We start from the raw sequence: 144,179 nt of genomic DNA, 5'->3' as shown, positions 1-144,179 counted from the left end.
GAAGGAGGTGGTTCACCAATGACTCTAGCATGAGGCCCAGAATTCAGATCCCCAGCCCCCACAGGCAAGCTGGTTGAAGCATCAGGCACCTATGGTTCGGTGCTGGGAGTGTGAAGACAGACCTTCTGGGACTTAAGCTAGCCAGGCTGGTCTAACCAGTGAGCTCCAGATTCAGTGAGAGCCCCTATCTTAAAAAAAAAAAGAGAAAGAAAACACTTGATGCCAGCCTATGGCCTACACACACACACACACAAACACACACACACATGCACTCACACACTCACAAAAACTCACATAGGCACATATGGGCATATTTATATTTTTTTGTAATTTTATTAAATTATAAAAGTTTCCATTTCCGCCCCTCCTCCCACCACCCTCCCACTCCCCCCATTCCCTCTCCTCCTCCCTCTCCATCCCTAAGAGCAGTCAGGATGCCTGCCCAGTGGGAAGTTCAAGTTCCTCCCACCTCCCTCCAGGTCCAGGAAGGTGAGTGTCCAGACGGACTGGATCCACAAAATCCAGTATATGCAAAGGAAACAAGTCCCAGTGCCTTTGTCAATGGCTTTTCAGAAAGACTCCGGGCCAGCCACATTCAGAGAATCTGGCCACATTCAGAGAATCTGGTTGGATTGCGTCCTTGTTCAGTTCCAGTCCAACTGGCCTTGGTAAACTCTCATTAGATCAGTCCCCTTGTATCAGTGGGTGATCGCATCCCTCGCAGTCCTTATTTCCTTTTTCATTTTCTTCCTGGCATATTTATATTTTAACAGACACAAACTGTTTTTACTTCATCCAGAAGATACAGCTGACAAATGCCTTCAGAACACAAAATCAAAAAGATAAATATTTTTTGTCACCTTATTCTCATTGCCAGTGATATTCAAGGTTGTGAACTTTAAATATACAAATGATAATTACTATTGAATTCAGAGAATGCAGACCATATGACTTATCTAGATTGTGTGTGTGTGTGTGTGTCTGTGTGTGTGTTTTTTAAACAGAGTTTCTCTGTAGCTTTGAGTTTGTCTTGGAACTAGCTCTTGTAGACCAGGCTGGCCTCAAACTCACAGAGATCCACCTGCCTCTGCCTCCCGAGTGCTGGAATTAAAGGCGTGCGCTGCCACCATCTGGCATTATCTAGATATTTTTAAGAGTTTGAAGTAGTAAGATTTGTATTCTTCAAACAAAAAACATTAAAAATTTATTTTCACTACAAGCATGTTTTAATTTTATCATTACATCAACATGAGATGTAATTACGTAAAATGTTGTCAGTTGAATGCTGAATTTTATGTAGTTTTGGCCAAAACCTTTTATTACAATAGGAAACAAAACTCTAGATTTTATGCTGTGCTAAGTGGAAAATAAAAACACTTTTCAGATGTCTTAGTTCCTCTTTGTCAGACTGTGGCCTTTTGTTCTCCCAAGGAAAAGTTTTTCCCAGGTTGATAGGTTGTGACCCTTGGCTTCTGACAGGCAGAGAGCCTGGGGAGTGGTGATTGACAGGAATGTTCCAACATTCCTGCAGGCCACAGCTAATAGGATGTTTTTTTTTAAGGTGGCAAGTGTTACCGGCCCCAGTGCAATCTAAAGATTTTCACATTTGCCAGCCTTTAACGGCAACTAGTGGTACAATTCCTGGCCCTAAAGCATCTGAGATCTTTGGTCTTTAAGGCCTGCCAAACGTCTCTGGCCTGATTCCAGGGACAACAGTTTGACTTTTCTGGCTGTTTAGAATTCTCTGTCCTCTGGCCCCGACTCCCTGATCTTTCTCACCTTCTCTTTACGTCTGCCATTTATTTTGTATCTGTATTGGATGCTCTCTAACTGGAGAACTTTCCAGCTGTCCATGTTTACAGAGGCTCTTGTCCCAGATGCCTCTGCAGAGAAGGTAACTGTCGTCGCTCTGTGTCTCTGCTGCCATTATCTCTGCTACACTCTGCTGCCAACTCCTGTCCTTTCTCTTGCTGAACTTGTCAACTGCTTCTGAAGCTCTGTCTGCCCATCGAACGAGAAAATCAGCGGAGAGAAGAAGCTTTACACTTGTCCTAATGTTGCTATGGAGAGAGGGGGCTGCGCCGCAGGAAGATGTCTATCCGCTAGCTTACCGAATCAGCTCAAAGAGCTGAACTACCTGATTGCACAGCCAGAAATATGGACCATTTACAGCAAATCTTCATGCAGATGAAGGCATATTTACACCAATTGTGCCATTACTTGTTTTATACCAACCACAACAGCAATTCTGCTAGGCCACTCCCCTGACCTGGATAGAGATGACTGCAGGGAAATTTCAGCCCTGCTGACTAATACCAGATCTTCACGAGCCAGCATCATGCCTCAGCAGCAGGCAGCTCCCATGGTCATCCAGCTTCCAGCAATCACCTCTGTGGTATCAGTAATTAAGAACTAGCATAAGGGGAGGCTGGTTGGCCTTTCGACTCATAATCCATCCTTTTTTTCAAGGCAACCTACATAAAGTTTATCACTTGTCACTCAGGGAGCTGAATCTCTCCACCCCCCTATTATTATGAATAATTCAAAGGGAAATAAATATCACAAAGAGCACCTTAAACAAGAAATTGTTAAAAATTAATATCAATTTTAAGCAGCATGATAATGGTGTTAGCACCCCCACAGAGAAATAGGACTCCGTAATCTGTCTCATTTTGATCAATATTATGTATTGTGATTTGACATTCTTCCTCTCCTAATCTCTGTTGTGATCCACCTTGTGACACATGGAAGCATGTGGCTAAAGGGAAGACATGCTGGAGCTTGAATTTCCATCTGAAGCGTCATCTCAGGCACCTATAACAGATGTGCTGTTCCTTAACAGTAACGGAGTCTGGGGCTTAGAGCAGTTTCTAAAATTCTGTGACTGGGCTAGAGAAGGGAAAATAGACTTTCCGCACTGAACACTCATCCATTTATGACTTGCATGAAGTACGCAGAGAAAGCATACATATCAGACAAATTAAGAAAATGTGCCTGTAACAGTATTATTATTGGGGTAGTTCTACACATTGTTTATCATTTTTAATAAATCACATAGACTGAGATATTAATTTCCTTGGGCACAGAAGCAGGATTTATTTATTTTTTGCATCCTTTTAACCTAATGCAGAATGCAGAATGCAGTGGAGCGTTAGCACTTTACAGAGAAGATGAATGAATTAAGGAAGTAAAATAGCATGACATTTAGAGTTTTACTTTCAGAAAAAAAAATGTTCAGTTTTTTTTGTTATGAGAAAAATACTGGGATAGGCATAGAGAAAAAGAAATAAAAGCTTAGGACATGACTCTCTAATTACTTTCACTTAATGAAAACTCTAACTTTGTTGTAACAGATATTCTTTAGAGTAAGATGTGAAGAGTGATGCGAGGAAGGAGGTTCAGGTCAAGTGCCATGGTGCACAGGGTAGGATGCTTCTCTTTTGGGGGCTAAAGATGTCAAATTTTAGAAAAAAGCCTGGATTTTTTTTTCTTGGATATATTCATCTCTGTATGTTTCAGTGCCCCAGAGTCTAGGTATTTTTTTTTCTAAAACATAACCCCAAGACATCATAAAATGAGCAATGGGCTTATCATCTAGCAGTAGAAAATACCCAATGTCAGTCTTGTGCATCCTTGTTTTTCACTGTCTAAATGAATGAGTGTCCACTTTTCTCTGCCCTGTAGGCTTCTGAGTTTGGAGCAGCCGGCTTGCAATCACCACCCACAGGCAGGGAAGAGAAATCAGCCACCGACCTTGCAGCTAAGCTCCTGCTTCTAGATGAACTGGTGTCCTTGGAGAACGATGTATATGAGACCAAGAAGAAGAGGAGTTTCCCTGGCTTTGGGTCTCCACTTGACAGACTCTCAGCTGGGTCTGTAGAGCACAAAGGGAAACAGAGGTAAGTAGGCAAGGAAAATTACCCCACTGTCTGATTCTTTCATCCTAGGGTCTGTAGCAGGATCCCACACTTAAAACACCATGGACAACTTGAAAGTGAGCAGAAATTGCATGCGCTGGCCAACTTGTTTGTTCAATGATGATTTGAGGGGTAAACGCTTTGGAAGTAGTGCTGTGGTGGTGTGCTGGAATAGCTTACTGCGCTTCCCAAGGGAGATACTGCTCACAGATTAAAAAAATAATTAGTTGCCAGGCAGTGATGGAGCACATCTTTAGTCCCAGAACAGAGATAGGTGAATCTTTGTGAGTTTGAGGGCAGCCTGGTCTACAGAGCCAGTTCCAGGGCTGACTCCATGACTACTGGGAAACCCTGTTTCAGAAAGCTAAAAACAAAACAAACAAACAAAGAAAAGTTACTTTAGGACATTATAAGTTATGGCAGATAAGGGTCAATGTGTATGTGATAGGTAAGGTACTCCAGTCACTTGAGAGTGGTATTTAAAAGGCACAACCAGAGTGTTTTCAAGTTATTCTTAATACAGGGCTTCATAAAACAATGTGAATTAGTTCATCTCCTCCAGCAAGAAACAGTATACATTCAAAATTTGTTTCAGGACATATATTTAAATTTCTTCTCTCTTGTGGGCATGTGTCTCATACAAAATCCTTCATAATTCTCAATTTATTTCTCTCTAAAATGGATATAAGTACTTACCTATATAAAATCAGATGACCTAATCAAATGGAAGTGTTTTGTAAGCTACTAATCATTTTGACAGAATTGTAATATATTCCTGATGTCCTCCCTTAATTAATGATTAAAGAATCGTTGATTTACTCTCAATACTGTTAAAGCACCATCCTACACACAAGTCATTTTCAATCCTCAGTATCGTTCCTCTTGCTGTTTATTTCCCATTACAGTGGCATAAGAGTTCCCTTGAACCACATCTAGTAGTGGCCTTCCATGTTTTACTATCCTATAAGTCCTGCTTTTATATGACATATTTCCCCTCACTAGGGCTTCTCTGAATCCAACCTAAATTCTTTGTTTTCCATATTGATTGTTTCTCTGCTCTTTCTTCATCTCATTCTCTGTACTATCCCCAGCATTTTATCACCACCTTATGCCCTTCTTCTGGCTTTTGATGATGGCTGTCTACATAAAAACATTTTTATGAGCATTACCCATAGCTTGGAGCATGAGGATGAACTGTTCAGTAAATCCTGTGAATGATTCTGGAATAGTACCTCATTTTTTTATCAACTACATATTCCCTTCCAAAGACCCCTTGGTTGACTCAGTTTCAGGGCTTGCTCTCTATTTGCTGAGTCCAAGATTCTGTTAATGAAAAGATTGTAAGACATAATTTCTCCTTGTCCTAAAAGATTCTCAGAGCTCCACTAGGAATGTAACCACACATTAGAGATTGAAGTTTATTCAACCTGCACTTGACAACCAATGTCTTACTGATTTGGGAACTTATAGACAGAAATATAGACAAATGCAAATTTAGTTACTTTTAGAGTCTAGGTATGATGTCATAATCCAGTGGGAAGGAGAAGGAAAATCTCTCTCTTTCTCTCTCTCTCTCTCTCCCCCCCCCACACACACACCAACACACATGTGCACATACATGTGTGCATGATCTAAGTATGGATATCATCATAGACTAACTTCATGAACCAATGAGTTCATTGGGGTTACTTATATATGTGTGGGTAAAGGGTCACTTCCAGGATCATAAATGACTCAAAGATCTCACCAAAGCCCACCCCAGCATGAATGGCAAAGGTGGGGTTTGGAAGCTGTCCTTTGCCACTGTCTGACAAGCCCGAACTCTGGCCGTGGTCTTAGCTAGCTGATAAGCTTTTTGTGACTCATGGAGATTTATTTTTTTAATTTTTATTTTTTCCCTGTAATAAATTTTGGTTTCTAGTATACTAGAAAAAAACACAAAAAAACTGGGAACTTGGAACACATGGCACAGCCTGTAGATAGCTGAACAGATTGGACAATGTCCTTCTCAGGTTCTTCAGTTGTCCTGAGTTTCTTCCAGGTAGCTGAGCTTTCTCTGGTTGACTGGCCTGTGAGACATCTAGGACGCTTGTCTATCTCAGTGTGTCTTTACTACTTATATGCTGTTGGGGAAAAAGAAGGCCTACTAAATCTGGTCAATTTCAGGGACTTCCAATGCTATTTTGAGTTGTTTACCTCATGTCTAGAGAGGCTTCCATGAGAATGGAATGTTTTCAACCTCACATGACCAAAAAACCAGAGAGGTAATATCATAAGAACTATCCACAACACTAAGTTGGAATGGTTGTTTTAAGGAAGGCAGGATTGTATCGTAGCCTATGGCCTGACTTTATTTATAGAGTGTAATTAGCAACCATTCAGGGGCAATGATGATTAGCAGACAAAATTCTTAATGACATTTTATTATTCTGTGGTTGCTAATTGGGAATAAAAGTCTATTGCAAGGAGAGGGTCTGTGACCTGAAAAGGAGAAAAACAAGAAGTTTAAATATTAAATTTAATGTCTTTTGTCTTTGAGAATAATAGATACTATCATAAGAGAGAGAAACTCAAAGTTATATAAAAAACTTATATTAGTTCAAAAAGCACCATAAAAACAAATCTAATAACTTTTCTATGAGAAATAGAGACAAAAATGAAAACATAGTGGAAACATTCCGTAAAATAAAAACTGATAATCACAACAGCTAAAATAGTATTCAAATCAACCATTTTAATAAATGTTAAGTGGAGTTAATTTTTTCTGTTAAGATCTGAATGTCTTCAGGGGATTAGGGTATGATGTATGGCAAAGAAAGCGCCTAGCACAGGAGACAAAGCTGAAAATAAAGTGATAGTATATTAGTCTTCACAGGCAGACTGATAAGGAAAATCAATCCTGCCTTGTCTTTAAGGAATGTGGTTACAATAAGGCAATTTAGAAGTGCCAACAGATCGAGAAAATGCAAATTGTACAATAAACAGATAAATTCAGGACTAAAAAGGTTCAGTCGTTAAGAACACTTGCTGCTCTTATAGAAGATTCGATTCCCACACCCACATGGTAATGCCAGTTCTAGCAGAGCTGATGTCCTCTTCTGTCCTCTGCAGGCCCCAGGCACACATGTGATACACATGTGTGATATGCAGGTGAAACACCAATACACAAAAAATAATTTTTTATTTGTAATTGATTAAAATGAAAACATTCAATGACCGTATGTAGGAGGAAACATAGAAAATACTTAGGAATAGAAAATTAAAGAATAAATCAATAAATCATGCTATCTAAATATTTGAAATATTTATTCAACATATAATTTAAAATATCATAGCTAGTTCAAGAGCAAAAATAAATGAACTTCTCTATTTCAGTTAATAATACAGTTGCTACACAAAGAAGAGTTACACTAAGTAAGACGAAGAAATAATTAATATTTTACCACACTCCTCTGGGAAATTAGACAACAAAAAAATGCCTAAAAGTGAGCTTAGTAGTAAGAGAACATAAGGTTCTGGGTTTAGTATCTAGTATCAGGAAAAATAATGAAAGAAAATAAACCTAAAACTTTCTTCATAAATTATATTATTGGTTGAAATATTGATATATCTATCATAACAATATTTATTATATATCATGGGATGAAGTAAACATAGTTCTGTCATTCCTGATGCTAACAGCAACTGAAGGAAATGAGATAAAGTTGTTAGATGAACCAGTTAAATAAAATTTAACACCCAGATATCATGACTTCAAATAGCTTATGAAATATTTGTACTAGTCTGAACTACAAAAACTTTGATTCAATTTGTATATATTGAAAATACCTCCAAACAAAACAAATAAGCAGCAATCTTCAACAAGCAGCCTGAGTGCCTACCTTGCCACCTGCCAAAGACATCTCTCACTTAGCAGAACACATGAGAGTCCTCGGAGACAGAGAAGTACTGAGCTAGCTTCCGCATCTTTATATACCTGACACAGGAGATTCCCTTGTACCAATGCCTGGGTGAGGGATCCAGGCACACACTTGGAGACTTTCCTGCTGAGTAGTAACCTGAACTGCAGTTGAAGCATAAACTACACAACGTTAAACGTTTCAGTTCATGAATGGAGAGTTGTGTTTTAGAATGTTGGTTCTCTTGAAAGAATACCATTTTCCAGCTCACAATATGAGAACTTGTAAGGGAGGAGAGCATTAAGCCTACCTTTCCTACGGGAAATCCATTACTAATAGATGTGAGTTTTTTGTTTGTTTGTTTTTGTTTTTGTTTTTGTTTTTTTGCTCTACTATCTGAAACAACTAAGAAATGATTGAATGATAGATCAGGAAGAAACCTTCTTTTATGGAATTATTGGGGATAATAAATGAAAACAGAATAGTGGTGTATCTATAGCCTAAAACTCTAATGCTGGGCTGGATCCAGACAATGTCACCCACTGCTGCTATCACTACAGAAGAAAAAGGGTCATCATGTGTCCCCTGGTGAAAAACCTATTAGTACATTTAAGATAGCATTATTAAAAAACAAAAAAAAGAAATAGAATCAAGATTTTGATTTTAGCTAGATACCAATTTCTAGCAAACATTAAGTCAGAAGGGAAGCAAGCAAGCACAAAATCCAGACCGTGGAGAATAGAAAAACAAATAGTTTAGATTTTCAACAAACAAATTACAAAATTTTTTGTAGGAAAATAAATGATGAACAGAAAAGAAATACTAACAATTAAAACAGACTGAGAGACTCATGGGCTATTTCAAAGCCTTTGGGGGTTCCTGATTTAATAATGACATTATTTAAAGTTAAATCTATTGGAAGCAGTGTGAATGAGAACAGGGGCTACTTAATGATGTCAAATTGTTAGTTAGGAAAATAATGACACGTTTCTTTATAAATTCATAATAAATGAAGATTCTTTCAGTAGAAATGGCATTTAATCACCCTAACCTACTGAACTCAGTGACACAGCAAGCTATAGAATATAGCTTGATAGTTTCACTGACTGGAACATTCAAAGAATCATATAGATTGCCAGCACAGGAAAATATCAAAATTCAATGTACAATTTCTACAAAAGTTTCACGGCTTTCTTGACATCATAAAACAAAAAAAACCTGACAGTTAAATGCCGAAGGGAAAAAGTCATCCATATTTATGTGGAATTTGCTTGAAAATAAGATGGTTGTAGGGGCAAACAGGATGAAACAAGATGAGGATATGTTGTGTTATTTTATATTGGCAAGTGTCTAAAATAGTATAGAACACAGTTTTTAATTTAACAATAAAACAAATAGTAAATTAGACCTGACATGTGATTATCTGAGGGAATGACTCGATATGGGAGACTAGAATGAGAAATAGTAACACATAACCCAGTATACCAAGAATTTTATGGAGACAGAAGGAAGAGCAAAACTAATATTTGAAGATATGATTTCTGGAAGTTTGTCAAAAAATAGTTAAAAAATATGAATTCTCAAGTAGAACAGTAACAAATTTGGACAGAAATGGATAATAATTTGACAGACTACGTGAATTAAGAGCATTATTTTTCATGATAGTGGATGCTTGTAGTCTTACCATTTGCGAGGCTAAAGGGTATTGTGACTTCAAAAAAAGTTCCATAGCAAGAGAAAGAAAGAAATGAGGACCAAGCATTGCTTTTACTCTCTTAGGATAAAAGAGCATAAGAGATGGCTCAAAACTTTGGGGCAAGTTCTAGAGAGGATGAAAGAGACCAGTGAGGTTCCACTTGGTAATAAAAACAGGTAATAATAATAATACAAACCCACAGCAGGAAATCTGCAGCCACACACAAGCATGTTGTATGTCACAGATATTCAGACTGTTGGCTTCAGGTTCCACACTGCAAAACCTGTGGAGACTTAGTCACTATTCCTAGAACCAGGTTGTGGAGAAAGCATTCAGTGTTTGATAAAGTAAAGGAAGAATCTCATAAAATTGATCAACATGTGAAGCTAAAGGGGATCTTTATCTTTTCCTCTTTTCATGGGCTTATTTCACCTCCATTTCCAGAAGCTTGGCTGTGCTATGGAAAGGGAAGGCATTTGTTCAGACAGAGGCTGACTTTTGTGTTTGAGGAATTTAGGATTTTTTTTAACTTAAAGTATTAAATGTTTCATATTTAATTTGACAGTTGATACTTCATTTATTAAAATTATATATCAGTTGTATTCCCTTTAAGGATTCTCTGCATCATTCATTCTCATAGGAAGGCCACAGAAATTCTTATTCTTACCTAAAAGTCAAATATATTAGGTGGTTTGTATATTAGACGACAATATGTCAGGTTAAAAACTAAGGGAGGTAAGTCATTACTACTTCAGAAAACATGTCTATAATTTCTGGAGTCTGTAAGCAATTTTTATTCAAACTCAAGATTTTCTCTTTGTGACAAAGTTCCAAGCACTTAATGTCTGACTTGTCCTCTGCATGGATAACTGAAGTAAATGCTGTGTTTCGGTCACAAGCTAATAAAACGGAGAGAGCCATACTTGTCCACGTTTGTAGATTGGGTTTATACGAGTTCATGCCCCTGGTTTAAGAGAACAGAGTTGTGAGTATACATCACACATTATTTATTCCTGTAATACAGTATTTAGGAATAACTGTATGCTTTTGAAAGGTCTGGTAAGAGATGAAGTCAGAAAGATGGGGGAACAAACAACTGGGGAAAACCAGAAAAAAAAATAAGTAATCATAGAGTTGCACAACGTAGGGTCTGTGCCAGACTGTAGGAAGCAAAGAGATGTTCAACCCTTCTGACTTTCTGTTATTTGACATACTTTTCTTCTAAATATGACTCCAAACTTATTTTCAGGTGCTTGGGAAAATTACCTTAAGTTTTAAGGCAAATTCAACCATGCTTTGAATTTACATAACTTTTCCCATTCCAGCACTTGTACTAAATGTCTAAAGTCAATGAACATCTGCTCCATTTTTTAAATAAAAAGGAACAGGCATGATTCAATCCTAAGTAGATCCTTTAGGCAACTGATATTGAAAACTGACCTAGGATTTTTCTGGAGAATGGCATCACACAACACTGAATACACACTGAGAAGAACAATTACATTGCTCTGTATTTGAACATTTTTACAAGTATTATTCATATCATCCCATTAATATTTTGAGGTCACCAAAGGAAGTAATATTATTGTGTTCTCCTGTCTCCCCACACCCAAAAAGTGACACTTCAGAAATGGAAAATTTGGAGAGGCTATTTCACCAGAAGGCTATATACAAACTCTAAATATAGACAAATGATAGTGGACGCACAGCATCCCAAGGCCCTGGCCTAAGACACACTGAAAGAGGATTCTGTAAATCAGAGCATAACTCGGGAAATTTTCCCAAGGTAATTTGAGGAGGACAGGTAAAAACAATCCCACGATCTTCCTGTTCTTACTCCCTCCTCCCTATCCAAGGCCACCCATATCTTGACTCAACAGAAAACCAAGGAACCCAGGAACATTTACTCAAAACCTTCAGCCTCCTAAGACTGAAAGTTAAAATAGAAAAACTAAACAGACAAGTTTGGAGAGAAGATGAAAGATCCATAGTTCAATTATACAAACCCTTCCGATCTGGATCAGTAAACATTTTGTTCTAGAACATTATTTTTATAAATCCAAGATAGAAGAACTCCACAGAAATGAAAACTTGCACTTTTTCAAGGCAACCTGGGAAGATTTTTTGCATCCCTTAATTGATATCAAGGGTGACTATGATGCCACTAGCCACATGTACACAATAAGCATGTTTACTTTGTCTTTTAAAAAAGTCACTAATGAAAATGTCCATTTATGCTCCATTGTCCAACCCCAAGTTTTATAAAAATATTCTTTTTTCCGGCTTCAGCCCATTCAAGTTGAAGTGGGAATGGGCTGTGATCTGTTACTTTTATCTTGTCCCCTCTACCACTTCCTCTGTACCTCCTCTGGCTTTTTGTTAGAGCTTAATTAAGTTGGAGCTTGCTGCTACAACTGGGAAGTTAAGAATTATTAACAGACACTATCAAACCCTGGCTTTTCCGCTTGTAGGGCTTCTTAAATCCCTCCAACAGAGGATGTTTCTGCTGGTCATCACATATTACCCACTAGAATTATTATAAACAGATTTGCCTCGAGCAGAGTTTTCCCTCTGGAAAGTCAGGCATACTCTTCATCTTCAACCTATCTTCATGGACTGTTCACTTGGCACCACCACCAACATTACAGTTGGCAGGAAACCGTTAGACATGTCCCTGTCACGCTAAACCTAAATCAACCACATGCTCCACATAGTTGATTTTGATTACCAAGTAAAGCTGTTTCATTAATAGTCCCCTCCTCACTACATGAGGCCTACTCTTACAGCTCTTTGCTCTTAGATTTGGAAGACACTTGTCCATCTGGTCTACCATCAGACAGTCTTGATTGTTTTCTCAAAGGCCTTCTCCCCATGTGGGTAGAAAGAAAGCACTACTGTTCTCCAGTAACTTGCTCCCAAGAAATTTCTTCTGATACATTCAACAATACTCCTTTTAGAATTTAAGATTGGACAAAATCAATTGTAGCAGTAGCCTTCCAAATATTATATAAGTCTACTAACTCATTTGAGAACACAAGAGGAAATATTTACTACCTATTTTATTTTCAGCTTTTTCTTAGTTTTGGAGGAGTCAAAACAAAATATTGAAATAAAGAAGAAGATGCTGCAGATTCAATTTACTGATGTTACTGCCCTTCTCAATGGCAGTCCCAAAGACCAAGACAAACAGCCTAATAGTTTACATCCATTTTGATTCGTTCGTTATAAAGCAACATGACGGACCTGGGCCAGCTGAGTCATCTCACAGGCGAAGCTATCATTTTCTAGTTTTTAATGTGCTGATGTCTGGAAGAAGTAGCTCAAAGTGTGTTCTATTCTAGATGTTAGAACACAGGAAACTATCCAGAGGGCACTGCCCCTTTCACAGTACCCTATCCTCCTTGTTAAATGGCTTGTCTCTGCACTGGGAAATGCCCTTGAGCATAAAGGTCTTGGGCCACTCTTGCCAGAGCTTGTTCTTTACCGCCAATCTCTTCAACACCTCAGTTCAGCACCTCATGCTTGTCAACCTTACCCAACTTGTAGATGAAGGCCAACAATTTTCTCTCAAAAGAAAAAAATACAGAGTTGACAGAGAGTTTCCAATGTACTTTACTCACCCTTCCAAAAGTAAATTTCTATGCAGTATTTTAGTGTAAATCTATTTGTTAGTTGAGAGTTCTAAATGTTCAATAACTTCTCAAGAAGGTTGTGAGGCAAGTCAGTGAGGATCACTACGTCTTTGACTGTGACGCTGCAGAGTGTCCCCAGCAAGTTGCAGCTGGGTTACTTTGGTTACATAGTTCTCACTATTGGATTCAGGGTTTGTGGTTTCTGTCTGAAAGCTTGCTTGTTCACGCAGCTCACATTCCTCGGAGGAAACACTTTAGAAGATAGCATTGCAAGGTCAGCACCATCATCACAAATTTAATAAAATCTACATAAGCTAAATTACCACCTTTGAGATAAAATGCTACATCAGATATAACCTTTCTCACTGAAGTGGTGTTTCCCTTTATGACCAAACTCACAACTTAAGGAAGCATTTCTGTGAGAAAATGATAGATGCTTGCCCCACCCTTATTCGCTTCTTCCCGGGGGAAGTACAGCCTCTAGTGCTTGCTCATTTTGGTTGAAAGGACAGAACATGCCATCTATTTCCTTCTTGTCTTTATGGGGTAAAAAGACCCTTCCATGCAAGTGTATCTAATGCAGGGAGGTCTTTGATATACAGTTGGACAGCCATATTTTTCTTGGTTTTCTTTTGAGAAACAGCAAGTCGTGTGTGTGCTCCTTTTTCTGCACAGATATTATGTGAGAATAAAAGTATTGACCTACTCAATTTTGGATTGGTTTTTTTGGCCTGGCAGTTTATTATCCAATACTGTGAGAGTCAAAAGACTAGAAGGCACACCCAGTTTAAGGGTTCTCTGAACAGTCTGTGGAGCAGGGCATGCAGCAGTCTATAGCTATCCTGGAATCTGGTAATTTTGAACACTGAAATGGAGACTCCAGAAAGCAGGAGAGACATATCAAAATATAAGTCACTATCTTGGAATTAATGGTATGGCATATGAGGGAAGACTAAGAAGATCACAGAAAGGAACTAAAAGGTATTAAAGAGAATGACCACAAGTCACACTTAAATTTGAAAATGGGTTTTCAAGATTCAATCTACCATGTTAGGTTGAAAATGTATTTAATTTAAGTGAAGAAGTTGGGTTTTTTTGTTTTTGGTTTTTGGGTTTTTTTTAATATAATTTATTTATTTATTTATTAAAATTTCCACCTCTTCCCCATCTCCCTTTTTTCTCCCCCTCCCTACCTCCCTCTCCCCACCTCCCCCTCCCTCTCAAGTCTAAAGAGCAGTCAGGGTTTCTTGTCCCGTGGGAAGTCCAAGGTCCTCCCCGCTCCATACAGGTCTATAAAGGTGAGCATCCTAACAAACCAGCCTCCCACAAAGTCAGTCCATGCAGTAGAATAAAAACCCAGTGCCATTGTCCTTGACTTCTCAGTCAGCCTTCATTGCTGGCCACGTTCAGATTATCCATTTTGATCACATGCTCCATCACTCCCAGTCCAGCTAGCCTTGGTGAGCTCCCATTAGATCAGTTCCACCGTCTCAGTGGGTGGACGCACCCCTAATGATCCTGACTTCATTGCTCATGTTCTCTCTCCTTCTGCTCCTCATTTGGACCTAGGGAGCTAAGTCCAGTGCTCCAATGTGGGACTCTGTCTCTATCTCCATCCATCGCCAGATGAAGGTTCTATGGTGCTATGCAAAATATTCATCAGTATGGCTATGGGAGAAGGCCAGTTCAGGCACCCTCTCCTCTGCTGCCCAGGAAACAATCTGGGGACCTCTCCTTGGACCTGGGAACCCCTCTAGAATCAAGTTTCTTGCAAACACTAAAATGGCTCCCTTAGTTGAGATACTTACTTCCCTGTTCCCATATCCATCCTTCCTCCATCCCACCCATCCCATTCCCCCAAACTATCCCGAATCCTCCCCTTCTCCCTTCTCTCTACCCATCTCCCCTTACATTCACCCCCCACCCCACCCCACCTCTCCGTGCACCCAAGTTTGTCTGGCAATCTTGTCTACTTCCAATATCCGGGAGGATAACTATATGATTTTCTTCAGGTTCACCTTCTTATTTAGCTTCTCTAGGATCACGAATTATAGGCTCAAAGACCTTTAATTATGGCTAGAATCCACTTATGAGTGAGTACATACCATATTCATCTTTTCGGGTCTGGGTTACCTCACTCAGTAAAGTGTTTTCTATGTCCATCCATTTGCATGCAAAATTCAAGATGTCATTGTTTTTTACCGCTGAGTAAAACTCTAATGTGTATATTTTCCACACCTTCTTTAACCACTCTTCTATTGAGGGGCACCTAGGTTGTTTCCAGGTTCTGGTTATTACAAATAGTGCTGCTATGAACAAAGCTGGTTCTTGGAGAAAATCAACAAGATTGACAAACCCCTAGCCAAACTAATCAAACAGCAGAGAGAGAACACACAAATTATAATAAGATCAGAAATGAAAAGGGGGACATAACCACAGACACAGAGGAAATTCAGAGAATCATTAGATCTTACTACAAAAGCCTGTATACCACAAAATTGGACGAAGTTGTTTTAAATAGTCAATATATAGTGCCTTTTTTTCTTCAAAACCACATTTAGGAATAATAGAAAAATATGATGTAAATAATCAACTCAGGTACTTGGCACAGCCTCTCCCCAAGGGTGTAGTCACTTGAGGGGCCCCTGGAGGCTAGAACATCTACTTCCAAAATGGCCCACTCATGGCTGGGATGACTTTGTTTCTCTCAGGCTATTGGCAGGAGGTTTCCGTGCTTTGCCATGCAAGCTTTTTATGAGGCTTTTAGAAAAATGGCAGTCCCTTACAACTAACAGTCCAGCTAAGAAATGCAGAAGGCAGAGCAGTTTATAGGACTTTACACAGTGTCTTTTCCATACTGACTATGGAAGTTGGCTCTTCCCGGTGCAGGAGACTACACTGTGAGGAGCCTAAATTGCAGCCTGGCTGCTGCACTCTTGTTAAGTTTTTTACTATAACACAATTCCTTGTTTGCTAATCTTATGTACTTATTGAAAAGAATTTTCTCTATGAGCAATTACTGCATCCTCTCTCTGGGTAGTTTTCCATGTTGGTGAGCTGACGGCCTTTCCTAAACGAGTCTAGTATTTTATTGTATTCTTAAAATGCAGTAACAAACCAAAGACTGTTGCTAGGGAACATTATCCAGACCCTCAGTCCAAGTTCTTTTCCTTGAGACTTCCAACCACACACAGGGTAACCAAAAAGTTTCATATTCAACCAACATTTGCACATGAAATTCATGAAGGGATAGTCTGAAAATGAGCCTTAAAACTCAAGATAAAACCCAAAAGGAGAATTTTCCACCCTTGAAAAAAGGATGTAATTCTAATCCCATATAATAAAGTAAAATTGCCTAACTATTGAAACCATATAGGGAATGACCAAGGAAAGAACTTAACATGACAGCCACATTAGTGACCATCCTCCAAAAATAGCTGAGAGAGTCCAACCAGGTATGTAAAACAACACAGAGTATATCATTGGCTATTAGCTTTAGAAAATTACCTAATGGAATTAACAGTAAGGAAACAAGCTGTATCATCCCAAGAGATGCAAGAAAATCACCAAACAAAATCAAATTCCATTCAAGACTAAAGTCACCAATAAATTAACACTAAAAAACTTTTTAATCAAGTAAAAGTCACATACACACATGTGCGTGCACACACACACACACACACACACACACACACACACACCTACAGTTTATAATCTTATGTGATGTCACTTCCAGCAAATGAAATTCCACAAGCTATGCATGGTCTTTATGGAGACAACTATAACATTTCATCACTGAAGACATCAAACTACTTCAAGTGATAAATCATCTGGGCTTGCAAGACACATTCATAGCAATCTTAGTTTTCCACAGATCGACTTATACCATAGAGTCAATTCAATTCTAGTCAAAACTGTAATAAGATTTTCAAGAAATTCAATAAGCCGAACCTAGAATTATGAGACAGAAAGAACTCATTAAATAAGATGGAAATGTTGATATTTATTGAGGTACCACTAAAGATTTTCTCATAAAAGAAAAAACAAGAAAGTGAAATCAGAAAGTTAGTATGTAAGACTGACGAAGTGTCATATTTACTGAATACCAAACCTACTTACCATCAATATTTGAAAGGAGAGCAAATTAATAAGAAAAAATAGGTTAATTAAGCAGACAGTTCCAAAAGAAGAAATCCAAGTGGGCAATGAACAAGTGAAGGCAGGAGGCTCCATTAGCAATAGAAAAGTTGATTGCATCCAGTATAAGAGAGGATCTATGAAATCAGACTGTCAGAACTGTAAGCACATGTCCTGGGGCCTGGAATACTGTTGACAAAAAGAAACTGTGGCACATGGCTCTCAGGTTTGCAAATATGTAAGAATATGGGAAAAATCTGGTACTAAACAATAGAATTAAATATACTCATAGCTGGCAACTCTATATACTGCCCAGAAATCCCTAAATAAAGTTGAAAGTTAGGTATAAAACAGTTTTCAACTGAACAGTATACAGCATCACCAAGAAAATTCAACTACTCAAGCTTCCCTGGGTAGCATGATGGATAAACAAATATTATACATCTATTCAATGGAACACTTTAAAGAAGAAAGGAAAAGCAGTTGGGCCTACACATCAACATGAATGCATTTTGAAATACATAGTTTTACTGAGATAGAGAATTCATCTATGATGGCTTTTATTTTATTTCAGATTTAGTGGGTCATGTTCGACAGAAAACAGTTTCCTCTTAGAAATGGACTTGGGTTGGCAAGATGACTCAGAGGGTAACCCTATTTACCTAATGGCTTGGGTTGGTTCCCTGGCACCCACATTGTGAAGAGAACTGATTCCCAAAAGAAGTTATCCTCTCTCTCTCTCTCTCTCTCTCTCTCTCTCTCTCTCTCTCTCTCTCTCTCTCTCACACACACACACACACACACACACACACACACACACACTTACACCACAGAGTTTGAATGTAAGTGACATTATTGCACAGAAAAGATAGTTGGCATATCCATCAACTCTCATGGCACCTGGTTTTATGTTGAGAACACAGGATTTAGTCTGTTAGCAAACTTCTACTGTATCATATGTTCTGTAGGCATAATTAATAATACAGTTATTAGGAGTAACAATAGTATTCACACTTATAACACTCTCAATCATAACTAGTACTAGGTTTTACATTAGGTCTGTAGCACGTAATTGCTTTAAGGAAAAATCTAAAGCTGCCTGAAGCAAGTATCAGAGATTTAAACAACACACATAAGGGAAGGTTAGGCAGAAGCATGATTAGACTAAGCTTGAGTCTGCAGAAGACTCCAGGGACAGAGCCACCAGAGGGACATGAATTGGCAGGCAACAGTGGGATGCCTACTTTTCAGGTTAAATTCTGTATCATGTGCTGGTGCTGCAAGTATGGATGTTCTTTTCTGTTTTCTTTAAACCAGGCAGAGATGAGTAATGGTCCCATTGGTATATATGGTGTAATACTTAATAAAATGCTTAAATACAATTTCTACTGCCTTTGAACAATGCACAACCCAGTTTTAGAAAGGGTAAATACAGACAACAAAGAATATTCTATTTAATGTGAAAAGTCTATACTTTATTGTAAATATAAAAGCCACGTTGAAAATAAACAATCCAAACACTCTGCTTGTATTAGTTTGCTAGATAACATATCTCTTAAAACGCTCACAGGGTATTTTTTCATGACAAGGGAGAATGTTTTTACCTGTATCTAATATAAGCCATGTCATTACCTCATTTTGTCACAAGAGGGACTATACAGTCAGAAGTATATCTTTCCTATGTGAAATTAGACTGCCAAACTTTCCTTCTGTGCACAGGGAGTACTCCTGTCGGTGCCCTGTTACAGAGTTATGTACATATTTGATATCAGAAAAAAAATTAAGAAAACTGCCAGTTTGCCATTTTGTTTCTGAGCTGATATAAAATATACACAAACTCCTGGATTTCATGAGCCATTCTGATTTTCCTGGACTTTTTGAATATAATTGGTTTTGCTTTTTTAAGTGCTAATTTGTTTATATATTGAGCCTATTTATAAGCGCAAGCTCATGATAAATTATTTCTAGTTATCTGTAAGTTTTTGCAGCTGATCCCACATTTGATAAAATGAATTTAAGTAATTAAGATGTTAGGAAAAAACCATATGCTACCTATCCCTGCCCACTGAGCCCAGTTTCTACTCTGATGAAGCTCAAGTAGTCAGGAAATAATTCAACTGGACTAGTAAGAGCATCATCTGGAGATGTGTGTAAATATCTCTGCATGTGTCACTTCAATCATCATTGTCAACATGAACCAGGCACTGAGAGACAAAGCAACACTGTAACCAAATAGAACCTAACAAGTAAGAGTTTTGAATGAATTTAAAGTTCCAATGAATAGGAACACCAGGTTGTATCTAAATGTTATCAGACAATGAAGAATTGCTTAGAATAACAGAACTGCCGAGGATCCCAGAAACATTAAGTAAAATAACTCATCAAAGATCAAGTCCTAATTCCTGGTCCCTAACTCATTTTAGATCAAACCTGAGGACAGCAAGAGGAGAGACTGGTTATGGCTTGGGTGGAAGGAAGTTAATTATTTTGCTTTTTCCACAAGTACAGCCCCTATTTTCATTTGCTCGCGCAGAAAAACATCAGCTACCAAAAAAGCAAGAAAAATGTCATTAAAATTTCTTTTACCTGAGATTTGGTAAACAATTCTGAGAACCATTGAACGTTCTGGTGTAATTTATATACTCTATAAGAACAGTACACTTATTTTTAGAAAACTAAACAAATGAATTTTTTTCACAGCACTTGAACTTAAAGGGGCCTTGGGAGTTGCCATTTCCTTCCCCTTTTTTAAGACCTGGGAGGATTTGATTCACTACTTCCTATTTGACTTGTCACCCCTGAGCATTCTTCTCTGCCCAACATTGGCTTTTGCCTACACCTATCCAGGAATTTTAATGATGGATAGTCAAAGAAGAAATCAATTTAAAGAAAGGGGGAAACCACATCAATTTAATATCTTAGCTCTACAGCACTTAAGTTAAGCCCTAAATCATACAGAGAAATGTATTTGTTCTTGTTGATACCATAATAAATTTCAATTAGTTACTAACTCATAATTTTGTTGACCAAGGTTAAGTATATCCTTATCACTCACAGTCCACCATTCCAGGCCAATTCTCCCATTCTTTTTTTTCTCTGTTAGGTAGAGATGTAGCTAATTTCTGGTCACTGATGGCATATAAACTCCCTTTTATGTGTTCTCTCACACTCTGGCCTTGTCTTCCTTTTGAACCCAGATGATGTGAAGGTATCATCAGGTTGTAATCTCCCAGGTTTCTCCGGGAAAAGCATTTTCATCCCATTTAAATTGTTGATAGAATTCAACTCTTATGCTTGAAGGACTAAGGTCCCATTTTCCTTGCAAAAACGTGAAGGAGCCCCAGCATTTCTTCATTCATGACTCACCCATCTTTATACTGTCCTTGGCCATTGTGGTCCTTCTCAGACTGCTTTGGTTACCTGATGCCTGAGGCTCCCTTCTTCTGCCACTGGCATCTACTTCTAGGAGCTACTGTGGAAAGACACCAGGTCCACTCAGGTACAACCAGCATAATCTTCCAATCTATAAATTTAATCTTATCTGAAACTTGTTTGGGCTATATACAATTACATATTATGAGTCAGGGAATTCAACGTGGACCCTGATGGGAAGACATTATTCTCATTGCGACAAGAAAATGATGAATTAAAAGTCTATTTGTGTTAGTCTTGGTCAAGGTAGCTAATTTAAAATACAGAGAAGAGCCCTGCATAGGGTTGCACACTTTTAAACCCAGCATGAGCAAGGTTGGGGCAGGCAAATCTCTGTGTGTTTGAGGCCAACCTGTATACAGAATGAGTTACAGGATAGCCAGAATTATATAGAGAGACCCTATCTCAAAAAAAAAAACCATAAAAAAATCACAAAATAATACAGAGGAGATTTTTTTTCATTTCAAGACCCATTGTTTAAAATTACACCAAACTCTTAAAGCATGACTAGTATGTCTAGTTTCTTGTAACTCTTGTCCATTGGATATAAGCTAATTCTACAAATTATGTGTTTCCTGTTATTTTATAACGTAGTAAGTTTCCCTTCATGGAAGTGGTGATAGTTTGAAGGAGGGTGCCCCATAGGCTCAAATGTTTGAGTACATGTTCCCCAGTTGGTGGCGCTATTTGGGTTAGTTTGGGAAGTGTAGCTTTACCTGAAGAGTTATGTAACTAAGGATGGGCTTTGAGGATCAAAACCTCCCACCATTCCTTGAACACTCTCACTGCTTGGTGCTTGAGGTTCAAGTTGTAAATTCTCAGCTCAAGCTGATATGACTACCCACAGCCACTTCCACACTGTGATGGTAATGAACTCTTTTTGCTCTGGAACCCATAAGCCCAAATAACCCCGTCCTTCTATATTTTGCCTTGGTCATGGTGTTTTATCCCAGCAGTGACAAGTGACTAATACGAAAGTCACTGAGCAAAAAATTATATCATTACAGTTCATTTCTGCAACCAATCCTTGATGCAGAAAATATCTAAGCAGACACAGATGATCCCATACAAAGCATTTTCACTAGACATCTCAGGGAATGCATGAGGGGCAGGCTTCTGCTACATCAGTTTTAGCTTCTATACATTTCCCTTTCTCCATCCATTATCCTTCTTCATAGGTTCCATTTAGAGACCTGAGTGCAATACGAGAATGAAATCTGCAGAGGCAGAGGACTTCATCAACAAGGTCATTAACAGTTTAACATACTGATAAGGCGTGAGTTTTCATGGGAGCTTCTCTGAACTTTAATTTTTTTGACAAATGGGCAGGGATGAGAATGCTGACTGGTAAACAGTATCTAATTTTTTGTTCCCACTTCTGAAGAGAGTCTCAGACTTGCATTTAATTAAAATATAAAGCAATGTTTGATAACTTGGACATTGGCATAAAATATTTTCCATGATTTGTCACAGGAAAGTAGTAGATCATTCAAAAAAGCAACGCTTTGGAATCCCCATGGATCGGATTGGGAGAAACCGACTTTCTAGTTCCAGAGGCTGACAAATTACCTTTGTAAGTAAAATTCCACCGCTCTATGGGCAGGTGCTAGAAAATATTTGGACCTGTCCCTACTTGTAAATGTGCTTTTTGGGTTTTTATCATGTGTGTGTGCGTGTGTGTGTGTGCGCGTGCATATATACACACATTTTCAAATATTTCTTTAGTCAATTACTTTATTTTATTTTTTATTTGTTTGTTTGTTTGTTTATTTATTTTCGAGTCAGGGTTTCTCTGTGTTGCTATGGAGCCTTTCCTGGAACTTGCTCTGTAGACCAGGTTGGCCTTGAACTCACAGAAACTCATCTGCCTCTGTCTCTGTCTCCCAAGAGCTGGGATTAAAGATTTGCCCACCACCTGGCTTTTTTGATGCTAAATGATTTAAAGGACTTTTAAAAAGGTAACAAACGGCCTAAGAAGATTTTCCAGATTTTTGAGACAGCAACATAATGTTTTTATGTATCTTCAACGTTCACATTCAAAGTACCGTCAAGTTTTAAACCTTCATACATGCTCAAAGTGTTATAGTAGTTCATGAAAATTTACAATTTACATTATGCTTCATTTATAGCTACCTCAAGGCATATGCAGCTCAAAAGTTGTAGACTGGACACACTTGAGAGGCGCCGAATTTCATTTTTCAAATAGAAAAGTAACCCATCCCAATGCTTAATAACAATAAATTTTGCTATTTTTATATAATTCTGTGCAATTGTCTAAGGCTGATGTGCAAGTAAGAGTTAAGGTTATAACAATATATGTCCTAGTTAACTTTAGTTGCAAATTTGACATATCAAAGCACTCACGGAGAGGAAAGCCTGACTGAGGAACTGCCTGGATCAGATGGACCAAGCCTACTGTGAAGAATGCCATCCCTAGGGGCTTGGACTGTGTAAGAAAACTAGCTAAGACTGTGCATGGGAGCAAACTAGAGAGTACGCCAGTCAATGATACATCTTGGTTTCTACCTCCAGTCTTCTGCCCTGCCTTCTGTCAGTGATGGACCACTTAGAAGTATAAGCCAAGTTTCCTCCCCAAGTAGCTTTTGGTCAGAAAGCAGTAAAAAGAAAACTAAAAGAACATGATAAATTACGTTTTTGGTTTGTTAAAAAATATATATCACGAGCAAGAAACGCTTATTGACTTTGACATCCAGGCAACATGGTTCCTTCCAGTAAAGCTCATGAAAGGTCCAGCTTTTTTTTTCCAAATAATTCCTACAACCTGCAACTCTTCTAACCATCTCAGTGCACAGATGTGGGAATTCTGTTTTCTGCTTCCTTCATGACATTGGTGTAATCCTTTCATAATTAAAATAGCTTTTTTTCCATTCAATAACTTTAAAGTCATAATGATGGTTAATATTTTATGATAATGACTTAATTAAAAGAAGCGTTGTTGCCCAAGAGTCTTCAATATTGATGTTCTGTAATCACTGAGTCCCAATGAAAGCAGGGGCATGCACTGATTACTGAGGGCATCACTGCCTTTTGAACGGTACTAGTTTCAAAACTCACACAAAACTCACAGAGCTATTTCCTTCATATCTAGAAATAGACTAAATGTGATCACTCCTTGGGTCTGCTAACAACTGTTGCACTTATATTTGAACAAGAGTTAGCTAATAGTTATTAAAAGCCTAGTGTTTCCTGGAACCAAGGGCATGTCTTCCAATTTCCTGATACGTTAACATGACTCTGAGATTGATATAATTCTCACTGATTTCTGCATATTCTTTTGCCATTCTTCATTATCACATGCTTTATTATTTCTCAGTTTCCAAAAATTCATATAATAGTCAATATAGGAAACTCATTTTCATGTCAATTTTTTTCACACAATAGGACAGAAAGAAGATAGTTCAGCTGCTATCATATCCAAAGTACGGTGATGACATACAAGTTTCTGCACTACCATGCTCTTAACAAACTTCAGAGTGTCATTGTAAGAATGGCCATTCCCAGTCAACCCTGAAGACGGGGATATCACATGGGAAGGCCTAGAAGAAAGTGGGCATTATCCATTTTTCTCTTCTCCATCAGCCTCTTCTCAGTCACTGTGTTTTTGTAATTTCTCACCATTGTCACCAAGATTTGAATGGGGAACAAAATCTATAAAATTTTACAATTTTCATTCAAATTTCTGTTATTTCTAATACATTTTTTACTATCACAATATTTCTTTGAATTAAAGAGTGGGTGCCGTTTGTACAGCATAACATTTACAAGATAAGAATTTGAGCATTGTTAAGGAGAGTTCATACAGTCAAGCAGTTAATTGCAGATTTGAGAACATAAAGTCTTGTTTTGCCCAAACAGTTCAGGAAATTTGACACTCGAGGGTGCAATCCACATTTTACAAATCTTATGTAGAGCAAGGTGGAGAAATCAGGTGTTTACTCTCTAGGTCAATATTCTTTTTCTGACCCACCAAATTTTCTTGATTCCAGACTATTGATGTTAGTTGAGAGCATCACCGGTCAGTTTTAGTCAATCAGCTGGTGCCAGGGATCAAATCCAAGGTCCTTCATATGCTAGGCAAGTGTAATACCCCTAAGCTATAGCCCCAGCCCTAACTGTCACAGGGAAAACCACAGAGAACACATGCTCTGTCTCTTTCGATTCCATGGGGGCTGAAGTGCTTTCCCTTGAAGGAGGTTTAGCTCTGGGTTTTTCCCTTCTGGGTTTCACATTGAGGTTTCACACTAAAAGTGAAACTGCTCCCTAGTCATAGAAAATTGGCTTGGTTTAAGGTCAAGTCCACAAACAACTGCTAGAAATTAACAAGTTTCCAGAGAAAAAGCCAATTTCTTCTCTTCTGTATTTTGGAAAGGAATATCATCTGGTATTTACATATTTTATTCCAATCAGCAGCACCACATCATACTAAAGTTTTGAGACTGTAGAGGCATTGGCTTAAGCAACTCACATTCATTCGATATTTTGTGCACACTTTCAGTTTTTCTAGGAGGAATTAGAAACTAGTATTGAAGGCAGAGTCACCTACTTCATGACATTAGAAACACCATCATTGAAATGGCAGTCACTTGCTACTTCTTGAATGAAAACTTTCCTTTAATGGATGTGAGGCGCATATCATTCGTTTAGATCAACAATTTCATCTTAGCACGGTGTTGGCATCATTGCTCATATATATTATCAGGACTTCAAAATACAGCAAGAATCTCATGTATAAAAGATTGTATAGGATTGAATTCTTGTATCAGGACCAAAATATAAAGTTATTAGCGTGTACCTAAAGCTAAACAACCTGTAGTCAATTTTTCTTTATCTTTCTTTTGCTTTTCATAACACCCTTTGAACTAAGATCAAAAACTCAAGAGAATTTTGAAGTAGTTGATATCTCAAGAAAGAACTGACAAACACTATAGTTTCCATTGAAACATGAGCATAGGTTCTTAGCTCATTCATCACAAAAGCGCTTTTAACTCACTGTTACTTGAAATCATTACATTATGGTAGAAAATATGCCATGTAACTAAAAGCCGACACAAAGTCCCACGTGATTAAAGGATTACATCTTGCCTGTTGAAGTTGTGGATTTTCATCTGATCTGCAGAGGGCAAAGACAGTTTTAACAACTTCACCTTTCATTTTCACAGATGTGTCTGACTTGCGAGAAATGGCACAGAACTTATAGAAGATGCTTCAGTGAAGTTCTTCATTGCTCCTTGCTGGTGAACTTGTTAAAGAATTAACCTTCTGCAAACCTTCCCAAAGCTTGAGAACTCTCAACTCATCATGCCCTAGTGTTGCTATGGTTCTAGTTAAGTCTTACAGATTATTTCAGTGAATGAATGTCTTTGGGGGATATTTTTAATGATTCATAAACCATAATGTGGTTCCCAAACCTACTTTTAAAAGCAATTATCAAGTGTTATGCATTCTCTTATCCTTAATGCTTTTACAATTCATTTACCTGGTGTGCTTTCTAGAAACCTAGGGTTTAAAGACCTGAAGAGTAAGGAAAGGAGCATGTGTACAGCATACATAATGATTTATAGAAAGAGGGCGTTTTAATTCTTCTGAAATGTGTCAAATTGCTGAGAATCTTCCCTCCAGGCTTAGAGGAAAGGCAATAAGTGAGTGGCTGCTTCAAGTGTGGTAGAAAGCTGTAGCAAAGGGACATTCATTTTGAGAAAGCTGAGCAACAGTGTTCTTTAGAAAGTAATATCTAAAAGGTAGTATAAGAAAATTAATATAATTGGCCTTTGTGTAATGTTCTGCAGAGCTTTGAATTTAAAAGATTTATTTGAAAAGAAATTGCTGTCTCTTTTACTTATTTTTCCCAGCATTGGGATGTACTGTACAAATGTTTTCTATGTTAGAAGCTTTTGTTTTGTTTGTTTACCTTTTTCTCTCTGTTAGATGTTTCTAAGCTACCAACCCAACAAAGAAATGCTTTCTGCCTTGATAAAAGATACTAAAATCAATATTAGACTAAACTATCTCATATTAAAGTTTGAATTTGAGCTGTACAAATTGGCTTTCTGCATTACTTTAATTCAAAAACAGGCTATGAGAGCAAGGATTGTAAATCAATGACAGAGTACCTTCCTATCATGAAAGAGACTAATTTCCTGTCTAGTTAGTATAGTGATCCATGCCTGTAATCCCACAACTTGGAGATAACAACAGGAAGATCAGGAATTCAAGGCAACTCTCAGCTTAGTAGAAAGTGTGAGGCTAGGCACATGAGAACTCTTTTAAAAAGAGAAAGAAACAAGGGAAGAAATAGGAAGGAAGGAGGGAAGGAAGGAAGGAAGGAAGGAAGGAAGGAAGGAAGGAAGGAAGGAAGGAAGGAAAGAAGGAAGGAAAGAAGGAAAGAAGGAAGGAAGGAAGAAAATATGCAACCACATCTGACTTAAAGTCAGATATTACAACGTATTGACCTATGCTCCATTCTGTGTAGTGAGTGCACTTGTCTCACAAAGCGAACTTCAATGAAGAAAAGAAAAAAAATCACTTTCTCAACTTAAACCTACTTTAATTCATACATCTTAGTTTTACCACCACATTAGAAAGAATAGAAAAATAAACAAATTTATCCGGATTGAAATGGAATCTTCTTAACTATAAATTAAAACATCAGTTATATAGATAATGTGATGGCCTATCTCATTTGTTTTTTTTTTTTTTGATACAATGTATATCAGTAAATTCAGCTATATTCCCCTGGGAACTACCAATTTAAAAATCCATAATTTAAAATTATATATGTGGCAGAATTTCCTGGTACCAGAGAGTTAGCAACCCCGCCCCCCCCCACATTCCCCCATTCTCCCCATTGCCATAACCCATGCTGGGCCACACCTGGCCTAGCTGCAGTTTTAGAACCATCCCTGATCCATCCTTGTGTTACAGATACCTTTTCTTTCCCTGTGTGAATCTTGTCTGAGAGTTTCCCATGGATACAAATCCTAGGCAAAACTTGTTTGGGGCAATCTAGAAAACCTTGGCACCTCCTGGACCAGGTATTTGCACTTGGCATTGTATTTTCGGAAGCTTCATTCAGGGTGTTTTGAGCACATGGAAATCTACTGGCTAAAATGTAAACATTGGGGAAAAATAAAAATGCCCTGGGCAAAGGGAAAGTGCTTCAGTCCACCAGGGCTGGGGACGGCTGAGGTTACAAAGGCTAAGTTCGTTCTCAAGTGTCTCTGAGTCTTCATTTCACAGATCCATGTGAACCCACATACCCATGCCATGACATAGTTGCCTTTTTTTCTCGTTTCTAAATAGGGACACATAGAGCAAATGAACACGTGACTATGAATTTTTGAGTGCTAATGTTAATTCCATAACCAACTCGGACTGTGAGGATGTAATTCTAAGCTACAAGGTCTTCAAACTTAACACGACCCAAAATTTATTAAATTGCACCTTTAATCTCTATATCATTTGGAGAATTAAATTTCTTAAATTATTAAAATCTGAATTGAATCTTAGAAAAAGCACCAGTGGCATTGTGCTTGGTGCATGAGTTTCAGTGTGCTGGAATATTATCCAACTTTTCCAAAGTAATTAAATGTGTGATTAAAAATACACTGGAGTCTTAATCTTTATAATAGCCTTGTGCTCGGGGTCACAACTCTTGTAAGTGCACAGGAGCTTCCTGAATTCTTGTCACTTCATGTTTGCTCCTGTGTACTTCTATGCTCCTGAGGCAGGGTAACAGTACTGCAGGCATGATGCTCAAGCTGGTTGCTTTATTTTCTTCCTCTTTTCTTTCTTTCGTTTTTAAATGTGAAATCTAGTTTTAATCCAATCTGTCACCTCTATTTTCAGATTTTAGATTTTAAGAAGACAACACCGTTTGTAGAAAGATCTGTCTAAGTACTTGGCACACTAACGAGGAAATTTGTTCTCTAGAAGGACACTAAGCTCACTCCAGGACAGATCTATGTAGAATAAGAGCCTTGTGGTCAGATGGACATCGTTTGGGTACCAGAGCTTGTCCTTGGTGACTGGTGAAGAGAAGCGACATTCTCTGTGGTTCCATGTGCTGATCTTGGTCTCCTTTCCCTCCATCAGGGGAGAGGTTTTGCTTTTATACTTGTTTCTTTGCTTACTTATAATAAAATATCAGCCCACTGTCTTTGCCTAGTGGGCTATAACCCACCTACCTTACTGGACTTTCACAGGCTTTGCCCACAGACCACAAGCACACACTTCCTTTTTCAAGACTGTCAAGTTCTTTCTACTTTGGCTTTTGGAGTACTAGTTTCCCCTTTCTCAAGCACTCTTTTCTTCAACCACTTGCATGGCCTTCCCAGCCCTGAAGCTCAGCTAAAATATCACCTTTTCAAAGAACCTCTGAGATCGTGTTATACACTCAGCTGAGTTCTCTGTCCTACCCCTAATCATGATAATTTCCTTTGTCATTGTCTGGAAAGACCTCCTTTGGGTCTCTGTTGATTGCGTGTCATGCCACTAGGCTTTCAGTTGTCTTCAGTACTCAGGTATCCCCAGCATTATCAAAGGACTTTATTCTCTTTTATAAAATTCTAGTTTAATAAATACTATCATCCTCTTTTATGAAATACTTTTATCATTAAACACTACACATTAGTACAGAGATAAAAAATATGCTTCTCAGTATTACAAAGAAAAATGGATGTATGTGGGCCACACAGTAGTACAATCATAATATTCCTTAATTTGAAAGTTATTTTGAGCACGATTCTGTGTCACAGCAGTTTTCAGGCAAAATTAAGGCTAAGCTCTGAGGCTGGAATTAATTAAACAGTCTCGTTCAGCTATAAGAAAAAACAATGGAGTCGTGGGAAATTAAAACCTAACAAGGAAAAGCCAATGCATTCTGGGTTTTGTTTCAGAGCACAGAGTCCCACCTGTTCTAGGCATGCAGAGGGTGTCAAAGAGTCCCCGATGCTCTGGAGGAAGCAAGTACATAAATAAAAACCCCCAAAGCAGGTTGTTTAATCAACATTTTCTTCACATACTATTTCTGAGAGATCTAGCATCACTTTCTTCTGTGATTAGGCAAACTGTGTATCTCTGTTCCTTAGTAATGTATTCATTCCTAGTATTCTCAATGGCAATGGTCCCAATGAAGCCAAAGAAAACACAGTCATAAAAATGAAGAAGAAGACTATTGCGTATTTCCCACGTGAATGGAGACTACATAGTTTATTTTAACTCTCTCAGATGCATTTGAAAATATTTTTTATTGACAGCCAACAATTATGGAGAAGGAGAGAGAATAGACTTCTAGGACGCTTACAACAAATCAAATACTCAGTTTCAGCTTTAAAGCCATTCCGATGGTCAGTGTCATCCTTTGCCACGTGAGCATTAAGCCAACCACAACCCAGGTAGGGGCGGGTGGGAAAGTGAGGACAGGATGTGCAGAATAAGAGCCAGTTTCTTAAGGCCGGAAACAGAGGCGAACTTGAAGCAAGAGAATGTTCATCTTCCTAGGTGCTCTTTCCTTTTGTATATCCAGAGAAGACTCAGACACAGTATTTCCAAAAACAAGCTAAAAAGGAAAGCAAAGCAAGTTATTATAAGAAATTTTTTTACTCTTCCTTGAATAAATAGTCTATGGGCTTGCACAAGAGACAAAGATACTTTTATAAAACTATGTTCACTATGGTAGCTTTATATGGGTTTAAAATTAAGTTAGTTAATAATTCATGTTCTTCATCATGCTGGCCACACGCCACATTCGCAGTACCAATCAGAGGTTAGTGACTGCCAGAATGGATAGTATAAACTAGAGACTGGTCCTATTGTGTGAGTTCTATGAGTCACCACTCTTCTGCATTACAGTGCACATAATACAATCCGAGGACCACAGAGGCCGACCTAGGAGGCACAAACCTCCATTTCACATTTTGTGTAACTGAAATGCTAAGAAAGAAGTCATATAAGTAAAAGGTGGGACTAAATGATCCTTTGTTGATCGAGGGAAGCAAAGGGGAGCTTAAGTTCACCTTGCAAGCCATTAAATGCTATTTAGGAGAATTATTCTTCATTCTGTTGATTGAGGGAAGAAAAAGGGAGCTTACCAATCACCTCGCAAGCCACCAAATGATACTTAGATAAATTATTCTTCGTCACCTTGAGCCTTAATATTCTGATCACATTACACGACTTCAGAAAAATAAAAACCAGATTTGGCAGCCTTTCCGTTTCCAAATGCATCAATGAGTCATTTTTATATCGTCAATAGGTAGAGTCGTGGTTCTCCTGCTGAAAAATTGCCCTTAGCTCCTGTGAAGGCAGGGGTCTATTTTCAGATCTGAGCTGAGAACATGGCCCTTTAATCCAGGCTTCCTTTAATAGTGTGTTATGGAAAGTCATCATCATCGTGCAGTTTGTTCCTCCAGACATCTTTGGATAGCTCCGTCTGGCACAAAAATAATAGCTGCCACGGAGCCAGGGCTTAAATCCCACAGCGGTACAGTTAAGTTTGCCGGGGCACATAGTCTGGAGAACGTTTTTGGCCAGGTTGAAAGGACTACCATGCATAGTTCTGTTGATAGAGTTCAATTACCCCATGCATGCAAGTCATCCATGAGTTTCATAAAGTGAAATGCCAGCCGGCTTAACCGCTGCTGACCCTTGATGTCTGTCTGTCTAACTCACACTTGTGTTCTGTATTGAGCAACTATGCTCAGAGCAGCTATGTAAGGGCTATAGTCTAAATTTGTAAGGAAAATTATTCCAGTAGATGAAGATTCTTACTGCCTTCAGCTGGATTTGGGGGTCCATTTCACCTTCATGCATGGTTGCTCACACTCATTACTTCTTAGATGCGCCAGGAGTACCGACTTTAGTAAAGAATGTGTGTTGTTTCATGAACTAACCTGGTCATTTATTTTATATAGTCATTATCACAACACCTTCTTGTTTGTTATCGCATGGGCCATGGTTTCATATCTCTTTGCTTAAAAAAGGAAAACTTTCCTCGATGCTTATATCATTCTAGTTAATGTCAAGTGTTCCCACAGAAAAGTGTTCTTCAGAAGAGCTGTCTATACAGGCAGAACTCTACGACTGACTGGCCAGCTGGCATAGCCTAATTGGCAACCTCCCATCCCAGCGAGAGACATTATCTCAAAACATAGGGTTGAGAGTGTCTGAGGAATAACAACTGAGACTGTCCTCCAGTCTCTTTACAAACTGACGGTTGTATTCGCCTGTACTCACATACATATATACACACATGAACACATACACACATACAAGACCTGTCTGTTGTCTGTGATTCCAATTGTTTTACCAGGCCCCTTTTAATAAGAAGTTGGCCCCCTACTGAGGGTCTTTGCTCCTGGACTCCCAGGTAGGCATTGACTCTCATCTTACTGGAGCTCTTGTAGTTCAGATGCCCTGAAGTTTCTTGAGATGTGCTTGAACTTGGCTTCTATGAATTTTGTTCTGCACTGTTTCCTTCATTAGTATCTGCTTCCACCCAACCCTTTTTCCTGATTCTCTCTCAGTTTCACACTTCTGCTCTTTATCTGACCTGAGTGTCAGTCCTGAGATAGCTTCCCTCTATATGAGGCATCATTCCATGAATGGTCTCAGCAAAATGACAGATGTGGATTTGTTGATAAATGTCAAATTTACACGCCCTATTTGAGCTTTTTTTCTAAATTTCAAAATCATTTATTCACTGAAGGTACTACAAGCACAGCTTTGCTACCCATGATGCAATAAGGTTGAAATACTAGTAGTGGGAGAGACAGGGTTCTCCAACAATTTCTGATGCCTTTTGATATTGCCGATGGTCCCCAGCCCTGTTCCATTAGAATGAGGATCACTCAGTAAGTTCTTGAAGGGGAAGGTCTGTTGCACTCCTTTAACCTGCTCCTACCTTGCTGTGAGGACACCGAGCACAGTGCCCTCATAACGTATTGAAAAAAACCAACTGCCTGAATGCCAACTGAGCTGCTTTTTCCAATGTTTCAAAGAATCATTTCTGTTCCTTTGTGTTGGCATAAGTTTTGATTTACAGGAAAGTTTGAAATTAGTATCGAGAAACCATGCATATCCCATAAATCAAATTTCTCATCCCAGTCAGAATAGGTATCATCAAGGAAACAAAAAGAGCAAAATGTCTGAGATTACATGCAAATAATCAAAATGAGCATGCTATAGAGATGCCCATAGACCCATGATTATCACTGCAATAGTCACAATAGCCAAATTATGGAATTGCTGAAGTCTTTACTACATGAACACACACACACACACACACACACACACACATACACACACACACACACACATTTGAAGGGAAGTGAGGAGAAAAAGAGGAAGCAGAGAAAGAATGCAGAATTGCACTTAGCCAAAAATAAAGAAATGCTGTAATTTCCACTTAAATGGATGAAAACTGAGGTTATTGTTTTAAGCAAAATAAACCCACTTTAAAATGGCATTAAGCAAGAGCTGGAATAAAAATTTCATGAGGAAAAATTAAACTAAGAATATTAAGTTTAAGAAATATTTAAACTGCTTTCAACAACATTGTTATAAGTTTCAGGTGAGAAAGCAAAATAAATATTTTAAGGAAATACTTGTATAAAAAGAGTTGATAAGCTTTCTTGATTTTTTTTTTACTTTTTTTTCTTTCTTAAAACAAACAAACAATAAAATATCCTTGCAAAAGAAACCTTGATCCTTGAGATGAAAACTGTCTCCAGTAGTTTATGACAAAATGAAACTTTTGAGTTTGAAGAGAGCTGGGAAAGCCGTGTAAGTCACAAGAAAGACTTTTCCTAAGTAAGACACATGTCCACAGGTAAGAATAGAAGAGCAAAAGTCTCGGGAAGGGTGGAGCAGGTGTAACAACACAACAGACAGGAAAATCCTAGAAACTAAGAAGTCCTACAAAAACCCACTCTCCATTTTCAGGAAATGCCCTTATTACGTGATCAGCAAAGTTTCAGAACTGCTGTCTCTGTCTCCTGTTTTCCTTTATGAAGGAGATTAAGTGATTGTATCTATTCTTTCCCTGGTCATCTAGAAATTATTGGGTTTATGTGGAGGGAAGAAGGTCACTTTTCAGTTCAATGTTTAGAATAATACACAGGAAGAATTGCTGCATTGCTCCTGATGGAACATACCCGGAAAGCCAGTCACTTATACTTTGTGCCACTGTAGTGAGGGTCGTACAATCATCTCAGGACCAGGATGAATATAGTTTATATAATTTTTTTTAATGAAGATCAAAGGATCTGGTGGAGTCCTCACCAGGAAATATGGGGACTTCCTGATATTCACCATCCTGACTTGTTGGTGGCAGCCTGGGACTAATCCTGCCAGAAGGAGTAGCAAGTAGAACTTTAGATCTTAGGCAGTTCACAACCGCAATGCCTCTCCTAGGTACCTACACTGCCATGAACACCCTGGAAGCAGTTAAAATAGTTCTAGGTGATATAGTGGCTAGAGATGAAGGTATGGAGCTACACTAAGTGTCTGAGACTCGGATGAACATTAGATACACAGCACAGTCTAAACTGCACCAATGGAAACTGCAAGCAAACGGTCTCCATTTCTACCCTTCATCAACATCTCTCCTCTTCACGCTTTCTCCTCCTTAACTGATCTCAGCATGATCAATCGAAATTAGCCCCTCGGTTCCTACTTTCTCAGGGTGACAGCTGTAGGGTCATTTAGACACTGCCATTCTTTGACTCCTCATATGCAGTCCCACAAAAATCTTTGTTGACATACTGCTCAATACATATCCATATTTAAACCTTTTTGTAATTTGCTTTTGCCCACCTCCCCCTAGCTACCACCAATGAGGTGTTTCCTTGCTGCTGTTTGCCTTTATTCGTCTTTTGAAATGTGTCTACCGTATGGCACCAAGAATGTTTCTGGTCAAATTCCTTTTGAATTAATCACTGATATTCTTAGATCTTCCACTGTTTAATATGATTCAAAGTAGAAACTGACAATCCTTCTTAATAAAACTAAAGTTTCCTCCCCTCCCATCCCTTCTCTACTTTATTGCATACTACTTTCTCCTTTGCATTACCAGTTGCATGATTTGAGGCCTGTAATCTAATCTTCATAAAATACAGTTTTCTCATATATAAAATAGTCATAGTAATGATAAAGAATAAAATAATAATTATGGAGCAATCATTGGAATTTATTTTCCCTTAAGTTCACAAAGTACTTATCATATGCCATGGAGCATTCTAAATTAAGTAAAATAAATTGGTCCTAACAACCCATGAAAATTATTTTATATATGGGCAAAAAAGTCCCATTCATAAGAAATTAATTGCCTGAAGTCACACAGATATGAATTATCAAAGATAAGATTTGAACTCAAGCCACCTGGCTCTGCAGCTTAAAGGCTTATCTATTGTATTTTGAAATATTGTGATATTAATTGGTTGGTTTGTGTTAATTTGTTAATATTATCTTATTTTTTCTTTCTTTAGTAATATTGCAGCAATATGTTCTTACATAAGTTAAAGACAATTAGGTTGTTGATCAGAAAAGTCAAATTTACTTTAAAAAATTCACGTCACTAAGAAACTGGAGAAACAGATGGAATCGTTATTCTTTCAAAAATAAGAACCCGATTAGCAATAAGCAAGAAAGACATGTTAAAAATATGAAAAACAAGTGATTCAAAAGAATAATTTTCCAAACTGTCTGCATCAAATCTATGCATATAACAAATATTGTATCAATGGGGTGTCTATTTATGTAAAGAAAAAAGTTAATTTCTGTTAAAAACTAGACTATTTCTGCTTTCATCCTCCTGACTTCAGTTCTTAAGCCAAAATAGGAACAGGAGATGAGAATTTTAAGCACTACAGACTTCTTTCATTTAAACCTGAAATGTGTCACTCACTGTTGCCGCCATCACAGGTTCGGATACACTTGTACTGGGTCACTGTCATTAGACTCTTTTCTTAAAAACATCATCTTTATCTCAACGAGAGGACTGAAAAATGTCAGTATTATCTTTTTATTAATAGAGGTCTTTATGAAAAGAATCTTTGGGAAGTCATTTTTACAATGGAAATAAAAGCTTACCTCTTTTATTAGGACGGGAAGAGGATAGATTGCCATCTACAGCATCTGCGGCATGGGTCAGTTCAGTGCTCTTTCCCTCCATAAACTGTTCTTTCAGTTTCTTTAGCTATAAAAAATTAAAGAAGAAGAAGATTAGGGAACCAAAAAGCAAAAGGAAAGAGGAAAGAAAAGGCATAAGAAAAAATTAAAGAAAGATAAATGCATAAAAGCCCAAAAAGACTGGCATTCAGAAGTTGTCTGGAATAAGTATGAGAGTTAATAAGAAATCAGAAAGAAACAGGTTGGGGCCATTTGAATAATGCCTTGATAGGCTCATATATTGGATGTTTAGGAAGAGTTGGGAGACGCTACCTTGTTGAAGGTGATGTGCTACTAAGGTTGGACTTAAAAGTTTTAAAAGCCCGTCAGGCCCAGTATCACTCTTGCTCTCTCTGGCCACTATTTATGGATCAGATATGAGCGCTCAGCTACTACTGCCTCAGTACCATGCTTGTCTGCCTGCTACCATGCTTCCTGAGATGTTGCTCATGGACTCACACGTTTAAACTGTAAGCAAATCCGCACTTAAATACTTTCTCTTATATGTCTTTTTGGTCGTGCTATCTCTTCACAGCAATAGGACTGCGACTAATATGCATGGTATTTACAAATCAAGTCAGCTTAGGTGTAGCCTAGGTAGCTATATTTAACTTTATGTCCCTCATATAATCAATCAATCCTCACAAATACACTCTAGAGAATTATGTGATTGCTTGGACTTCCAGGAGTCCTTTAAGAAAAAAAGAGACATATTTGAGGCCCTATAGTTTTCACCCAGCATTCAACATAACCTTAATATTTAACAAGTTCTCCAAACATATAGCTACTACAGACCCACTCTATCAGTGTAGGGTTGGTGTGCATATTGCATGTACCCAGGTTCTTGCTCCTCAGAAGAGAATGATGGGCCCAATTTTGTTCCCAAATGCCCAAACATTTTGCATGATTATGGAACCGCACCAAGTTGTATTTGAAGGAGATTAGAAATTGTATAACTTAGCCATTAAAATACTCTTTATGAGATATCAAGGAGGAGAGAAAATGAAGCTGATGGAGAAGGTGGGGCTCCTTGTCAAGAGGGCAGAACTTCAGTCTCTACAAACAAACAGCTAGAAGCCAAGTCACATGTTTCTTTTTCTGTTTCTTACTCGGTTAATTTTCTGAAACCACACAACTTCTTCCAACAGGAAGTAAAATTTTACTATTTAAAAACTGTAACTTCGGAAAACACCAACTTATATCCCCGGGTTATACAGATGACAAGCTCAGAGAATTTTACCTATTCCAGTGTCTCATGCTTAGGCCACTGGTATCATCACAATTGCTGTAGTGTGTGTGTATGTGTGTGTGTATGATTTTACCTCACTATAATTTGTTATCTGCTCATTGTCCGTTTCTTGAAAAGTTACTCCATTTTTTCTCTAGTGGAAATAGAAATTTTACACTGTAATATCAGTACTTCATGAAAATAATGCATCAAAATGTATCTAATAAGATAAAATTGAGCATTGAACTGTTTTGCACTCTCACCTGTTTAAGGTCTTCTGGGCTGCTAGGCAGATCTACACCTGTAAAAGGCATTGTCAAGTGAAAACACATACCATGGGTAGCATTTAATTCACTTCAGAATATGCATTTATGCTCATAATGGAAGGCAAGTATCTTTTTCATGTTTCAAGACTGCCCTCTCTTTCCTACTGGAAAACACTAAATATGTTCCTAATGAGTATAACGCTGAACTACAATAACCTGTAGCACAAAAAAGCACCTATGCCCACCTAGAGGCACAAAATTCTTTAAAGTATAATATAGTTCTACCACGAAGTATTATTTATAAAAAGTCACAATATTTTACTGGCCGAAAAATTCTCATGAAGCGATAGAAAATGTAAAAAGAGACTGAACAATGATTCTCCAGAAATCCAAAGCAAGAAGACATGAAAGAAATATTAAGGTAAACTTCTAAGTTTTATTACTTGGGTATGAGGATTTTTTCCATTTTATAATTTTACTTATTTCACAAATCCTGATTTTTAAAAGTATTCATATTTTGAGGGCTCTTTTGTTTGCTTGTTTTACAGTGCTTCAAGAAGATGAAGTTCATGGACTCAAGCATGCTGAGCACAAGATCTGCCAGTGAGACACATCCCCACTCCTAATGCATTTTTTAAGCTAACATATTGCCCAACAAATATAAACCCTCTTAAAACTGCATCCCATGATGTTAAGAGGGAACCACACTGTCAGTCACCACACTTTCTCTTGGGTTGCCTTACTACATTGCTGAGAGAATCTTGACAATTTGTGGGAGTCTACCCTCTTGTCAAAGAACTGTTGTGTCCCAGTTGATACAGCAAAGACTTCCAACTTGAGTTCTTCATTTCCCAAAGTAAAGGAACACAGCACAACACTGCAGTCAGTTTGCAAAATTTCTAGTGGAAACCTCTCCTCATGGTACTCTTGAAATGTTTGTTATAGAAATTACTAACTAGTTGTGCCAGGAAGAGTCACAAATGTAAGAGCAATGTGAGCTGGGATCATTGCCTCACCTCAGCAGTTACCAACCCATTATAATTCTCACACAGAATAAAAAGCACTTTTAATATTCTAAATAACTCTGTGACTTGTATCATGAATGTATAGCAGTGGTCTTCACTGAAGGCTTCTGTATAGCATCCTAGGGCTAGTGAAGCCATGGATTTAGGAGGAGAATTTACATACTCCCACTTTACTAATCAGGCATTATCTCTAACTGTATTCTAAATATTTGTCTTTAGACCCAACGATAAGTGCAGTCCTCACCCCTCAACAAGGAAACTTCTGTTTGCAATGGGCGGAGACCACTACAGAAAACCACAACCAATCAAACTATTCCTACAAAACACTCCCTCCCCTAAGACATAGGGAATTGAAGAAGAGGAGGCAGAAAGATTGCAAGAGCTAGAGAATCACAAGGGAATTTGTTGTGAGACCCTGATTCTGCTGTTTTTAACAAGGCCTTGCTCTTGACTCACCGGCGTGGGAGGGCCTCTGGAAACCGGGGTGGTGGCTCAGCAGAGCCAGCAGTAATTTCTCTTGAATTGTGTGTTCGTTTGCTGGAAACAGCTCATGTCCTATAATAATCAAATGTCAACGTGGTTAATGAGTCACTGAATGTGCCTCTAGGTCATTGGGATTTGCAGTCAATTCAGTGCCTATATTCACCAATGTTAGAGGATAAGGGCAGCCTATGATTCAAAAGGCAGACCATTCTAAAACCTGGTGGGTGGGTGTGCACATCCTGAGAGACAGCCAGAATGATACAGTGGTGGTGGGACTGCAGGAGAATTTTACTGTCCTTTCTATGGTTTTTTTTTTCTTTAATTCTGCAATTGCTTTGAACATATAAAGTAAAAACTAAAAGTTAATTTTAAAAGAAGAGCATAACATTTCATTCTGTGATTTTATTTGATGTGTTACATTTAAACATGAGACATTCTGTGGTCTAGGGTTCCCTTTAAATTACTTGAGGAAGAGCGAGTGTCAACTTATTCAATACAGGCTTCTTTTCACTATCCTGGATGTACCCGACAGGTATTTAGGGCTTAGGTCTACACATGCCTCAGCATTATATATGTTTGTATTCTGGAGTGTAATTAGGACAAAAAACTTCATTCCAGCTGCACAATATGAGTATTCAAAAACAATGAACTCACATAAAGGCCTTAAAAATTACAAGTTGTTTCCTATATTCGAGTTGATTCTTCAATCCGATACAGCCCATTTTCCCTCTTACCTCCTCACTCTCGTCATTACCACATGGGCAGGAAGTAGGTTAGCAGGGGCTTGCTGCAGTAGGTGTGTGAGCTTAGCTGACTTCAACTGCTGAAAGTGAAGTTTGCTTTTATAGTTTCAGTCAAGGAAATGTGTCAGAACTTGACTAAATTATTTCCTAAATACACACACACACACACACACACACACACACACACACACACACACAGTGAGAGTGAGAGATCTTGGGCCTGAAGAGATAGGTCTATGATTAAGAGTGCTTGCTGCTCTTGCTGAAGACCCCCATTCAGTTCCCAGCACCCATACAAGGTGGCTTATGACCTCCTGTGATTCCAACTCAGGGGGAATCTAATGTTGATCCAGAATGACTTCTGTGTTCTACTCACAAAATCATACATTCCCTCTGTCTGTCTGTCTGTCTGCCTGTCTGTCTGTCTATCTATCTACAAATTGATTGCGTTTGACAGTTTGGGTTCTGGTGACTACACCTGTGTGATGTTTGTTCTCGGAAACCCTTTCCTGCCTAAAACAACCACCATTTACAGGAATCTCCTAAGAAAGGGAGTTTGGGAAGATTTTTTTTAAATAAAAAATCATGTCTAAAGAAATTAACATGAAAGCAGGGAAAAATATGAAAACAATCACATTTCCATCTTAGTCTCTATGTTTAGCTTATAAACTATAACTATAGCTTTAAAAGAAAAAGATGATGTTCCTTTAACACACTTCTATGTTACTCAATGAACAATGTTAACATTGATTTTAAAAAAAATGGTCTGCATAATAAGCATCTGGATGTAGAGGTGTCTTTGCCACAAGAAAAGATAAAGTGCTCAGACAGGCGAGTGTGAGTGATAGACTAAGACAGAAAATACCGATTCATTACCACTCGGGGGCTCAGCACAGACAAACAGTTTTTTGTTTTTGTTTTCTTATTTATTTTTTTTAATTTTTTTTTTTGCTCACAGGAATATGTGAAGCTTTCAAAAAACAGAAACAAGAAATTCTACCAGAAAGAACACTAGAAACTTCCCAGATGATAATGTGACAAAACAACTCCTACATGGCCTTTGTGGTTATGTTGTCCTTCCTTCCTTTTCTAGCAAACTAGTTCCTAGTTTTGTACTTCTTAACTGAGGCATGCTTTAATATTGCCCCATGAATAAAAGCTAGCAGCACTGAGCTACTCATTGTGGATATTTAATATATATGGCGAAAATTTATTTTATTCTTGAAATATGTAGAACAGATAATGATGCCACTTCAAATTAATCATCTTCATTGATGTTCATTGATTCTGAGAACAAAGAGGGTCTCGGAGAGAAACCTTCCCCCTATGCTGCTAGAGACACTTGTAAATCAAGTCATCTGTGGAATCTCGAGGTCAGAGGCGGTGTTTATGATTCTTATCAATGTTTTAGAGTTGCATATGTATTTTTATGTTTCCCAGATGAACAAGCAGAGTGGTAAAGACCAGTAACACATACGATTGCTGCAAAGTCTCCAACAGATCACTACAACTTTACTCACATATTTACACTAGGCCAGAACCATCTGAGATTTCACTAATTTGCAGAGACCAAGAGCAACCTACAAAAACAGTGATTTGGATGGAGAGAACAAAGTGTGGAAGCCATCAGTAGAATACAGAGTCTGCAAGACCCACCCTTGGAATTGCTTCTAGTGGTATTCACCTGCCAATAGGAAAAACTTCATGAGTAGAGTTAAGCTTCACTGGTTTTTAAAAACAAAATAGAGGTAACAGAGGTACAGTAAAGGTGAATTAAGTCCCCAAATGAGAAAGCTGATCCCTTTTCTTCCCTTAATGTCACAGAACATTTACTGAATTCCCTCCTACTTCCAGCTGTGCATAAAAAAGTCTAGCACCTTCCTGGCCAGGATGTAGGTTAGAGAAAAGAAAAAGAAAAGCCCCCAGTTTCAAGCTGGGAGGGATAATGTTTTACGAACAGCATATTTCTGTCACTACTTTTGTTTTTTAAGTCAATACTTTTAAAATGAGAAAATTTACTAGTGTTTCAAAGTAAACTTCTTTGTGTCATGAATCAACACGAAGTGTAAGCTGACAGCCAAGTCACAGTGAACAGGCAATTTGCATACATTGCATGCATTGGAGTAACATTTTCAAAGAAAGATGCCCCTAAATCCACTTTCACTGGTTTTATAATGGTACATTTTTAATAGATGTCACAGTTACACTGTTTCCTTAATGTACATACTATGAACTTAGTGACCCAGAAAAATTCAGTCAATATCTAACCTGAGTGTTGCGCCCACCCCAGGCATTCCCCGCCTCTCCGCTCTGCAAGAACGTTTTTATCTTCAAGGTGCACCTTTCATGATCATCCAGCTAATAACGTGAGAGAAGTCTTCTCCTTTCTCCAGGGCACTTCTGGAATGGGACTGACTCTACAGCTTTTTACACATTCCAAATCTCTGACCATATAGTACAAATTAAAATACATGCCTGTGACTAGAAATGTGTGTGTGTGTGTGTGTGTGTGTGTGTGTGTGTGTGTATCTCACGTTAATTTATTACTACACCAGGCAAAGTTGACACAATTTGCCAGAGAAGAAAAGCTTCGCAGAGTATGTTCAGTTCAGAGCAGCAGCTACTTAAGGAGGGTGCAGTGATTAACTTATATTACTGCTTTAAAGAGTTATTTCAGCAATGGCAGAAAAATAAATGAAATAAATACAAAGAGGAGGATCACTCACTACCCCGTAGGGCCTTATATTCGTGCGCACATACCTGTGGTCAGAGGTTGCCGTCCATGCGCAGATTTGAAAAGGTTCATCACAGACAGCAAAGCCAGGAGTCCGAAGCAGAGAGAGGTTGAGAACACCTTCATGTTAAAAATCTCCTGTCCTAACAGAGAAACCCAATTTTCAAGTCAAGGCAGATACCCCAATGGCTGTCGATTGCAGCAGAACCTGACCGCAAGAGGCGAGTGTGATCCAAGCATCAGTATCCTACATAAGGAAGAAATTGATAAACTGGAATGCTTCCTGTCACCGTGATTCACTGCCTGGAGAAGTGACAGATTGGCCCCACAGTCAACGGGAGGAAGAACCAGATCGATACATCTTGTACCTGCCCATTTCACTAAATGCAGGCATTCTTATGGATGATCACACAATCAAACACATGCGCAAGCAAAAAGCAGTTACTAGGGAAACAGAACGTGTATGTAGAGTTTTCGTAAACTTTTGTTTATTTTCCTTATCGTAGCATTAATTATCCCGAGATGCTAAGCTGGAGAACATAAAATGCGGGTAAAAGTGGGACCAATTTGACTAATTTAGAGCCAGCTGATCATATTCTTAATAGCAGCATAACCACCATCCCATTTTTTAACCAGTCGAAAGGATGAAAGCTGGAAAGAGCTCAGGTTTGGGATGCATTGCTGCACTAGAGAAGGATGGTTTCGTCCTGCTACGAGCAGCACCTTCTTAAATCAAGGCTCAATTTAATTAATTCGAAGCTGGCAAACGTCCCATCAATTACTCTCTTTAATAGTCGCCTTAATTGAGGTGGTTTCATTTTATGTCAGAGTATTTCAATATATCCAGAATTCTGATTTAATGGCTCTAGCGGTGCTGTAATGATCTCTAGTTTTGGTATTTGCTTCTCTTAAGAGAACTTATCACACACAGCTGATACTGCTCCAAGTGGACACAGTGAGCTCAAACGGGGCAAATACCAGCAGTTTTGTTATCCACCAATATTTTTTGTATAATTTTATTTATTTATTTATTAAAAATTTCCACCTCTTCCCTGCCTCCCTTTTCCCTCCCCCTCCCCACCTTCCCCTCCCTACCTTCCGCTCCCCACCTCCCCCTCCCTCTCTAGTTTTAAGAGTAGTCAGGGTTCCCTGTTCCGTGGGAAGTCAAAGGTCCTTCCCCACCCATACAGGTCTTTAAAGGTGAACAGCCAAACAAACCAGGCTCCCACAAAGTTAGACCATGCAGCAGAATTAAATCCCAATGCCATTGTCCTTGGCTTCTCAGTCAGCCTTCATTGCCAGCCACGTTCAGAGTGTCCATTTTGATCACATGCTCCATCACTCCCAGTCCAGCTGGCCTTGGTGAGCTCGCATTAGATCAGTCCCACCATCTCAGTGGGTGGACACACCCCTTGTGATCCTGACTTCCTTGCTCATGTTCTCTCTCCTTCTGCTTCTCATTTGGACCTAGGGAGTTAAGTCCAGTGCTCCAATGTGGGACTCTGTCTCTATCTCCATCCATCGCCAGATGAAGGTTCTATGGTGCTATGTGAAATATTCATCAGTATGGTTATGGGATGAGGCCAGTTCATGCACCCTCTCCTCTGCTGCCCAGGGAACAATCTGGGGACCTCTCCTTGGACCTGGGACCCCCTCTAGAATCAAGTCTCTTACAAACCCTAAAATGGCTCCCTTAGTTGAGATATTTACTTCCCTGCTCCCATATCCATCCTTCCTCCATCCCACCCATCCCATTCCCCCAAACTATCCCAAATCCAGCCCTTCTCACCATCTCTCTCCCCTTACATCCATTACCATCCCTGACTTCAAACTCTATTACACAGCTACAGTATTGAAAACAGCTTGGCATTGGCATAAGAACAGAGAAGTCGACCTATGGAATCGAATAGAAGACCCGGATATTAACCCACAAACCTATGAACACCTGATTTTCGACAAGGGAGTTAAACATATACAATGGAAGAAGGAAAGCATCTTTAACAAATGGTGCTGGCATAACTGGATGTCAACCTGTAGAAGAATGAAAGTAGATCCATATCTATCACCATGCACAAAACTCAAGTCCAAATGGATTAAAGATCTTAATATTAATCTGTCCACTTTGAACCTGATAGAAGAGAAAGTGGGAAGTAGTCTACAAGGCATGGGCACAGGAGACCACTTCCTAGATAGAAGCCCAGTAGCACAGACAATAAGAGAAACAATGAATAAATGGGACCTACTGAAACTGAGAAGCTTCTGTAAAGCAAAGGACACTGTCACTAAGACAAAAAGGCTACTTTCTGACTGGGAGAAGATCTTCACCAACCCCGCATCAGACAAAGGTCTGATCTCCAAAATATACAAAGAACTCAAGAAACTAGACACTAAAACTCTAATTAACCCAATTAAAAAATGGGGTACTGAACTAAACAGAGAATTCTCAACAGAAGAACTTTGAATGGCCAACAGACACTTAAGGTCATGCTCAACCTCCTTAGCGATCAGGGAAATGCAAATCAAAACAACATTGAGATACCATTTTACACCTGTCAGAATGGCTAAACTCAAAAACACCAATGGTAGCCTATGCTGGAGAGGATGTGGAGTGAGGGGAACACTCATCCATTGTTGGTGGGAATGCAAACTTGTGCAGCCACTGTGGAAATCAGTGTGGTGGTTTCTAAGGAAACTGGGAGTCAACCTCCCTCAGGACCCAGCAATTCCACTCTTAGGAATATACCCAAGAGATGCCCTATCATACTACAAAAGCATTTGTTCAACTCTGTTCATAGCTGCACTATTTATAATAGCCAGAACCTGGAAACAACCTAGGTGCCCCTCAATAGAAGAATGGTTAAAGAAGGTGTGGAACATATACACATTAGAGTTTTACTCAGCGGTAAAATTAATAACATCTTGAATTTTGCATGCAAATGGATGGACATAGAAAACGCTTTACTGAGTGAGGTAAGCCAGACCCAAAAAGAGGAATATGGTATGTACTCACTCATAAGTGGATTCTAGCCATAGTTAAAGGTCTTTGAGCCTATAATTCGTGATCCTAGAGAAGCTAAATAAGAAAGTGAACCTGAAGAAAATCATATAGTTATCCTCCTGGATATTGGAAGTAGACAAGATTGCCAGGCAAACTTGGGGGGGTGGGGGGTGGGGGGGTAGAGGACTGGGGAGTTGGGGGGTTGGGGGATGGATATATCCACCAATAATTTTGCTATCCAGTTCCTTTGATATTTTCCTGAATGGGCTGAACTACCCATTTTAATATCCAGGCAAGTTCTTTCACAGGCTCATTTTCCAGTCTTCATTTTTGAACCCACCCCATATTCTTTGTCCTGGAGCTTTGCTGACACATTTCCGGCTGGCTGGTGTCCTTTGCTTTCTGACTGTTTTCCCTGCTAATTTCAGAAGCCTCTGACCAATGCCACCCACTTCAGGGTGTTAGAGTCTTTGCTCATTCATCCTACTTTGACTTGTGACATTTGTCTCATCCTCTGGACTGTATACATCACAACCCATAGTCCCTTCCTCTGTTACTACCACTGTGTGTTTGTGTCTTTCTCCACTTCTAAACTGGGAATATTTCCAGAGACATCCTACACATTTCTGCCCCTTCAATTCATTTCAGTCAGTTAAAGAGGAAATGAATGAGAACATAATGGCTGTGAGAATAAGTAACTGAATTTCCAGGTAATTGAAAAGAAAAGAACAAGGGATTACAGCCCTCAACTTTGTAACTGGTTACAAAAGGTAAAAGTGTTAAAAGAATAACTGATTCTTCTTTGTTTCTTGTTAAGCTTCAAAGTTTATGAATGATCATTGTTTGAAGTATGATCCTACTACTTATCATACCACTGTGTTTCAAAATTGCCATTCAATAAACCTCATGTCTGAAGTCTATTTTAAAAGTTATGGAAGGAAGAAAAATATTCATCAGTGTCACTTGGTATCAAGAGGATATACAGATATGATTTTCAAATACTGTTATTCCAGGACAAATGGTAAAAGACATGTAAATAATAAGATAGAAAATAAACTCTCAAAAATTAAACTAATAATTGAAAATGAAAACTTCTGAGTAACTATTACAATGAAATCATAAAGTTAAATGTAAATGGTTTTTAAATATATTTTAAGGATATTTAAATTATTTGCATTTATACTTGAAAGTACTTAAACTTACATTTACATTTAAAAATATATTGTAAGTAAATCTTATATTTAAGTATAAAAAGATGTTTTTAAACTTTAGTGTAAAATTAACCAGAATCTCAATTCTGAAGATGATTTTCATTAATTTTCTTTGTTGCTATTACCTTGTGTATATATATGAATGTGTGTGTGTGTGTGTGTGTGTGTGTGTGTGTTGTTGTTGAAGAGCAAAGTTGTTGAAGGGCTAAGTAGCTAACCATTCTCCCACTGAAGTATACCACAATCTGTGAGTACTATCCTCAGAGTTGCAAGCTAACTTTGACTATGGTAATTCATTTCTAAACAGATGAATTTTCTTCAGTTTTTGTCACACAAATATTTGATTTTGTAAGCTTAATGCAAACTCAACAAATCTTTTTTTCTTTCATAGTTACACAATACCGATAAAGCAAAGAAAAATTATTCTCAAGCTGCATTTCATAGAAAGGGAAACACTTCCCTAGATGTGTGAAGTCCAAGTAGGTTCATGACCATTAGACTTTATAACAAACCATAAATGGAATTCATCACAATGAAATACATACATAGATTGAGGTAAGAGTATGAAGCTCTTTATGAAAAAAAAGAAAACATTCCTGGAGGTAGCATTGTTGACTGAGGTTTCTTTCCTGCCTGGTTCCTGCAGTCATTAATCCCAAAGAAATTGTTATAAACTAATTGGCCTAGTAGCTCAGACTTCTTATTAGCTCTTACAACTTATATTAGCCCATTATTCTTGTCTATGTTAGCCACATGGCTCAGTACCTTATTCAGCGAGGCAGTCATGTCTTGCTTCTTCTGTGGCTGGGTCATGACTGCAGACTACAGAATCCTTTCCAATCCTTTCCCCAGAACTCTCCTGTTCTCATTGGCCTACTTCTACTTCCTGTATGGTCACCCTGCCTATACTTTCTGCCTTGATGCCAGTCAATCAACATTTTATTAAACAAGTGCTTGAAACAAATGTTTATAGGGTAAAACCATCACACATCAATTCCCCCCACACTTTTTTTTAACGAATAAGAACTCTGAATCTAATATTCTTTGATTAGCTTTTTGCCTGACCATTATCCATAATAACTTGTAACCAACATTTTAAACAAAGGAAAATATCCATAGTCTGTTTTGTGGGAATGTGGTCATAGTTTTCCAGGCTACTTCTTGCTGAATTGAGGTGCTGATAATCTTATGGAGACCTAAATAAAATTTAGAATTATGATCAAGTCATGACTCAAGTATTCTGTGAGTCTTAGTCATTTCAGCCAGCAGTCTTGAGGCTGTTCTGGATGTAGAACTAAGACATCTAGATCATCTGCTTCTATCAGAGATTTCTCAGGGGGTCTTCCTTGATCAAACCTTATTTTTCTTAGACCAGAATGAATCCATAGCTTCTCATTTCCTGTGGAAACAAAAGCAAAAATCAATATGTGATGTGGGAGTCCCCTCTGTGTGTTGCTTATATTGATTAATGAATAAAGAAACTGTCTTGGACTGATAGGGCAAAACTTAGGTCAGCAGAGAAGATAGAACTGAATTCTGGGAGGAAGAAAGCAGAGTCAGAGACATCATGGATCCACCGGAGACAGACACTGGGAATTTTCCCTAGTAAGCCACTGAGACATGATGATACACAGATTAATAGAAATGGGTTAAATTAATATGGAGGAGTTGGTCAGTAAGAGGTTAGAGCTAATGGACCAAGCAGTGATTTAATTAATACAGTTTCCTCGTGGTTATTTCAGGGCTAAGCTAGCCAGGTAGCTGGGAGACAGGCAGTCAGGATGAACAAGCAGATCCTCTCTTGTTAGAGATAGGTGCTCCAACATGGTCAACTATATCCACATAAAAACCTGACAAAGCTTGAAAAAATTCCAGACACAAAAATACAGAGTTTAACACAGGTTCTTGATTTTGCTGGCAGCTTGCCACAGCTCCTTTAAGAGAGATTTTCCTGATTTAACCATAACAGGAAAAAAAACTGTGTGATTTTAAAAACACAGCTTCCTGAGCCATTCCACCAGTGCAACCTCTGGCTTGGAGCATTTCAATGGCATTTGTGGGCCCAGGAGCTTGTGTGCCCACTCAGGATTGGGAGGAAAGTTACTGAGACCATGCCTACAGCTCAGTGCTCCCCACCTGGGCAGGCAACAGGATCAGATCTACTTGGTGTACACAAGCAGGAGAACATGGCAGATTCCTGCCTCCATACACAGAAATATTTCTAGGCCATGCACTGTGCTGCATGGTGAATTTAACATTTACTCAGAAAAATAAGGGTTTATATGCTGCATGGTGTTGTCCAGAGATTAGGTGGTGATGATGGCTCCCACCAGGCAGTCCTAAAGCTGAGGTGAACTACCTCCACCATGTTGAAAGCCTGAGAAAGGCTGGAGGCAGAGCAAGGATGCAGGGCCACCAAGACCAGCTGCTTAGCATTTTAATAAATGCTTCTGATTGGAAAATAATTACAGATACACAATAAAGACAAAAATCAGATTGAAAAGAAATCTAAATGGTTCATAGTGTTGGGTAAATGTATGTAGACTTGAGAGAGAGAAGAAAAAGAGTATAGAGAGTCATAAAATAAATTCTTTTTTTTTAAACAGTGAAGTCTTTAAACAAACACAGTATAGATAGTCATAGATTAAAAGAAGTAAAGAAAAATAAGCCACAAAAAATGGAAAATTCATGAAAGTATGGATTATGTATATTGTGTTTTTTCTTTTTTCTTTCTTTATTTATTAAAAATTTTTACCTCCTCACCTTCCATTTTCCTCCCACTCCCCCCAATCTCCCTCCCCTGCCCTCTCCAGTCCTAAGAGCAGTCAGTGTTCCCTGCCCCATGGGAAGTGCAAGGTCCTCACCCCTCCATTCAGGTCAAGGAAGGTGAGCATCCAAACAAACCAGGCTCCCACAAAGCCAGTCCATGCAGTAGAATCAAAACCCAGTGCCATTGTCCTTGGCTTCTCAGTCAGCCCTCATTGACAGCCACATTCAGAAAATCCAGTTTGATCACATGCTCCATCAGTCCAGCTGGCCTTGGTGAGCTTCCATTAGATCAGTCCCACCATCTCAGTGGGTGGATGCACCCCTCACAGTCCTGACTTCCTTGCTCATGTTCTCCCTCCTTTTGCTCCTCATTTGGACCTTGGGAGCTCAGTTCAGTGCTCCAATGTGGGTCTCTGTCTCTATCTTCATCCATCGCTGGATGAAGGTTCTATGGTCATATGCACGATATTCATTCGTGTGTCTATGGGACAAGGCCAGTTCAGGCACCCTGTCCTCTGCTGCCCAAGGAACAAGCTGGGGACATCTCCTTGGACCTGGGAATCCCTCTAGAGTCAAGTCTCTTGCCAACCCTAAAATGACTCCCTTAATTAAGATATCTTCTTCCCTGCTCCCATATCCACCCTTCCTCCATCCCAACCATCCCATTCCCCCAAGTTCTCCCCAATCCTCCCCTTCTCCGTTCTCTTTCCCAATCTCCCCTTACATCTGTCCCCTCATGCACCCAACTTTTGCCTGGCAATCTTGTCTAATTCCGATATCCAGGAGGATAACTATATGATTTTCTTCAGGTTCACCTTCTTATTTATCTTCTCTAGGATCATGAATTATAGACTCAATGTCCTTCATTTATGGCTAGACTGGGAGTCAACATACCTCAAGATCCAACAATTCCATTCTTGGGAATATACCCAAGAGATGCCCTATCATACTACAAAAACATTTGTTCAACTATGTTCATAACAGCACTATTTGTAATAGCCAGAACCTGGAAACAACCTAGGTGCCCCTCAATAGAAGAATGGTTAAAGAAGGTGTGGAACATAGACACTTTAGAGTTTTATTCAGTGGTACAAAAGCAATGACATTTTGAATTTTGCATGCAAATGGACGGAAATAGAAAATGCTTTACTGAGTGAGGTAACCCATACCCAAAAAGAAAAATATGGTATGTACTCACTCATAAGTGGATTCTAGCCATAAATAAAGGACATTGAGCCTATAATTTGTGATCCTAGAGAAGCTAAATAAGAAGGTGAACCAGAAGAAAATCATATAGTTATCCTCCTGGATATTGGAAGTAGACAAGATTGCTAAGCAAAAGTTGGGTGTTTTCTTTGAATTTTTTTTTTTTTTTTTACTGTGGAGGAGCTAAGTACATAGAGACATTTCATTGTATGGACTGTTAAGCTAAACCAGCATATATATTCTAAAGTTATCTTGATTCCAAAATTTGTGTCTAAGGATATGTTGCTTCAGAAAAGAGGTTTTTCTTTTGTTTCCACAGAAGAGGAGAACCTGTGGATTACTTCCAGACAAATATGGTTTGATAGGCCATGTCCCCATGAAAGGTTGCCGTGAACGCCCTCAACTGCTGGCTGAGATTAACCTAGATTCAGGATACACCATGAAAGACCTGATTAATAGTGCCTCCAAACAGCAGGAAGCATTATGGACAAAAATATGCACATATTCTCAAATATTTTTTATAAATATTTGTTTACATTTAAAGGGGATATGATATATATATGAATAATTTTCATTGGTATGGATCTTGGTTTATTGATACAAATTTAAGGTCAATTTTGTTATATGTATATTTATGTTCTTGATATAAGGTATTGTGCTTGTATAGCTCATTTAAAAATGTAATGTATAATTAAGAAATATAAGTTAATAGATAATCATGTATAATAGTAAGCTTGTAGTCATGTTAGTTAGATTTTCTAGATGTATAGAGATATATTTCAGTTAGTTGGGTATTCTTCAAATCTTTCAGAGATCTTCAGAATACAGCATTTATATGTTTTAAAAATTTAGGACTTTCATGACAGTGAGTCACATCTGCTCCTGGGAGTACCAATTACTTCAAGAGAAAGATGGGCATCGAAGAGGCTGCTTATATAGTTGCTTAGCAATCTGGGCAAGAAATTGCTCTTGTTTGGACTGCTTCACTGGACATGCAGCACCCACAGAGAGATGACTGCTGAACTTGCCCAAAGATGAGATGATCTGTCAGGGTTCCTGCTTCATAAAAGAGTCTGTGAGACATTCTGCAGGATACAGAGGAAAGTGACTGAACTGACTTTGAAATTTCCTGCTTCATGGAAAAGTCTGCTGGGTACTATGGGTCTGTAGGCTGAAGACGGATGCCCTAATGGTACATGAGAACTTTGGGTAACTATTCAGGTAGTGAGATGTCTCTGTCAACTCTAGAGTTTTGGTAGTTGCTTACAATGCACTTCCTGTTTACTTAGGTAATATTATACCCTTCTTGAGTCTTTGATGTAGTTGAAGAATAGATAGTTATAGTTTTCCTTAGTTATGATAAAAGATAAAGTAAATAGAAGTATTGTAACTGTAATTCTTGCTTGATACCTGTTATATGTGATTTTGTTGCCTTGGAGTTAAAACATCTCTTTTTATTTAAACAGAAAAGGGGAAGTGGTGATGTGGGAGTCCCCTCTGTATGCTGTGGCTACCATTAATGACTAAAGAAACTGCCTTGGCCTGTTGATAGGGTAGAACTTAGGTAGGTGGAGAGGACTGGACTGAATGCTGGGAGAAAGAAGGGCAGAATCAGAGAGATGCCATGGAGCTGCCAGAGTCAAACATCCCGAATCTTTACCAGTAAGCCACTGCCATGTGGTGATATACAGATTAATAGAAATGGATTAAATTAATATAAGAATGAGCCAATAAGAAGCTAGAGTTAATGATCCAAGCAGTGTCCTTTTTAATTGATATTTATTGAGCCTACATTCTTCTCTGCTCCCCTCCCTGCCTCTCTCTTCCCCTTCAACACTCTCCAAGATCCCCTTGATCCCAGTTTACTCAGGAAATCTTGTCTTTTTCTACTACCTATGTAATAGATCTATGCATGTCTCTCTTAGGGTCCTCATTGTTGTCTAGGTTTTCTGGGATTATGATTTGTGAGCTGGTTTTCTTTGTTTTATATTTAAAAACCACTTATGAGTGAGTACATGTGATGTCTATCTTTCTGGGTATGGGTTACCTCAGTTATCAAAATTGAATCAAGACCACATAAGCAAATTAAACAGACCTATAACTGTTGAAGGAATAGAAACAGTCATCAAAAGTCTCCCAACCAAAAAATGCCCCAGGAACAGATGGTTTCAGCTCAGAAATCAAAGAACTAGTACCCATACTCCTCAAATTATTCCACACAACAGAAACAAAAGGAACATTGCCAAACTCTTTTTATGAGGCTACAATTACCCTGATACCCAAAACACAGAAAGACAATACTTTAGAAAGAGAATTACAGACCAATCTCACTCATGAACACTGTTGCAAAAATACTAAATAAAATACTGACAAATTGAATCCAAGCAGTGTTTTAATTAATACAATTTCTGTGTGAGTATTTCAGTTCTGGGTAGCCAGGATGAACAAGCAGCCATCTTCTACATAGCATGTCAGTCCCTCAACTTTTAATTCATAGACACAGAGACAAAAACTTTTGAGATAATAGTCATCACCATAGTTTGTCAGATAAGACACTATTTAAAGAACATTTAAAGTGGAACATAAAAGCTATAACACGTGATTGAGCATGATGGTGCATACCTTTACTCCCAACACTTGGAAAACACAGGCAGGGGGATCTCTGTGAGTTAGTTCCAGTCTGGTCTTGTCCACACACCAAGTTCCAGATAGACCAGGGCTCCATAGAGATAGAGAGAGCCTGTTTTGAAAGGGCATGTGTATTGAAGTGTGGGGTTTTATTTCAAAGTAAAGTTCTTATCTTTTTAAAATAGCTTTAATAACTATAAGATGCTGCAAGTAGCCCTTGTCATACTAAGTCTCTATAGCACATTTACAAAATTTAAAAGCTAAAGACTCACAGCATACCACAAGGGAAAATGTTCTACTCGTGGAGAAGACAAGAGGAAAGAGATAAAAGAAGTTACAACACAATTAAGATGATGATAGTGCAGGGTAAGAAACCAGTTATTTACAGTGGCACCCCAAAATTAAAATGCTAGAGTAGTCTTAACTGAGGAGGCAAAATACCTGTGTGTGCAAAACCATAAAATGTTCATTAAAGTTAATGAAGAAGGTCTATGAGCTCATGGTCTGGAAGTGCTATTTAAATGGCCATACTCCTTAAAGCAATATACAGATGATTCAGTACAGGCCTTCAAAACTCCACTGGCATTTTCCCTATAAATAGTAAACAAACAAACAACCATATTGAAAAAAACAGAGCTGGATGTGCAACTCAATAGGAGAGAGCTTGTCTGGCATGCGGACTTGGACTTAAAGGGGACACACACACAGGAACACTCAAAAAGGGGACAGGAAGGAAGGAAAGGAGGGAGGAAGGGAAGGAGAGAAGGATGGAGAAAGGAAGGAAGGAAAGAAGGAAGGAAGGAAGGAAGGAAGGAAGGAAGGAAGGAAGGAAGGAAGGAAGGAAGAGAAATTGTATGGAAATTCAAAGCTGACCTGTAACATGTTGGGCCTGTTTGTTTGTGTTTTCTGTCCCTGCCTGGTACCCCATAGCTGGCAGGCCCCAAAGAAAATCAACCACACAAGAGATCTCTATAAGTTATAATGTTGATTGGCCCATTAGGTCAGGTTTTTTTACTGGCTAACTCTTATATCTTGATTAACCCATTTTTTTGATCTATTTTAGCCATGTGGCTCAGTACCTTTTTCAGTGGGACAGCTCACATCCTGTGGCTTTGGTGATCTGGGCAGGAGTTGGAGGAATCAACTTCCTCCTCTCCAGAATTCTCCTGCTCTCCTTGTATCATTTTCATTTCCTGTCTGGTTTTCCTGCCTACACCTCCTGCCTGGCCAATCAGCGTTTTATTTAAAACATGATTGACAGAATACAGACAATTCTCCTGCACCATTTCCCCCTCTTTTTTTTAAAAAAAACAAACAAACAAGCAAACAAACAAACAAAGGAAAATATTTATAGTTTAGTTTTTGGGAGTGTGGGCGTGGTATTTTAGGCTACTTTTTGTCGGTTGGGGGTGTTGATAATTTTATGGGGACCTAAAGAAAATTTAGAGTTATGATTAAGTCCTGATTGAAGTATTTTGTGAGTCTTGATCATCTTAGGCAGTGGTCTTGAACCTGTTTAGGATGAAGAACTCAGACATCTGGTCCATCTGTTTTTACCGGAGATTGTTTAGGTGGTCTCCCTTTGTCAAAGATGATTTTTTTTTAAATCTGAGTATATTCAAAGTCTCTTATTTTTTGTAGAAACAAAAGTAAAATCTCTTTTTCAAAGTAACATACCTTTTGACTTTAATTTTGAAGTCAAGGTATTTTTAGAATACTTATTTTGGGTCAATCAGCGTTTTATTTAAAACATGATTGACAGAATACAGACAATTCTCCCATACCACTGACCAAATTACCAAAACGGTCCTGAGCATAAAGGACAAAGGAGGCATAACATTATCTGTTTCAGAAAACTGCAAAATTGGATTAAAATAAACATCCTGGGGATGTGGAGATAGCTCAGCAGGCGCTCAAATGACATAGGTCTCTGGTGTTACCTAATGACTTTCTTAGCCTCCGTTTGGGTGGATACTAATGGTATGTTAGTGTATTCCAAAACAATTTGTTGCATGGCTGCTACAAGGGATCCCCTTTCCGATAAAGGTGGCTTCACAGTCACATGCTCTAGTCACCCTGCCAGCACATCCAATGCAATGACAAATAGAAACATTGAGAAAGGGCTTCCTCGGTCACTCCAGCTTCTCAGTCTTCTTGCTTGTTTGTTTTATTGCTTCTTTGTAAGAGCCATTTCAATATTGAGGAAGTTCCCTTCATTTCTTACTTTTGTGTATTTGCTGTGAAAGGACATCAGACTTTTCATAAATTCTTTTCTTCCATATATTAAGGTATCTTGAAATAAAGTCCCTCTTTATTCTATTGATAATATGTATAGTCCCTGAATTTTTTTCTATTTAGCATACCTTAGTCATGGTCATGGTGTATGATCTTTTCTGAGTATGTTTGCAGGGTTCAATATGTTGGCATTTTATGGAGAATTTCTATAGTTTCTTATAATTCACTCTTCATTTGGGTTGTCAGGTTAGCTCTACTCTCAAACAACAGAGGTTCTCTCCTCTTCTGTGTTTGTAGGAGCTTGTGGCATTGAGGTCAAGTTGTCTGCCTACATTCCTGCACCCACACGCTCTTCTATGTCATCCTCTTGCTCATGATTCCTTTCCAACTCCCCTGAAGCAGCACTTTCAAAAGCCATCAGACACTTAGCCTCTCCTTTCCCTGGAGGCCCTCCTAGTCCCCACTGCTGAGGTCGTTTTTAACCAAGGACTACTCTCTGTTTCTCCCCCATGTTGATGGTCACCATTTCTTGGTTCCTTGTCTGGACTTAAAACCTTCCTCAGGCTTTGACTCTATTATCTTTTGCTATCGCTCTTCAGCCAGCTTTTAGGAGATAGTGATTTGGATTCTTACCACCAGTCAGGGAAAACCGAATTTATCCTTCTTACCTCTCCTTTGAGTTACAAAATGGCATATCCCAAGATGGTTTGCTTCCTGGGTTTCTTAGTAGTTTCTTAGCGATGCCCAACCTGAACCTCATGTTTTCCTCTCAGTTGTTTCTCTTTTCATTTCATGATCATTGCTGTACTAAATGACCCTGTTGACATGCACCATTGAAAGACATTCATTTGTTTTCCAATTCCTGCTCCTTTTCCAATGTCACACACGTCTCCTCCTGCTCACAGTGCCTCCCAGCAACACATTTTCAAAGGCACTAGAATAACCCTTGGGAAGTATAAATGCTTGTTCATAATACACTTACTTAAAAACCATTTCTATATTTTTTGATTTGCCAATATGAAATTGGTCCAGTATAAACCAGAAAGTTCTGCATTGCAGTCTTCATCCACTTCTGTAGTCTCATCGTTGTCTATCTTCTTTTGACGTCACTTAACCAAAGATGCGGTCTTTCAGTTCTTCAAAATTTCCAAGCTTCATTCTGCCACAAAAAGTTTGCACCTGGTAGGAAATCCCTTGTCTTTCTGTCTGTCTGTCTCTGTTTTTTTTCTTTCCCTCTGCATTTTAAGGTTCAGTGAATGTGTCACTTCCTCAGTCAACTCTCTTATTGATTCCTCAGGACTAGATTCATTACCCAGTCATAGCCTGACACTGAACCATGAGATTTCCCTGAAAAATCTCATATCCCAACTCTAAATCAAGTAGTCGTATTTGGTTTAGGGTTTTCCACAGTGCCCATTGCAGCGTAAGTTTTTAACTGTCATCTGCATTGCCTAATTTATAACTAAGTCTGTCTAATTTATAACTAAATCTGTCTCAACAACCAGAATTGTTGGTCCCATCTGACCCCAGAGATAGGTAATAATTAAACGAATAGATTTGTGCTTCTGTGTGGAGGCCCAAAAAATGTGAGCATATTTTCACCTTGTCTGCTGATCAGAGAGTTTGGAGGTTGCTCAAAATGGTTGACAAGTGTAGGGACTGGTCCTGACTTAGGATGTGGTTACTTGGTTCTTTTGACATTAATATGGCTCATGCAAGTAGATCTGTTTTTTCCTGATAGATGATCAGGATACATAAACATATTTCTGCTCCTTCTTTTGCAATATGAGGTTATTTGTAATATGAGGTTACCTGGGGAATGGCTGCCTTTAGGATACTTGCTCTTGAGTGGCTTCACTGCCTAAACAACAGAATGCTAATGATTTGATGTCTCAAAGTGTTAAAAACAATTAACTGTCCAAGTTGTCCTTTGTATCATGTTAAAGAAATCTTTTGTTGCCCTCTTCCCCCTTTTGTATTGGGGTATAAAAGTGTATGAAAAATTAAATGCAGACAATATCAGTATTCATTAGAATACCCTCCTGGTACTATTGTATGGTTTCTGTTTTTATTGTTTTTCATGCATTTTCATATTCTTTACTTATATTTCTAAACTCCCATGTTCCTGCCCTGGCAAGGGGTGTTTTGTCGAGGCTGGTCCTTGACACTTCTCTTTATGTGACACTTAAACCTTACCTGTTAGAGTGAATAAGTTCCAACTATTTCACACACAGCAAGACCATTCCAAGGAATGTAGGAATACTTTCTACATGGAGGAATTTTATGGCATTGAGTGAGAGAGATGGAGGATAGCTGCGTGGGACTTGATAGCTAACATGGTATATAAGCTACAGAAATACAGATATCTAAAGGAAGAAGAAAGAGTGAGAGAGAGAGAGAGAAGAAAGAAAGAAAGAGAGAGGAAGGAAAAAGGAAGGAAAGAAGAAGGAAGGAAGGAAAGAAAGAAGGAAAGAAGGAAGGAGATATGCATTCAGACACGACAATAAACTATAAGGGAGCTTGTTGTGCTTGGAAATCATATTGATATCTATGAGAAAGAACTCTATCGGGCATCACAACTAAAGAAGATGGATGGTAGGCCTCATATAGGAAAAACCTTTTCTGCTAAAAAACAGTAACAAATAATGAACCTCCCTATAACTTGTACACCCTTCTACTTCTGTGTGGCTTTTAGATGTAGACTATTGGTTAATATAAAGCCTTTGTCCCTTCACAGAGTCTAACTCATGTGTAATATGTCTGCACTTGAACCCTTTCCTACTTCTATTAGCGTCTGTGCTCTGGAGTCTTGTTTGCTCTTCTGTAATCTTGAATCCAGCCTTTCCCTTTCCCTTGCACTGATGGCAGCCTCAGACCTTGCCTTCCTGTGCAGAGCAGGTAAGAGAATATTCTCAAGAGACCAACCTATGTTCCCACAGTTCTTTTTCTAGAAAAATCCTCGTCCTTGATCACTGTGCCTGGAAAACTGATTATCTTTAAATCCGAAGTCCAAGGTCATACTTTTCAATTTCAAAGATTCCTTGCTTTTCGCTACTTCTCCTTTTACACATTGCCTTCTGACATTTCTTTGTCCACTTTTTGTGTTCTATTAGTGTTTCAGCTGCTTACCCAAACTCTGTCTCCCACAAAATTCTTGATTATATGAAAATCAAGACAGTAACTCCCCATTTTTTCTCGCTTTATACTTCTTTCAGCTTGTCATGGGAGTTAAGGGAAAATGGATGGAACACAGTGTAACATGTATTTAACACAATGCTTAAAACATGGTATTGATGGGTTGCCTTCTCCTTGACTAATGTTCAATACTCCTTCTCTATGTGGACTCCAGCCCTTTTTAGTGGCCAACCATGTCTAGCAATTCATATTTTCCTTAGTCAAAACCAGAGGGAGAATTTGTCTCCTTCGATCAGGAGACCCAAAAGTTTACAGGAAGTCCAAAAGAACAGCTCCAACCCAATGCTTCATACAGGACAATGATTTTATTTGATCACAAGTTGTTCATGATGCCACCTGCTCCGCAGGTTCCATTTTGCCTTTGTGCCACAATGTTTTTCAAGGTTTACTTTGAAAAACCGTCAATGATATCGATACATATAATAACAATTGAACTTATATATTGAGAGGTTCAGATTAGTTTCATTAGCAAAACTGTTATTATGTGTCCACAGCACCTGTTTGAGTAACAACACATGTGGGAGAAATTGCTGCCAGGCACGATGGCACAGGCTTTCAATCCCAACACTTAGGAGGCAGAGACAGGCAAATCTCTGTGAATTTAAAGACAGCCTGGTCTACAAAATGATTTCCATGACAGTTGGGGCTGTTATACAGAGAGACCTTGCCTAACTAAATAAATAAAGCAACAAAAATCCTAATAAACAAACAAATAAAAAAAGATGAGATTCAAGAAGAAATTGCCATTACTCCAATGAGATGTCTTCCTCATACAGAAGCTTTTAGTTGGAGTCCATATTTATGGAGATTTTTTTTACCTTGATGTGTATAATTTGTACTTTGTGCCTGGCTAGGACTTCTCACCTTAGCTGATCCTAAGACTAACTGCTGTGATGGAGTGAATTCAGATTTATGGGCACTTCAGTTAGCTTTGCAGAGAAATGGATCCCCTGAACAGGCGTAGAAACAACCAGTTTTGCTGACTGCTACAGCTCAGGTCTTCTCAGGGTTAAGTGGATTTTTCTGCAACTTTCCTTTGTCCCTTATAAAGGACCCAGCTCTCATCTTTATTGAGTCTGTCTGCCTCTCCAATCTGCTGTCTCCTTTTACATGCTCTCTTTCCCAGCTTGTCTTAAATCAGAGCTACCAAGCTTGATTTAAAACTCTCATACTGAGAGCACTGGTACTCTTCAAGCTCTGAAAGGACAGGACGCCACAGAGCAAAACTGATCAGACCCCCAGCACACTGAGATTGCTATACTTAGCTCTTGTCTCCCCCACTCCCATATCCAAATCATTGTCTTTTCCCTATGTAATACTGGTTCTATCGTCACTATGGGTAGAGATTCGCTAACATGTTTGGGTGTCCCAGTTAGGGCAAGCGAAATCATTTCCTTTCCTGCTTGAACGTAAAGTGTCCTCTCACATGATCCTGTTGTTGAATGTCTGGTCCCCAGCTGGTGCTGTTGTTTTGGAAGGGTTGGAAAAAACCACGAGTGGTTGAGGTCTGGTATTGCAGGTGAGTTACGGTGTTTAGGCCTGTGAGATCGTAGCCTGCCAGGTCCTTCAGTCTGCTTCTGCCTAGATGTAATGGTGCAGCTGTCTGCTGCACAGTCCTGCTGCTGTTAGCTATGCCACTGCAGCCGTGTCTTCCCCAATGCAACAGAGTCATGTCTTCCCCCAAAGGCACCATGAGATCTCACCAGGGCAGAGTGTTACCCCTGACACCATACAATCCCACCAGGGCAGAGTGTTACCCCTGACACCATACAATCCCACCAGGGCAGAGTGTTACCCCTGACACCATAAGATGTCACATAGGCAGAGTGTTACCCCTGACACCATAAGATGTCACATAGGCAGAGTGTTACCCCTGACACCATAAGATGCCACCAAGACAGAGTTTTACCCCCGACACCTTATCATCCTCCCAAGGCAGAGTGTTACCTCTGACACCATGATATAAATCTGCCTTCCCTTAAATGTCTTTGATAGATATTTTGCCATAGCTACTAGAAAGGTAATTCTCCTCTCTCTCTCCACCTTCTCCTATTGGACTCTGCACTGAAGTTGTACAGATTTGATATAATACCCCAGAACCAATTTTTTGACCGGCAGCAGCTGTGACATGAGACACTTCCATCTCTATCATGCAGCCCTTACAGCCCAGGAAGAGATTTTCCCTGTGAGCAGGAGAAAAACAGGAATATGGCCGTGGTATCTAAGAATACATTGCCTCAAAAGAAAAAAAAAAGAGCAATTCTTAGGCATCTATCTGTTCTACCCTAGAAAAATAACCAGCAGCAACCTAAGGTTATAGAGGAGAAAATTACTTTCTGTTAGTTTGTATCTCTTGTTCTTTTACTCCACCCTCCAAAAATGTTTGAAACATACAGCACTAACTAGATTCCAAATTAGCTCCAAAAATTGACTAACGCACTATCCTCACTTAATAACAAAGCCCCAAAGGATTTGGTTTGGGGCCCTGATGCTATGTGGACACCAGCCAGCCCTCTTGGAAGACTAGGAAAGCAGGAGGGATGATTGCCCTTGCTCATGGCTGCTGCTAAGCTTTTCACTAATTCCCTGCAGTGCCTTTGTTCACCTCTGACCTCTAACCCTCCTGCTGAGACAGAGGAGTTACTGGCAGGAGTGATGTAATTAAATGGAAGGTCCATAAGGACTTTGTGAAGAGAGAGAGAATCAGCAGCATCAGCTCCTCAGTTTAATTAGCTAATGAATGCCTCCGTCATTTTTATTGATGTCGAGCCTTGTTCTTACCACTCTGCTTGAATATAAAGCTGCACATTATGGCAGGAAGTATGCTCTTAATCCTTGGGTCCACGCTGGAGATTCCCCATGATCTGGATTTAACACCGTCATGCAAAATCCTCACCCACTATTTTTCAGTATGCCTTCTACATTCTGGGTCATGAGATGATGAGATGCTGTTTCACATGGAAGGAAAGTCAGTAGCAAAGGATAAACCTAGCGTGCTGAGAGGAATGGGCTCAGGACCATTTGGAGCTTTCTGTTGCCCTACGGACTCCACCATAAACTGGTGTCAGTCACTCTGCTCTATTAACAATACCAATATAAGGCCAATCAGAATGACAGCATCTATGGAACAGCTTCTTGGGTATTTCCCCAAACACCGACAAGATCAGCCTGTTCAGGATGCCTTACGATGACATTACAAAAGAGAGTGGGAGAGAGAATCGAGCCAAGTAAAGGCCAACTGTGTTTGCTCCTTAATGAGATCACTGACTTGATAATATTGTACCAAAGTTCCAGTGGCTGACTCGTGTTCTCTAATAGTGGTACTATGTTTGCCATTGCAGCCACTTTTCAGTGGCCAAAATCCCACATGTCCTGTGAGCCAAGGCATGGGCCCTCTTTTGCTTCAGACTACATTTTCAAGGATGTTTGAATAATAGTCAACCTCAAAAGCCGAGTGCCTTCTCCTCAAACAATAGGTTCATTTCTACTTTAGAGCAAGAAAGATAATATGTCTCACCAAGTTAAAGATGAAGGAAGATAGGGAACATTATAAAAGATTCAGGGTACCTACGCATGAGGCTCTCCTCTTGTAATACGTCCATTAAGCAGGTAGATACTGCCTAGCTGTCTTGCTAATACCCTTGATGAGTGAAGGCTGGGATATTGATCGATGTTATGTTCTGACTATTGTCCTTTCTGTGAAACCAAAACAAACAGACAAAAATCACTCCATTTTGTCTCCAGCTCCGGAATATTATATTTTCTGTCAACATTCATGAAATGCGGCTCACTAGCTTACTGACTATCTCAGACCCTTCACAGTCCTTAACCCTTGATACAGAAGACTTTTTCATTTATCTTTATGACCTATAAGGGTCACTGTTGCAGTTATCGTAATTCAAAAATCTGTTAGGTTTTATACTTGACCTAGTGCCTGTAGAGAGAACTGTGGCCCGCTTTTTCCTCCTATGCAAATCTTCAACCCTTCAACCATGGAAATTTAGTTTCATTGATGTCACTGGGTATTTTCTTTCATTATTATAAAGTTTACTTCTGCACTCATTTTGAATGTTTATTTTTGGATTTTTATGTAGTTTTACTTCTGTATTGAGGCTCCCCAACTCACAGCTCACTAAGACCATCTACTTCACTGTAGCTCAATAACACACATGTAATACTTGCTCATAATAATCTATTTATGTCCTTGCATACTAAATCCAGAATTTGGGCCATCTCAGTCTCTGTACTCATTGATTCTTAATTTTCTTTTTTCTTTTTTATATTTATCTTTTATGTCTACTTTTTTCACATCTAATAAAGCTTAGTTTAATGTTAAGGATTACGAGGATATTTTGCAAGAACATATTAATGTGATTTTTGGAGTAGAGTTTCTTTTTACTTTGTTCTGACAGGAAGCTTATTTTATAGATTTTTTTTAAATTTTACCAAGCCTGGTTTCAGGCTTCAGATTATCTATAAAGTATTCATTGTAGAATACCTCTTTCTAACCAAAGCCCCGGACGTGTGTTTCATTGCTGTAAAAGTTCTAATACTTTTCAACTTAAAGATTTTTTTGAAATTAAGATCTCTCTCCATACATAAATTTTAAAGAACATTTGATAAAAGGTACACAATCAAAAATCTTAAGATTTTGATAATAATTGCTAATAAATTTGTATTTATTAATTGAAGTCTTAGGTCCATATAAATATTTAAAACTTTCTTTATGAGAAATTTGTTACTTGAATAGTCTTCAGACAATTTTTTGTACACGTATACAGTTGTGGAACTTTACAGTAACAACTCCAGTATAACAGAGATTGGGGATTTTTACAGTAGACCCCAATGTATAAATGGTGGGAGTCAATTTATCAATGCTTCTGTTTTCACAGTAAGCTATGGGACTAATAATAAATACCACCAAAGACCTTAGAAGTGTGAGACAAGATGCCTCTTGGAAAAGGAAATTAATTTACCAGGAAAATATGTATAATTGGTAGCAGATTATCTTTGTGATATTGCCATGAAAGAAAATATGAGGAAGACCCGCATTTAGATCAAGTGTACCAGTTAGGGAGCAATTATTGCAATGAGATGCAGATTATAAACCAGTAAAGAAGAATGTTGGGGAAAAAAAATCAAGTGTGATTAACCCCAAGATGGGAGAGCAAATAGATTTCAGGCTCTGATGCGACTGTAGAACAGTCAGAGTTGGGGTTCTAGTAAGGGAGAAGGGACTGATGAAGAATCATAGTTTAAATAGCAATGCTACTAATTGGTTGTGGGAGTGTCTGGTTGAGATTGGACAGGGCAGATCATTGGCGGTGCCATTATATTTAGATACTTGTGCACTCCACTATGTTGTCGTTCAGTCCCCACTGTGAGGTACTGTGAGGGTGGAAACAGTCCAACTGCCTGACTAACATGCCTAAAGCCGGGAGAAGTGGGAGATTATTAGGTCTGATAAGGCCACCAGGATAAAGTTCCTATGATTAAATAGTATTGACTGCAGAAGAACAAGGAGAGGCAGACACATAAGCATGCATGTGTGTGCGTGCGCACATACACTCATCCCTATATGTCTTTTTTTTAAAGTTTATTAATTTACAAAAGTTTTCATTTCCACCCCTCCTCCCAACACCCTCCCACTCCCCCCACTCCCTCTCCTCCTCCCTCTCCATCCCTAAGAGCAGTCAGGGTTTCCTGCCCTGTGGGAAGTTCAAGTTCCTCCCCCCTCCCTCCAGGTCCAGGAAGGTGAGCATCCAAACAGACTGGATCCCCAAAATCCAGTCTATGCAGAGGAAACAAGTCCCAGTGTCATTGTCAATGGCTTTTCAGAAAGACTCCGGGCCAGCCACATTCAGAGAATCCGGCCACATTCAGAGAATCTGGTTGGATCGCGTCCTTGTTCAGTCCCAGTCCAACTGGCCTTGGTGAACCCTCATTAGATCAGTCCCCTTCTATCAGTGGGTGATCGCACCCCTTGCGGTCCTGATTTCCTTTTTCATGTTCTTCCTCCTTCTGCCCCTCATTTGGACCATGGGGGGCTCAGTCCGGTGCTCCAATGTGGGTCTCCGTCTGCATCGCCATCCTTCGCCGGATGAAGGTTCCCTCTGATCTTGCCCTCCCTGCTCACGTTCTTCTTCCTTCTGTTTCTCGCTTGGACCTAGGGAGTTAAGTCCAGTGTTCCAATGTGGGTCCCCGTCACTATCTCCATCCATCGTCAGATGAAGGTTCTATGGTGATAAGCAAAATATTCATCAGTATGGTTATGGGCCAAGGCCGGTTCAGGCACCCTCTCCTCTGTCCGGAGAACAATCTGGGGATCTGTCTTTTCTCTTGCCATTTATGCTCTGCACTACCCTGGGGTTCTGTTGGTAAGAAGATTAATATCAGATGAACCCATCTTATCTTGGATCAGATTGTAGGTAAAGTAAACCACTTTACTTTCTAATTTACTCAGTCTATGGTGTTGTGTAAGGAGGTCAAAGATAACGAGATAAGGTTACCAGAAGGATTGCCTGTGGAGATACTGACATCAATGAGATACAGGACGACAGGACAGTGAGAAAGGGCTGACAGTGTTTAGGAGTGAGAAGTTACCCAAGAGTACAGGTAACTGACACGACAAGTACAGCAAGAGATGAATGTGAGCATCAAGGAAGCTGAAAATACTTAAGAAGAGCTGTGGAACACATTCCACAGTAGACAAAGAGGTGACAAAAAGACAAAGAGACGCTTTTAGGTCATTGGATTATTGGTACTTAAATCAAATGGCTACTAATTTAGGGAACTGGTGGGACTGCAAAATCTTCGGGTAATAGGCAGTCTTCCTTAGGGATGGAAGGAAAAGGTGAAATTCAACAGGAAGCAGAGAGGATGTTTGTGGATAACAGCTGATAAGTTATACTGAACGGGACTGGGCAGCAGGGCTACATGGGAGTCTGGTTAAGTCTCTGAACTCCCCTTAGTACTGTCACAAGCAAGGACAGAGGCACAGTTCCAATCCACCACCCGCAAAACCCTGAGGTTCCTTTTCCCCTTCAAGACCTCTCTATTCAGGCTAAACCAGGGTTCACAGCTTTGATGAAGAGGAGAATTTGAGGGTGAGTTGGAGATTATGACATTTGCGACACAAATCTTAAACACAGATGTTAATAGAAAGAGAGGGTGGTGTGGGAGAATTGTCTGTATTCTGTCAACATGTATTTTAATAAAACGCTGATTGTCCAGGCATGGCTGAAGGAGCGGAAGGAGCTCCCGCAGCAAGAGGGATTCAGGAAAAAGACAGATCGCTGGGCATGAATATCTGCTTCTTTCAGGAGAGCCGTAGTTAAGTAATGCCTTCACAATGACATATGAAGGATTTGGGGGACTCCTGAGTTGCACATTTAATGGCTGCTCAGAGTGTTTTTCATTTTACTCATCTATTTATTGTAAAATATTTTATTTTATTTTTAAAATTATGTGCATGCATGTGTCTCTGTGTGGGCATGTACTTGCGAGTGTGGGTGCCTTGCAGAATTGGAAGAAGGCATAAGATCTCCCCCTGAAGCTGGGGACAGACAGCTGTGATCTACTTAACATGGTTGCTGGAAACTGAATGTAGGTTTTCTGTAAGAACATTGTGTGCTCTCAACCCTTGATCCATCTCTTCAGGCCAATCAGATTTTATATGTGTATATATATATATATATATAATATTATATACATCATATAATATATGTGCATATGTTGATTATATGCACTATACACCATGTATACATTATATGCATATATAAATTATCTACATATGTATGTACATTTCAGAAATGTAATTTACAGCAAGGTTAAAAATTATAAAATTTTCTTCTGTTAACTAATCTGTGAGATAGGATTATAAGAGTTATTGCCGATGTAGGAAAAGGACAGTTCTAGGAACATAAGGCTATACAACATTTTGTCCCACAAGTAAATGCATTTTATTTTTGTCACTAACAAGGTATCTTCTGGTGGCATCTGCAATTCCTGTCTTTCTCAGCAGAAAATGCAGATCACATATTAAGATGAAGGTGCTACCATCCCACCCCTTCCTTTCATACTATCAGCCACAATTCTCTATTTATATCCCACTTCAGTATGAGTGTACATATGAAAATTCTTTCAAGTCTGACACATACAGACATGAGCAGAATGCTGCTTTTGATATCTTGATAGTATCTGCGCTTACCTGAGTTATATCTCCCTAAAAGAGATATGCTGATTGGCTAGCTTCACACACTTCTGAATGTGACTGTATTTGAGGAAACTGGTCAAAATAAGAATGTGATAATGGGCTCACTCCTAATGTGACTGATGCTTGTGCATAAAAATGAGAAATGTAGGCATCGAATAGACATATTGCTTGCGTACATATGGAACAAAGATTCCATGAAGAAGGCAGACACCTGCAAGACAAAGAGACAGATGCTTCAGAAGAAACTAGATTTTTAAATACCTTTTGATACAGGAGGTCTCGCTTCTAAACTTGAAAAATATGTCTGTCATTTAATCCACTTATTGGATAATACTCTGGTATAGTGTCTGGGGGTGGGAGGAGGACACAATCTCCTTGGTGTAGGTAGAATATCTTTCTTTTTACCGTTTCATTTTGGAGCAGCTCTCTTATCTCTTAGGTAGATCCTCTTGATGAGGCAGCAAGAATTGGTTGTTCAAAGAGGGAGATGAGTCTTTTCTGATCTGAATAAAGAAATAAATTACTCTCGTTTTGTTCTTTTCTGATGATATGGGTACTGGTAGCCCAGGCTGGTTTCGAATGTACAACCTCCTGCCTCTACCTCCTGTATCTGATATTCCGTATGACACCATAGCCACTAACCTTCTTCAAGTTGAAAACCTATAATATATTTTAAAAAAAGGAATTAATGGTACCCATATTGCTTCATAAATAAAGGTTCTTATGTGTTAACATGACATCCATGCCATGACTTGGCCCTGGAGGGAAATTTTTAGGATCTGATCAAACTTAGGGATTATACTCCTTATAGGACAATTATTTAAATTGCAAAATTGATGTTTTAGAAAACCAAAATATGTGGTTATAGGAATTGATCACACATTCACTTATTTTTTATTGTTTTTATTGAGCTATTTTTTTGCTACACCCCCTTCCTTCCCTCTCCCCCTCTACACTCTCTCTTCCTTCTCCCCTGTGAGCCTCAGACTCCCAATTTACTCAGGAGAGCTTGTCTTTTTCTTCTTCTATGTTGATCCATTTAAGTCTCTCTTAGGGTCCTCTTTGTTGTCTAGTTTCTCTGCAGTTCTGAACTGCAGGGAGTTTTTTCTTTATGTCTAAAAGCCACACATGTCCTTGTCGTATGATTGAGCATCCTTTGGTTATATACTAGGGTATATATTAGTATTGGGAATTGCTAGGTCTTGAGATAAACTGTTTTCTAATTTTCTGAGAAATTGTCACATCGATTTCCAAAGCAATTGTTCAAGCTTGCACTCCCACCACCAATAAAGGATGTTCCTTTAACCCCACATCCTCTTCAGCATAAGCTGTCATCATTGTTTTTGATATTGACCATTCTGACAGTTGTAAGATGGAATCTCAGAGTTATTTTGATTTGCATTTCTCTGATGGCTAATGATATTGAGCATTTCTTTAAGTGTCTTTCAGCCATATAAGATACATTTAGTGAGACTTCTCTGTTTAGTTCTGTACCCCATTTTTGATTGAATTACTTGTTCTTTTAATGGCCAATTTCTTGAGTTCTTTGTATATTTTGGAGATTAGACCTCTGTCTGATGTGGAGTTGGTGAAGATCTTTTCCCATTTTGTAGGTTGTCATTTTGTCTTTTGACCATGTCCTTTGCTTTACAGAAGCTTCTCAGTTTCAGGAGGTCCCACTTATTAATTGCTGCTCTCAGTGACTGTGCTACTGGGGTTATATTTAGTAAGTGGTCTCCTGTGTCAATGTGTTCAAGTGTACTTCCCACTTTGAGGTTCAGTGTGGTTGGTTTTATGTTGAGGTCTTGATCGATTTGGGCTTGAGTTTTATGAATAGTGATAGATAAAGATCTATTTGCATTCTTCCACAGGTTGATATCCAATTATGACAGCACCATTTGTTGAATATGTTTTCTTTTTTCCATTTTATATTTTTAGCTTCATTGTCAAAAAACAGGTGTTCCTAGGTGTGTGGATTGATATCCAGGTCATAGTTCAATTGCATTGGTCCTCCTGTCTGTTTTTATGTCAATACCAGGCTGTTTTCTGTATTACTGTAGCTCTATAGTAGATTTTGAAGTTAGGGATTGTGATACCTCCAGAAGCTCCTTTATTGTACAGGATCATTTTGGTTAACCTGGATTTTTCTTTTTCCATATGAAGTTAAGTATTGTTCTTTTGAGGTCTGTGAAGTATTTTCCTGGAACTTTGGCGGACATTGCATTGAATCTGTATATCGCATTTGGTATTATTTCCATTTTTACTATGTTAGTTCTACCTAACCCAAGAGCATGGGAGATCTTTCCATTTTCTGGTGTCTTCTTCAATTTCTTTCTTCAAAGATTTAATTCTTGTCATACATCTCTTCCACTTGTTTGGTTAGAGTCATCCCAAGATATTTTATGTTTTTTTGTGGCTATTGTGAAGGGTGATGCTTATGTGATTTCTTTCTCAGTCCACTTATCATTTGTATAAAGGAGGGCTACTGATTTTTTTTTTAGTTAATATTGTATCCTGATATATTCTGAAGGTGTTTATGAGTTGTAGAAGTTCCCTGGTAGAATTGTTGGGGTCCCTTATGTATACTATCATATTGTTAGCAAATAGTGAGAGTTTTACTTCTTTTTTTGATTTGTATCCCCTTGATCTCCTTTTGTTGTCTTATTGCTCTAGCTAGAAGTTCAAGTAATATATTGAATAGATATGAAGGGAGGAGTGGGCAGTCTTGCCTTATTCCTGATTTTAGTGGAATCACATTTAGTGTCTCTCCATTTAATTTGATGTTGGCTGTCAGCTTGCTGTATATTGCCTTTATTATCTTTAGGTATGATCCTTGTAACCCTGTGCTCTCCAAGCCTTTTATCATGAAGGAGTGCTGAATTCTATTGAAGACTTTCTCAGCATTTAATGATATGATTATGTGGTATTTTTGTTTTTCAGTTTGTTTATATGTTGGATTACATTGACAGATTTTCATAAGTTGAACCATCACTGAATCTCTGGGATGAAGCCTATTTGGTCATGGTTGATGATTTTTCTGATGGGTTCTTGGATTTGGATTGAGTATTTTTGCCTCAATGTTCATAAGTGAAATTGGTCTGTAATTCTCTTTTTTAGTAATGCCATTGTGTGGTTTTGGTATTAGCGTAAATGTAGCCTCATGAAAAGAGTTTGGGAATGTTCCTTCTGTTTTTACCATGTAGAACAATTTGAGAAGTATTGGTATTAGTTCTCCTTTGAAAATCTTGTAGGATTTTGCCCCATCTGGTCCTGGAATTTTTTTTTTTTTTGGTTGGGAGACTTTTGATGGCTCTTTCTATTTCCTTAGCAGTTATATTCTGCTGAATTTGTTTATTCGGGCTAGGTTTAATTTTGGTAAGTGATATTCATCCAGAAAACTGTCCATTTCCTTTAAGTTTTCCAATTTTGTGGAATACAGGTGTTTGAAGTATGACCTGATGATTCTCTGTTGTTATGTTATCTCCTTTTCATTTCTGATTTTGTTAATTTGGATATTCTCTCTCTGTCTTTTGGTTAGTTTGGATAAAGGTTTGTCTATTTTGTTGTTTTTCTAGAAGAACCAACTCTTTGTCTCATTGATTCTTTGTATTGTTTTTTGTTGTTGTTGTTGTTGTTTCTCTTTGGATAATTTCAGCTCTCATTTTGAATATTTCTTGTCATCTTGTCTTCCTGGGTCAGTTCACTTATTTTTGTTCTAGAGCTCTCGGGTGTTCTGTTAACTCACTAGATTGGGACTTTCCCAGCTTCTTTATGTAGGTATTTAGTGCTATGAACTTTCCTCTTAACACTGCTTTCATTGTGTCCCATAAGTTTGGTCATTTTTATTGAATTTTAAGGAAGTCTTTAATTTCTTCCTTGACCCATTGGTGATTAAGGTGAGCATTATTCAATTTCTATTTGTTTGTGGGCTTTCTGGAATTAGTGTTGCTGTTGAGTTCTAACTTTAAGCCATGGTGATCTGATAAAATATGTAGGGTTATTACAATTGTTTGTATCTGTTGAGGTTTTCTTTGTTAATGAGTATGTGGTCAATTTTTGAGATGATTCCATGAGGTGCTAAGAAGAAGGCATATTCTTTTATGTTTGGATAAAATGTTCTATAGATAACTGTTAAGTCCATTTGAGCCATAACATCTATTCCCTTGTTTCTCTGTTAAGTTTCTGTCTGGCAGACAGGTTCAGTGGAGAGTAGGGTGCTGATGCCTCCCACTATTAGTATGTGGGGTTTAATACACATTCATTTCTTATTAAATTCTTTTAAAAATGAGCTATTTCCCCATGTTGCATTTCAGTCCTCTGCTAAAGATCTTCTAATCCTGAGCTTGAATTGTTCAGATTTGGGGCAGATAAAATGTAGGTGTGAGTCACTGAAGGCAAGTCCAGCCACGCAGGGGGTTTTCAAATCTTCAACTCTAGAAACTGGACGGGGAAGCTAGTTCCTTTCCATTACTTTCTCTCTTAAAAGGTGGCTGATTCTTTAAAGAGTAGGCATGACTTTAACTTTTTATGCTTGTTTGTTTCCACTTTTTTTCTGGTCAGAAATGTGGGTGTTTTAAAGGAAAGTAAAGCCATGGCCTTTTGAATACCTCACTGAATTAGTCAGCTTCTAGACAGGAAACATGTTCCAAGCAACATGATTTAACTGAAAAGAACGCAACTAAAAGACTATTCAACAGGGTTGTTGGCAGGCCTGAAGCAGCTAGCAAGAGTGGGAAGGCATTCAACCCAAACACTGCAGGGCATTGGGAGGAAGTGTGACCATCAGAGACCTATGCCAGCTTGAAGCCATAAAAAAAAAAGAAGCTGTCATTCTCATTTTCAGGCTCAACCTACTGGCCATCCCTTAAATCCTTTAATGAACCTCAGACCACAGAGGACTGTCCTATCCTTCATCACCTCCTATCTTACCAGGCAACTGGTTCACACCAGGCAACTGGTTCACACTAATTGGATAAATCCAAATCTGTCTCCTATCTTGAGTCTCTCCTGCTCAGTGGGGGCTTCCAAAGACAAACCAAATCAACACAAAATGAAACAAAAACCAAAACCAAAGAAACAATCCCCCTTTCTATTTCCCCATTGCACAACGGGCTCTCCTGTGCCTCTCTGCCCTTTTCCCTAGTTGGTAAAACCTTGTTTCCATGCCAAGCCTGCTGCTTTGTCTTCATGTTTGCTGCTAGCTTTTCTAATCATTATTTAGAAAGACATACCCATGGTACACCCTCTTTTACCAACCCAATGGGATTCCTTATTTCGCTCTTTATTTTTGGTCTCTGTATCTTTCAATGACTAATTGAGCTTACTTCTTCTGAAATTCCATATATATATATATATACATATATATATATATATATATATATATATATATATATATATATATATATATATATTCAAGACAGGGTTTCTCTGTAGCTTTGGAGCCTGTCCTGGAACTCGCTCTGTAGACCAGGCTGGCCTCAAACTCACAGAGAGATGCCTGTCTTTGCCTCCCAAGTGCTGAGATTAAAGGCATGTGCCACCACCACCTGGTAGGCACAAATACTTTAAATATTAATCTAGACTTTGACCTACTCAAAACCTGCTCAACTGGGTTCAGATCACCCCTTATGTCCCTCTTTTATGGCACACTTTAACTTTAAAAGGGGGCAGCCATGAGCTTTGCTTTTCTAATGCACTATTAAAAACATCAACAGTTTAGTCTTTTTTCTTATCCATTTCCTCAGTGCTGAGGGTCTCACATTCTCTTTGTGGGGTCTGGGCCTCTCTCTGATGTCCAGCCAATGGAACTGGAGTATGACTCTTATCATCTATCCTCCCCAAATTGCATTATTAAGGGGACATATTTCTACAATTACTTACAGCTCCAGGCCAAACTGAAAGGCCAGAGGCTGTTGCATTGTTAGTTTCTCTTGGCCTCATCTTAGCCAAAGGTACAAGAGTGGGGAGTCCTTATGAATGCCCATAGCTTTCCAGACCTCACAAGGCAAATAGCTACAACAGCCACAAAGTTTTAGTAATATGGGACTAATTAGATTTACTTATAGCTGTCATAATTCAGATCTATCAGGATGTAGATTTACTTGTAACTGCTTAAGCCAGAGCTTGTCTATATCAGAATAAAGAAAAAGCCTCTGTTCTTAAAGTCTCCAAAAACATCATTTAAAATACTAGCAATTTTCAAAAGCAGGGACCTGAACTGGCGAATTTTTAAAGATTTCTTTTTTATTGTATGTGTTAGTGTTTATCTGCATGTGTGTATGTATTTGCACCACATGTATGCTAAGAGTCTGTTAAAGCTTGAAGAGGGCATTTGGAGTCCTTGGAACTGGCATTACAGACAATTGTGAGCCACCTTGTGGGTTCTGGGAACATAACCTAGATTCTCTGCAAGAGCAACTGGTGCTTTTAAAAGCTAGAGCAGCCTTTCTGGTTCTAACTGGTAAATTGTGAAATGGCTCACAGAGCACAGATGTTTGTTTCTGGTCCCTGGAAATCGGTGGGAGGAAAGAAGGGGCCCTTTCAAGTTTGTCTTCTGGCCCATCATGGTTAAGTTTAGCACATGGGAAGAAGACTGCAAGACAGACTCTGTGGTTCCTCTCTTTCTTCTGATTTTATTACTTCAGGCCAAACTCAACAGAGAGCAAAAACGAGGAGCTCCAAGTGATGCATCTATGGATGTGTGTCTCCCAGGATAGAGCTTGGGGGAAAAAAAGTGAAAATAATTTAGAGAGAAGAAAAGAAAAGAAGAAATGCTGTCGTTATAAATGTTCTCTAGAACCACAGAAGATTCAAAACAGAACCATATATGGCAGGACAATTAAAAATATCCCCAAGCCTACTTCGCTATAATTTCATTCTTCACACTGAGTTTTAAAAAGTGTTCTATTACAGGGGTGTGCAGATTTTTCTTGTAAAGGCTTTGCTAGTACTTTAGAACTTGGGCTTAAAAGGCAAAATTGAAAAATGGTTCGATATTTTTAGTCCTTTGAAATGTAGTATTTAAACAAATATAAAATAGTCACTCAAATTCAGCGGGCTGAATTTGGCTTTTGGGCAACAGCCTCGTCAACCTCTGATCTAATTTTTTGCTCTGTTTTTCACCTTAATATCTGCTAGGCAATTTTAATGTCAAGTAAAAACCACACCACTTCCTCCTGACCTCTCACACTAGGCTTCTGAGCTGAGATCGAACACCAGCTCATGCCAGTCGCTGAAGCGACCTAATGAACTTTGAGAAGACAGAGGCTGGGCAAGATTAGAGTTCAGCAATCCTGCTAGCAAACCTGGAAGCTCTGAGGAGGAATTGTTTCGCTACTGTGTTTCCACGAGAAAGTGCCCTTTTCTTTGCTTTCGTTTATCTCTGCTTATCTTCAGTTTAGTTTCATTGTCTGCTAGTGAGAGTTCCACTCAGGAAACAGAATACTAATTTGCCACCCTGCCCTTTCTGTAGCAAACCCAGGGAAGCAGTCTGCTCCACCCGATTTGGTCTCATACCCATTCTTCAATAAATATGCATGGCTCGTGGACTAAAGGACTGAAAGATAGGAGCAGTGATGACAGGAGTTTAGGTCAGGAACGTTCCCCTTAGCAGGAAGAGTCAGTTCCTAAAGGAAAGTGCCACGCTGTGCCCATGGGGAAGGAGATCCACAGGAAAGCTCCCCTGTTCCAGGGAAACACAAATGTCAGAATTACAGACCAATGTGTGGCATGTTGGCAAGGTGGGATGCCAGATACAAGTCTCTGTCACAATCTCTCCACCCCGATAGCGCACATCAGATTTGGTAGACATGGATTGATCATTGCTGAACGACTATGACTCACTTCTCCCGGCTGGTTGTGAACATTCTTTTTCCAGAAGGGCCCAGAATTTTATTAATTCGGTGTGCTTTAATTCAATGTGTTGCTCCCCCTTTTAAAGGTCCATAAATACATATATATGCTCAAACCCTGGATACAAGAGAGCCTGCTTGGCACTCAGTAATCATTTTACAGAAGTCTCAATCTCAGAGAGGCTCTCAGACAGGTCCTATCAGGTCGGGCTGGCAGGTGCAGCCGTCGGTCCCTTCCTCCAGGACACCGATCTGCGGCCGGGTCTGGGCGCGGCAGCCACAAAAGCAAGGAGGAGGAGGAGGCAGTCTGGCTCGCACGCCCGTGCGTGCGGTGCAGCCCTGCAGCTCCCGCCCCCCGCCGCCGCTGCCGCCGCCGCCGCCGCCTTTCTGTCTCCTCTCTCCCTCCGTACTGGACTCCGGTGCATTTCCGGCCCGGGGGGACTTGGGCGTCGAGCGGGCCCGGGTTCGCGGGTGGCTGCGGCCGTCCGGCTGTGTGGGCGTGCGTGCGCCGAGGTCTCCTCCGTGCGCCCGCCCGAAGCCGAGCGGGCGCCATGGCCGACGTGAGTGTGGATCAGTCCAAGCTGCCGGGCGTGAAGGAAGGTAGGCCGGGCCTCGCTCGCGGGTCCCGGGGAGCGGTGGGGCGCGGGGCTGGCCAAGCGCGCGAGGACCCGGCCTGGGCCGCCTGGGGCTGCGGGAGGTTCCACGGCCGGGACCGCGGCCCGGTTCTGTCCAATGGACGCTTAGTGTGGTAGAAACCACAGCCCAGCCAGGCTGGCCAGGGCCAGGGGGCGTTCAGAGTGGAGCCTTTGTTTTGAAACATGACCCTTTCCTTCTGCTCTTTCTGCTCGCTCTTCTCCCTCCTCTTTCTCTCCTCTACTTCCTCCCTCCTTCCTTCTCTCCCTCCTCCTTATCCTCCTCCCCTCTCCCTTCTAGCAGTATCTGGCTGGCTCTTTCTCACCTTCCAAAGGGTTTCACGGTGTAAGCTTGGTATTGCCTTAAATGGATGGACCCCAAGTCCCCATAAGCATCACCCTCTCCCTTCTTTTTTAGTAAAGACCAGAATGGAAAGGGTGGGGAGTCTCGTGACCCTCATTTTTCATGGCTCCCACATTGAAGTCCAGGAAAATAAGATTGCCTAGTCCTGGCCAGGCCGAGCACTGCAAAAAAGCCTTCATCACATGCCCTCGGGACTAGCATTTTTTAAAAATTGTTTTGGTTACTGGCTCATCTTAACTTCAGTCGTTGGCTCTCCAGTTTTAGGAAGTTCCAGATTTAAGCATGTCAAACCCCAGAATGTTTAAGTGTGCTATGGTAAAGCCAGAAGTTCGCTGGGCCTTTGTTGTGGATCCCATTGGTTTCTTCTGGGATCTGTGGCCAACCCTGGGGAGTGTTTAAGTGAAAACTAAGGAATTTGCTTTCTTCGGACTTTAGGTTTCCTTGCTAACTTAATGTGACGCAAATGGTCTTGCCCAGGCCAACCTAGAAATCCCAAGCCTAACTAGTGACTGTTTGGCTGCCTCTGCCCTGCAGTTAAAGGGAGCTCAGTGGCCCATAGTTCAAATTGTGGATGGTTTGGATCTACTCCTTTGTTTCTAAAGGGTAATAATGTCCTCAGGCTAAGCTTTTAGTGTTAACATTTTTCCATCATTTAGGTTCCTGGCTTGACTTTGATTATTAACCTTTTTCTTTCTTTCTTTCTTTTTTTTTTTTTTTTCCTTTTTTAAGTTCCCAGAGGCCAAGGAGCTGAACGATGGGGAAGGCAACTGGTTCTTTACCAGGAGACCTGTTGTAGAGCTTGTCTCTTCCAGGCTGTCTCCTGGGTTTTGTGTACATGCGTGTTGGCTGGTTTTCTGTCTGAAGAGAAAGCCTTGGTAGTACTCTCATTGTTTGTGGGTGTGGCAGAGAGTGAGACTTGGACCTCAAACAAAGACTGGTACTCAAAGCTTCAGCCCCCTGGTGCTCTGCCTTTCCCCCTTCCCCAACTGTCCATCTTGTGTCAGTGACCTGGAAAGCACTTTAGGTTTGTGGAATCTTTGTAAGCTTGAGGTCTTCTGATTTCTTACCAGGACAGGCCTAACTCCTGCTAGTGTCTGAGTTCACACTTGCCATCTAAAACTGTTTCCCATTCCCAAACACCAAGAGTCTGGATACATTCAAATTGGTTTTCATTTTGGAGAACATGCTTGGCATTCCTGTTTACATACTGTGATAAACTGATAAGAATATGTAGTGTGGCTCTCTTCACGTGCCCTTGTTAGATTAGAATTTGATCCTAGCTCACTTTGAAGGAGTTGGAAGCTGTTGGGGTCCTTGTCCTTGGGAAGACCTGGCTTCTCTGGTCCTAAGATCATCAAAGGGCGCAATAGATTTATTAGGAGCACCCAACAGTGGGGAGATTTTGATCTGTGAAGTATTCAAGTCTAATAACTTGTGTCTTTCTCTCATATAATGCTTAATTATGGCCCAGTTACCACCCAACAATATCTTCCCCCTAATTAAAGAGAACTCGAAGGTGCCCACAGTGGAGCAGAGTGTGCCCTGACACTGTGCAGTCCTAAAACTCCAAGGGTCTTAGTAGCACTTTGCTTAATATTTTGGCTCAGGTTTTTGAATATTATTAAAAAGATATCTGTCTCTGTGTTTTCCACTTTTCTTTTGATTTTAAACCTTGGTGGCTTTTATAAGGTACAGTTACATCTGTTGTCATGGGGTGGTTCCAATGGAGTCTGGGATGATATAAATGAATTCCTTTTTCCTACTGTCCTTTCTTTAAGAGAAGATAGGACACTTTAAAACTGATGTATCAAGAACAGGTATCAGGGTACCATAATATTTCCATGTCTTATTTCCAAGGTTAACATGTAATGTTTGCCTCGTTGGTTTTTATGGAGGTCAGAGCTTCCGTCAGACCCTTTATATACACACACAGTCGGGATGTTCATACACTTTCAAAAGCAAATTAGGAAACAAAGACGACTGAGTTTGTACAGGTGAAAAGAGTGAAGTCATTTAAATGTCCGTTCACTCCCGTTTCATAGTCAACGTATATTTTGAACATCCATATGCTTTTGTAATGAAAAATGTGTCTTTCTTTTAGTGGTTCGCCAAATCTTGTTTTGTGTTCCTATTGTTTAGATGGCAAGGCTGATCATTTCCCACATCCTTAATAATCTGCACCCTCCACCCCATTGTGTGCACGCAAGTAGCAACATGGCTAACATTTAAAATCAGTGCACACAGGAGTGACTTCTTTTTAGAGTATAGGCCCTGTTTTCAAGCCAATTATTTTTTATAATAAAAGATAAAATTCAATGTAGTTTTAGAAATAGCTATATAAATAGTCATACCTAGAAAATGCTGGTTGATTTTCAGTCTGAGACTACCAGGTGGCACAGTGGGGTAAATTAATACTGTAACTTCAGAACTTCAAGAGGAAGAGAAAATAATGCCTGCCCCAGTAAATTACCCAGTAGCTCCAGAGATCCAACACTTAATGCCTGCCCTCTGGGCAGCTGATGTGGGATCAGCATTTGTCTGGTTCCAGGGAAAGGTTTCCTTTCCTTTTCTTCAAATTTCCACAGCGGATTGTGCTGACTTTAATGAGATTCCGATTAAGACTCTTTGAAACATTTTATTTACCTCACTGTATTCTCCACATCTACATTCATGGCTTTCATGGGCCAGAAATTATGCAGGTAATAGTTGAATATGTGAATGAATGAATAACTGAGTGAGTGCACATATTTTAGATGTTCCCTGTCTGGTTTAGAATTCTGTCTATACCATAACTGTTTTAGATTCCTTCTCAGACTATAGGCTTTTAAAGACATAGTTCCTTTTAATTCTAGCACATACCAGTAATGCCACCATTGAGTTTATAAGGACACACATACTTTTACATACACACACACACAGATACACATATATGTGAATATATATTTTGTAAGTAGAGTTCATCTGATAAACATATAAGACATACAAAAGAAGAAATTTCTTGTTTTAAATTCTGGCTTTAGAAATAATATGGGAGTAAAAATATACTGAAATCATTATTTTCTTAAGTACAAAGTGATGTGACACAATTTGGGAACTCTATAAACAGATTTTTACAAAAATAAATTTTTTAACTCTAATATTTGGTTGTTTAGACTACATGTATGTCTGCACTATGTGGGTGTTTGGTGGCTGTGGAGCGCAGAAGGTGGTGCAACACCTGGAACCGGCATTACAGATGGTTATGAGCTGCCATGTGGCTTCCAGAAATTGAATACAAGGCAACTGGAAGGACACTCAGTGCTTTTAACCTCTGAGCCATCTCTCTAGTCTCTAGATACAGATTTTCTAAAACAGTCTGCTCATTGCCATATAAGGTGTGAGGGTAGCTGCATAATACAAGTGCCTTGGGCTAAATGGCTGAGATCTAGACTGCAATTTATAATGTGTGGAGTTGCTCTAAAGAACCCTCAGATTTAACTGTTTGTGCTGTGCCTGTAATCTCAACAAGCAGGGGGATTATAAGTCGGAGGCAATCTTGAGCTACACATAAGAGACACTTTCTCAGAACCCAAACAAACTTGTATACTTTTACAATCATATGTGTTCTAAAAGTACCTCTAGCTCAAAGAGGTAAAAGCCTGTCCCTTTATTGTACAATGCAGGTAAGTAATTGTTTCTTGAATGAATAAGTGCATTTTCCCCAAATGGACAAGTTGTTTTTAAGTCGAAAACAACAAACACATGCACACACACACACACAAACCCCACAATCCTGCATGTGAAGAGAGTATAATTGCCATTTAGAAAATGTGAAGTTCACTGCTATTTTTGAAAAGATAGAGTAGAAACACTACAAACTATTTCTGTTGGCAAAGTATTCTTTTTCATTATGAGTATCCAGGGAGCAGAGATGGGCATCGCGTACTAAACAAGTGAGGTTTTGTTTTGTTTGTTTGCTTGTTTTTGTTTTTTGAGACAGGGTTTCTCTGTAGCTTTGAAGCTTATTCTGGAACTAGCTCTTGTAGACCAGGCTGGCCAGGAACTCAAAGAGATCCCCTTGCCTCTGCCTCCCAAGTGCTGGGATTAAAGGCGTGTGCCACCACCGCCCAACTACAAGTGAGGTTCTTAGTGGGATTTGTTGCTGATTCAGTCTTCCCTCCTTTCCTGTCCCTTTTTCGTCTTTCCCTCCCACCTTTTCTTTCAGTTGCTGTGTGGATATGTAAGTATAACTTCTGAAGTGCTTCATGCACTGTTAGTGTGTTTAAGTGTAGAGTGAGAATTAGGAATAGTAAGACTGTCTCAGGGATTTTTCTGAGGAGTTATTTTGGGCATAATATTTTCCATGATGTTTCATGGGCTTTTTTTTTTAACTAAACATTTTTTTTTCTTTTTAGCTCTCTTGTTTGAGCAAATAACTTATTCCATGGATTCCTGAAAGTCACACTTCTGCCTCAGTGTTTTTCTACTTAGAAAAAAAATGCTTGTATTTCTTGTATACTTAGCCTTCATGAAAGGGTTAATATTTAAGGATATAAGCTGTCTAAAATTAAACTTCTTAGGGAAGTAAACTCAATAGAAATCATAGTTCCTAGTTTCTCCTTACTTTCTATGTACATTTTCCAGATAAATGAATTTTGCTTCAGTGACCAAAAGCACTGTTAGTGCCATTAGATGAAAGATTTTTTTTAAACTGGTGACACACTTAAAGATGTCCTTGCTTCATAAATAGACAATTAGGACACCTAGATCTTTGATAAGACCTACAAAGGATAATTGGTTTTATATTCAGATGTTTGAAATAAGAAACTAATATAAAGGAGTGCTCAGATACTATTTTTTTGAAAAGGTGACAAATAAGAACTCTTCTCTTTGACACAATTTCATTTAAAACACATTCACACAAACATGAAGGTGTGCACACCAGGTAGCTGGTGATCACAGACAGTGTCACGAAAACCTTACTGTTCACACAGTATTGAGCTTACTGTTTACTTCTTATTGAGCTTGGACAATTCTCTGTACATTCTGAAGGTGCATCTTTAAGACATCCAATTTACAAATGAAGTCAGTTTTAAATCTTCGTCTAATATCACAACATTGTACGCAACATTATGAAATACCTCTATGCAACCTTTTTAAATGTTAGTGTCTGATACCTCATCAATCGCAAAGAAAAGATAACTTTTAAATTTTGCTCAGTGGAACTTGCCTAAGATAAATATTTTGATATTTCAGTTACTAGTGTGAGTTTACTTTGATATCAAACCCAGGGCTTTCTATATGCCAGGCAAACTGAGCTACAGACCTAGTAGCTAGTCCCAAGAGACCCAACTTTTAAAATAAGTTCTCATTTTTTTTTAGCTTATTGCTTGAGTAATTGACTGTCTTCACAGTCTCTTATGTGCATTTGCATAGATGAAATGCTACTTCAGAGACTCAGTCAGAGGTGTACCTAGACCAGTGTGCCACCAAACCCTGAAAGCTTTAAGCTTTCTATCTGATGGATGTTTGTAATCCTTAGTGACAGATATGACGGATAACTAGTGAGGTCACCACTGGACTTTTTGCTTTCTTTTTGACAGTGTCTTCAAGCAGGGGTTAATGTCCCTCAGTTTGCTCTAACCATGCATATGGTAAAGTGTGAACAGCATCCGTTTGTGCTGCCCTCGCCTCTGTCTCTGTGTTCACAGCTTGCTCAGTCTTGTTTCCTTACCTTAGAGGAACTCACAATTTACTTTAAAAATCCCATTCTCTAACTTTGAGGGCACTGGGAAATGAAGTAGAGAAAGATGGAGAAAGGACTCAATTAAGGCTCTGTTCGTTCCCATTTGCAGTTCTCATTTGTGCTCACATCTGGGCTAGCAGCTCTTTTAGAGAGTGTCATTGTCTTCATTATAGGTCACATTCTGGCTCTGCCTACAAAACGTTTCTTGTTTTGTCAGCGATAGCTGGATTCTAAGTTGAGGTCTGCTTCTTTTGTTTTCCCAGATGTCTGCTGTCTGGATTCATAATTTTAAACTGTTCTGTATTGTATGTGCAACCCGTTCTTTTGTTGTTGTTTTTTCCTTTTATTGAAAATAGATTCTTTCCTAATATATTCTGATTATAGTTTCCCTTCTCCTCCTCCCAGCTCTCCCCTACCTCTCCTGTCTTCCAGGTCCACCCCCTTTCTCTTTCTCGTTAGAAAAGAACAGGCTTCTGAGAAATACCAACCAAACATGGCAGGTTGAAATATAGTGAGATAAAGCAAAATCATCATTTTGAAGTTGGACCCAGCAACCTGAGGGGAGGAAAAGAGTCCCAGGAGCAGACACAAGAAGGAGATACACACTCATTCTCACACTCCTGAGATCCATAATAAATAATAAATAAAAATACAAAATAAAGCTAAAAGCTTTACTATATATGCAGAGGACCTGATGCAAATGTAGGTAGGTCCTGTGCTTGCTGCTCCAGTCTCTGAGTTCATGTGTGCCTTGCTTAGTTTACTCGGTGGGCCTTGTTCTTCTTGTTCTTCAACTCCTCTGGCTCTTACATACTTTCTGCCTCTTTTTCCTTGTGGTTCCCTGAGTTCTGAGTGGAGGGATTTGGTAGAGATATCCCAATTAGAACTATGTGTTTCAGTGTCTTTGTCTTTCTCCCTCCCTGCTTAATGTCTAGCCCTGGGTCTCTGCATCTGTTTCCATCTGCTGTTGGAGGAAGCTTCTCTGATGATGACTGGATAATATAGAAGAATATCATTAGGAATCATTTCAGAATGTCACTAAGAGTCATTTTAGTAATGCTTTTTTTTAGACCTGTACCTGTAGTGTTTGGTTTTATCCTATGTCTTTGGGATGTCTAGTCTCTTTTCTTGGTTACCTTAGAAGTGTTGGGCATGGGTTCTGTCTTGTAGAGTGGACCTTAAATCAAATCAGACACTAGTGACTACTCCCACCACCAGTTCTGTGCCATCCTTGGCCTAGCATATTTTGCAGACAGGACAGATTATAAGTCAAAGGTTTTGTGGTGCGTTGGTATTTATGTTTCTCTTTTGGTTGCCTGAAGAGTACCTTCCTGCACTTAACACTCTACTTTTGGTTGGTGACTCTAAAGGCTGATGGCCTCTAGGTTACTGCTTCCTCCAAGGCTGCTGTGCTGTCCTATCATCCGTCCCTTGCTCTTGGGGCTCCAGCACCTAAGCCTGCTGGACCCATGCATGCTGCCCATTCCCTTGCTTTCATGTGCTTTCCAAGTGGCTTATGTCAACCTCTCTTGTCAGGCATTCTGTATCAAGGTTGTCGTCACCCATCCTGGTTGGAACGGTGAGCCATGAGCATGTTTTGTTGTTTTTAGCTTTGTAGAGTTGGTATTTGAAAGCTGGTAACAGAAAGCGGCATTGTTGAAAAACCAGGGGTTTGGTGATTGAGTGGGATCCTTGTTAGATCCTTTCTGGCTGTGTAAATACAAAGCTTCATTGACTGGTCAAACCAAGACTGTCTTGAGGGTCATGATTTATTTTGAAATTCAGAGTTATTAAGCGAAACATAAAGTGTACACTATAAAATGCATTAGACATGATTGAGGCTTCATGAATTCAGTACCAAGTTTACGAAGACTCTTCTTACTGTTTACTCTCTATTTATGGGTTTCCCTGTGTGTTCCCTAAAAATGTGGGGAGCAGATGTTGAACTGATTTTGTCATACAAGAGTGCTAAGAAATGTGCACTTTGATTCTTTTTTTAGTAATATGTAATATAACTATCATTTTTATTTTAAGATAAGGTGTAGGAGACTACTTCTTTGCTTCCATACCCTTGTCTTGTAACCCAGCCACCCCTAGAATTACTTTGTAATACTTGGATCAGCTTAAGAGTGCGTTCAATTTTACATCTGCTTGCAGTGTAAAAATTCAATTCTGCTGAGAAGCTTCTTTGTAAAGGAAAATACTTTATACCTATATCTGTAAGACCTGGTTTTGTATCTCTTCTTTACTATATTGTACTACTCTGCTCTAGCACAATGGGTTTTCAACCTGTGGGTCATGACACTTTTGGGGTCGAATGACGTTTTCACAGGGGTTGCCTAAGACCATCCGAAAACATAGATATTTACATTGTGATTCAAAGTAGTACCAAAATTACAGTTACGAAGTAGCAATGAAAATAATTTCATAATTGGGGGTCAGCACAACATGAGGAACTATTAAAGGATCATGGCATTGGGAAGGTTGAGAACCACTGATCAAGCAACTCAGAGAAGTCAGTCCCATCTTTTGGTTCCCGTTTCCTTACCTGTTCCTCAGATGTTTACTGGGCCAAGTTCTTGAGCTTGCTGTGAGAGTACAGTAGACCTTGACATGTCGTGCAGTGCGGTGGGACTTTCCATCTGGTAATGCTGCTGACCGGGTTGCTTTCTATTCTTGCCAGCATTGTTTCTGTGAGCCTTAACCTCTACCCTCTGCCTGGAGTTTATGTCTTCACTATGCAGCTGGAGGCTTTCTCCATTCGTAACACCAGACCTACCTAGCTAAGCTCGAGAAGTGATTCTCTGTAAGCCTGAGCTACCTCTTTCCCATGTGTCTCCTGAGCTCCCTTTGAAGTACCTATTCCTTGACCAGTCTGCCCCATTCTCTGAACAGTCAACTAGTGTGTTGACTAGGACACAAGCGGACTAGGTTTTAGGGTTTTGTCTGTTAGATAGTACTCTGGAAAATTGTGTTTCCCACACAGGATGATCTGCTGTAATTGAACTGCTGCTAGGGTATGACCTAGCATCCTTTCCTGAGCTCACTAGGGTAGCGGTGGGAACGAGGGTTAAATCATGTTTACTTTACTTCCCTTATATGAATTCTCTCATCTCTGAGATATCTAAAGGAGTTTTGTATTTGGGTTTGTTGCAGGGAATCGTCTAATCTGTTTAAAGGTTGATGTTAGTTTTGTAAGATCCTGGTAAAATACATACATTATTCAGGAATTGCTGTGCCAGCTTCATTGTTGAAGACACAGAAATACAGTTTTAGATGGTGCTGCATTTAACTCTGAGTTCTCATGTGTGCTCTTTTCTCCTTTAGTTGATTTTTAGATAAAGGACATTAACAAATAACATTTAAGTTAAACAGGCCAGTTGTTTTTAAAAATAAAGAGATATAATAGCAAACAATTTTGAAAGTTTTAGATAAGAAAAAAAATTGTGCAGTTTGTAAGTTTGTAATGGTTTAATGATGAAAAGAAGGGGAAAATCATAATTCAAAGTAGCTCAAAGGTTTTCGCTGTAGTTATGTTTAATTTGTACTTTAGAATGATCTCATTCTGTTTAAGTGGAAAAGGAAAAATCAGTACTCCTTTAAACACACAGATGCTATGAATACATCTGAAAATTTCTTACATGAATACAGTTTATTTTGATCATATCCACTTCTTCCCTTCCAGCTCTATCACATCCGCTCCCGACCTCATGGCTTCCTCCTCATTTTCCCTTTTTCTTTTCTACCTTTTTAAACCTGTTTCTTTTTAAAAGAATTATTTTTATTACTTTTGGTTCTGTGTATATGTGTGCATCGGTGTGTGGGTGAGATGACATGCATCTGGGTTCCTTGGAGGTCAGAGGCCTCAGGTGTTTCTAGAACTGGAGTTATAGGTGTTAGGAGTCTCCTGGTGTGGGTACTGGGAACTGAACTCGGGTCCTATGCAATAGCTGGTAACTGATAAGCCTTCTGCCCTTTTAATAAGAGTCAAATATGCATGCAGGGCAGACATCAATTAGAGTAACCAGGTACGCTCATCTTCTTGCAGGGTGAGACATGAGGATCAAGCTTCCTCCGTCTACATGTAGCTACTCAGTTTCTCCTGCATCATTTGTGTCTCCTCTTCAGTGTGTGGTTTTTTATTACTTTAGGTGTGTGTTCTTATATCTGGGTCCTTTGATATGTGGGTATGTCTGGATTGTGGCTGTGCCATGTTGTTTTTACTACTGCGGCAGTGAAGCTTTAAAACAGGGATGCAGACTCTCCAGCAGGGCTGTACTGCTCAGGACAGTGTTGGCTAGCCTGGATGTTCATTGCTTCCCTATGGATGTAAGATTGGATTTGTTTGTTGGTATTTTTATTTCTATGAAGAATTGTGATTGGAATTTTGATGGATTTGCATTGATTCTGTAGTTTGCTTTTCACACTATTCTAACAATTCGTAGGATTGATAGGTCATTCATATTGTATTTTCTTCAGTTTCCTTACATTTTAAAGTTCTCATTTTATAGGTCTTTCATTTCCTTGCTATGTTGGGGTATTTTATTTTATCGAGGGTGTTGTGAATGGGATTATTTTCTTGATTTTTTTTCCCTCAGTGAATTTTGTCTTTGTCTTTTTGTTAGTTTTGTATCTGCTCACTTTGCTGAAGGTGTTTCTCAGTTCTAGGAGTTTTTTTGGGAACTTGCAATCTCTCATGAATAGAGTATTATCATCTGCAATAGATTTTGACTTCTTCTTCTTCTTCTTCTTCTTCTTCTTCTTCTTCTGCTGCTGCTGCTGCTGCTGCTGCTGCTGCTGCTGCTGCTGCTGCTGCTGCTGCTGCTGCTGCTGCTGCTGCTGCTGCTGCTTCTTCTTCTTCTTCTTCTTCTTCTTCTTCTTCTTCTTCTTCTTCTTCTTCTAATCCCTTTTATTTTCTTCTCATTTTATTTCTGTAGCTGGGAATCCATGTGGTTTATTGAGTAGAAGTGAATAGAGTGGTCTGGTTGTCTCTGATCTTAGTGCCAATGCTTTGATTTTTGCAATTATACATGATGATAGTCATTAGTTTCTGTATAAAACCATCATTGTGATTAGATATGATTCTTGTATTCCTAGTCTCCCCAGGATATATTTTTTATATTATAAATGGATGTTTTATTGTATCAAAGATCTTTTCATTGTCTATGAGGTAGCTATGATTATGTCTGTCTTGATTTATATATGTGAGTTACACCCACATCCCTAACTTGGTGTTTTGGATGTGTACTTGAATTTGCTTTACAAGTATTTTGTTGACAATTTTTGCATTTTTGTTGATTAGAGAGATTGTGTTATAATTGTTTGTGAAGTGTTGGTATTGGGTTATACTGGCTTTGTAAAAGGGTTTGGAAGTGTGCCTCCATTTCCATTTTAAGGAATAAATTTTGGAGTATTGACATCAGTTCTTTTTCAAAGGTCTAGTAGAATTCTGTACTGAATTAATCTAGACCTGGGCTTTGTGTGGTAGGGAGATTTATATTACTGTTTTTACCTCACTGCTTGTATAAATCTGTTTAAATTATTCACTTCATCTTGGTTCAGTTTCCATAGATCTCTACCCATTTCCTTTAAAATTTTCAGTTTAGTGAATATAAAGTTTTAAAGTTTGTCATCATGATTTTTTTGAAACTTTTTAGTGTTTTTTAATTTTTCCTGTTTTATTCTTAATTTTTTCTAGTTTATGCCTTCTCTCTATCTTTCTTTTGGTTGGTTTGTGCAAGCCTTTGTCAGTGTTATCTTTTCAAAGATCCAGCTCTGACCCATTGGTTCTTTTTTATTGTTTATGCCATCTCTGTTTCATGAATTTCCGACTATATCTTCATTATTTCTGTCTGTCTACTGCTTTTGGGATTGATTTGTTTTTGTTATTTTAATGACTTAAGATTCATTGCCAGGTTATTTAATTCTAAGAACTAAAAAAAAAAATTCTTTCTTGATTCTTCAGTGTACCATTCATCATTCCAGTTTGTTGTTTAGTTTCCATGAGATTGTATATTTTCTGAGGTTTCTAGTCTTATCTCATAGTGATCAGATGACAACATGACATTACTTCAATTTTTATGGATTTGTAGAGACTTTATTTTTGTCCCATACATGATGTGCTTTAGAAAAAGTTCCATGGGCTACGAGAAGAACACATATTCCTTTTGCTTTCTTGTCTGAGTTTTACCCTGTGCAATTTTTTTCCCAGTCCTATACTTGTCTCTTTTGGAATCCAGCTCTATTTCTGTGTATGGTTTTCATATGGAACTCCTTGGCACAACTGTGAGCTTGAGATAGCTGATTGATGTGACCCTGCAGGGCCATCAGCCAGGATAGCTGTGTGCTGTCTAAAGCATTGTTCAGAGCGTGTGTTTACTTCCCCAGGTCTTGTCATCCTTGTTGGGGCACAATGATGGTTCTGGAAGCAGCCACTGTGGACACATTCCATAAAATTGACACTTGAACTGCTTGGTAGATTTCACAGAAGAGCTCTTTTGTCCAGTGTGCAATTAACTGCATATCTGAGTTTGCCAGATTCTGCACCTGTGAGGCTGATGTGTTTGGTTGCAGTCCTAGCAACAAGTAGCTCCCTTGGTGAAGCACAGTTTTCAGTCTGGCAGCAGAGAAATATTCTTGGGGAGTTGATCAAATGAATTCTGGGGACTAGAGAAGCAAAGAGAAAATATTCCTATTCACTTTGTTTCCTAACAGTGATCACCCACTCATTCTGACAAGGCTTCTAGTTCACTATCTTACCTGGAAAACAAAAATGTTCTATTTCTAAGGATACATATTTGCCTTTTTAAGTCTTTAAATAATTCTTATTTATTTTTGGTGCAAGGGATTGGACCATGGACCTTTGGACATGCTAGGCAAACACTGTACTACTGACCTGCCTGTCAGCCCTTCTTCCAAATAATTCTTATCTTTTATGTAACAAGTGACAGTATAGTTTAGTAGTAGAGCTTTTGTCCTGGCTTCAGGACCTAAAATAAAACAAAACGAAAGTACCTTTAACACATACACACTCACACACACGAACATGGACACACACTACCATGCACACTCTAGAACAATAAAAGTGAAGTCTATTCTCTATATTCGAAAGGTATATGACCATCTTGTCTTCTTTTTGTTCAAGATGCAGGCAGCCGCTTTCTGTACAGGATTCAAGATGCAGGCAGCTGGCTGTTTTTGTGTCACTTTGACACCAGCTGAAATACTGGGGAAGAGGGAGTGTCCATTTTTAATCCCAGCATTCAGAAGGCAGAGGCAGGCAGATCTCTTAGATCTAGGCCAGCCTTGTTCACTGAACAGATTTCAGGACAACCTAGGCAATACAGAGAAACCCTGTCTCTAAGAACTCAAAAAGAAAAAAAAAGATAGGAAGAAAATGCCCCCACCAGATTGGTCTTTGAGCAAGCCTCTAGTGCATTTCATTAAGTAGAGATTGATGTGTGGGGGAAGGCCCAGCCCACTGTAGGTGGGGCCACCCCAGAGCAGGCCATTAGGAACAAAGGCAGTAAGCAATACTTCTTCATAGCCTCTGTATTCATTTCTGCCTCCAGGTTCCTGCCTTGGATTCCTGTGCTGACTTCCTCAGTGATGGACTGTGTGTTTCCTGAGAGTTTTAAGAAGAAATAAACTCTTTCCTCCTCAGTTGCTTTTGGTTATGGGCTTTTCACAGCACTCAAAACCCTATGAAGACAGACATAGTGTAACTGAGCATTCGGCCCCAGGAAACCTTTGAGCAGAAGGTGCAGTCTGCATTTGTAGTCACCAGGCAGTTGATAACTGATAACACAGTCTCCCTTTAACTGATAGTGAAGGCTTTGTGAGCACTGCTGGCTAGAGAAGGAGAAGCTTGCCAAAGGATGGTTATTGGAGGGTTGCTGAGGAAGGAAAGCAAATATTTGTTGTTTTGCTTACTGGAAATAGCTTCACAGCAGGAGTGTGGAAATAGTTATTTGGTGCAGGACAAGGTTAGCACATCAGTTAATGTATGTGGGTAGCTTCATGTAGGCTGCAGTGGGACAGATTTGTATCATTCTATTGAATAAACTTTGTTTCCTGCAGTTCTGTCTCTTGGATGAGTTCCTGGGATAATGTAGATTTCCCTCCACAGTGCAGAGTATGCAGCTCTTAGTGAGAAGGAGCCTGTCAGAATTCACTGTTAATCAGACGGCAGAATTTACACTAAAAGTCTGATGTTTCCTAGGAGCAGGTGTGCTTATGTGCCACAGTAAGGCCATTGTAGTTCTGCATATTGGTTAAACAGTATCATGTTTCCTACAATTAAAGATATCAAAATGGTATATAGATTATGTAGAAAGTTTCCTTTATAAAACAATTAAAAGTACCAAAATTAGGAAAATTCGTCTAGCTTTAGTCAGACACAACTTTTTCCTGTACTTTTTAAAGTGTTGCTTGGATTATTGCATGACTGTTCTTCTAAGTATGCAATTCTAATGCATTTCAATTGTGATGCTTTGATGGTTGTTCTATTTCACAGACTCTTACTATGTGACTTTCATAAAGAGTGTTGCATTGTTTTGTTAATCTTACACATTTGTCTGTGAAAGTTTGGAATGGTGGGACTAATCAAACATTTAGATATTCTGCTTCCCCTTCACTTTTACTTACTCTGTTTTGGAAATGTGCTGTCCTTCTGTTGGATGTTAGTTACAAAGAAGATCTGTTTCTCTCCCCTCATAATAATAGCTGAGCCTTCACTGAAAATAAAGAACTATCAAACATCCACACCTGGAGCTGGAGAGATGGCTCAGCAATTGAGAGCATTTCTGCAGATTTTTAAAGGCCCGTAGTAACTGCATCTTCTAGTTTAGAAGCCTAGATCTGAGTCACTAGTGGGTTAATAACACCTGTCTAGAAGAGATACTTAATAGAAATAACCAATTATAAGATGTTATTAACTTTGATGATGCCAACACTAATAATAGGCTTTACTGAATTACTTCTTGTTAAATAGCAAGTGTTTTCTTTGCCCTTCCTATGGGCATAATTTATTTTATCTTAATAAAACACTTCTTGCCCCATTTTAAAGAAAATATTTTGTGGCTATAAAGATAAATAATTGTACATACTTATATCCTGGTGTTGGATACATGGATTCAAAATAAAATGATTAAATCTAAGTAAACACCTGTCCAAGTATTTATCAAAATCCTTTTAGCCTATGAAAATGCTCATTTTATTGCCATTTTATGTGGAGTTTTGCTGTTCCATAATGCACCAGATTCCTGGTACCTGAACTTAGCCCCCACTGAACTGTATTCCCCAGATGAGAAACATGAGGTTGAGGTTCCCCAGATGAGAACAGAGATTAAAGAATTTGCTGAAGGTAAGCTGATGACTAAGCAATATGTGACTCCTGGTCTATGTAGCCCCCAAACTGATGTTTTGTCTGAGAAATAATAAACAAAATTCACAACCAATCCACGCTGCTACTCTGTGCTCTGTACTTTGGATCTTAGCATGCTTACTGGAATCCACCTTTGATTTTTGCTTATTCCTTCATGGTAATAGCTGACTTCCCAGCCTTTGTTAAGAAAAGAGAGCTATCAAGAATCCTCATGTGCGGCTGGAGAGATAGCATAGCAGAAGGCCTGGAGGACCTAGGTAAGATTCCTCTCACCCACATGGGACGGGAACTCACAGCAGTCTTTAACTCAGTCCCAGGGTACTTAAGTCCTCATGGCTCACTTAGGCACATGCATGTATTGTATACATGCTAGAAACACTACACCCATATAGATAGATAGATAGCAAAATTTTAAATATTCATACATAATTTGAATACCAATTAGATGAATAAGGTTTTCGCTCTTAAGAAATAAGCAGAATAAGAACAAAAAGAAAAATTTAACCTCACTTAATTTACATAATCCCTTTCTAAAGAAATTTGTTCATTTTCTAATTTTTTGTCTTGAAGTCTTGTGGTCATACTGAGAAATACAGGGTTGTTTCTCCTTTGTAATTATTGCAGGGTCTCTATATAGACTTTATTTCTGGAATAGGATATCTAATTTTAAAGTAGTCTCTTTGACTGACAGCGAGGAAAGTAGGTCTGCTATGTGTGGATACGTACACCATTGTGAGACTTAGTTGATTCTAGCAAGGTGCCCAGATCTCAGGGTACCTTCTAGGTACATTTCTTACCCGTAACCACGACTTGATTCTGAGATGTGATGATATGTCAGAGGAAACTTGTGGGAATCTCAAGACTTACTCATATGTTTCTGACCTAATTATTATTTACATACACCAATGTTACTGGAAACTTGTGTAGTTTCTGACCAAGTTACCAGAGTAAAATTGTGCATTGTACATTTTATGGGAAACTTTTTTTAGGAATATTTTCACTTTGTTTGCTTATCTTATCATCTATAACTGCAGTAAAGTAGAAAGTTTTTAGTATCAGTTTTTTTTATTTTTAATGAATTTAATTTATTAATGATAATAGGGGAAAACATGTTAGTCAAGTATGTACTTCCAGAAGAGAAATTGAGAGTGTACAGTCTGGCTCAGGATAGACAAGTGTTGTAGGAGCTAGCACTTAAGGGGACTCTCTTCTTCTGTGAAGCCACAGCCCAGTAGGGTTTTTTTTTGTTTGTTTTTGTTTGTTTAATTTCCCCTGGTAAGTTGGGTTGGATGTGATATTTTGGGTTTTAAGAGCGCCACTAGGTTTATTCTACAGAAGTTTAAGGAGATGAGTGGCTTTTCTTTCTAGGCTAAGGCAAACAGAGAACTAGCCGCCAAACCATATGAAACCAGCAGAGTGCCAGGGACATGGCATTCAGGGAATGGAACAGACGGCTGCACTTTCTTTCCAGAGAAATGAACTCACAGTAGGATAAAAGACTCTTATTATCTGGGTAATTTTAGAGGAAAAATACTTTAAAAAAACTTTTGTATGTTATTGTTTATATAATGTCATATCCTTTTGAGGATGCCCTATGATAACAATAGTCTCTTGTTTTCTAGACCATGAGGCTGTCTCTATCAGAATGAATGCCTTTAAAATAACAATGCTTTCCACTACTTAAGCACTTATTAGTAGTTACTTCTCTCATATTGCAGATGAGTAAACTTGTGTTTACACTTATGTGTTATCAGAATATTCAATTAAAGAATTGTAGAGCTGGTCATTGTTACCCCTTTCTTCTTCCCTGTGCATAATGTATTCATTGAATGCCTCCTAGAACCTCACAGTGTCATACTGTTTACTATAGAAATGTATACGAGTTCCATCTTTTTATAAAGATGATTAGAAAATTTTATGTTGATCTGAAAATAATGGACATTTTAAAGTAGAAGTGATTCCATTTTAGTAATTTTTATGATAGAATAATTTAGTTAAGTTCAAATTTTCCTGGATTGTTATAAAGTAGATCAACCATATAAAATGTAACTATATGTAAGGAATGCAGGGAAGACAATACCATTTAAGAGAATGCTTTTTCAGTTGTGATCAGTTTCATTTTCAAGGCATGTTGAAATTCATGAGTATACACATTGGCTAATCTGATTTCAAGGTCCTTGGGTATGTTATTGAGTGAGCTCCATTAACCACAGTGAATGCGTGCTCTTTTTTATACTTGGGCCTTGTTTACTTTAACTTTGTGGTTATATCTGCAAAGTGATGGCCTCATGAATATAGAATGACTCTTTTCCTTTTTATCGTCCTGAAGTTACCAACACTACCATCCACTGCCAAGCTAAGGGACAAAAAGACAGGAAAGATCTCAGGACTCAAGCGTCTGAAGCTAAAGTGATGACTAATATAAGAGCAATAAAGTGCTAAAGACCCTTAATTGCTTATAATTGCAAAGTGATTTAGAAATATTTATTAAAACAGGTGTACTTTCACATGTACCTGGATATACACATACTGACGCATATCTGCACACTTATGCACATGTGTACACTTAAAGGTGGTGTTGGTTTATTTAATGTTGTGGAGACTAATCTAGGTTCAAGTGATCCATTTACCTAATTGAGTGCTGTCCCACCTGTCCAGATGTAATTATTATGTAGAACATGGTTACCCAATAAAACATCCTTGATAATGAAATTATGCTATATTCTCTATATAGTATATATAGCATACTATATATAACTATTGAGTACCTCTAGTCCCATGTAACAGTTTAGCACTGGAAACATGGTTCATGGCACTGAGAACTCAGTTTTAAAATTTTGATTATAGTTATCTCAGGCTGAACTAGATACAAGTGACTAATACAGTGTGAGAAAATACTGTGTCCCTAGGTTGGAGAGAAATTCCTCTTCAGTAGACCCGTCAGCCCGAGGTTTGCACCTGGTGTCTGACTGTCATGGTTGGGCCATATGGAATACACATCACTGCAGTGTTACAGGGGCTGTGACTGCTGGACAGACTCTAAGACGGCAGAGCTCAGCCATCACTTTGGTAATCTGACTGAACTCCCGCCTCAGACTGTAGGTGTTCTCCCAGGAGAAACCAGATGTGTTGTTCCTGGAGTTTCGGTGTTGCTATCAGTCTGTGAGCTGCATATTCTGAGAATAGACAGAATCTAAAATGTAACTTGCTTAGGGTAGTTTTTGGATTTTTGCTACTGCCAAAAGATTTAGGCTCATTTTTTATAACAAACAAAGTTTATAGAATGTGTTTTCTAAACTTCTAAGGGCAAGTTACTTCTGGAAATTGTCTTCTTAGAAAACGTGTTACTAGTAAGAATCCTCCTATCTCCCTGCTGCTTCCCCCAGAGATTTCCCTGCTTCTCTGAGCCCTGGTCATTTTCCATCAGATGGAAATTACTGACTCAGCGTTTTTCTCTTTTAGTTCCTTACCCATTTAGTCTGTGGTTTTGATAATGAAGTAGATGGCTTACGATAGTAAAGTAGTACTTCTGATTTGATGACTTGTATCATCTCAGCATTTTCAGAACTGCTGGCCTATAATCTGCTGCATATGTGGTTAGCTAAGTCCTGCTTGCCAAGTAAGTGGTTTAAGTTACTGGTTTTACACTTAGCTTTGAATTTGGAGGGGAAAAAAAAATCCCCAAACAGAAATTTACTTTTGATAAATTTCATAATAGTAAAAATGTTTAAAAATATCTCTCCTATGTTTAACCTTGTGTGCGGTGTGAGTGAGTGTGTGTGTGTGTGTGTGTGTGTGTGAGAGAGAGAGAGAGAGAGAGAGAGATTTGTGTGTGAGAGAGAGAGACAAATCTGTTTATTTGTGTTTGTGTGTATCTTGTGTGTGTCTGTGTTGTCTATGTGTTGTGTGTCTGTGTGTGTGTGTGTGCACTCAAGTGTGCACATGTTTAAATCCATGCATATTATCTTTCAATTCTATAATTCTGTTCTTTTATTTAAGTTCTAACATAAATTTACTTGCATAGTTTATGCTAATAGTTTTGCCAAGTGAAGAATCGACTTTAATTTTCTGATAAGAATGAAATAATCTTAGTACTTTACCATTGCTGCTTCAGAAAATTTATGTAAATTTTATTTTTATTTGTATTTTTTCATAAAACACAAAAGCTCTAATCGAACAGTATATATTGAATCAATAAAACCTTATGGTGAACCTGATATTTTTAATGAGTATTTGTTGCCTTATGTTTAGATATTTAATTTAGATATTTAAATTACAGTAAAAACATATCTTATTATGTATGTATAAAATACATCTTATTATAAAATTACTTGAAAGGATTGTAAGTATCCCCTTTATGGAAAATAATTGGTAAATAGAAACGTCCCAAATGGTAAGGAATTTCAGTTACATCGTAATCTTACAGTATATTACTAAGATTTTTATGCTTTCTCTTTCTGGAACATTCTAAAAATCAACTTAAGTTAAAAAGTCAGATATTTCTGCTGTAATCAAAGTATTCTGTAATGCTCTCCAAGATCATTGTTGGGCTCTGCTTGCACCAGTGTGGTGTGTGTATGTGTGTGTGTACAGACATGCATTCATATATACATGCATATATACATACATACACATGTGATATTATCTCTTAGACCATTGGTTCTCAACCTTCCTAATGCTGCAACCCTTTAATATATTACCTCATGTTGCAGTAACCCCCCCAACCATAAAATTATTTTTATTGCTACTTCATGACTATATTTTGCTCCTGTTGTGGATCATAATGTAAGTATCTGTGTTTTGCACAGATGATCCCTGTAAAAGGATAATTCAATCCACAGGTTGAGAACCTCTGTCTTAGACATATTAGTCTAAAATTCTTTAGTACTATCTCTCCTGAGGGGAGATTCTTCGGCCTGAAATAGAGGGAAGCGGGGGATCATTGTAAGGTCCTAATATCCTTGATTTTTTTTTTTTTGTGGTCCAATAAAAACTACAATGTTTTGTGTCCTAACAAGCACCATGGATGACTTAACCTTACTGCTTTTCCAGAGTGCATTGAGAAGGAGTCTCATTGGTGGTAGAGGTGTACTCCAAGGAAAGACTGTAGGAAAGTAAATTACCTCCCATCTCTTCTATTGAGGGATTTTTGAAACCAATGTACAAATGCATATATAGACCATCTTTCTTGAAATTAATTTCCCTCTCCAGTCCAAAAAACCACCCATATATTTGTATTATTCTAACTAGCATTTAATATTATCTATCCTTTCTGATATTCAGAAATGCATATTATTTATCTCAGTTCAAATTTTAGCACATTAATATTTGAGACCAGAGTGGTGAACTTCATTAATGTTTGTTTGTTTGCTGGAAGATCTTGCTCAAGCCACTTCATTTTGTTTCAGTTTCATCCATAAACTAAATGAGCATGTCAGTAAACCTTGATTTATAGATGGTTAGGAGAAATAATCATGCAAATCCTATAAATGTCAACTTGTGACTGTCACACATTCTCAGTACAGACTATGTTTGGAATATCCTCATTGAGTGGATGACAGCAGACACAATGCCAAACCCTGTCTCAAAGAAATCAGCTAGTATTCCATCTGCTGCTACTAGTACTCACTTAAAAGAGGACAACACATACAATTCTACCATCCCATAAAGGGGGACTTGAAAGAAATAGTCTCTAGTGAATGCATTAGTAGTCTAAGCATTATTATGTGTCAGTGCTTCTTACTTGTGTAGATAGATTGAATAGTGTACACACACACACAAATACCCATATATTTACTGTAACTATATCTATTCACTCTGTAGCCACACTGGAGTGAAAGGAAGAGTTCTTACTGAAAGAATATAGTTTAACTAAACTTTGAGCAGAATTAGTTTAGAAAATATCACTTTACTCTTTTTGACTCTTACTTAGCTTTTTCTTACCAGTATAAATAAATAAATGCTTACTAATTGGCTAAAGTTTGAGAATGAGTTCATTTGTTGGAAAAGCAAATGGAATTTCTGCTTGCACTTTGATGTGTTTGTGTGTCTGTGCATGCTTGTGGAGAATGTGAGGGGGACACCCCTCTTTATCTACTACAAAAGGTAGGAGAATTCAATGACTTATGCTCTGTCACTTCTAAATTTCTCAGTAATAAAAAGGATACATCCTTAAAACAAGTTTAAAGAGAATACTTAGTTCACAAGCAATAAACATGGTTTAAGTGTGTTTTTTAAACCAAAACTTTAAAGCATTTTATGTAAAATATACACTAATTTCTTTATCTATTGAAAGAAAACTGAGGTGGTCAAAATCTGTTACTATTAATGAATAAGAAAACACTTTAAAAATACTATTTTAAGACTTTACATTTGCTTTCTTTGGGCTGGAATTCTAATCACTGATAGTCAACTTTTTAGAGTTGTTGATAGAGGAATAAAGTTTCTTCTTTGTGACTGATTGTCAAGAAGAGAATGGGTGGGGTGCTATTTGCATAAAAAGTAGTTCTGTAATTATGTGTTTGGAAAACCCTGCAATTATTGTAGGGAGAATTGGGACACCGGCAGTGTCTGAAGCTCAGAGGTGAAGCTGGTGAGTAGATGTGTTTGTAGGGACAAATGATGATAAAACAAGAAGAAATAGATCAGTGATTGAAGAAGAGAAAAAAGAAATAAAATTATAAAGGGGCAGATTTGATTGGTTTGTAGTAGAATCTGTTGTAATATCAGGGAATTTGCTTTTGTTTTTGGATAAATTTCATATAAAAACTGCCTTGGGAATGCTGTTGTGTTTGCCAGTGCAGGTGCTAGAGTACACAGGGTCTTCACAGCTCACTCCACTGCTGTGATTCCTAGACTTCTGTACATCAGGACACTGAGCTTGAGGAGATCCTAAGCAGTTTTATGTTTTACTTTTGTTTTTCTTAATTGGTTTTAACTTTACTTTACTTACAAATTCACCTTTACATGTTAACTTAGAGTTCTTTGGTTTTATACACAAGAGTGATATAGTTGTGTCATATGGCAGTTCTGTTTTTAGTTTTCTGAGGCGCCACCCCTGATATTCTTAGTGGCTATACATATACTATTACATTCTATTTATTAATGAATCAATTTTTCATATACTGTCCTAATCACAGTTTCCCCTCCCCTATGGTCATTGACTCAACTTGATATAACCATTCCTAGCACTGGAAATTTCACTTAGTGGTGAGAGATGTCTAGTTGGGGCATTTTCTTCCCTGGGCTTTGGTGACCCCATTCATATCGTCTATACTTGTATATATTGGACAGCTTCTACAGTAGCACATTTCCATATGACCTCCAGTGACCTTGTTGTTAGTTATCCTTCACGTTCTCTTCCTGACCATGTCCTGCATCCCCTCTCCACTTAACCCTCCTACCCAGCTCACACCCTTACTGCACCTCTCCAGTATGCTAGCTCCCTTTCCTCGGGGACCCTCCTTCCCTCCTGGTCCCTTACTCTACACCTAATCTTTGTGATTACAAGGATTGTATCATGCTTACCAGAGGCTTAAAAGCTAATATTCACATAGAAGAGAAAATGTACAATACTTGTCTTTTTGGGTCTGGGTCACCTCACTCAGGATAAATTTTTCTAACTCTAAACATTTACCTGCAAAGTTAATAATTTTGTTTTCTAAACTGTTCACTAACACACCATTGTCTACTCATCAGTTGATGGACATCTTTAATTTCTGGTTCTTGAGAATAGAGCAGTAGTGAACATAAATGAACAAGTTTACGTTCCTGTTTGCACAGTGATATAGGATTATTTCTTGTAGCTTTACCATCTCCACCACCCGTTGTTGTTTGTTCTCTTGATGGCAGCTATTCTAACAGTGGTGAGATGGACTCTTAGAAAACTTTTATTTACATGCCTGGTGGCTAAGAATATTCAACAATTTTTCAACTATTAGATCTTTGGTTTTCTTTTTAAAGGCATCTGTTCACCTCACTGGTTCGCTGGTCCATTTACTGACTTGTTGACTTTTTTTTTTTTCTTATGGGTTTGGATGTGGTCTCATGTAGCCCAGGCTTTTCTCAGACTCATGGTGAGGCAGAAGATAACCTTGACTGTTTTGATCATTCCACCTCTATTTCTTGTGCTTGGATTACAGATGTGTGCAGTGGCTAGAATCCAGGGCCTTGTAAGTGCCAGGCAAGTGCTCTACCCGGTGATTACAACCCTAGCCTCTTGGGATTATTATTTGTCACCTTTATATGTTCTGGATAGTAATAACCTGCCTGAGGTATACCTGGCAGAACATTTTCTGGGGTTCTGTTGCCACTTCTACTGTAGTTTGCTCTTTTCAATTTGTCACTGCCTTCTTTGGGCAGTATTACACTCCGGGGTGGTGACAGGTTCTATTTAGACACCTGACTTCTGGGTGTGTTCTGTTTTCAGGCCCCCACATCTCAAGATGGTGCCTACTCATGGACCTTGAAGTCACACCGTGTGACAGAGTAGTTCTTCTCCACTGCTGATCCATCACTTACTTCAGTAGGATTTGAGTGTGTACGTGCTATGGACTTGTTCTGAGTCTGAGTCTGGTCTCTTCACCAGGTCTCCCTTGGATGAGGCTTTTTTTTCCCACTTGCTCCTCCCAGGGAACTATGTGCTTGATGTGTTCACTGTGGCTGCTTTTTGCAGGATTGCCTTTCTCATTTCCCATATATTTCAGTTGTCCTGTCACCCTCTGCCTGTGTGAAGGCTGAAGGCTCTTCCTCTTCTGTTTGGAATAGTCTGCTTCTTCTTATACTGATTTCATTAGCTGCTTCACTTGGAGTGCTACTAGTTAGCACTCTTTCTCAGAATCGTCAGCATTTTGCATTTAATCAGCATCCCGTAGTTTTTCTGGATGCATACGCTGTGTAGAGAAGGTGTGGAGATAGCCCCCACACAGTCCCTGCCCGCAAGACTGCAGTTGATGAAAATGCCTGGCGAGTGAAACTGAATGTAGCGGTGTGAAAAGTAGGGACATTTAAGTTCCCTTACCAGTGCTTTGCATGTGTGCTCTAAGATGGCTGGACTGTCAGTGTCGCTCACTTCCCATGGAGCAGGACAGAGAAGGGTCAGAAGTTTCATCTGTCTTCTGAACTTGGCTGTGAAGTATTTACTCCAGTGCCATTCTGGTTTACAAAGATGTCCATATTTCTAACTGCTTCTGCTTGCTTGAGAGCAGTGATGCAGTGAACTCAGGAGGGCCTTGAATGGCAATGAGGTTGGCACAAAAGAATTGTACATCAGACTAATAATATTTCTTTCTAAATGAAATTATATACTTGGAAGTTGTTAGAAAACTCTAAATTTAGAATACATTACAAAAAGTTTAAGAAGTACAGAAACCAAGAAGCTGGCACATATAATGTAGATACATATATGTATTTATGTTTGTATCTGTAATCCTGAAAAATAGTTTCTCCAAAGTATAGTCCCCTGTACTATGTATTATAGACTTTGTTTTCTGTTAATTATTATTAATGCTTTTATATGGAATCTTGCTGTGTACCTCATGCTGGCCTGAACTTTCAATCTTTCCTCATTAGCCCCTGAATGCTGGGATTACAAACTGCCATTCTTCCTACATGTAGTCTTCTTTTCCAAATGCTTTTCTGAAAATAGTGCTCATAAGAGTAATATAAAAACTTGACCTATTCTTTGTACATAAGTGTTTCCATTAGTACTATAATAAGATCAGTTAATAAGGCCATGCATTTGGTGATATTCATCATTGGCAATACATTGTGAACTCTTGTTTCCTCTAAGATGAAAACACGTATGGATTAGCCAAGAAAAATTCTGTATTAATTAGTTGAAATGTTTTAGAGACTTCATGTTGGAAGTCTCTAGACTTTTTTTTTGGCAATAGAATTTTTTTTGACAATCATTTCTTCCAGTTTATTGGAATTAAAAAGGGCTGTCAACTTGTTAGGGAAAATTGAGCTTTTACTGTTAAATATTGACTTTTAATTCCAGCCTTGCTACCATTGTTTAGTCCTTATGCAGACCATCTATCTGCCCAAGATGTCAACTAGTATAATTTGACAGCACTTTCACTGCATGTGTTGAATAGTGAGTCAAGCTGGGCCTCAAGTGTTTAGAATTTTCTGAATATACATCTGATGAGAAGAACACATTTCAATTGGAATTACTAGTTTAACAGTTACATTTGAAAAGCAAATTATATTCAGTTGAACATGTTTATTGGGCAGAAATGATTCCTGTGCTGTATAACTATTTTAAAATAGTCTTGACATCTCCAGGATTCCCCCTACATCTTTTCAAATGATCCATGGCTACTAAATTAGGGGAGGATCCATGGTCTCAAGGATTCCCGTTGTCTTTGGATTGCAGATAATTGGGGAATATCTCTTGGTATACACAAAACTAGGAATTCCATTCTAGCTTACGTGTCCAGCCATTAAGGAAGGTGACTAACCTCAGAGGAGTGCTCTCCTACCTGAGGAAATAAGGTGAGATCTCTGAAATAAGCTCAGCTCTCTAGAAGAACTATAGGTCAAGGTGCAGCAAGAATCTGTGACTCTTCAAACCCTGCTAGAAACCAGATTTCCTGTGCAACAATGTGCAAAGCATTGTTGACTCTAGTTATTTTAACTGCACCATAGAGAGGCAGATGGGAGTTTGTAGACCTCTGGGATCTGAGGCTAGGAAGGAAGAGCTAACCATTGATTTGTGGCACACTTGATTGACATTTAGTAGGCTCTAGGGTTTTTTATTTTATGACTTATTTTTTTGTTTTGTTTTATGTGTATGAGTGTTTTTCTGCTTTTATATATGTTCAACACATGGGTGTCTGGTGTCTGTGGAGACCAGAAGAATGTGCTGGACTCACTGTTATAAGCTGACATGTGGGTTGCTGGGATCTAAACCAAGGTCCTTTGTAAAAACAATAATTGTTCTTAACCACTGAGCTGTTTCTTCAGCCCCATCACTAGGAATTTTGGTGAATGATGAATTATGCATTGTAATTTATTTTATAAATTAAGCTAATAAATTGCAAAATATTTAAATTGTTTTAAAGTAGACAAAATTCTTTTATATTTATGCAGATGTATAGTAATACTAATAATTTCTCCATTCTGCTCTTCCTCCTCTACAGTGTGTCGAGATTTTGCTGTCCTAGAAGACCACACCCTGGCTCATAGCCTGCAGGAACAAGAGAGTGAGTAGCAGCTCTAATTCGTGCTCCTGCAGCTTTCTCTTTAGTGGTCGATGAGGCTTTTTCTTCCTGTTAAGTAACGAGAAAGTCACTAAGTATACCTCATATCTATTCTGAAGGAAAGGTCCTGGCAAGTGACAAGGGTAAATAATGAATTCTGTATATTTTCAAATGAGTCAGGGATAAGAATAGTGCTCACTTTCTGGAGGAAAAGGACTGACTTTTCCCTTCCCTTCCATAGGAGGGAGACAGTGGTTGTAAATGTATCTGTAGTGTGTCAGAAGCTTGGCCTTGGAATAGAAAATGGGACATTTTCCATAGGCAGTAGTAGTGTCTGTGTTAAGTTACACTGCATGTATTTTTTGTAGTTTGAGATAGGTTGAGATAGGGTCTCCTGTAGCCCAGGCTGATCTGAGTCCCGTGTCCCATCCCCCCCCTCCCCCCCCCCCCCCCGCCATTGTAGTTTAGGATGATCTTGGAAATCTGATCCTACTGCCTCTGTGTCCCAAGTGCTGGCATTGCAAGCATGTGACACCACACCCTGTTGATACCCTGCTGAGGATGGGACTTGGGGCTCCCTGCATGCTGGGCATGCACTCTGCTAACAAAGGTATAGTCCCAACCCCACATGGTGGATTTTTCTGAATACTTAGTGTTTTAGTAGAAAGTAAAACCCATTTAGATAGTATTTTATGAGTTCATGATTTGTGAGTTCTTGGAATGGCAACAGAGTTCAGTAGAAAGAACGGTGGCCAGCTTAGGGTGCCTATATAGACGTCCTGGCACTGCTGCAGTTATGTCACGTGATCAGAAAAGCAATTGACTTATTCCTGTTGGTCTCCTTTTTACTCAGTAGAGTAACTCCTGAAGCATTTTTATCTTTTGTTAAAAGCATAAAGTGGAGTGGTGGGTATATGACTTTTATAATGGCGAGTCTCTACTTAAATTAATTATAAGCTTTTGATTGACCTGTCAAACATTGTAACTCCCCTTCTATTGTCCTGTTCAGTTGAGCATCATTTGGCATCAAACATTCAGCGGAACCGTCTGGTCCAGCATGATCTGCAGGTGGCTAAGCAGCTCCAAGAGGAAGATCTAAAAGCCCAAGCCCAGCTTCAGAAGCGATACAAAGACCTGTGAGATCTGGGGAATATCACTGATAGAAGCATGCCTATGGGACAGCAGCCAGGGCAGGGAGGGCCCCTTCTGGCTCTCCGTGTCTTTTTTTGTCTGGGATTACAAATTATGTGGTGGCTGTCCAGTAATTCTCTTTGTTACTGAAATATGCAATTGGGAAATGTTAGTCATGGTAGGCACACTTTTAACTCTTTGACTTTGAGCTGATTGGTTTGTCTCTTTCAATTTAGTCTTTGTACCTATACCATGAAGAAAATAATCTCTTATCTTCTGACTAAGTTTGTTTGGGGGAAGCATTGGAATAGTAGACACCAATTCTTTATGTGCCATAATGGGTTCCTTTAGTTTTCTTAGCTGTGTTTGTTGCACCATCCTTCTTTGGTTTCCTTACTTTTTAAGAAGCACAATGTTCTAGAAAGCACTGAGGTGTAGTATGATAGGTTATAATTGCTAAATGTGAGAAAATGTTGTGGGCTCCTAGGAAGCTAGAAGTAGCAGCTTTCAGCCTTTTCTCCCTGGCAGTCTGGTAGCTGGCACAGCAGAAATTTCCATTAATGGTACTTTTCACTCAGATTGGGAGCTTTAGCCACTTCGAGCCAGGGTGACCAGCATTGACTGCTCTGTGCTCACAGTCCCCCTTCCTCATGGTTCTGTCCCTTTAGCCGACTGTGCTGGAACTGACCCTACGTAGAAGCAGGCTTTGACATTGTGACGCTAAGCTTGAGTTCTGTAACTTCCGTGTCGCTCGTGACCTTTGGAATTTCGACCTGCTTTCCACACTGTGCTTCTAGTTCTTCCTGTTCTCTATCACCTTTTTAAAGTTGATTTCTGTGTGATAATGGGTAAGATCCTAACTTACTCAACCTGGAACATAAAGTCTAAACCATTTTTTTAAACTTATTCAGTGGCATGAGAAGTCATAGCTCATGACTAACCAAAATCAGGTCTGCAGACTTTTCATTTAGGGATTGTTTCTTTGCTACCGTGTCTTAAAACAGAATCCGTTGTGTATTCACACTAGTATGTATGGTCACACTTCTACTTTTAGATACATCTACCAATTTCCAAGAATATTCAACATTTTATGATATAAATGAAAATTATTTTTATCTCCATGGGTTTGTTAGAATATTTTGATTTCAGTCACTCCAGAGAAGTTAGAGTTCCCCTGACAATACTTTGTAATGTATCTTGCTGATTCTCAATGGAATATACAGCCACATCTGAGACTCAAAGAATACTTGAAGTTCAATTGTTGGAGGGAAAATAGGAGGAGATATATTTATTTAGCAGGTGAACTGCAAATTATAAGTTGAATTTTTCTAGCTTGTTTTGAAGTAGTCATTTCTAAACATAATTTCGTTCATCTTTCCTAGATGGTTACTTTATACAAAAGATAACTCCCCAGAATTATCACAGTCTAGAATTTTAACTCTCGTTTTTCCTAAAACCTGAAATCAGAACAGTACCTAGGATTGTACTTTATAGTTAATTACTTCTCAGAGAACCAGGCTTCTTAAAGATACTAGGAGAGTTTGCTTACCGAAATGATTGCCCTGGTTTCACCCCTTCTGAACGTATAAAAGACAAAAGCCATGATAACTGCAATGTCTCTCATGTCTAAAGCATTGAGAAAACTGACGTTTCCTAAAGAAGCCTCCACTGAGAACCACAGTGGAAAAACACGAGCTCTTTTGTCCTTTTAAATTTTAACAAATCTTTTAGTGTTCCTTTCTAAATTTAAAAATAATATAGATCATATTTATACAACAATTAAAATCATACACTACCTGTGATTATAAAATTATTGATGTTTTTATGATCTTGTTTACATTCTTTTTCTGTGTGCTATATATTTGCATATTGGTGGGTATTGATCTCCTGGACTATATAGAGCTTCTGCAGAATTTTGGAAGACCCTCTATCTTCCTGTAAAGTGGCCTCACTTGGGTAAAGCAATGCAGCTTTCATTATACCTGAAGGAATGCCAGATTTTCCACACAGTCACTTTATGATCCAACTTTTTACTTGGTTCAGTTGGGCAGTGGTCTTTTCTGTTACTGTCATGTAAATTGAATTGTAACAGCTTATAACAGTATTCAATGAACTGTTCTGTGTAACAAAAGTGTTCCCTTGTGTCCTTTGTTTATATCACCATTACCTTTGTTTTACAGTGAACAACATGACTGTGAAATTGCTCAAGAAATTCAGGAGAAACTGACTATAGAGGCCGAGAGACGACGAATTCAGGAGAAGAAGGATGAGGTACGACTTTGGTGAGCTCCTGCATCCTTTCTGGATGACAGCAGGACTCCTCATCTGGAATGCAGTAGGGCTTAGGTGTTGTTTTTTGTGTACCACTGTTTCTTGATGGCTTGTATCCTGGGGAAGTCTTGACATGAAATCTGAGTTAGTTTTCTAGCACTGCTGTCTCCATCATGATGACTTAACAGGATAGGAACTTATTCTCAGAAACAGGAAGTCTAAGATGACCTTCTCTGGGAAACTGTGCCCCAGCTGCCCATCTTCGTTATCATAGGCAAGAAGCTCATGATTGGTTCGAGGACCTGTCATGCCTATATGACCTTAAATTATTATATCCACAAAGGCCTCAAATAAGACCACATTCTGAGGCTCTGGCTGAGTGAAAGTGAGCATTCTTCAGCTTGCTAAAACTCTCTGCATGTGAGTTGCAGCGTTTGGGAGCAGGCCTAGAGAGCAGCTCCCTCTGGAGTGAGGCGTCAGTTCTTGTGGGGTCCCAGGAGCTGGCGTTATTCTCTCTCTCTGTTTATGCTGACCCAGAGCATTTGATTCTTCCATTCTTGTTAAGTTCATTTTTAAAGCTGAAATGAACAAGTTATAATGCTTCGATTGTTAGAAGATGAATTTGTAGATGTTTGCTGTTGTGCTATTTATTTGTAAGAATCTATACTGAGAATGCTCTAAGACTGAGAATTTTATGTACACTAATTCTGTGTCTACCTTCTTTCATACATTCTAGGCTGTTGGTGGTCCTTATACTCTCTTATATCATTATAGAAAACAATCGGTCAATTTTAATGGCAGCCTTACAGTCTGATTTGTTAAATTTCCAGAAACATCTTTTATAGCTACAGGGGGTGGTACTAATAATAGTCACATAAATTGAGACTCTTCTGAGCTAATTTACACATGTGTCACTTTTAGATATAGCAGGGTCATTAGCAAATTAGCCTACAGACAAAGAGCCACCTTTGCACCTAAAGATTCATTCAGTAACCAGTGATTGTGAAATATCTGAGTATATTTAGCTGTTTGTTAAAAAATAAATTGTGATTATCTGATAATTATCACTACACGAAGAAGTCGTGTTGACTTCTGACCCAGTCTGTTAGTATCACAGGAACCCTTTTCTTACTGCAGGATGTCATGCCTCTTTACAGTAAGTGCTTTCCTTTGGGATGAAGCCAGGCTGAAATAAGTAATTGTATTTTATAGACAGGAAGCTTCTTTTTGTAAATTAACAGAGAGAGTGACCTCTTATAAATGCTACTTATATTCTCCAACCCTACCTCAATCCAGAAAGCCATGGGCTAGAAAGAGAAACCAAACACTTGATTTTAAGTATGTGAGTTCAAGTAAGCTAGGTAGTTATTAATTCCAGTTTGGAGATGAAGAAAGTTAAGTCTTAAATAGTGACTTCATTCCATATTATAGTAAGATGCTAGAAAATTTTGTTTGTACTGTTTAGTTCTGACTTATATGTACTGTGGCACAATATGAAACCTGTGTTTTAGAGTTGGAAAGCTCAGGCCTAAATTTCAGCTTTTCAGCTTTTAACTGTTTGATTTCCACCTGTTCAATTAAGTATGCAGTCTTCGGTTCCCAAGTGGCAGTCCTGTCAGCTGATACACCTTTGCACTGAAAGGCTGCGGTAGGGTTTTAGAGAGGTGGTGTGTAAGGGGCCTCTGCTACTTAAGTGGAGAATTTCTTTTCCTTTTGCTTTTGACTGGTTGGTTTTTCCACTTCCATTCCCTTATAACAGTATGAATTTTTTCCCAGAGTATATATATGCAAAATTAGGAAAAAATTAAGTAAGCAAAATATGTTCCATTGGGGTGTGATTTAAGGGTCTTCCTTTCAGGCCTTCTATTTGCTTGCCCTCCACTATATTTTGACCTATCTGTTTTCTTTCCCTAACTGAGTCAAAAGTGAACTGAGAAATGCACCCGGAATTTCAGCAATTAAGTCTTTATGATTAACCATAGATGTTTTCAGTTTTTATTTATTATCGTGTTCATTGTAATTACTGTTGTATGTGTTAGCCCAGCAGATACAAGCGAAGAAACCACTGTGCTGGGAGAAAAAAGGAGGAGCACAGAGGTAGCTGGTTAGCATTGTGAACCTCTTCTGGTCTCCATTTCCCCTAAATACACTAGTTGAGTTTTCCCTACGTGTCTAGTGGAGAGCCTTGCAGGGCACTGGTAGGGTTTGAAATCCAGACATGTGGGTTGGTTCCATTTTTGTCACAGTAGAGGCATTTGTTGGTGTTTTTAAAATGAATTAAGAGAAGCTATATTTAGTTGACTTAACTTGACAATTCTTCTAAGTCAGTATATATGTATGAAATGTATGTTTCTCTGTGTGTGTGTGTATATGTGTGTGTGTAGAGGCATATCATATTTTGTACATTTAAAACTTGGTCTAGACACATGTGATGTGCTACTATTTTAGGAAAGGTTGGTTTTTCTTATGTAAATATTAGCGTGGTTAGCCCTGTCATGCAAGATTGTGGTTCTGGTCTAACAGTTTGAAGCCATCTGTACTATGAACTACTCAGAGATAAACTTAGTAACTAATTTATAATCAAAATGAACTCAGTGTTATGTCTGCTTATCCATAGTACCCTCAGGGTTTCAAGATTTTATAAAAGTATATTTATATAAGTTTGTTATTTTAAGAGCAGCTCAAATAACATATATTTTTGTTAGTACACTTTTCTGTGATTTGAACTCTAACCTGCTTTTATACATTTGTAGCAGTAAGGCTAAGGGAAGGGGGCTTCTAGTTGAGAAAACCCTGCTTTCCTTATCCCAGTGATATTGCTACTTTTGTACCTATAGCCTTTTCCAGTTTTCCTGGCTTTACAGCACAACCCTTCATTATACCAGCTTTGAGATGTCCCCTAAGTTAGGTATTCATGTGTAAAATGCTAACTAATGAAGTAGACTAGCAATCTACTTGGGTGGTTTTGTTGTCCCCACTTTCCCCATTTACACCTCATATTTTTAGATCTCTTTTCATTTTTAAGTTAAAAGTGTCTTTCTTTTAAAACTCACGATGACTAGAGGACAGAGGTGAGAGCATTCCTGGAGAACTAATCCTAACACACCCTGTGTAGAATTTCCTGTGATTAATAGAGTGGTCCTGGGGCTGCTCTAACGTCTGTCCTAGAGCACTGAACCACCATTCCCGGCGGTGTTTCATGAGCCTTTGCCACTTGATAGATGTTGCTAAGTATCCTGGCTGGTATTCAGATTCTTTCCTGTCCGGAACATGATATTTGGCTTCTTCAAGGAAATTTGCAAATGCATGTTTTCATTGCTTTCTTCCAGCATTCTAGAGATCTTGAACACTGTCCTTTATATGATTGACACTAGAAAAGGGAGAAATGAAATATAATGTTGGCAGACTCACATTCTAACCATACGGTCTTCTGTAAATGGGTCATTTCTGCAGACTTGCCCAACTACCTGATAAATTAAAGCTGATTAGGCCTGAGTTCAGAAAGGGTTAAGATTTCTTGAAGATATGCTTGCCCATTTTATTTCATAAAACATGAATTCTGCAAGCTGCATATTTTTTAATTTAATAAAACACTGTCATAAAACAAAATTGAAAAATCCTAGGTTACTTCTTAACCTAAACAGTTTCTTCTGTCTAGTTTTAAAAATTTTAAGATACATTTTGTTTAATGTATTTGGGAGAGTAATACTAGAGATTGAGCTCAGACCCTTGGGTATGCTTGAGGTACGTTTACACTGAGCTGGACCCTCAGCTTTCAGTGTGCACTTTAAAGAGTTAACTACAGTGTATGTTTTGAACTGAATGCTTTCTATTTCCTTGGAGGATCTGGTGAGACAGTATGCTCCTTTCTGGAGGATGTGTTTGTACGAAGGGAGCTAAGGATCCATAAGACTTCACATACAAGGTGACCAGTTGACTGACTGTGTCCAGCTCAGTGACTAATACCAGCCGCCTTTGGTTTCAGAGGAAAGCACTTTGATCATGGCCAGGAATATCGGCGAATCAATCCCACACCAGTTATGTTTTAAGGGGTTATTTATTTTGGGGGGTAAAACTTACATACACCATAAACCGTCAGGAAGGGAGCCAAGTCGTAGGAGCCGGGAGCAGGAGCCAGGAGCAAGCACCTGGAGAAACATCCGGATCTGTTTCTCTTTTTAAAAGAGAAATATACCACGCCCCAGTGGGCTGGTATTTTAGCAGCTATTGGCTGACGGAGCGGAAGTCGCTCCCCGCTGCACTGTGGGCTCGTATTTTAGCGACTATTGGTTGAGGCAGCGGAAGTTACTCCCACAACACCTCCCTCCTTTGTTTAAGTAAGAGAGTTCTAAGCCTACTACGAAATTATATACAGTAAGTACAAACCTACACAATTATATACAATAAATACAAATATCCTATTCTAACTAGCTTAAGTCTTGTATAAGAAATAACTTGGCCACGTCATGAAAAGAAAGTAACTACGTTTATATAATCTTTAATCCCATCAAAGATCTGAGAAGGGAAATAATGTTACCTGAGTAATTTTGCATAGTGCCTGTTGAAATGTTGTGCCTGGTTTAAAGCCTAACAGTTCAGAGCCGCAGAATTCCTTGACACATTAGTAGTGTTCCTTCTTTGGTGTCTCTATAGATACTCAGTGTGTCTGAGGTGTCATCCTCACGTTACAAAGGTTGTCTGCATGCACCTTGTGTCATCTTCATGGTACTGAGGTTGTTTGTATGCGCCTCTGCAGGGCGGTCATATTTGGGGAAAGAATTAGAACCCATAGCACCTGCTCAGAATGTGGTCTGGGGGTGCTTATCTTCTCCTTTTCTCTTAACACAGCAGTATTCTTGTGAAAAGACAGATCAGAATCACATGATTAGTTTTATAATTTTTTACTATTTCCTTGCCAATCCAAATCATCTATTTGGATAAAAGACTTCACAAGACTTATTTTAAAAATTATGCTGTAATCAGAATCAGCTTTAGACAAAATTACTTTGACTCGCTTTGTAGCTAGCTTTATGTTTCAGTTGGGGAAGAAATAAAGCCTATCAGGCTTTTCTAGATTATGCATCCCTCTTGCTGAGCAGTCACATTGGCATTTGAATGACGTTTGATGTTTGCTTGGAAGGCTGTGGAGCCTTAGACAGCAGAGACAGCTGACAGGAGGAACTCCAGTTTGCCTGCGTCAGCCTTGTTTGCTCTCTGGTGACAGTATTCTCGCTTCCCTTTTGCTTTATAGGACATAGCACGTCTTTTGCAAGAGAAGGAGCTACAAGAAGAGAAAAAGAGGAAGAAGCACATTCCAGAGCCTTCTGGGGGCCGTGCTTTTGGGGACAACTACTATCATGAAGATGGAGGTAACAGCCAGTGCCTGTGTCATGACTACCAGTCCTTACCCCAGCTACAAATCTCCTGTTTCTGTTGGTCCACAATGTCAGCTAAGGACTGCGGGACAGACGTGATCTTATCCCAGACCTTGGGTGCATGTAGATTCGTGGCAGTGTTCTATTTGAGTTTTGAATTTATATCCTATTTTATTTTAATAGATAGCTGTATTTCTTATTTATTTAATGGCCATGTTTTTACTTGGAACTTGAATATGGCTTTGTAACACTAATGCACTCTTGGTGCTGAAGCTATTGTAGTGTTGTGTTAATTACAAAGTAATGTAATATGGCAAACGGCGGGTACAGTTCTGCATTGACTTTCCTCAAAAAGTCTGAGCAGAGCTGTTTGAATAGGAAGGTGCATCATGCATCAGTCAGTGGGTAAACGAGCCTTCTTCACCCTGCTTTTCCCTCTGATTGCCTGCAGTACCACCCAAGCTGTGAGATTTACTGTCAGCTTAATGATGATTTCCCTGCCGTTTGATTAGCATGTAGGATTTGGGAGGGAAAGAGTTCCATCTGTTTACTGCTGCTTTTCATCTTGGTGCTAATGGTGTGGTGGGGATAATCTCAAAGTGTGTTGGGAACAGAATATTTGCGAACACAGAACATAGTTCAACTCTTTTAAAGATCTGCCAGATGAAAAAAATTTCTTCTAGCTTCTTGTCTTTCTGATTATTGAGGTTCAGTTTCAAGACTGTACTTCCAGGGATACCAATGAACAAAATTAAAGACAGCCTAGACAGTAAACATTGACTATAGGGCCTTGAAACCCGAGATCAGCTGCTTTAAAAAATTTTTATCATGTAGAAGTATGTCTTTGCCCTAAATGAGATGACTCAATCTGTGTATAGTTGGTAGGATTATTGTAGTTTGAGAATAGTGTTGCTCAGTCACTTTTTTTTTTCTTTCTTTCTTTTTTTTTTTTTTAACTAACATGAATGTAATTGGTTAGCAGTCAACTCTCTGGCCTGTTTGGGAAGTAGCTTGATGTCTTCTTACATAAATTCAACTCTTCAAAGAGCTCTCTTTATTATGCTCATTTTTCTACTGAAATTGCATATTGCATCTTACACAAAGAAAGAAGGTTGTTACCATTGTTTTATTTAGTATTAACTTTCTGGTTCCTACTTACTATTCTTTAGTGTCAGAATCTTAGAAATGCAGAATTTGTGTGGTAGTGGGTTTTGTTTATTTGTTTTAAATTTGCTCTTGAAGCATGCTCAGTATAATAAAAGTAACTTCAATTTTTTAATTTTATTTTATGTTTGACGTTCACATATGTCTATGCACTGCATATTCCCATGGAGGCCAGAAGAGGGCCCCAGATCATCTGGAACTGGAGTTAGAGATGGTTGTGAGCCACCATGTGGCTTCTGGGAATCAAACCTCGGTCCTCTGGGGAAGCAGCCAGTGCTCACTACCACTTGAGCTACCTCTTCATCCCCTCTATTTTAAAATTTTAAGTCTAAAAGAAATTAGCATAGCAGAAGAGTTAACTAAAATGTCCATTTTCGGTACTTGCATTAAAACCTGAACTAACTTGAGCTAGTACTCAAGCCTGTGTGTGTTTGGATTACAGTACCAGTATCCTGGTGCACCTTTAGTGTAGGAGACAATTTAAACTTTTTGTGATTTTTCTTTAAGAATACCTAGAATTATATTTATTTTAGTTATCTTTCTAAACTTGTAGAGAGTGGAGTAGAATAAAGGCTTATTTCAAGGTGCTAAGAGAATATTAAGGAATAGAAAATGTTGGCTCCTCCAATCTTGTGTGGACACTGGTATTTCTTTTTCTTTGGTGATGATGTGTGTTTTTGACTATGCAGTTTTCATTTATACACTTAGTTGTATTCCATAATGAGTAGACCTAGTTGGGTTCCATAAGGACTGTGCTATTCAGCTTGTCTTTACAAAGCAGCATCATGCCTATGTAAGGATTCTTTCCCAACACACATGATCAATTCTTGGTTTCTGCTTTATCTTTTAATAGAATCTGATTTTTGCCTTTCTTATATAATAATCACAGTATATCAATGCTTGTCCTTTCATCTTTTGCTATACATATAAGCTTTAATAAGTCTTAAAAATGATTATCTATAGATTTTAAATTTTAAATTATCCAAAATATTTGTGAATGTTCATAGAAAAAATAGCATAAATTATTCCTTTGTGAACCCTCTTTCTCTTCAAAGCCACTTGCCTGGTATCATGTTCATATTTGCGATTATTTCTAAATACATGAATAACCTTTGAAGACTATCACTCTAGTCCCTTAGGACAATTTGTAGTTTGACAAAGGTAATTACTCTGACTTCTCTAAGGCATTTTTCTCATCTGTAAGATAAAGTTATAAAAATATATTTCTCATAGATTTTGAAAAGAACAAATAATATAATTTTGATGAGTGACTTGTAAACTTTAAAGTTTTATATATATGTGTGTGTATAAATATATAGTGTATATATAACACATGCACAGACATACATTTGTATTTTGTTTCAACAAAATCTGACATTGGATGACAAATATGGAGACACACTTAAAATGTAGACACATATGTGTATATGTGTGTGCCATACATATCACACAGATTGCCAATGAAAGCATTAATTATATTTGACAAATACTTGGTCTTAAGAACATACAAATCTTTTTCTCCAACTAGAATGGTTGGAGTAGGTTCAAGCAGAATCCCTCACTGTGTTCTCTCCTACCCCAGATTTAAAGATGCCACCATAGGTAAACTATAGAAAATAAAACTACTGTCAGTTAACTGTTTAGGAAGAATTGAAAAAAAATCATAGTCCCATAATTTATCTCCAAACAAGTTCCTTTGTGTTTACTCTGAGCTTCCCAATGGACTCCACTCATAGCGCCCCCTAAACACACTGATAAACCAACTCTCTGAATGTGATCATCATTTCATAACTTGTCCATTTTACATTAATTCCGGCAGCCAATTAATTCTTTATCTGTTGTGAAGACAGCGTTAACAGGAGTTAAAAGAGCAGTTTTTTTTTTAAATTATAGAACTTGTTAGACTTCACTTTTAAATCAAGTACAAATTTTATTCTGAACTATGGAGAAAAATATTTTATTAGTATCTGTTAAAGAAAGAAGATTTTACTCTAGACCCACTTTTGAAGGAAAGTTCCTTTTCTTGAAAAAAATGTAAAAGAAACCTGAGGTTGTTGAGTGGAGGCTATTTTGTCAGTATTGTGTTTAGCATACTTTCCTTCTATTTTTACATACTTTCTTTATATTAGAGTCAAAACACACAGCCTGACCAAGACGCCTTAAATCTGATTGCTCGTGGAAGCTATTTTAGTATTCAGCAAATGCCTGGTTATAGTAAAGAACAGCTTAGTTATCTGAGCATTTTTTTTTATGGAATGAAATTTGTTTTTACTATTTGTAACGTGTATTAAAAAGCTTTAGAAATGTTACAGTTACTTTGGTCTCGCAAAATGCTCACTAATTTACTTTCTTGTTTTTATGGTATGCTTGGGCCTGATAAAGCCCCACAAAGACACCAATGTATGTAGAGCTTTTTTTCGTTTAAACTGGGGAATTTGCATTTGTAGCTTATACTTTACATTTGTATTTAGAAGACAGTATGGATGTTTTTAAAATATATTTGGTAAATGACACCTGTTTATGTATTCCAAATGTCATTCCCTTTTTAGCTTTTTCCTTGATAGGATTCAACTAAAATGAGGAACAGAATTACCTCAATATAACAAGTCATTTACCTTAACATTCTGCTCCACTCTGTCTTCCCTCTACACTGAACTACCCAGGCTGTCCCAGAAGTATCTGGGAATGCTTGTTTTGAACACACGGGGGTTGGAGGTAGAGGGTAGAGATCTGTGGTCATTTTGAACTAAGCAGAAGTTAAGAGCATTGTACTTTATCTTACCATCACTTCGGTAAGAATGCTTAAAAATGTACAACTGAAATCTCCTCACTGTTTTATAAGACTTTGTGACCTCTAACTGTTAGCACCTATTCTAGCTGCAGACTGGCGTCAGAAAGCGGAATTTGATGTTTGCTGTCTGTCTTAGGTTTTCTATTGCTATGCAGACACACTCTGACTGTCGTAACTCTTATAAAGGAAAACATTACATCGGAATGACTTACAGTTTTAGAGGTGTGATCCATTATCATTATGATGGGACCTGGTGGCATGCAGGGAGACATGGTGCTGGAAATGGAGCTGAGATTTCTACATTTTGAATTGCAAGCAACAGGAAGTGAGTGGTCTGAGATGTTGGATTTGGCTAGAACATATGAGACCTCAAAGCCTGTACCTCCAATGACACACTTCCTCCAACAAGGCCACACTTCCTAATAGTGCCACTCCCTGGTTCTTTCAAACTACCACACTGTTCATCATTTTGGTATTGGCGTTATGAAGTAGGATTTGATGATGTTGTCCATCATTTTGTTATCAGCAAATATGAACGTGCTAAGCTCTTCCTAATCATGATCAGATTCTTTATGATTCAAATCATTTCACTTAAGTTTTGCTTCTACCTCTTTGACTATGTCTGTATGAACCAATCCAATCAGTATTCATCTTCATTTCTCAATTTATGAAGTTTCACAGCAATTTTATCCACCTAAAAATATGATAATATTGAGTCCCAAATTCCCTGTGTAATGAATTTATATTCTCATTAAGTTATCCATTTTATTTTTATACCTTCTACCTCCACTTAGACCAGCCAAGGTCAAGGAGGGCCAGGGAAATGGGTTCTGGAAACTCAAGGTTTTATAGACTCCAAAATGATGGCAAGACTGTAAAGCAGAAGAAGGGGAAATCAAGGCATCTACTGGAGAACTTGGAAGATATGGAGGAACCCTGTTCATCAGAGAGATCTCTGCCTTCTAGCTCAGGCAAAGGGAGGGGTGATGCCCAGACTTCCAGTGATCAGCATGAAAGAAAGACTGGTCAAGAGAGGCTCCGGAAACCTCCACTTCCGAAGATCAGTGGTGAGGTATTTCTGAGCACTGACTCTGATGACTGGGAGGCTAAGAGAAGCCCTCGAACTCGGAGTTGGGAAAAACAGTCCCGACACCATGGCAGACTTTCACCCAAGTCTTCACAGAAAACAGGGCTTCCTTCTAATGAAATTGTGTGTGGGAGGGACCTTGGGCAAGGTGATCACAGAGAACGGAGACGTAAGCCCAGGACTCCTCCCTTCTCAGAGGATGAAGAACTTCAACACCACCATGATGCAGGTAATGGGTCACCCTGTTGGGAGTCCTGTGTATAAAGCCAATCAGTGCAGTAAGCATAGCATCGTACACAGCCTTTGTCTCTCCAGTTTGAACTCTTGTCCTTAAATGAATCTTGAAGCCAGGTACTGTGTGAGATTCCTATTGGTCTTAGGTCTCCAGAAGAAGGAAATATCTGTACTGTTCTCCCTCAAGAGCATGCTGTGTTGGAGGGTTCTCCAAGGTCAGGTTGCAAATACAGGTACCAAATACTAGTCGTTGTTTGCCACAGCCTTGCATAAGATACTCTGATTTTAAATTGAAAATTCTTGAATTTTTGGTTTTATTTAAGCAAACCAAGAAGATCTGGTTGTAATTGACTTAGGTGTTTGTCTGCCAGTGGGATGAGAAGTACTTTATCTCTAGACTCATCTTTCTCATCTGTAAGGGAGAGGGCTTTCAGATTTGAACATTCAGATCATTTTTATCAGAGATACCTAGGGTAGGATATTGTTTAAAACTGGAAATTTTCAAGTCCGTTTGGAATATTTTAAACCTGTAAGTGATACTTTCATAATTAAAGCTTAAAAATCATTGTTTTAAGTTACCTTTTATGGTCTATCATGCAACTTTTAATTGTGCACTTCTTCTAAGTGCCAAGATATACAAGTTCTCAATACACATACAGAAACAAGAGGGTAAGAGCTGGGGAGATGGCTCACTTACTACATGAGTATGAGAGCCTGAGTTTAAATCTAGAACCCATAGAAAAGTCAGGCACCCTTAGCAGATACCCATAATTCGAGTACTCAGGAAACAGTGGTTGGTCTCTGGAACACACTGGATAGCTACCATAGCCAGAAATAATTAGTTCTGAATTCAACAACAGACCTAGCTTCAACATATAAAATTGAGAGAGAACAAGAAAATACCCAATAACTTCAGGGAACCATACACACATGCATTAACACTGCACCACTCATGTATATGTATACTTTCTTACCATATAGATACATGCAAAAAATAAAGTTAAAAAAGACAAAATTAGAATAAAAATAAGAAAAGAATGTGTACAAGAAATACCTCTTAAATTTTGGCAGCCCCGAAGCTTAACTTTGTATCAGTCTTTCATGGACACAGTAGTGGCACTGTGTGCTGTCAGGGACATCCTGAGGGAAGGCTTTCCTCGTGGCTACTACACTGTCGTGACAGCTGTAATTAATAGACATAGCATTCACCCTTCTGCCTTCAGTCAGTGCTTTCTGAATTGTACAAAGATGGAAAGGTCTCTGTAGTAGGACTGTCAAGGAGCACCCGCTGTGCTCTACTCTTGCTTTGCTGGTGATTGCAAAGCTAGTTTCTAGGCTGCAAATTCATTCTGACTCTGCTGGCTTTCTTATCCTATCTCACAGTAAAAGGTCTTGGTTATGAGGGCAGATGCAAAGAGATGGGGAGATAATTGGAATCCGGATGCATGCTGTGAAATCCATAAAGAATCAATGAAAGTAAAAATAAAATAAAATTAATGAATAAAGGATTTGGTTATAAGAAAAGAAAAATTTTAGTTTTGCAAGCTGTACTGAATACCACATATATTGTTTGAGCCTTGTGCCAGAGCCTAACTTCAGAGACAAATGGATGTATTTAAAGACAGTTACATAAACATTTTCATATTTGATGCATCATGTAAGGAAGACATGAACAAAGAACTGGGAGAATAGAGAAGAGGTTGCTGGTATTCATTAAGCGGGCTGATGGGGTAGTTACACTGTGGCTAGATTAAAAATGTTGCCCACAGTTTCGTGAGGTATGGGAGGAGACTTGGTAATTCCATGGTAATTCCATTGACCTCTACATTTGGAATTTGCGAACCTGTTGTGAATGTGCTCAGAAGACCAGTTAACCTTTAGAGCACTTAGTCATCTGCCAGGGTTTTTAAAGAAGTTTGGGGACCTGAAACTAAGCACCTACTTAGTCTTCAGTAGTCCTGGAGCTGTAATAAAGGTTTGCTCTGTTAATACAGGGTGTAGAGAACAGTATGGTTATAGCTACTAAGATGATTACAGTGGGAACTACTTAGTACTCACCATTTTCTATACAGCCTGCTTTAAACCTTTTACTTTCCAGTTCCTGTTGGTATTTGATTTTGAACATGGTCAGGAGATTACATTAAGAACTAATAATTTGGTACTGGTGTCAGCCCTTGCTATTGGAAATGGTTACAGTTCTTTACGATGTGGTATCTGCCAGATCCCTTTTCAGTTTCAATGACTAAACAAACAGGATAGGGTAACAACACTGGGTCCAAGAGCATTTGCAAAATAGGGGAGCAAGAAGGCAGCCGAAAATGAAATTGCTAAAATAAAGTGAGAGTTGGTTGACTTTCCATAAAGCAGTTAAACTCTGTCTGTCTAACTTTGAGAGGAACTTATTGTGCTTACATCTGTGACAGCTTATTAGTTACACAGGTTAGCTTACACCTTCCAGGGCCTTAAATACACATGCTTGTATCCCTTGTGAACTCTGACTCAGATACATTGTGACATGCCATAAATGTCAAATAGCTTCTTTTATTGCTCCCTACCCCCCCCCCCCCCCCCACAGGGTTTCTCTGTATCTTTGGAGCCTGTCTTGGAACTAGCTCTTGTAGAGCAGATTGGCCTCGAACTCACAGAGATCCTCCTGCTTCTGCCTTCGAGTGCTGGGATTAAAGGCGTGTGCCACTACCACCCGTCCATACCACCCTGAACGCACCCGATCTCGTCTCAAATGGCTTCTTATGAAATATGCAATACCAAAATCTCATCAGTTACGTTTTGTTTTAAATCATACTTAATATAAATTTATCTTCAATTCTAGCATTTTTAGTTTTTCTTGGTTACAGGTGCATACCTCTGTTCCCAGCACTTGGGAAACAGAAGGAGAATCTCTGTGAGTTGAAGGCTATCCCAGTCTACATGGTGAGCTGTAGGTCAACCAGGGCTACTTAGTTTAGTAAGACCCTATCTAGTGAGCTCCACTCTCATTTATCTTACTACATCAAATTTTATTTAAACAGATCAGTTCTTTTGTGTTTCCTTCGGGAAGTCATTGTGTTCTTCAGTTGTAGAATATGAACTGCATGTAAACTGGAGGTACTGCTCAGGTAGAGTAATTGCCTAGCATGGTCACCTGCAGCACCACACAAAAAGACCGAGGGAAAGAGGAAGGAGACAGAAAGAAGGGAGCAGCTGAGATGTGACCCCTCTATTTAAGAAAAGTTTCCAAATTCTATTTAGAGTGCCCACATGTTTGATTATCTCTGTTTTTATAATGATGACTTTTCAATGCACTATATACTTATAAACATCTCATCACTTTGGGTCTGGAGGACACTGTAGTTGTAGGCGATCCTGCCTATAGAGAGATCCATTGTCTTAGGCACTGTAGCTGGGGAGGCGATCCTGCCTCTGGAGAGATCCATTCATTGTCTTAGGCACTGTAGCTGGGGACGCGATCCTGCCTCTAGAGAGATCCATTCATTGTCTTAGGCACTGTAGCTGGGGAGGCAATCCTGCCTCTAGAGAGATCCATTCATTGTCTTAGGCACTGTAGCTGGGGACGCGATCCTGCCTCTAGAGAGATCCATCGTCTTAGGCTCTTGGCGCTTCTGTGGAATGAGAACTGCAAATACTGGTAATGTGTGGATGTCTCAGTAAACTGTCATCCTAGTAGCTGGGCCAGAGAGAAATGGTGGTTCAAATTCGGAGTTTATTAATGGACTCTGGGCCTTGTAGACTGATAGTAGTTATAATTTTATCATCCTGTCAGTGTAATAGCACTATTCATTTAACTACATCTTTGTTAGAATTTAAACTGATGTTTATATAGTTAATTTTGTTGCATAGGAGAACCCATTGTTGGAAAAATGTTGGATATTTTGAAAGTTGAGTGTATCCATTTGTAACATTTCAGTAGGTAAAAATCAGGCATAATCTATTATCTGCAGTGAGGCTTTAGGCCGTTCTTTCTGTAGAATCCTTCTACAGGATCTACAATCCTTCTGTACAATCTTTCTGTACAATCCTTTCTGTAGATTGGAGTACAATACAATAATTAATTCATTCACTGACTTTACCCAGTGTCAAGTCTCTACTTAAGTTTAGTTGTTCTCTCTAAAATCTGCCTTTCTAAATATGGTCATACAAATCATAATTCAGATAAATGTAATACCCAATTGCATATGCTCTCTTCTTGAAACTATCCCAAACCAGTCAGAAATCTGGTGTAAACCAGGCCAAACCAGCATAGGATTCAATACCACTAGAGGTGATTTGTGATGATCTGGTTAGTCAGGTGCTAGGAAGTGTGAGTTAAGAAAGACAAGGTTTCTCATCGTTTTTATGATAGCATCCACACATATGAGTCTCTATTTTAAATTTACCACAATGTTCGGTAGAATGTCTATAAAAATAGATTTCATAATATAAGCAAAATTCTCTAAATACAATTTACTTTCATGTATGTAGATGTATTAGCAGCTTGCGAATTAAATGTAATTAGATATTTTGCTAACTATTTTAATATATGCTTATCTTGATGGCATAATGTTTTTAGCCAGTGCTTCCAAGTTGCTTGAAGATGAGAGTCCTTTGGAAGGGGTAAAATAGATGCCCCAAGGCAAGCGCTCACCCAGCCTATTCAAGTTAGAATGCATGGTGCTGGGATGATGTTTTAATATTGCTCAAGCACTCATAAGTGATTCTAGTAAGTGATAGTAGCTTTGACTAGTAGTACAGAAAGTTTACCTGAGTAAATTTGTATCCCTCTGGTATTCATTTACTGATGGTTGTACTACATGACTGATCTATGATTCCCTTAAAAGGTTTTATTATTTCTGATGGCAATATATTCACCTTGTTGACTAACTGTAGCCTATAAAGGTATGCAAAGAGAAGTATCCCCAATTTTGAAATGAGATTAACTTTTGCCTTATTTGGAATTTCTAGAAGGCTGTGTGTGTTCCTATAACACAGCAGAGTAATAAAGCATACCTGTCAGTCAGCTCTCTTTCTCCAGAGGAGCACAGTTTTAAGGTCATTGCACTTTCTGATATTCCTCTAGGTTATGTTTTCCCTAAAATGTTTTAATGTCAATAACAGATGGGTCAAAGTTGTAGGAAAGATCTAGAGCGAATGGTTCTGTGTATGTGACAGAGGGAAAGCAGGGTCATTTTTGACAAGTTTTCTCCTTACTTGTAGCTGGCCCTGTCTATTCTGCAGGGAGATGAATAGGCTACACGACCTAAGAGGGAAGCCTTTCTCTTGGTTGTCTAAACCACATTAAAACTCTGGTTCTGGAACCTTCTTTTCTCTTAAATGTTTTCATATTCAGTGACTATGTTTTTCTTTTTGGTTTCTGTTTTGAAGACTTGTTTTCGTTCTGGTTTCTTGTATGACTTTGTACTGTTGAAAAAACTGTGAGAAATGTTTCTACCAGGCAGATTTCGGGAAGTAACTTCGTTAAAATGTTTGAATTGTATGTGTTACTATTTCCATTCCTGGAAAAAATTCATTTTAGATGTACCCCTCATTGAAATCTCAATGTACAATCTATAATCATCATTTTAAATATTAAGATCTCTTTTTCCTAATATTTTTATCTTTTTAGAAAACAGCCCCAGTTACCTCATTGAATGAATTTTTTTCCAGGAATGAAACCGAGAGGAATAAAAGAAGCTGTCTGTCCTCCCACACGAGTGAGCCCCAGGGACCAGGAATGGTATGATGCTGAAATTGCCCGAAAATTGCAAGAGGAAGAACTTTTGGTGGGTACATTTAAGGTCAAAGTGCAAGCGAAGTCATAGGGCTGTATGTGCAAGCCAAATCACAATTCAGTTTTATAATAACCATTAAAGAATTTTGTTGTTGGCATTACGGTTCCATCAGTTAAAAACTCTTGTTTTTTCTAAGGGTGGGGAAATTGAGACAGAGGAAGGGGAGTAGAATATCACCCCCCTTATCCATACTGTTTAGTTATCTGTTATTAAAGATAAGTACTTTCAAGTACAATATTATGAAAAGTGGTATCTTTCATTATTGGGGTTATTAATTTTTTTCCTTGACTGATATGTAAATTAAACCATTTTTTAAGTTTGTATGCATAGAAAAAAGTTTCTGTAGGATTCGCCACTGTCTGCAGTTTCAGTCATTCACTTAGGCTGTGGGAGTGTGTGTTATCGGGTAAGGAAGCCTCCTCCATAGTTGTGCATGTTGATAAGCATGGAGCAGCAGAACTCAATAGCCTGATTTTCTGCATTGATAAATTTTGGTAGTTCTCTAAGAATATTCTGTCGAGTGAGTTGCTCAATCCCTTCATTCTGGCCGGTGAAAATGCGCCCACTGGCCATCAGCTTCGGGGACTCAGCTACAACTCATTTCAAATTTCACTTCCTTTTTTGTAAGATATTTTAAATAGACAGCACAGATTACAGTTATTTGTTGTTCTTCTGGTTCACAGGCGACACATGTGGACATAAGAGCGGCTCAGGTTGCCCAGGATGAGGTCAGTTCATATTAATGAGATCTCCCTATACTGTGAGACACAACCTCAATCTGTAACTAATGATATTGCCCATATCTTAGGAAATTGCTCGACTTTTGATGGCTGAAGAAAAGAAAGCTTACAAGAAAGCTAAAGAGCGAGAAAAGTCATCTTTGGACAAAAGAAAACATGATCCTGACTGCAAGGTAGTGTGATGCCTCTTCAGTTTTGCTTCTTTTAAATCACAGTAAAATGAGAGATAAAAACAGGACTCTGCCCTTAGGATGAGCTCTAAAAATCCATTTTGGATATGTAAAAAACTGCATTACGTACATAACTAATACATCATGGTGGTTTCGCAATGGAAACATCATTGAATTGGTACTGCTCAGACTGTGAGGCTCACTTTGATCATTGTCAGTCAGAGAGTCAGGTACAGGGGTCCGTTTTCCTGGACTCACTGTAAAAGGAGGCACAGTTTTCACCTGCTTTACAAACTGCCACAGTGAGCTACATTTCCCCGCTTTCCCAGGTGCCTGCACCGGACCTCTGCCCTTTCACAGAGCTTTCTGTTTGTGCTTGGTAGATGAAGGACTGGAAAGTAAATGCATGTTCCTAGCAACCATTGCTTGTATCTCAGGACAAGAACATTTTAGCAGGACCTGGGACTATTACCTTTCTTTACCTCCTTAATCAGAAGTAGTTGTGTATCATCACTCTACTGTGAATTAATTGTATTGCAAGTTCAATTTAACAATCAGTATTCGTGTGCAAGGTACCACTGGGACCAGTGTGGAAACACAAAGGTATCCTTCCTTGACAGTGAGAGGAAGAGAGTTGTGTGGGTGCTGATGGTAGGGTATGCTGAAGGGGCGGATACCAGAGGGTCTCTAGAGTGAGACAAATCACAGACTACATATAGTGCAAAACATACAGTGTACAAGAGCAAGCAGACAGTTGAGTTAGTGAAGTAAGGCTCTGGGAAGCAGAATTAGTACTAGCCTGGGAACATGCAGCCTTGAGTCTGTACTCAGGACATACCCAATCTCTGCACTGTTTTCTGATTTCCTCTTCTAGGTCTCTGGGCCTATCTCATAGTTTCTGTAATTATTATTATTTATTTATTAAAAATTTCCACCTTCTCCCATTTCTCTCCCACTCACCTTTCCCCTCACTCTCTAGTCCTAAGAGAAGTCAGGGTTCCCTGCCCTGTGGAAAGTCCAAGGTCCCCCCCTCCATCCAGGTCTAGGAAGGTGTGCATCCAAAAAGACTAGGCTGCCAAAAAGCCAGTACATACCGTAGAATCCAAATCTGGTGTCATTATCATTGGCTTCTCAGTCCGCCCTCATTGTCAGCCACTTTCAGAGAGTTCGATTTTATCACATGCTCGTTCAGACCCAGTCCTGCTGGCCTTGGTGAGCTCTCACTAGATCAGTCCCACCGTCTCCGTGGGTGGGCGAACCCCTCACGGTCCTGACTTCCTTGCTTATGTTCTCCTTCCTTCTGCTCTTCATCTGGGCCTTGGGAGCTCAGTCCAGTGCTCCAATGTGGGTCTCTGCCTCTACCTCCATCCATCGCTAGATTTAGGTTCTTTATCAGTGGCTTCTCAATCAGCCCCCCATTTCAGCCACATCCAGAGAGTCTGGTTTGGTTGCATGCTGTTTCAGTCCTGCTCCAGCTGGATTTGGGGAGCTCCCATTAGAACAGGCACACTGTCTCAGTGGGTGAACCAAACCCTCGCGGTCCAGACTTCCTTGCTCATCTTCTCCCTCCTTCTGCTCTTCAACTGGACCTTCGGAGCTCAGTCTGTTGCTTTGATGAGGGACAGTGTCTCTATCTCCATTCATTGCCAGACGAAGATTCTCTGGTGATATTCGAGATAATCATCAGTGTGTTAGTGGGGCAAGGCCAATTCAGGCAACCTCTACTCTGCTGACCAAGGACCTAGCTGGGGACATCGCCATGTACACCTGGGATCCCCTCTAGAACCAAATCTCTTGCCAACCCAAAAATGACTCCCTTAATGTAGATAACTTCTTCCCTGCTCCTAGATCCGCCCTTCCTCCATCTCCACCCTCCCACTCCCCCAAGCTCTCTCCAGTCTTTCCCTTCTCCCTTCTTTCTTCCCCTCTCCCCTTCCCCCAAGCCCATTCACACCCCTACCCCCATCCCCATGCTCACAACTTTTTTCTGACAATCTCTTTGCTTCCAATTTCTAAAAGGATCTATATGTTTTTCTTTGGGTTCACCTTGTTATTTGACTTCTCAAGGTTTAATGTCCTTTGTTTATGGCTAGAGTTCACTAGTGAGTGAGCACATACCATATTCATCTTTTTGGGTCTGGGTTATCTCACTCAGGATAGTGTTTTCTATTTCCATCCATTTGCATGCAAAATTCAAAATGTCATTATTTTTTACCGCTGAGTAGTACTCTAATGCGAATATATCCCACACTTTATCCATTCTTCCATTGGGGGGCATCTAGGTTGTTTCCAGGATCTGGCGATTACAAATAATGCTGTTATGAACATAGTTGAATAAATGCTTTTGTAGTATGATTGGGCATCTCTTGGGTATATTCCCAAAAGTGGTATTGCTGGGTCCTGAGGTAGATTGATTCCCAATTTCCTGAGAAACCGCCACACTGATTTCCAAAGTGGTTGCACAAGTTTGCATTCCCACCAGCAATGGATGAGTGTTCCCCTCACTCCACATCCTCTCCAGCATAGGCTATCTATCGTTGGTGCTTTTGATTTTAGCCATTCTGACAGGTGTAAGATGGTATCTCAATGTTGTTTTGATTTGCATTTCTCTAATGGCCAAGGAGGTTGAACATGACCTTAAGTGTCTTTTGGCCATTTAAACTTTGTCTGCTGAGAATTCTCTTTTCAGTCAGTACCCCATTTTTTAATTGGGTTAATTAGAATTTCCATGTCCAGTTTCTTGAGTTCTTTGTATATTTTGGAGATCAGACCTTTGTCTGATGCGGGGTTGGTGAAGATCTCCCATTCAGTAGGTTGCCTTTTTGTCTTAATGACAGTGTCTCTTGCTTTACAGAAGCTTCTCAGTTTCAGGAGTTCCCATTTATTCACTGTTGCTCTTGTTGTCTGTGCTACTGGGGTTATACGTAGGAAGTGGTCTCCTGTTCTCAAGTGTTGCAGTCCACTTCCCACTTTCTCTTCTGTCAGGTTCAGTGTGGTTGGATTTATATTGAAGTCTTTAATCCATTTGGACTTGAATTTTGTGGACGGTGATGAATACGGATCTATTTTCATTCTTCTACAGGTTGACATCCAGTTATGCCAGCACCATTTGTTGAAGATGCTTTCTTTCCTCCATTGTATACTTTTAGTTCCCTTGTCAAAAATCAGGTGTTCATGGGTTTGGGGGTTAATATCTGGGTCTTCAATTTGATTCCATTGGTCAACATATCTGTTTTTATGCCAATACCAAGCTGTTTCCATTACTATAGCTCTGTAATAGAGTTTGAAGTCAGGGATGGTAATGCCTCCAGAGGTTCCTTTATTATATAGGATTGTTTTGGCTATCCCGGGTTTTTGGTTTGTCCATATAAAATTGATTATTGTTCTCTCAAGGTCTGTGAAGAATTTTTAGGCATTTTGATGGGGATTGCATTGAATCTATAGATTGCTTTTGGTAGAATTGCCATATTTTCTATGTTGATCCTCTCAATCCAAGAGAATGGGAGATTCTTTCATTTTCTGGTATTCTCTTCAATTTCTTTCTTCAAAGACTTAAAAGTTCTTGCCAAATAGTTCTTTTACTTCCTTGGTTAGAGTTACCCCAAGATACTTTATGCTATTTGTGACTATTGTGAAAGGTGATGTTTCTCTGATTTCCCTTTTTGCTTCATTGTTATTTGTGTAAAGGAGGGCAACTGATCTTTTGGAGTTGATCTTATATCCTTCCACATCACTAGAGGTGTTTACCAGCTGTAGGAGTTCTTTGGAAGAGTTTTTGGGGTCACTGATGTACATAATCATATCATCTGCAAATAATGAAAGTTTGACTTCTTCCTTTCCAATTTGAATCCCCTTGATCTTTTTATGTTGTCTTATTGCTATTGCTAGAACTTCAAGCACTATTTGGAAGAGATATGGTGAGAGTGGACAGCCTTGTCTTGTTCCTGATTTTAGTGGAATGGCTTTGAGTTTCTCTCCACTTAAATTGATATTAGATGTTGGTTTGCTGTATATAGCTTTTATTATATTTAAATATGATCCTTGTATCCCTAACCTTTCCAAAACCTTTATCATAAAGGGGTGTTGAATTTTGTCAAATGCTTTTTCAGCATCCAAAGAAACAATCATATGGTTTTTTTCTTTCAGTTTATATATTTGATGGATTACATTGATAGATTTTCATATGTTGAACCAGCCCTGCATCTCTGGGATGAAGCCTACTTGATCATAATGGATTATTTTTTTGATGTGTTCTTGTATTCGGTTTGCCAGTATTTTATTGAGAATTTTTCCATCGATGTTCATGAGCGAGATTAGTCTGTAATTCTCTATCTTGGTTGAGTCTTTTTGTGATTTTGGTATCAGGGTAATTGTAGCTTCATAAAAAGAGTTTGGCAATGACTCTTCTGTTTCTTTTATGTGAAACACTTTAAGGAGTATAGGTATCAGCTCTTCTTGGAATTTCTGGTAAAATTCTGCATTAAAACCATCTGGTCTTGGGCTTTTTTTGGTTGGGAGGTTTTTTATGACAGCTTCGATTTCCTCACGACTTATAGCTCTATTTAAATTGTTCACCTGGTCTTGATTTAATTTTGGTAAATGGTACTTATCTAAAAACAAGTCCATTTCCTTTACATTTTCCAACTTTGTGGCATATAAGCTTTTGTAGTAAGGCCTAATGATTCTCTGAATTTCCTCAGTGTCTGTTGTTATATTCCCCTTTTCATTTCTGATCTTGTTAATTTGCATGTTCTGTCTCTGCCTTTTGATAAGTTTGGATAAAAGTTTGTCAATTTTGTTGACTTTCTCAAAGAACCAGCTCTTTGTTTCATTGATTCTTTGGATTGTTTTCTGTGTTTCTCTTTTGTTGATTTCAGCTCTCAGTTTGATTATTTCCAGTCTTCTACTCCTCCTGGGTGAGTCTGTTTCTTTTTTTTTCTAGAGCTTTCAGCTGTGCTGTTAAGTCTCTAATGTGAGCTTTCTCTGTTTTTTTAATGTGGGCACTTAGTGCTATGAATTTTCCTTTTAACACTGCTTTCATAGTGTCCCATAGGTTTGGATATGTTGTGCCTTCATTTTCATTGAATTCATGGAAGACTTTAATTTCTTTCTTTATTTCTTCCCTGACCCACGGGTGGTTCAGTAGTTGACTGTTCAGTATCCATGAGTTTGTTGGCTTTCTGGGGGTAGAATTTTTGTTAAATTCTAACTTTATTCCATGGTGATCTGATAAGACACAGGTGGTTACGAAAATTGTTTTGAATCTGTGAAAGTTTGCTTTGTTACCTAGTATATGATCAGTTTTCAAGAAGGTTCCATGAGATGCTGCGAAGAAGGTATATTCTTTCCTATTTGGGTGGAATGTTCTATAGATGTCTGTTAAGTCCATTTGATTCATTACCCCCATTAGTTCTCTTATTTCTCTGTTAAGTTTCTGTCTGTTTGACCTGTCCATTGGTGAGAGAGGAGTGTTGAAGTCTCCTACTATTAGTGTGGGGTTTGATATGTGCTGTGAATTCTAGTAATGTTTCTGTTACATTTGTGGGTGCTTTTATATTAGGGGCATAGATATTCAGGATTGAAACTTCATCGTGATGAATTGTTCCTGTTATCAGTATAAAGTGTCCATTTCCATCTCTTCTGATTGATTTTAGTTTGAAATTAATTTTGTTAGATATTAGTATAGCCACACCCGCTTGTTCCTTAGGTCCATTACATCGAAATACTTTTTCCCAACCCTTTACTCTGAGTAAATGTCTGTCTTTGTTGTGGAGGTGTATTTCTTGTAAGTAGCAAAATGCTGAGTCCTGCTTTCGCATCCATTCTCTTAACCTGTGCCTTTTTATAGGTGAATTGAGACCATTGATATTAAGTGATGTTAATGACCAGTGGTTGTTAACTCTGGTTATTTTTTATTTTATTATATTTTTATTATTATTATTTTTGGTGGTAGAGGTTATGTGTTTCCCTCTTTTGGTTGTGCTTGTGGAGGGTTGTTAGATGTCTAAGTTATTGTGGTTGTTGTTGGGTTATTTAGGTTGAGATTTTCCTTCTATTACTTTCTGAAAGACTGGGTTTGTGGCTACGTATTGTTTAAATTTGTTTTTATGCTGGAATACCTTATTTTCTCCATTGATGGTGAAAGAAAACTTGCCTGGGTATAGGAGTCTGGGCTTGCATCCATGGTCTCTTAGTTTCTGTAGCACATCTATCCAAGACCATCTAGCTTTCATGGTTTCCTTAGAGAAGTCAGGTGTAATTCTAATAGGTTTACCTTATATGTTATGTGACCTTTTTCCTTTGCCGCTCTTAATATTCCTTCTTTATTCAGTATGCTTTGTGTTTTGCTTATTATATGGCGAGGAGATGTGTTTTTATGATCCAGTCTATTTGGTGTTCTGTATGCTTCTTGTACCTTCATAGGAATATCCTTCTTTAGGTTGGTAGAGTTTTCTTCTATAATTTTGTTGAATATATTTTCTGGGCCATTGAGCTGTAATTCTTCTCCTTCTTCTGCCCCTATTATCCTTAGGTTTGGTCTTTTCCTGGTGTTCCAGATTTTGTGGATGTTTTATGTTAAGAATTTGTTGGATTTACTGTTTTCTTTGATCAATGAGTTTATTTCTTCTATAGTATCTTCAGCATCTGAGATTGTTTCTTCTATCTCTTGTATTCTGTTAGTTATACTTGTCTCTGTAGTCCCTGTTCGTTTATCCAGATTTTCCATATCCAGCTGTCCCTCAGTTTGTGTTTTCTTCATTACCTCCATTTCAGTTTTCAAGTCTTGAACTATTTCCATTACCTGTTTGATTGCTTTTTCTTGGTTTCCTAGTGTATCATTGAGGGACTTATTCATTTCTTCATACTTTCGTTATTCTTCTCATCCATTTCTTTAAGGGAGTTTTTCACTTCCTGTTTAAGGGTCTCTATCACTTTCGCAATGTTATGTTTAAAGTCTGTTTCTTCTATGTCTTATGGATTAGGATGTTCAAGTCTTCCTGTTGTATGATCGCTGGATTCTGGTGTTATCATTTTGTTTTTCAGATTGTTGGAGGAATTCTTGTATTAGTGTGTGCCCATCTCTTCCTTCAAATGCCTTCCGGAAGTACAGATCTTCTGGTACAGGATCCGAGCCACTTCTTGGCCAGGAACCTCGCAGAGTAAAGAGTTCCCTTGCTGGTTGCAGGCTCAGTAGGACAAAGAAAAATATGGAACGCTTCATGAATTTGCGTGTTATTCTTGCTCAGGGGCCATGCTAATCTTCTCTGTATCGTTCCAATTTTAGTATATGTGCTGTCGAAGCGAGCACTTCTGTCTGTAATTATTATGAGGGAAAATAACCTTGAACCTGTACTGATAATATCACTTAGCCTACTTTTCTCTGTTTAGTTGCTAACTATTAGCATCCTGCCTTTTGCAGTTTCCATATTCTGTAACTGGTACTGGTACAAATCCTTTCTTAGAAATTTGAACTTGAAATATGCTTTAATTGGCTGATTGGACATGAGTCAGATATATAGAGAAGAGCTTAAGATCTCAGATCCAGATTCCATCACCTGTGTCTTCTGGATCTAATCAGCTGTGCGTGCCTGTGAGAATCACAATGAGTGCGGCAAACACATGTATGTGTGCATGTGTTCATGCATACGTGCATGCAAGTGTGAGTGTGTGGTGTGTGGATGTGCAGTGTGTGATCCACTCATCTACACATGCCTGTGTGGATTGCGAGTGTGTGTGTGGTTTATGAGTGTGCAGTGTTTGACCCACTCAATCTGATCACCTACTTATCTACACATGCCTCTGAGGACTGTGTGCATGTGCATGTGTCTGTGTACGCGCACATGCGCACACAGACACACACACACCCATGAAAACTACCAGACCATTGTGTCTTGTCAATTTTTGACTTGAATGACTAAATATAAAATATTTTTATGTTACTCAGCTAAATGTAGCCTGAAATTCCCCAAGAAAAGCTTTCTGGAGAATAGATATTTTCTGAAGTTCACCTTTACTGTTCTTTGGTCTTTTTCTGCCCACAGTCAAAAGCAAAGTCAGCACACTCAAAATCAAAAGAGAGTGAAGAAGCATACCGTTCAAAGACTGACAGGCCATCAAGGTAAGATGGCCCCTGGAAAGGAGCAAGAGGGAGTTAGCTTTGGAGTGATGAGCACACATTAATTGTCTGAGAAGACAACTGTTCTTTCTAACAGAGAGCCAAAACTCTACAACAGGGAGGTAGTTTCAAGTGTCACAGGGTTATTCTCAAACTATGTTCAGAATCTTACATTGGAATGCATAAATCATGTAGGCAGTATTTATAGTAACCCTGGGGTAGAAGGAGACTTCTTTTTTGTTTTTTATTTGGATTATTTATTGGCATTTAAAGTCTTGTACCCTCAGCTAGAGAAAGATGAGATTAACCAATTTCTAAGTTAAAATCTGAGATTTTAAGCTTTGGTTGGGGCTGAGAAGATAGCTCACTAGATAAAAGCATTTGTATGTGTTCATGTAATGTGTTATCTCTGTGTGTATTTGTGTGTACTTAATTGTCATGATGCAGACTGAGTCTCACTATGAAAGTAGCTGACTGTGCTCAGTGTTCTTGACTCACACAGTCACAGCATTAAGGAGATGCTATCTGGAGAAGCAAATTCTTTTTTCCTTATTAGTTTATATTGCCTTTTCATTAAAATATGAGGAGAAACATTAAATATGGAAGGACGGCATGGAGAAAATGGAAGAATAGTAAAAGAGGTTTGATTCACGGAAATTAATCTATAGTTAAATAGGGACAAGAAGCGTTGGTATTTAGCAGGAGCGAAGCTATAAATGACAGTTGTGATTTGTGTATTTCAAGTCCCTAGATGAAAATATAGAAAAAATTTCACTATAAAGAATGCATAGGGTCAGAGAGCTCCTGGCTTCAGTTCCCAACCACCGCATGGCGGCTCACTACCATCTGTAATTTCAGTTCCTGGGGACCTGATGCCCTGTTCTGGCATATGTTGGCAATGAGTATGCAAGTGGTGTACATCATACATGTAGGCAAACACTCATACACACAGATGAAAATAATACACCTTTTAAAAAGGAAGTTATGGGGCTGGAGCAATGGCTCAGTGGTAAAGATCACTGGCTTCTCAGAGGACCTGGGTTTGATCCCCAATACCCACATGGCAACTTACAACCATGGGATCCAACATTCTTGGCCTCCAAAAGCAGTTCCTGCATGTGTTTCACAGACATGTATGAAAGCAAAAACACCCATATGCACAAAATAAAAGCAATAAAATAAATAATATAAGAGGAGATAGTTATGTTTAATCAGATTTGAATGTTAGAAAAGATTTATGTATATTGAATTATGTTACCTTGTAAATATGTTCTATTTTTATATTTTTACACATGCATTAAAATTAGTTTAGATAAACAAGTAGGGGCTGGGGATATAGCTTGGTTTGTAGAAGTGTTGCCTAGTGTGAGAGAAACCCTGGGTTTGGTCCGAGCACTGTCTACACTGGACATGGTGGTGCTTGTGTGTTGATCCTAGCTGAAGGGAAATGAAAGAAAATCAGAAAGCCATGGTTAGTGTTGTATATACAGCGTGTTCAGTGTTCAAACCAGGGTACAAGAAACCAGGTCTCGAAGAAAAATAAAAAAAGAGGAAAGGAAGCAATACACATGTAAAATTTTAAATACCCTGAATTAATACCTTGACTTTTAATCCTGCACACATGTGAATGTGCCTCAGCACACACATAAACAGCAACACAAATTTGAACACATGTATACACGACATATATAAAATATAAATTATACTGTATATTTCTATTTTTAAAATATATATTATATATTGTATATATATAGGTAAAATTATTTTTAAAATGTAACTTTAAGCTTATGTGTTTTCATAATATAAATACATTTCAGAAACCAATATGAATTTATATTGCTCTGGGAATAGTAGTAACATAATCTGTGTAAAGTCTGTTGCTCTTTAGCTTTTGCTAAGCACATACAGATTGTTTACATTTGTAGTTCTGTACATTCCTACAGTTTCCAAGCAAAGGAAGAGGCAGTCTGTTCTCAGGAGGTAAATATCTGGTTTTTGTTTAGTCACATGAGTTCAGATCATTTTTAGGCGTACTTTTGTTCAGCCTTCAAAGTCCTTTGCCTCTTTTGAACATTAATATCTTTGATGGCAGATAAAATAGGGCATGCTGGGGTGGCTGTTTTTAAAGGTTCATTAGAATTAAAAACAAGTTTGTAGAATATAAATAGGACCTCTGAAGACTCCTAGGTATATTGAAAGTGAACAACCAAATGATTTTTAAAAGTGACTGTTAAGAATTATTGTGGATTTGCACAAACATAGATTCTTATATCTCCTTTGTAGTGAAAGAAACACTCACTCTAAATATTATTTGATAAAATGTTATGTATATGTAAAACCGAATAAGGATTTTATAAAACATTATTTTAACATATAAAGCCTCATATGCTTAACAGATTTGTGAGTACATGCATTTTGCATAGCTTCTGTTTCCTCTTTCATTTTTAATCATGATGGAAATGTTGGGTAGGTAACTATTTGCATAGACAGTTAGTATAAAGTTTAGGAGAACATGGGTTTCCATGATCATTCTTAATACTTCAGCGTAGCAGTGGTCCAGTCAGAAACAACAGCAGCAACAAAACAAACAACAGATTCTCATGAGGAGCTTGGAGCATCTTCTGTCAATGTTCCCATTTCTTTTGTTTTTCCAAGTTTTTTTTTTTCTCCTTTCTTGTGGGAATTAAGGATCAGTCAATAGTGTAGATTAATTCCAAGCCAGAGACTTCAGAGGGCGTGCTGTGCGCACTTAGATCCCAGGGAGGCTGAGGTAGAAGGAGAATGTTTCTAAACTGCTTGGGAAGAAAACTTGTCTAAGGAAAGAAAAAAACAAAATAAAGTTTCAGCTCCAGGATTTTATACTGAAAATGCTAGGTGCGATTTTAGTTTTTACCATAGAAAAGTCTAAATCTCTTGCAAGTCTCTTTTTCTTTCTATCAAATTTATATGAATATCAATTATATTTCTCTACACTGAATCTTCGTTTGATTACCCGAATACTTAGACCTAAGATAAGTCCAGTCTCTAAGAGTGAAGATTTTTTTGCTGTTACAAAGTTTATAGTCTCATGGCAATTACTCAGATCACTGTGCTGACTTTGTTAAGTGATATGGGTCAAAACACTGAGTGTGACAAACCTAATGAGCTACTTAGCCCGACTCAGGTACAGGCAGCCAGAGGATGAAGAACATTTAGCAATCATACTAATTAAAAATATAATTTTATGAAAAGAGGAGAAAGTAGGTAATTGTAACATAAGAATCACAGCATAAACTCTTTCTCCATCTTTAACCATAAGTATCACCAACGTTAACACAATCTTCTTCATTGCAATATAATAGTTGTGTAGGAAACAGTAAGTCTAGATGTAGCCCTTGTACTGCCCTAGGAATTCTGCTATGAAATGGTCTCCCCTAATGGCTGCATGAACAAGATCTAAACAATAGCAATATCAATGAACATGTAATGTCAAGTGGGCATCTTTTGCTGGGTTCCAATCCTAAACAAAGAATCACAGGCAACTATTGACTGCTGAGAGAAGAATTAGCCTCTCCTAGGGATGAGCCCTCTGTTGGTTGTCCAGTGCAAAGTGGGTAGCTTGAAACCATATGCACACAAATGGACTCAGCAGACTATATTGTATATGTGTGTATGTGTGTTTGCATGTATGTGTGTGTGCATACATGTATCCTTGTGTTACATATGTAACAAATATAAACAAAGAAAAAGTGACTATCAACTTGAGAACGAAGACGGACATGTCAGGAACTGGAGGAATGAAAGGGAAGGAAAAAATGATGTAATTCTATTTCAATTATAAATATAATTGAAGACAGCTGAGCAGAGCAGCATATCAACTCTGCATAGAACTGAGGGTGTCTTGGTGGAGTGAGTTACTTGTCTCTATGGATGTCCAGTGCTGGAGAGGTTTATGAAAATCTAAGGAGACCTCTTAGCTACAGTGATAAACAATGCCCTTTTCTTGGTCTTGGCTCTAAACTTAGCCACTTTCTAAAGCTAAATCCTGAAATCTCTTGTTCTGTCTCAGTTCTTCCTAACATGTCACCTTTTAAGGTGTTGGGAATATCAGTCAACATTGAGAAAACAAACACGACAGAGTCAGTATTGTAGACACATGATTCTGAATGAAAGTATTGCCATTCTCACTGTGCGTTGTTTTATGTATATAGCAGGGACAAAAACATTAAAACATAAAATTAAGAATGTATTTTTCAACTGATATTTGAATGTTTGCGATACAAGGATGAAAAGATCGTTCTAGCTGGCCCTTGGTGCTCACTCTGTGCTGTTCTGTTTGGTTTGGGGTTGCACGGAACACAGATGTTGATTGGCCTCTTCCATTTCAAAATATTCAGACACACATGTCATATGTCCAGGCACTGCTATTCCTGATGATACACATATGTAGGTAGCTCTGTGTTGGAGCACTGCTTTTGGAATCTGATCCTGTTAACAACTATGTTGTTGGTGCTAAACAAGTGTTTACACTTGGGTCAGCCACTCACCTCACCTGACCATGCTCACATATATACTTACGTTTTAGTTTCCACATTGAGGATGTGGAATTCTCCCTATACATACAAGTTGTCATTTTTTGACCTTTCCCAGTACACAGGAAGTGATTTCTTCTAGGGATAAGTGGAAAAATTCATACATGATTGTTTTACTTTTTAGATTGATTGCATGGTTAATTTTGTACCAAACTACAAGTTTTAAAACTTCAACATACTTATACCTTATGATTATGCAAAAGATCCTATAATTAGGTGTGTGTGTGTGTACATATACCTTTAGAAAATTAACAAAATTGAACTGGTTCTTTTCATTTTCATTAATGTCAAATATTTACAAAATTCTATTTTAATTAAATTAATAATTTAGAATTTAAAAATTTCCTTTTGACATTTTGTTTCTCTTTGATATAAAACCTTGTAAACGAGATGTGCAGAAGTACCATGTTTTTAAGATAAATTTTGCCACCTAGTGGATAAAGAACCACTGTTGCTTATAAATGGTCTCCGATTCTTGGTTGCTGCTGCCCTTTCTAACTCCTTCTTTTCTTCTTTATTTAGCTATATTAATTTATTCACTTCTTTTTTCTGGATAGAATCTGGAAACATGAAGTAAACGATTGGCAGGCCATACTTCATTCACGTTTGCTTCCATCAGCTCAGTGCCTCACACATATTAGATACTGGGAAAATATGGTTAGTTAATTATAGGCATCAAGAACAGTAAGATAAAAAATAATTTATTCAAGGACATGTAACTGTCCAGGAACTAAACTAAGAATTCTGACACACAGTAAAAACCTTCTGCCGTGTTCCTTAGGGAAAGATGGAACTGTGGTAAGCATCACTTAAAAGCTTTTAAATTCTGACTCCCTGCAGACCACCACCGCCTACAGTGATGGACCCTGTGGATCTGGACCACACGCATCTTACAAACCAGCACAGTGCCACCCGTCATTTCTCAAAGGCGGAGCCCTCACATAGAGGTACGGAGCATCTGTGAGATCAAGCTGAGTTCCTGTAATAGAAGATGACATGCAGTCTTCTAGTTACGGCAGGGGGAAAGCATGACATTCTCCTCTTGTCAGTTACTAAACACCGGCAAGCTAAAGTGCTCGCTTTACGTGAAGTGCAGGGTTATCTGTGTCTTCCGCGTGCAAGTCAGTGCTTTTTTGTCACATTATTGGAGAGAATTGCAGTGCATTTAGATTCTTTGGAATGCTTAATCTGCACAGTTTAAACAACAGAAATCTGAAGGCTGAAGGTTTTAAAAACTAAAACATTCTTCAAACAGTTTCAGAGTTTTGGAGCATTTCAAATGTAAACTTTTCAGATTTGGGGTGCCTCAACTGCCAATCTGTAGTCATATCAATTAAAAGTGAGAAATTAGGGATAGTCTGTGCATATGTTTCAGAGAAAAGTTCTAAAACCTAAAACAGTTTTGAATCAAGCATGTTGATGATGTTCAGTCATCTCTAACAGTAGGAATTAGGTTTACAGTGTTTGCATATACATGCCACATAGCTTCTCACAGATGAAATTTGCAGTAAAGAAGATGAGGAAGGAAATGGAGAACCATAGTAAATTAATAGTTTTACAATGGAAGCATAGTTGGATGCATTTGTTTTCCCAGCATATATATACATGGAGATACACACATTCATCAAAGTTACTCAGTGAAAGAGTCCTTTTTTAACTTCCCTATCTTCAAAAGATTGGTAACAAAATATATAGTCCAGAATTGTCAGTTATGAAAGAAGGCTGTGTGTGGTGCTATATTTCTGTAGTTCAGGCACTCCAGAAGCAGAGGTATTAAGATTGGGAACGCCAGGCAAATATGAACTACATAGTGAGACTTTGCGGGGTGGGGGAGCAAGTGAGAGAAGTCTGCAGAACAAGTTATAAATGTTAGGTCTTCATATTTGATGGAACTTCTTAGAAGGTTTCTTAGGTGAAGTTTTTATCATTCTTTTTCATTTACTGAAATTTCCAACATCTCTGATATAGTGGAAGTACCTTGTGGGTTTGTTCTTTCTCAAAGCTGAATCATTTGGGGGCAGAGTGTGTCTGTCTGTCCTCCACATACATTTGCTACAAAGTATAAAATGACAAATTGATTCTGTACATGAGATTTTATAAACAAATGCTTTAAAAAGAACAAAGCAAAGAGGAACCACTTGGAGTGCATATAAATGAAGATGAATCTGGGGTAGGGAGACAGTGAAAGTTTTTAAACTTGCATCTTTTTCTTAAATTAAAACTTTATAGAGAACTTTCAAATGAGAAAAATATTGCACAGCAAGATTAACCAAAGCCAGTGTTTTTACATTGCAATGAGTAATATAGTTAGGAAGCTTTCAGAGTTGGAGTTTTACTTTCACTCTCGAGTATTTACTTTGCACTTTTACACCATCAAAAAGTGAAAAATCCATAACAGAGTTAATCTACAAAGATAGCTTTATATTTTTTCCTGATTCAAGTTCTCATTACCTGCATTTTAATTGTCTTTCCTTCTTCTTCTTTCCCCAGGTTTCCATAATAAGCAGTAAAAGAAAACAAACAAAAAATGGAATCTGCCTTGAAAATGGACTTGCTGTAGCACATATTAACTGAACAATACCGAATGCATTCCACATTGGCTGTCCTTCTGTGTGCCATTCCTGGAGTTACCCTCAAGTGTTTTCTAACTATAAACAATTTCAGTTCTCTTCACGTGTTTTGGTTATTCTGGTCACTTGGGCAGTGTAAGGAAATACAGCTTCTGAATGTTGGCCACCTCTTCTGGGAATCTGTTTCCTGGGAATTAATTAGAACTGCACAAAATGACACTTGCTCGGTATAGGATATCTACATTTGGGGACTAAGTTTTATTTAGCAATTAGAAGTGTGCAGAAATGCATTACCAAGTAAGTCATAGCGTTGTGATTCAAGAAAGTATAGTAAAGCATATGAAATAGCCACTTTGTTGTTGATAGTATGATGTTTTGAAGGATATAGTCTTTGGTTTTTATCCTCTTTAGAAAAAGTAAAATGACAACAATAAGATATGGGGGAAATGGCCAGGCAGTGGAGGTCTGGTATTCTGAACACATGGGTCAGTGGAGGCTGTAGAGAGCCACAGGACCTGTTAGCAGGTTGCTTAGGATGTCATCCTTCAGCATTGTGCTGCTGCTTCCTCCATGGCAAGTCTTTCTGAGGCCCTCAGTACATCATGTGCTAATATTTATTTGTAAAACCTTAATTGTTCAATCCTTTCACTCAGGTTCATAAAAAGTCAACTGAAAATTAAAGAAAAAAATAGCCTTTCATAGCTTTGATTTTCCAATTTAATTGTGGAGCCAAAGAAAAGAGGACATTTTCCTAAGAGTTGACGCCGTCAGTCTTATTTGCTGTGTGCAGCAAGCGTCTTGCTCCTAGGATGTAACAGTTTGTGTTGGCAATCTCTCAGTGATGTCTTAAGCACCTGTAATATTGGGCTCAGTCAACAGGAAATTGAATTTGATGAAGTGAGTCTTTGTCCAGGTGTATAGTTCTTCTATGTTGATGGCCATTGTATTCCTTTCCCCGGGACCTTTAAACTCCCCGTAAAACTTCAGTCTTTGTCAGGCTGCTTATTTATAGAAGTATTTATTTGCCCATACCACTTAGTTAATATAAATAGCAGCCAAGCTATGTCTGTATCTGATTGACAGTCTCCCAGCTGGACTTGCTGTTATTTTCAATGTATGAGGTTTTTTTTTGTTTGTTATTATTTTTTTTGTCATTTCAATATGCTGCTTATTTAGGAAAGAAAAAAAAATAGTTTGCCGTGAGAGAAATAATTTAGGGACTGCCTATCTTCCATTTGCCTTGTCTTTCCAGACTATCTTAACCTTGGAGAGGATTCTGGGAGACTGTTGCCAACAGATTTTGATCTCTGATTATATATCTTTCTTTATAAAAGTTACATATGATAGAAATTTGAGTGAAGCTGTGGGCAAGAAACAAAGTGGTGCAAACATTTGGGAAGTGTGGAGGAGAGGGAAATTATAGGCCTGAATGCCATGAAATACACATAGGAAGATCTTCCTTCAGACAAATGGAAAGTCTAGCCTTAAGCCCATTCTGTACAATGGTTTCCATATCAAAGCTTAGTCTTGTTGGCTTATGCTAATGCTGTATCTTTAAACTGCCCTGTGATTTTACATCATGTTCTTTAAAGATATTTTATACTGGTAACCTTAAAGAAAAAAATGTAACTGCATTTTTATTTGATAATTAGTCAAAACAGGCAATGTTTTTTGCCACATTTCTGTTTTATAAATGTTTACTTTTGTATCTCATGAAATGATTATTTTTACTTTAAAAGTGATTTTTTTTTGCTTTTCATAGACTTCATTTCATCATATTTATTGTTGTAAAATGGACATATTTCAGTTTAAAAAAATGCCAAGCCACTTAACCAGAATGCTGAAGTCTTACCTGTGGTGGTGGATGGCCAAAGAAGTACGGCCCATGTGATAGCCAACTTAACATCAGTATTGGAAAAGCTGTTACTTTTCAAAGTTTTTTTTAAAGAATAGAATTTTAAAATATTTTGTTTATTTTTTGTAAAGTGAACAGTTTTTAAGAGTATCATTAATTATTTACTTATGACTAAGAAGATAGAAAAAATTGTCTTAATTATTCTTAATGTTCTCAAATTTTGCTATCACTCAAATAATGCATTTTGAGATGATAGGAGCAGCTAATAGCTCTTAATGAACTGCCACTCTTCACTGTGGTTTCTGCTTTTTAATTATCATTTTTATATTAAAATGAATACATTTATTTTGTTCCTTCTGTTGTTGAAGTTTGATGCAGCTTAATTATTAGGTCTGTACTGGATTATGTTTTGCTGTCAACATATAGACTAATTCTTTTATTTCTAAATTTCTTTGTAGGTCTTGTCCTTATACCCCCAGTATTACTGAATGAGCACAGTATGTTAAGGAGTCTCATCACAAGGTCACCTGACATGACGCTCTCTCCTTTCCTTCCCTAGAATTTTTTTAACGATTACTTAGAAAAGAGCATAGTTAAAAGTCAGATTAAATAGTCTAACTCGAAAGAAAATTGATTCCAGTATTCAAGCTACTGTTAGTTATAATTGCTTTGTTGTGAGAATAGATAATTGCTTCTTTTGTTCTCAAAGAATCTTGAGAACTTTTGGAAGTGACTCTGCATGTCATTGAAATGCTGTGGGTCAAGTGATTTTTATGACAAATGGCAGTATAGTAATGAACTAAAAGCCAAAACAGCAACAACCAAACTGTGGTTTTTTGTTCTTGAGAAACATCTAATTTAGGAAGAGAGATGTTAATAGATGTGCACCAGAAGAAACCTTTCCATAGTAATACTGGTCACATGGACCTAGATAACCATGTTTTAAAATATGTAACCTGTGTTTCATTGGACTCTAATACTGTAACAGATTCTCTAAATCTCTTTGTGCCAAATTGAAAAAAAACTACTATAATATGGTGCATTCATTTTGTTTACCACATAAGTGGTTAACATTTTACTGCCTTGATTTTTAATGACTAATGCCTTTGTATAAAACTCACTTGGGAAATATAAAGATCTGTTATTCTTGATTTCTTGTGTTTATTTTTTCTATTTTTGGTTTTTTGAGATAAGGTTTCTTTGCGTTACAGCCCTAGCTGTCCCGGAACTCACTCTGTAGACCAGGCTGGGCTTGAACTCAGAGACACCCGCCTGCCTCTGCCTCCCAAGTGCTGGAATTAAAGGTGTGTGCTACCACCACCCAGCTGTTCTTGATACTTTTAAAAGATAACTTCTGATTGGCTGAAATCATCAGTCTGATGATCATCCGAGGCCCATGCAGAAATACCCAGAGGACAGACAGAATAGAACTAGACATAAATAGCTTCTTCCATTTGAGGAGGATAGTGTTTGTTGGGGGAGCATTGACATTGAAAGGAAACATTGCTCACCTTGATTTCACTGCCTATGCTGTGTTATGTTCTTGTGGCAGGCTTTTTAGAACAGTCACTAAAAAAATAAAAACCTGATCTTTCAGGGAAGAAAAGATTTTTAAAGTTTATAATGTGTGCAGTATGCGCTGTTCACAGCAGAGAAGTCACTCAAGAGTCACCCGTCTCACTGTGGTGCCTGTGTGCTTCAGGAGCCGTAGCTGTGTATCTGACTGGTAACAGGATGCTTGTTTCTTCCTGCCCTGTGGTAGGGCGGTGTAGGCAGAGAGAAGCCTACTGTCTAGTGTCCTGTAAATGCTGCGTGGAGCAGTATTATCCAAATATGTGGTGGAAGTTTTTTGTTTGGTTGGGTTTTATTACATGTAAGACAATTAAAGGGAAGACTCAGAGACTTTTGTTGCTTCTGCTGTGTAACTCATCAGAAATGCTCAAATTTACTTTTAAAGTCTCTAAGAAAGCAAGACTAAGCTATGAAAACATTAATAGAGCCACTTTTCTGATGAGCCCTGCACTTTATGTCAGCATTGTCTGTGAAGATCAGTTTTGCCTTAAATTACTTTGAGTCCAACAGAGACCATTGTGTTTGGTATATATGTACACCTGTGATCTCTCCATTGGCATACAATTCATAGAAGAGCCTCAGACATCATCAGCATCATCTGAAGCTTTGAACTTCTCGCCCGGTACTTGGGTTGACTTCTGTATTAACAGGTGCACTTCTCAGTTCCCTGAGTAGTGCAGGCATGACCAGAAGCACTGCTAGGGGAGAATTCCCTGAATATTCACACACAGTGAAAACTTTCTGAACAGTTGAGAGTTTCCTGTTCTTTTAATGGTGATTGTGCAAAGAAATTCTAAGGGTTCTGTGGTTCAGTGACAAAATTAAGATTATTTTAAAGAATTTTAACAATTATCTTTGTATATTGGGATGTTTATTTACCATTAAAAAGAAAAACAGGAGAAAACCAAACAAAATGGAGACATTTTTTGGACATGGTGATGTGTAGACTTGTAGTTTATTAATTTTAAGAGAGAATTAAGCAGGAAATGTTTGCCTATGGTAGAGAAGATAGAAGAGCCCCTTTACTAAGCTGTGTTGGATGTCACAGACAAGCACAGTCATACAATCATGTAAGTGTTTACCACTGAAAGCCATTTCTTTTCTCTTATAAATCTGAGCGCTACTGCTAAACATATTCATCATAGGCTTAATATGCATCTGTGCATTTTAAGCAAAGCAGAAAGTGGTTTTCTCTTTTGAAGTTGCTTTTTTTATGGTATACTGCTAGGTCATGGTAGAATTCATTATGTTACTGTATTGCCCTGGTCTTCATTTCAGAGCTTCACAAATGAATGGTTTGTGTAACAAATTGGCAAGGATTGCAAAAAGTAAAATTTAGGCATTGAGAGAGACTATACTGTGATGAATTATATACTTTGGGTGTATTCTGCTACACTGAATTTAGACTCTAATTGCTGGAATTGATTTCTAGCTAAAAATTTGCTAAGAGCTTTGGGAATTAGAAAGTTGTACTTCTGAGTAAATTTTCTCTAAATTCCCACAGGCTATAGCTTTAGCCTTTGTTAATCTGAAAGACAGATGTCCTTTCTCAGTGATAGCTATATTTTCATATAGCTTTTAATAAGCAACTATATATTAATTTCATGAAATAATGTAAATATTAGAAAGGAAAACAGGAAAATGGCATATAAAAGTGACATTCTGAATGACAAGTCTCTAATGCTGGGTATCTCATAAGAACAATCTATTCCTGCCAAAAAAAAAAAAAAGAAGAAATGGAAAGTACTAGATTGAAAGTATAAGTTTGCTACATAAATCAAGTTTCTCAGGAAATTTGAGATGATTCTGCCATTTGTCTTATAATTTAAAGACGTAATCTCCTGAGTTAAGCTCTGCAGGAACCACCCACTTCATTTTGTAAGAGTCTTTTAGGTATGGGAAGTAGGTATGCCTATAACACATGAAATGGAATCCCAAGTCTGGTCAGTTTGTAGTCAAGGCAGGAGGGGGGATAATGGCTGTGAAGTACATATTTCATGGAGCTGAATACAACCTCAATAGAATATTGTCTCTTGTCTGAAGAAAGAGACCACCTCAAACCACATGCCTATCTAGAGATTGAGTAAAACTGTGAATGCCTTAAGGTGACTAGTGGAGGTACTGGTGGGCATGTATGCACCCATCTGAATTAAGCTGTGGGCAGCAGTCTATTTCAAACCATCTTTGTATAGCCCGAGTTGCTCCTGTCCATAACCTGTTGAGGAAGATGAGAAATATGGTGCTGGTTACTTTCATGTGTCTGGGGAGGCTGACATCATTGCTTGACATCATTAAGGCACTGTCCAGTGTCCAAGCCTTCCTTCAATACCACTTGTACATCTACATCAGTTCATCTATGCAAGCTTGTGTTTTTGTGGTTTGTATTTTACACCTGAACATCAGGTTTAGCATTGGTGTTATAAATAATTTTTAAACCAAAGTATTGTGTGAGTAAGTCTGTGTGCTTTGTTTTTGTGGATGGTTTGAGGTAAATACCTATCTTGTCTTCTCTTAATAAAGTCATCTGTTTATTAAGTCAGTGATGGCCTCCTGTTTTCATTACTATACATGAAGTCTATAAAGTCTAAGAAAGTTGTAGCAGTTTATTGCTATGAGAATTCCTTCAGCCAATAGCCTTTAAGATACCAGTTCACTTAGGTGTGGTCTCTTATACTAAAAGTGCAGCCATAATTTCATACTCCTGTCCCCCAGCTGCTGGATTTAATCCTGGCTCCCCATTCATGCAGAGGA

General features: G+C 38.6%; 3 protein-coding genes and 1 non-coding gene across 6 annotated transcripts in view; 2 read left to right on the top strand and 2 right to left on the bottom strand.

The window, feature by feature from the left end:
* Window positions 1-27,041, top strand: part of Ostn (osteocrin) — a 37,225-nt gene extending 10,184 nt beyond the window's left edge. The window contains exons 3-5 of the mRNA XM_048454395.3: window positions 3,685-3,899; window positions 22,187-22,286; window positions 25,894-27,041. Coding sequence (XP_048310352.1) covers window positions 3,685-3,899; window positions 22,187-22,274 — 303 coding nt within the window. The 3' untranslated portion in view covers window positions 22,275-22,286; window positions 25,894-27,041. The remainder of the gene's footprint in view (window positions 1-3,684; window positions 3,900-22,186; window positions 22,287-25,893) is intronic.
* Window positions 27,042-29,913: 2,872 nt separating this feature from the next.
* Uts2b (urotensin 2B) lies at window positions 29,914-42,701 on the bottom strand. The gene is made up of 5 exons (XM_085677458.2): window positions 42,405-42,701; window positions 38,875-38,973; window positions 37,391-37,428; window positions 35,822-35,927; window positions 29,914-30,290 (listed from the first exon to the last, which is right to left on the bottom strand). The coding sequence occupies exons 1-5, from the start codon at window positions 42,502-42,504 to the stop codon at window positions 30,265-30,267; spliced, it is 369 nt and encodes a 122-aa protein (XP_085533584.2). The 5' UTR covers window positions 42,505-42,701; the 3' UTR covers window positions 29,914-30,264.
* Window positions 42,702-75,064: 32,363 nt separating this feature from the next.
* Window positions 75,065-141,007, top strand: Ccdc50 (coiled-coil domain containing 50). Of its 3 annotated transcripts, XM_048453922.3 has the most exons (13): window positions 90,988-91,048; window positions 94,348-94,410; window positions 101,936-101,998; window positions 103,005-103,131; window positions 105,307-105,397; window positions 110,649-110,766; window positions 115,522-116,043; window positions 121,710-121,825; window positions 122,518-122,562; window positions 122,643-122,747; window positions 130,787-130,863; window positions 136,272-136,378; window positions 137,922-141,007. In XM_048453922.3, exons 1-13 carry the CDS (start codon window positions 91,003-91,005, stop codon window positions 137,939-137,941), a joined length of 1,500 nt encoding a protein of 499 aa, XP_048309879.2. In that variant the 5' UTR covers window positions 90,988-91,002; the 3' UTR covers window positions 137,942-141,007. The 3 variants fall into 3 exon arrangements, with proteins under 3 accessions (XP_085541506.1, XP_048309880.2, XP_048309879.2); XM_085685380.2 differs by lacking the exons at window positions 90,988-91,048; window positions 94,348-94,410 and adding an exon at window positions 75,065-75,285; XM_048453923.3 differs by lacking the exon at window positions 94,348-94,410 and having other exon boundaries at window positions 90,956-91,048.
* Window positions 129,947-130,053, bottom strand: LOC125413240 (U6 spliceosomal RNA). Its single transcript, XR_007235900.2, has one exon. It is a non-coding gene; the product is annotated as a U6 spliceosomal RNA (small nuclear RNA).
* Window positions 141,008-144,179: the final 3,172 nt, after the last annotated feature.

Source organism: Myodes glareolus, chromosome 2, assembly GCF_982192425.1.
Source record: "Myodes glareolus chromosome 2, mMyoGla1.1, whole genome shotgun sequence".
NCBI lineage: Eukaryota > Metazoa > Chordata > Mammalia > Rodentia > Cricetidae > Myodes > Myodes glareolus.
This window is presented reverse-complemented; position numbering and strand designations above follow the sequence as displayed.

Coding starts and splice junctions, on each gene's coding strand:
- Uts2b (XM_085677458.2), bottom strand. CDS start 42,504: ATGAAGGTGTTCTCAACCTCTCTCTGCTTCGGACTCCTGGCTTTGCTG. Junction 37,429..38,874: donor CCAGAGGCCCTCCCACGCCG/GTGAGTCAAGAG, acceptor TGCCTTTTACAG/GTGTAGATCTGCCTAGCAGC. Junction 35,928..37,390: donor GCCCAGAAGACCTTAAACAG/GTGAGAGTGCAA, acceptor AATTTTTTATAG/CTAAAGAAACTGAAAGAACA.
- Ccdc50 (XM_048453922.3), top strand. CDS start 91,003: ATGTGCGGCTGGAGAGATAGCATAGCAGAAGGCCTGGAGGACCTAG. Junction 116,044..121,709: donor TCAACACCACCATGATGCAG/GTAATGGGTCAC, acceptor ATTTTTTTCCAG/GAATGAAACCGAGAGGAATA. Junction 136,379..137,921: donor GGCGGAGCCCTCACATAGAG/GTACGGAGCATC, acceptor TTCTTTCCCCAG/GTTTCCATAATAAGCAGTAA.